General features: G+C 40.5%; 8 protein-coding genes across 10 annotated transcripts; 4 read left to right on the top strand and 4 right to left on the bottom strand.

Annotated features, from left to right (window-relative positions):
* Nucleotides 1-957: 957 nt before the first annotated feature.
* On the top strand, nucleotides 958-7,340 carry rlim (ring finger protein, LIM domain interacting). 3 transcript variants are annotated; one of them, XM_070962530.1, is made up of 5 exons: nucleotides 961-1,089; nucleotides 2,304-2,527; nucleotides 3,070-3,158; nucleotides 3,579-3,683; nucleotides 3,788-7,340. In XM_070962530.1, exons 3-5 carry the CDS (start codon nucleotides 3,146-3,148, stop codon nucleotides 5,443-5,445), a joined length of 1,776 nt encoding a protein of 591 aa, XP_070818631.1. In that variant the 5' UTR covers nucleotides 961-1,089; nucleotides 2,304-2,527; nucleotides 3,070-3,145; the 3' UTR covers nucleotides 5,446-7,340. The 3 variants fall into 3 exon arrangements, with proteins under 3 accessions (XP_070818630.1, XP_070818631.1, XP_070818632.1); XM_070962529.1 differs by lacking the exon at nucleotides 3,070-3,158 and having other exon boundaries at nucleotides 958-1,089; XM_070962531.1 differs by lacking the exon at nucleotides 961-1,089 and having other exon boundaries at nucleotides 2,414-2,527; nucleotides 3,075-3,158.
* Nucleotides 7,341-7,816: 476 nt separating this feature from the next.
* glod5 (glyoxalase domain containing 5) lies at nucleotides 7,817-9,766 on the top strand. Its single transcript, XM_070962532.1, has 4 exons — nucleotides 7,817-8,077; nucleotides 8,511-8,666; nucleotides 8,927-9,082; nucleotides 9,265-9,766. The coding sequence occupies exons 1-4, from the start codon at nucleotides 8,021-8,023 to the stop codon at nucleotides 9,406-9,408; spliced, it is 513 nt and encodes a 170-aa protein (XP_070818633.1). The 5' UTR covers nucleotides 7,817-8,020; the 3' UTR covers nucleotides 9,409-9,766.
* Nucleotides 9,767-12,658: 2,892 nt separating this feature from the next.
* Nucleotides 12,659-16,323, bottom strand: irg1l (immunoresponsive gene 1, like). Its single transcript, XM_070963011.1, has 6 exons — nucleotides 16,234-16,323; nucleotides 15,792-15,846; nucleotides 15,444-15,631; nucleotides 14,922-15,014; nucleotides 14,231-14,436; nucleotides 12,659-13,586 (listed from the first exon to the last, which is right to left on the bottom strand). The coding sequence occupies exons 1-6, from the start codon at nucleotides 16,249-16,251 to the stop codon at nucleotides 12,659-12,661; spliced, it is 1,488 nt and encodes a 495-aa protein (XP_070819112.1). The 5' UTR covers nucleotides 16,252-16,323.
* Nucleotides 16,324-20,521: 4,198 nt separating this feature from the next.
* On the top strand, nucleotides 20,522-21,458 carry LOC139330939 (putative threonylcarbamoyl-AMP synthase). The gene is made up of 4 exons (XM_070962173.1): nucleotides 20,522-20,588; nucleotides 20,710-20,875; nucleotides 21,092-21,186; nucleotides 21,278-21,458. The coding sequence occupies exons 1-4, from the start codon at nucleotides 20,522-20,524 to the stop codon at nucleotides 21,361-21,363; spliced, it is 414 nt and encodes a 137-aa protein (XP_070818274.1). The 3' UTR covers nucleotides 21,364-21,458.
* An 18,088-nt stretch (nucleotides 21,459-39,546) lies between these two features.
* On the bottom strand, nucleotides 39,547-43,580 carry LOC139331485 (uncharacterized). The gene is made up of 9 exons (XM_070962960.1): nucleotides 43,526-43,580; nucleotides 42,799-42,912; nucleotides 41,016-42,692; nucleotides 40,821-40,920; nucleotides 40,581-40,729; nucleotides 40,378-40,490; nucleotides 40,203-40,292; nucleotides 39,989-40,111; nucleotides 39,547-39,891 (listed from the first exon to the last, which is right to left on the bottom strand). Exons 1-9 carry the CDS (start codon nucleotides 43,578-43,580, stop codon nucleotides 39,709-39,711), a joined length of 2,604 nt encoding a protein of 867 aa, XP_070819061.1. The 3' UTR covers nucleotides 39,547-39,708.
* A 739-nt stretch (nucleotides 43,581-44,319) lies between these two features.
* Nucleotides 44,320-45,993, top strand: LOC139331441 (glutamine amidotransferase-like class 1 domain-containing protein 3, mitochondrial). The gene is made up of 5 exons (XM_070962909.1): nucleotides 44,320-44,390; nucleotides 44,767-44,879; nucleotides 45,058-45,229; nucleotides 45,345-45,546; nucleotides 45,638-45,993. The coding sequence occupies exons 2-5, from the start codon at nucleotides 44,772-44,774 to the stop codon at nucleotides 45,828-45,830; spliced, it is 675 nt and encodes a 224-aa protein (XP_070819010.1). The 5' UTR covers nucleotides 44,320-44,390; nucleotides 44,767-44,771; the 3' UTR covers nucleotides 45,831-45,993.
* Nucleotides 45,994-47,309: 1,316 nt separating this feature from the next.
* On the bottom strand, nucleotides 47,310-49,508 carry LOC139331615 (L-threonyl-[L-threonyl-carrier protein] 4-chlorinase). The gene is made up of 7 exons (XM_070963206.1): nucleotides 49,468-49,508; nucleotides 48,725-48,919; nucleotides 48,189-48,444; nucleotides 48,012-48,103; nucleotides 47,728-47,867; nucleotides 47,526-47,630; nucleotides 47,310-47,432 (listed from the first exon to the last, which is right to left on the bottom strand). Exons 2-7 carry the CDS (start codon nucleotides 48,852-48,854, stop codon nucleotides 47,346-47,348), a joined length of 810 nt encoding a protein of 269 aa, XP_070819307.1. The 5' UTR covers nucleotides 48,855-48,919; nucleotides 49,468-49,508; the 3' UTR covers nucleotides 47,310-47,345.
* Nucleotides 49,509-50,481: 973 nt separating this feature from the next.
* Nucleotides 50,482-58,350, bottom strand: LOC139331331 (TNFAIP3-interacting protein 1). The gene is made up of 7 exons (XM_070962761.1): nucleotides 58,129-58,350; nucleotides 54,957-55,107; nucleotides 54,362-54,505; nucleotides 54,000-54,128; nucleotides 53,247-53,495; nucleotides 52,864-52,989; nucleotides 50,482-52,446 (listed from the first exon to the last, which is right to left on the bottom strand). The coding sequence occupies exons 1-7, from the start codon at nucleotides 58,263-58,265 to the stop codon at nucleotides 52,219-52,221; spliced, it is 1,164 nt and encodes a 387-aa protein (XP_070818862.1). The 5' UTR covers nucleotides 58,266-58,350; the 3' UTR covers nucleotides 50,482-52,218.
* Between the last annotated feature and the right edge of the window lie 63,546 nt (nucleotides 58,351-121,896).

Raw genomic sequence — 121,896 nt, 5'->3', positions numbered from 1 at the left:
CATTTTAAGATAATCTCATAGCCTTTTGTCAAAAAAATGTGGTGTTATGGTTAATGTATCTTCCACATACTGTATTTTGCAATCTTTTTTTCTTTTTTGATGTGCCATGATATAAATTCCTCTTCCTCTGACACTGATGTCAGAGCAGTTTTAAATGTAGATGTCTCTACATGATGACAACGCCAGAACGGCCTATTCATCAGTGGAACTTGACAATGTCAGTTCTCACTGCTGGCTGAAAGGGATGTGGCATTGACTACTGAGTGTGAGTGAGTTTATGTATTGCACAGATATGTGGGCTTCATACAACACTTCCTTGAGCAATACATCCTGGACAGTATACAATATATATGCTGCAGCTAAATAAGGCATTAAAGATGCAGAAAATGCTAAACAGGATTGTAGCTGTTTAAACACTGGACCGCAAATGGTCAAAATGGGAGTATTACAATGATAATGACTCAATAATTTAGCAACTATTAAATAGATTAATGCTTTAATTTATGATGTGACAGGCCATTGGATGATGTTGGAAAAGCCTGAATGCCATGCATGATTCTGAACATAAGACAGGTGGTTTTATTAAAAGCCTTTAAATAATGTTCTAATAATGGCCATTTAAACACACTGGTGGGCGTGCAGATCTTTGTCCTATACCCTGCATTCTGCAGAAGGTAAGAATATTTGCATTTACAGCCGCATCGTGACGCTACAGCTGAAGAGTGCCACACTATGCAAAATAAACACCGTTTTTCGAATGCTTCTCTCGGAATCTCGGGACCTTTTACTGCCCTGATAATGGTCTTTCAGGCAGCCACAGTTCCGACTCACCCCTCCCCGTTCGCTGCGGTTAGCGCACACAACACAACCGCTTGGAGTATTGCAGTGCCTACATGTACCTGAAAGGCCTAACTGAGGGAAATTTCTGAACTTTTTTTTCTCAGTTTCCGGAAGATCATTGTAGCCTTCCTAAAAGAAAGAAAATGGAATCCTGAAATCGCACTTAGCTAAACAGTCAGGCGTTTTTCAAAGAAAATTACAAGAATAACTGGATTGTACGATTACATTGCTCCTGTCATCATTGAACAGGTAATGTAACATGGATTTTGTGACAGGCTGTATATTCCTTCTGACCACCTTTATTTTCGTTAGCTAGGTTAGCTAATTTTAGCTTGTTTGCTCTGGTTAGGTAGTTGGTTGTGAACGTCACTGGTTGACGTCGTTTGCTTAGCTGGCTTGGCGTGATGCTAACAGTATCGTCAATGTATTCTCACCGAAAGTCGTGTTTTTTATGTATGTTCAGCAAAACAGATAAATATCCAGTTCACAGCATCTTTCCCAACAACACCGACTTTTATGCTAAATAGGTATTTGCATCGAGATAAACAAATTGATGACACCTACCACGAAGTTACTGGCTAAGTTAGCGTTAGCTAGTGTGAGAAATCCATTTGTAGTGTATGTTGTTAGCCACTCGGCTAGTTGACATGGAAGCTAACTAAGTCCAGCGTAGTGAAAGCCTAAAATCACTGGGGTTGTTTGGCCACCTGATAATCTTGTTTTGACCCTGCGATACAAATGGTACCATACTGACCCTATCGTCAATTGTGTATCAGCCTTATACATTACTACGAACACACTGAGTTATCCTTTATAGCCAGTAGTAGTTGTAATTGTTAGTGTTAGCAACCATGTACAATGCTAATAGCTAACCTAGCTAGCTAACATACGCTTGGCTAGATGATGCCATTTTGTTTTTATCTCGACTTTGACCATACTGCTTTCCCATCGGTCTTAAACACACAAACCATCAAATTATTCACATGATTTGTAGCGATTTAACAGCCACATTTCCACTATGTTCAATAAAAGTACGCTTTAAACTACGTTAAGAAAATCCCATCGACTACTCGGTGTTGCGATTAAATGAGCATGTCAGTTTGCTTTGTAACCAGTGTTGGTACACCGTGCTAACATTAGCTACTAGCACGATGTACTGCTCAGATATTGAGTGTATGTTGTTGTGATGTTGTATTTTGAACCGTGTTCTCCCTTTATGACGGTTTCCCCGGTTGACTGTTATATACTGATTCGGCAGTTACATGCATCATAGCCAGCAGAGCTGAAATACTCAAAGATGTCAAATATAACATTTACACGTCCATTGGTAGTGAATCCTTGTTGCATAATGTATTCTAAGTCTGAGTAGTTTCAATACCTTTACTCTTAAATGGACTCAGAGGCAACCAGCAGGGCTTATTCGTCTGTTTGTGATATTCATATCATCTTTATACTTTTGCCAGCAACTGGATCTTGCTGAAGATTGGAGAACATCCCTTGACCTCCCTCCCTTCTGAATCAATGGAGGGGTCTGACAGTGTAGAGAATGGCAGTGACCAGCCGGAGTCACAACGCAGAAGGCAGCAGGACCGTCTGGGCAGGGAGGAGGCCTTCTATCAATTTGTCAACAATCTCAGTGATGAAGACTATCGTCTAATGAGAGACAACAATCTTTTGGGCACCCCAGGTAGTAAACTTTCAGTCTAATTACACCAGTCTTGTGACAGTAATCGTTTACTCTGGAAACACACGACATTTGTATAATTTAAGATAATCAAGAGATTAGTTTTATTTAAACGATGTAGGTTATTTTATTGGCTCAACTTCTCTCTGCTTAGTCTGAGCTGTGCTGAATTCCATTCCTCCCTTTCAAAGTTTCAAATTGTTGGCTTACCAAAAGGTTAAAAAAATATCCTCAAAGGTACTGTTAATCAAATTTTTTGTAACAGTGCCCAGCCCTACAAAGAAGTGGGTAAAGACAGTTTACAGGCTTGCCTTTGCAAACTTTGTCATAATATAATTGATGATATCAACATTTTTATCTTTTTATGGCCTTTGTTAAATTCTTTATGCTTCTCCATCTTTACACATATCCTACTTGCCCAATAGAATTAGAAGTCACAATAAAAGTTAAGCTCAGGTAGCTACACCTAGTTTTGGATATGTCACTACACTGGATATGCAACAGCCTAAGGACTACTGAAGACGCCCAATCCGTTTCTGTCCCAGGACAGTGGGAGGAGGAATGTAAGTTTGGAGCGTCCTTTAGCGGAGCACCCAGCAAGGAGAGGGCATTGAATGGACAATGGCATGCCCTGGTAAGTCTGGAGGTTTTCAGTAAAGTCATGTTGCTCTATGGGTCAATGCAGTACACACATTAACACCAGTTCTTTTCTTTTTTTGACATATGTACAGCATTTCTGCAGTGTAGTCCAGGATTTTTTTTTTACATTTTCACTTTAGTTCTCTTTCTGCCAGATATGTAGCTGTTACACTGTGTCCCTCTGCCGACTTCTCTTCTTTCTATGCATTAAATCGTCCTTGTTGTAGGGAGTTAAGCGTTCAACTCCTCCAAGCCACTTGAAATGTCTTCCTCCCAGCTTACATTGATGATCAGACTAGAGAAGAGGAAGTGAACTAAACACTTTATAATTTGCAAGAAAAGAATTTGTGGATTGGCAAAAATAAATTTTTCTTTTTATTAACAGACAGTTTTTGTTTTGTAATGTCTCTTTCAGGAGAGGTGACAGAGGATGAGCTGTTTAGTAGGCTTCAACAAATCAAAGATGGTCCAGAACAACAGAATAACACTGTCAGTACTGAAAGTGGAGAAGAACCAGGTGGTAAGTTTGCCTTTTCTTCTTCTTTTTTTTTTTGTTTTTGCACTCTGTGATTTATTATCAGATTCAGATATGATGTGTCACTTGTCAACTCTGCTGATTTTCAGAACAACCGGAAAGCTCTGAGGACCCTGCCAGTGGGGATAGTCTCCTGGACTGGCTGAACACAGTGAGGCGCACAGGCAACACAACCAGAACTGGTCATCGTGGAAACCAGTCATGGCGAGCTGTGAGCCAGACCAACCCAAACAGTGGAGATTTTCGCTTCAGCCTGGAAATCAGTGTAAACCGCAACCTGGCTGAACAGCAGGCAGCAGCAGAGGGGGAGCAGGAGGGTACAGAGGAGGCTCCAGAGAGTCAAGAAGTGGTGGCAAATGCTGAACCACAGGTCCCTATGGAGACAGAAGTGGTGGAAGAACCAGTTGTAGAAGAGTTGGCTGTCATAGTGGAACCAGAACCTGAACTAGAAGAGGCTGTTTCACAAGAAATTTTAGGAGAACCTCCCAGCTCACCTGCTCCCCTGCCAGTACAACCCCCACTTTCTCCATCTCCACGCAGAGGACAAAGGAGGGCTCGCAGCCGCAGTCCAGAACAACGCAGGACTCGGGCCCGTACAGCCAGAAGCCGCTCCCCTCTCAACTTGGATCAGCTGGATGGTCTCCCTAATCCACGTCATGCTCACAGCTCTCCAGGTTCCAACTCTGTCACCAATGCAGCCCCTGTGCCTCAAGTGGAGGGCAGTTCTCGGACTCGACAACATGTTCTTTCCAGGCAAAGCACTGCTGACAGTGATGCTCAGCCATCTTTGGCTGGCGCAGAATTGGTCCCAGAGGTCCAAAATGTCGCATCTCAGGAAGGAGACGCTGCTGGGGGGGAAGGGGGTGCAGCAGGGCGCCGCCCCCCTACTATTATGCTTGATCTCCAGGTGCGTCGCGTACGCCCAGGCGAATATCGCCAAAGAGACAGCATTGCTAGTCGTACCCGCTCACGCTCCCAGAACTCAAACAACACATTTCTTTATGAGAGTGAACGTGGTGGATTTCGTAGGACTTTCTCACGCTCTGAGCGTGCTGGTGTGAGGACCTATGTCAGCACGATTCGCATCCCTATCCGTAGAATCTCTGATGCAGGTTTGGGAGAGGCAACCTCAATGGCTCTCCAGTCTATGATTCGGCAGATTATGACTGGTTTTGGTGAACTTGGCTACCTCATGGATTCAGACTCTGATTCTTCAGATTCAAATCGTGGAGCCAACACATCTGTGGATCTGGCTGAAGCCCTCAACAACTCAGATAGTACTCCTGCTGCTGCTCCTGCTGCTGATGTTGATGAACCACCTGTAGCAGCAGCACTCAGGACAAGGACAGCTGAGACTGATGTGGAAGAGGGCCTTGCCACTGGTCCACCAGTCTCTGGCGGCAGGGCTCGACCTAGACCACCTATTAGCCTAGAGGAACCCAGTTCATTGCCCTTCCTGCGGCTTGCCCACTTCTTCCTCCTAAATGATGATGACGAGGACCAGCCCCAAGGGCTGACCAAAGAGCAGATTGATAACCTTTCCATGCGCAACTTTGGTGAGAGTGATGCCTTGAAGACTTGCAGTGTCTGCATAACAGAGTATGCAGAAGGTAATAAGCTGCGTAAGCTGCCCTGTTCTCATGAGTACCACGTGCACTGCATTGATCGCTGGCTGTCTGAAAACTCAACTTGTCCCATCTGCCGCAGGGCTGTCTTGGTATCGGCCAACCGAGAGAGTGTGGTGTAGTTCATAAAAAGACTGCAGGCCTTTTGTCTCAACCTAAGTAATCTGATATCCCAAGTCCATAAGAGGCTTTGAGGAAATGTGTCTCTACTGTTCACTCTTCATACCATTTGTGAGTTTGATCATAATGTAGTTACAGATTTGATTCAGGGTGCCTCATACGGTGACACTGGGACACTTTAGTTTCTACTAAAACATTTATTATTGCAGTCCAAAGTTCGGTTCAAGCAGTGCATGCTGTTTGAATCAAGCTGTAGTGACCAAGCAGTTTGTTGCATTGCATCAAGCCATGCTCACAACAGACCTGTTTCTCATAAAGAATCCCCTGGTTTTTAATGCTGCACAGCTGCAGGTAGTTCAGGCACATATTCTCTTTTGTATTAGCTCCTAAATGGCGCCTTATATAGCAGAAGTTGGGTATTGGGACAGTTCTTAGTTACACCAGTTCAAAGTATTAGCTGTAAATAAGCTTGTAAAAAATTTTTGAATCATATTCCTTATCAGTGAATCGGTTTTGGATTGTAAATTATCTCTTATGAAGATTAGGGTGGTGGTGGCTGCAGTTACTCTCTCTGAGCATCCCTCAGTAGGTTGTATTGGTTTACACAGCTGAATTATTTCAAGATTGTGATGTCCAAAGGATATAGGACATTAAGGTTTGCCATTAATAGTGTGATTTGTACTCTCTTTTTTTTGTTCACCTGAAAGAAACAAACTACTATTCTGGAGTAGCATATACCATGTTTTTAAAAAATCTGATGTTGTGCAGATATATGAGAAAGATAAATCCAACTAGGTAACTTTTGCAAAGTGTGAGCTTATTTTGGAATCACAAAGCATCTTCATTGAATTGATCATTAAAAATTGAGTAGTATGCGCACCAGAAATTAGCGATGTCTCAATATTGGCAGTATATATTGGGTTGATATCAAGTACTTGGCATGTGAATTTTCCCATTTAAAAATACTATACTAACAGGCATGAGATGTCAAAAAAATGAATATGGTTTCTTTTGCTTTCTCCCGCCACATGTAAAATTTTATTTACTTTTTAATGTACAGCAATGATTTCACACTCATTTGTCCTGTCATCCATTAGCTATTGGTCTGATTCTTTGTTTCAACATACCTACTGGATTGTCTTTAATTATCAACTGATGAATTATGTTCTCTAAGAAGGTATCAAATGGAGTCAAATGACCAGAAATTGACCTAAATTTAAATGTAGATTTGCCATATACCGATCTGTCTACCAGTAGGTCCACCTCAGTGTATAAGTGACAACTTAATTTATTAATCGAAAGGTTTGGGTGTCAGACATTTACCAAGTCTGAAAAATTCACATCATCTTCCTGTCTTGGCAAGGCTCCAGTAGAAAGACATGATGCTCACCCACCGTACCCTCCTGCCTCGAGCAGATGCTCCATATCAGTGTGCAATACATGCTAAAGTGAAAGTAGAGAAAAACAAACATGATATAAATGTATGCTGTTGTTGAAAACTGTTGTTAATGGCTAAAATCTTAAATGAAGACTTACTCAAATGTATTGAAGTTCATTTTATTTTGTTTAGAGGTTCTGTAGGTTTCGTAGCACTGTTGATGAACAGGAACACTGGCTAAAGGAAGAAAAGGGCATCACTGTCAATGCCATCCTGTCATGTTTCGTGTTTCACTGTTTGATGTCTTTGCCACAATTATTACTTCCCTTTGAGGGACATAAAAGTTTGAATGCAAGACATTGTCATTGTTAAATACCATAAACATGTAAAGGAAATGTATGTTCCCTTTTAGGCCATGCTTTAGTTTTGGCCTTGTTCTGTGACCCACCCAGTGCAGTATGTTAACTGGGTGTTAAATGAAACTAACCGCTGAATTAAACAAGTTGTTATGCTTCTGTACAGGCACTGTTGGGTAGTTTTATTCTGCATCCAGGCACACACAGTATTTGTTATTATGTATACCTTTATATATTAAACAGTATAAATATACTGTTATTTCCATGTTTGCTTTGATCTGATGGTTCATTGGTATTTTTCTCCACCAGTTCATATTTGGACTTGTATTACATGATTTACAGATTACGTTTTTGAGCAACGTTATGAGCATTAAACATCAGAGCCATTGTGCCTTATGTCACATTATACAAATTATGTGTCTGATGCATTTGGCCTCTGACACTTTGTTATTACTGGCACCCCTGCTGGTAGGATTTGTGAAAATCCCCATTCATGTCCAACTGAGGCTAAAAAGAAGAGCTAGAATACCATGTATTGACGAGGTCTTAAACAAAAATAGGCAATAGTTATGTTCATCCTACAGTTATTGAACCGTGAAGCATAGTGCAGTCTTGATTTGAATACAACCAACGACGTTCAGTTTGTTTAATGTTGACGTCAGAGCACCGGACACAGACATCACTGATGTGTGGTGGCTGTAGACAAAGGTTCCACTTTAGTCTACGGTTTACTCTTTTGTCCCCTTTTAGCGTTATTCGGTGCTATCGCCAATGCAGTGATGAAGGTAACACAGTCCACAGAAGTGGAAAAACAGGAAGTACCTGAGTCAGGCAACGACAAGGATGGCGCTCCGGACTGTAGGAAGCCGCTTGTGGCACTTTCAGAATTCCCGTTTGAAGGTAAGTTAAAGTTAGCTACGTTATTATCTGCTAACTTGGCTAACCGCGAACGATATATTCATCTACTCTGGCGGGTCTCGCTTTGTTGGGGCTAAAGTTGGTCAATGTAACGCCAGTCTAGACTTACCAATACAGGAATCGTAAGTATGTCAGCTAAACGAGCGATATGAAAGTAGGTTCATGTGGCATAACGCTACCGAATTTACATGAGAGAATTCAGGGTGATATCAAGCTAACACTTAGCTAGGCTAACGCTAAATCAACGTTTTTGTTTATCGGCATAACTGCACGAGAATTCCACCTTTCACCAGGACGCAGTAGACTGTGACCACACAGCGGCGCTGTTACGGTCAATTCTGTTTGCAATACACGAAGTATTTGTTATTTGTAGTTTTTTTTTTATGTCTTGTATTGTGTGTATTGCTTCTCGTAGACTGTCTCCATCCAAACACTCGGAGTATTCAGATTCAAAAGAACCTGTCCAGTTGAAGTGAGTCATTTGGATCATTTGGTTCTAACAGTGAAGAGTGTGCCAGACACCGTCCACTTCTATACCTCAGTCCTGGGCATGCAGGTCGTCACTTTCAAGGTATACAAGGTGCTTTGTTCATTAAACATAGTAGTAGTATGATAGAAGTAATAGACATATGAAGTATTTTTAATTAAGTATTTAGCAATGTCACTAATATTTTCATTATACGTGCTGAATTTACACGGAAACAGGAAAAGTGAAGTACTCTTGTACTTTGGTCTGAGAAACCATCCACTAGATGGCAGGCTTTGATTACATGTCTCCACTCAGTTATGACAATACTCAACACCCACTCTCGCCTTGTCTTCACTTTCAAGGGAAACCGTAAGGCTCTGGGATTTGGGCAGCAGAAGATTAACCTTCACCAGATGGGTCAGGAGTTTGAACCCAAAGCCAAGCGTCCAACCTCAGGCTCTGCAGATTTGTGCCTCATCACCAAAACCCCTCTGGCTACAGTAGCTGAACACCTGAAGGTCTTTCACCCATATCCTGCAGATTGTCTTCAGTAACTAATGTTACTAATGTCAATCTTAATCCTATAAAAAGATTACTCTTTTAAAACCACTTGACCTCTCGTTGGTCATATGTTGTTACCATTTGGGGATTAAGGTGCCAGTGAAATAATCAGTGTCAGTTTCTGTTGTCTCCTTTGTAGGTCTGTGGAGTTGACGTAGAGGAGGGTCCAGTGGAGAGGACTGGAGCTGTGGGGACAATCACCTCTCTTTACTTCAGGGATCCAGACCACAATCTCATCGAAGTGTCAAACTATAACCAGTCAACATCCGAGGGATCTTCTTGAGTCTTCTTTGTCCTTTTTTGTGCATGTAAATATATCCAATCATTGCACTAGCTCTGTCTGTTGGGCCCACTTTGCACAATTAGAGTTTCAGCTATGAACTCTCAAGACCAAAATTGCTGTAATTCAAACAACACATGCACTATTTTCAGACTAGAGTGGATAACATCAGTTGGCTGTGCAAAGACACTGTTCCTGTGTAGTTCTGCTGACCAGCTGTTGCTATTTTAATGATGCGTAAAAAGGGCTGTGGAGTTGACAAAATGGGTACTTTGGGAGATTTGTTTTACTTTTTGAAGAGAAACTGAACATGCGTAAGAACTGTTGCTTTATCAGCATAAAATAAAAGGTTCTTCTATGTACTAAAGGCTCTGTTATTTCTGCTTTTGGACCCAAGGTAAACGTCACATACTGAATATCTATCCAATTATCTATAGACATGAGAGAATGAATAAATAGATAGAAAGGTTGAAAGGAGGAGTTTGCATGCATTAGTGTGAAATAAAATAGAGTTTCCAGGAAAAGAGGACCTTTTGCACATCAGTTATAAGTCACTGTATGAGCGCAACATGGTGGCTGAGTTGTATTTTTGTAAATATGTAAATTTTGGCCTCTGTGCTCTACAGTATTTAATGTTTTTAAAACTGCCTGCAGTTGCGACACTATGCTTTATCACTGCAGCCACAAAACAAATGACTCAATATTCCCATCTTCACTTCACAACTCCGGATGTTCATTAATTTTCTTGAAATAAGACACACAAAAGAGAGATATGTTTCACGGTCCTCTGTGATTTGTCATTGTTAATGATCTGTGCTTACATTATGTCAGCGTGACATGTGTGACAGCGTGACAAGTGACACGCCTGATGACCTGCATTGACCTGCACTCTACGCATGACTCTACCCACCCACTGTTTGTGAGAGGATTAGATAAGACAGTCTGGTGAGTTCACAGTACAGGAAAGAACACTATTTCTCCATTTCCTTTCTGTAAATGCTAGGTCTTACCGGCACCCATCAATAACAACCTGTTCAGCCGATAATGTAACTAAATTCCATCTATGTCACAGCTAAGATAAACAGGTAGAAAGGGTAGGGTCTTTAAACATCCAATGTCACTTGACTATTGTGACACCTCGTTCCCGGGGGGTAGACTGAGAATATGAAAACAACTCACCTGAAATTCCACACCTGTAATTCATCCTTATTGGCTTCCTTTGTGTTGAGTGTGTCACTAAAGTCCCCTGATCATGACGTGCATTGAAGGGGATATTTTTAGATACCCAGGGTCTGTTGCGTTGTACTTGATGTATTTTATGGCAATACAGAGAGTGCCGACAGAAAACTTCCCCAGTATTGTGTTATATGTGCATAATTATACCGGATTCATTGCTGTATTTATTGCTTCTTAGCACTGCATTCACAGTGCCAGTCTTTCCTTATTGCAGCATGTTTTGGGAATGTTTCTCTATCTATAGTGACAACACTTCCTTATTCTAAGGTGCAAAAGTGTCCCTGCCATCTAGTCCATCATTGTCTTGTCAGCATAGGTCAGAATGCCATTAGTCAGTGACGGCATTATTCCCTTTGTACTTGTCAAAGACTTTGCCTTTCTTGCTTCATTTACCACACAGGGAAATGACAAGTCTCGCAGTAACTTTACATTAATGTGCTTTTAATGTCATAGCGGCTCACTCATTTGTGTCAGCTGCCACGTGTTTGTATAAAATCATGCACAGCATTAAAAGCTGGATGGTGTCCTCTCTGTAAGATGGGGCCAAAGTTGAGAAACTGATACTGTAAATTACTGCATTACTTCAGATTGTCAGACAGTGCATGTTTGTCTCTTGTATTCTGAACCTCGTAGGGCTTATTTGGGACTTCTTTTTTGGAAAGACCCACAAATCACTTTAATAATAAATTTACTGTTGCCATCTTCTTTAGTACGTTCTCAACACTCATTAACAGTTTGCAAAGAACTTCATTGTGGATTCAACGCACAAACACACAGGTCTGCCAAGACAGACCTGAGCTGTGTTGGTTTACCGTGTGGACTGAGCTGGACAGGTACATAAACAGGTGCCTCGTGTCTCGAAAGGCAGTTCCTGCTGTGCACACTTCTTGCCACACATTATCTTAATGACCACATACTGGAATGAGGAAAACAGCTCTCTTTTGCCAGCACTGCTCCATATTTATAGACTCGGACTCCCCTTTTTGTTTACACTCCAAATGTACACACTTGGAAAAGAAAAGCACCTTTAGCTGATTAACGGTAAATTTCCTGCTTGCCTCAGTTGAAGGACGCAAGAATGATTGGCTTTTATGGTGACAACATGACTCCGGACATGCACTTGACTTTCAGTGATTGACTGGCAGTAATTAACCTAATGACAGATGAATGTGATGTACTTTATGACCTCATTTCGTGCCTCTCTACTGAATCTCTTCTTCTGGGAAAATACAGCCCTTTGTTGTCCTCTTACCCTTTGTGCTGCTGTCATTTTTATTGTGTGTTTAAATAAGAGTAGTCGAGTAGAAAAGATGTGAGTATTTGTTTGGGCCAAAAAGAATGTATTCTTGTTTTCTCACAGCACATTTTTTCCATGATGAATTTGATTTCTCAGACTGTTTTTTTTTTTTTTTGAGTAGTTTTATTAAACCAAAAACACAAACATTCTGCATTTGTGTAACAAAATGCTAAAATGTCAAAGAAGAAATAATGTTGCATTACAAGCATCAAACATTTACACTGTACAAAGTACAGCACTTTGCATGACTTCTATCTACAGTATATATATATATAAAGTTAATATTTGAAAATATTCAGTACATAAATATTCCTTCATTTTTCCTCTGCTATCTAACTAGATCACATTTTGCAACTCATTGATAGCTGAATACAATAAAACAAAAATTGGAACAATACAATAAAATAATGTAACACAATGCACATTAGATAGACGTGGTCTGACATGGCTCCATCACTACTGGGAAAAGAGAGGCATATTGAGACATAATTGTACAAATTGTACAGTGTACTGGCCGAAAGTCGCTTTTCATGTAACCCCTGTACCAAGTACAATAGACAAACTGTTTTTTCATATGGACATGTGATTTTCTCCAGAATTGATTTGGACAGGTGTGTCATCATTAAATACATTTAACTAAAAATGTTTAGGCAGTTGCCTTTTAGTGTATTTATGTAAAATCCAGTCTGTTATGCTGTTGTTGTGTATCTCTGTCAGAGTTCATTGCAGCTGTGAGAGAAGGGCCCTGATGTCTCTGATTCTCTCCAGCTCTTCCACCACATCAATCAGCTTCTCAACCTTCTCTGGGGGAAGCACCTCCCCTGCGTTGTTCCTGAACTTCTTCCTCAAGCTCTCGTTGGTCAGCGGGTTTCGCCAGTGCCCATAGAAGGTGTCACAGCGTCCCTTCAGAACGTCTCCCCCAACAAGTGTCACCTGGACTTCGCCGTACATGCGGTTGAAATTAGCTGGGTTGTCCTGGGGATGCTCCACACGAACACGGCTCAGCAGAGCGAGCAGGTCAGGGCGCGTCATGGCAGCAGGTGTGAAGGACTGCACAGTCACCTCGCCATCCAGCAGAGCGCTGCAAGCATTGAACTGGAAAGAGTGGCGTGCCTCGTGCTCAGACTCAGGGAAAGGCCTGTTGATGTATTTTGATTTTGGGACTCTGAGCAAGATGTCTTCAACTTGAGAAGGGGACATAGTGCTAGCCTCAAATCCCACAAGAAGCTCATGGACAGAGGCTGCAGCATCTGCCACCCAGTGCATCCCCAGATGGGCAGGGAAGCGCTTGAAGCCCATGTCCTGCTCCTCGAGCAGGAACATATGGCCGTTGTCACTGGGTGATTCTAAAGGTTGTGGCACATAGTCTTCATAAAAGGCATTGAAGCCAGCCACCCCAGCAACGGCATCCAGGACCAGAGGACTCGCCTCTAGGCCTCGAGAGGCCAGCAGAGCAGCCTCTAGCCCCAGACGTGAGGCATTACCAATGTGGAGGGGTTTAGACTGAGTGGCAGCATTAGCCATTGGGGCTCCAGATAGGGAAGCGGCTATAGCCAAGGCATGACTGCACCGGGAGTCATCCAAAGACAAGAGGCGAGCACAGGCGGCTGCACTGCCCATGGTCCCCACCACACTGGGAGGGTGAAACCTGGTGATGGGGAAAACAGAAAGAAAGAGACTTTGGTGAGGTGTTTTGGAACAATTTACTCTTGTGACTCCGTCATTATGACTACAGCACAGCCCCTGTGTGTGAAGGTGTCTCTTTGTACAAACAGCTGCTCTTTTTACGTGACTCTCCACATGCAGAGACATCTTATTTCAGGACTGTTAAAGGAAATAGGTTTTAAGTCTTTTTAGTATTTCTGAACAAACAAGCAAATAATGTGGTGGGTCATTTGACTTGGTGTAAACACTTGCCAAAAGGAGTTTTGTGTGATATTTACCTCTACATAGCTAATTGTGCTAACGCTACCCACAGAGCCTCTGCTGTCCCTGAGATTAACATAATAACACACCTTTCACAGCTCACTGACAAGCTAAGAGACTGCATATTACATTGCACCAGTCTCCTTGTAAACCACACTGCAGAGAGCAGCAGAGTCAAATATGGATCCCTTAAGACTCATGTGGATATTTCTTCTCCACACAGAATACAAATAGCAACTCTTGAGCAAGGAGCTGGCTTTAAATCTGTAAAATGATCACCAAGGGAGACCCAGTAAAGTGCAAAACCTACTGCAACGTGGCTATTAGCCTATAAATGACAACATCCAGTCTGACTGGTGCCCTCACCTCTTGGGGATGTTGCGGGCCTCATTAGAGAACCTCATCAGTCGGCCCTGGATCTCAATGCCGACATTGAATGCCAGCAGGAAGTCCAGGCCACTGGGTTTACTTTTAGCAGGCATCATGTCACTGAGTGCTAACACAGCAGGAAGGACCGCTCCTGAGGGATGAGTGGCAGGGTGCCATGTATCATCAAAGTCCATAGAGTGAGTCTGCAGCAAAAACGAGACACACACACACACACACACACACACACAAATTAACAATCAAATGATTGTGAGTAATAGTAGATAGAAACATGACGCTGCTGTGCTCCATGCAATAACACTCTAGCTAGCTGTAAACAATATTTATAATTAGCTGCAATTTAGCCCTCTACACCCATCTCCTTTTTCAGTGAATTGGAAAATTCCTTTAATTGCCATAACAGGCCTCAACCGCTGCAGGTTCTAGAAATGAGCCTGACATCATGATGGCTTCTTTAGGAATGGAAGAAAAACAATGTTTGCAGACATAATGTTGGAAATTTCTGCAGAAGGGTAACATGGGGTCAATTCAATATTTTCACCAACCCCTCCTGTAGTTGCCAGCCCAGACAGCAGACTATAAAATAAATGTAATGGGTTTAGTGTGTCTGAAATTGTCTGGTGTACTAGTGGACAATGGTGACACATCTGTTCCACCTATTTATACTCACTGCCACTCCATTGACGAAAGCTGCCAGTGTCGGGGAGAGCCTCGTGCCCCTGCGTCCGTACACAGAGCTGATGTCATCAGGAGCATACATGTGCTGAAGGGGAAAAGGCGGGGACAGGTAAACACAGGGTGTTGTCGCAAGGAAATTTTTAATACATTTTGCAGTCACAGATTGTGTCATCACATATAAAAAGTGAACTTTAAAAAGCTCTGGCATATCACTCCTCAGTGGAAAGCTGAATAAGTTTCTTTGTAAGTCATATGTCAACAGCAATTTGGAGACAAAGGTCACTAGACATGAAACTCCTGCCTGTTCCCAAGTTATATGATGAAATTCAGCAGCTATAATGATAACCTGTGATTTTTTATTTTTTTTTTCCACTCATCTGTCTGCACACAGCGGTTGCACTCACGGCTACAGTTTGTATAAGGTCATACAATTGCTTTCATGCAATTGCTTTCATCTGTTGCCTCATAAGACATCTGAGAAAAGATGTCTTTTCTTTTCCCTGTTCTGCCTCACCTGGCAGTGCTGCAGGACCAATTCAAACACATCTGTTGTGCTGCCAATCAGACCAACTCCAATGCTGTCCAGTACCATTCTTTTACTGCGTTGGAGCACCAGGGAGGACAAGTGCTGGGGCTTTATTTCACTGATGAACCTCCCATAGCTGGCTGTGACTGTATCCTCAGGGGCTGGGCTCTTCAAGACTGCAGGGGCAAAGAGCAAGAAGTGAGCGGAGAGAAAGAAAGAGGTCCGGAGTAAGTAGAGGAAAATTGTTTATGAGTAACAGCTGAACCTGAGACAAATATGTCTTATTGTTTGATAAGAGGTTGGATTAAAGCTGAGTGTACCAAAAGGTAGCTTTACCTTCCACTGCAGACTTATGCAGCCCTCTGACAGCCCAAACTGGTCTAATGGTTTTCTAGGGAACAAAGCATACAGAATATATTTACTGACACATATCATGTAATTTTATCACATACTAGGAGTTATTCTTTCTTTCTCATCCAATTAAATGAACCCTTTTGTTGACTTTAGAATAACTATAATGAATATTACTCAGCCTCTCTGTCTCTTTTGAAAGAGCTACTGCTGAGACGGTGCTGTAACAGGTGTGGTACAGTGTCTGTAGTCATGTACTCACAAAAAGCACCAGATCAGTGATAAATTCTCCACCAAACTGGATGAAGCCAGTTTTAGGCATGAGAACTAATTTGCTTGATTTACTCGAGCAAGATTTGTTTTTATTATTACAGTTTGGGGTATATAAATCCCCATTGATATCACAAAAATATCTTTAAATCTTTACCTGTAATGTGGAGATCATTGTCTCAGTCAGTTGGTTCTCTTGTTGATCTTCTTTTTTCTCTTTGCCTTTGATACAGCAGGTTTGTAGTCAGTAGGCTGTGAAGGATGCTGATGCTTGGGCTGAGAGAGCACCTGCCTTATATAGTCAAGGTGGATGGGAGGAACAGGGAAGCTCAGACAAATATGTGAAAAAATATCAGATTAAACAAAGGAATTTCCGTGGTATCCATCACCATCATCGTCAAAACCAGCATCACCTTCCTCAAAGACTAGGAGTGGTAAGTAATTATCTATGGTGAGAAGCAGTGATGTCACCTCTCAGGTAGCAGGCTGTGTGTGTGTGTGTGGGAATTTTCATGAACTCCTCCTCCACCACCCACCACTCCAGCCTTATTTATGACAAACTTTCATCCCTGCTTCAGAACAACTCAACCGTTCACGGGTCTGAGCGTCTTCACCAGGTAAGACTTTATCTTCATTTGCTTTATTACCAGCTGGCACAGAGGCTTTATTATATGTACTTTTTAAAATGCAAATCTGGTTGAAAGAGGAACAAGAATTACAATGTAAAGTTATTTATGTGACTAACAAAAAGAATACCAAAATTACAACTGTGAAATAACTGACAACATCAAAAACATCAAATCTTTTGGGTAAATATTACTCAAATATTAATGTTAGTTATGGATAAAAGGCTTCCTTATGCAGGCACCTGCTGCTTTGTTGTCATAGAGCAGGAAAGCACTGCTGATCATCTGTGTCTCTTGTTACCGATACTTTAGATTAGCCCATTTATGGCTGGGCAGGGCAGGGTCAAGTGCTCTCAGGTTTCTTTGAGCGTTCAGGGAGACAGAAAATAACTTAAATTGTAGAATTTAACAGTTTGTCGTTTGTGCTTTATGGTATATTTATGTTAAATGTATTGTAATTTGCTTTTAGCCTTGCATTTTCTGTATTTTTCTACAATGCAGTTTAACTTCATTTGGCCAGCTTTTAGGAGTGTTGCTTTCCAGTCACAAACAACAGTGACCTCTCTCTTTATGCATTCAACTTGCATGATGTATTGCATTCACATTTTAGCATCACAGTTATACTTATAATTCTATTCCACTATGACAAATGCATTTTTACAGTAAAATAATTAACATTGAGACAATATTCTCAATTTGTCTTTTTGGGTGATTTCTGCATTTGCTGTTACTGTATTCACTATTGCGACTGTACACACACACACACACACACACACACACACACACACACACACACACACACACACACACACACACACACATATATATATTCATGAATATGCTGTCTGTGTTGTTCATTTCACTATTCAAGTGAAACTGTAGATTGACGACAACAACAACAATAACAACAACAACAACAACAACAACAACAACAACAACAACAACAACAACAACATTATGGCAACATCAGACGGGTTTCCAGCCAGTTTCTATGGCGAACCAGGAGTGTTAGGCATGCTATCCAATGGGATCAGTGCATTCCTTGTGCTTCTCCAGAATTTCAGTACAGCACACACTGGCAATGCACCAGTGGGAGTGGAGAACATACTTGCAGGTTAAATTTTAAAAAAATCAGCAAAAATAATTTAATAGAGTTTAACCTAAAATTGTCTTAGTAATTTCAGTTCCATTTTTTTTATAGGTGTTCATCTCATCCTGATTGGTGGTATATGCCAACTGGTGGCTGGACTGCTTTCCTTTAGAAAATATGATCATCTGAGCGGCACTGCCTTCATTGGCTATGCTGCTCTTTGGGGCAGTTATGGTGCCACCAGAATCTACTTTGGTGCCACAACTGAAACTTCGACAACAGCATCTATGTCACATGAGATGATGAACAATTTGTCTCTGTCCACTTACATGATGAGTAACACGTCTTTGAATGTCACCACAGAGAGTTCAATTTTCCTGTCCATGAAAGAGTCAGCGATCGCTGGCCTGGTCCCCTATATTCTTCTGTCCTTCCTCTTAGCCTTCTGCTCTGCCACAGTCAACTACATCATGCCTTTTGTCTTCGGGGCCATCACAGCCACCTTAATTTTTGAGGCAGTGAGTCTCGTATCAAGCTCCTGGGCTCTTGTGGTCTCTGGGGTTCTAGAGTCCCTCATTCTGATTTTTGCCATCTACGGTTCAGCTACACTGCTCCTCAAAGGTCTGACTCAACGTCTAATCCTCAAAGGCTTCGGTACCCCCCTCTTTAATGTTCTTCTGTTGGGGACAACCAACTCAGCAAGTGCCCAGAGCATTGGCCAAGAGAAGAAAAAGAACACAAAATACGCAGAGCCCATGGCCTTGGGTTTCTTCTGTGACACCGTTGCCCCCTTCATCTTTGCGTTCTACAGCTTTGGGTACATGAAGGCCTTTGGGTTAGGGGCTGCATGGGTCTCAATCATCACAGTTGCCCAGCTGTTCTCCAGCTACTATGCCCATCTTCGCCAAGATTGCTACCACACCACTAAGTTTGGTCTTCATGCCACATATTGGCTGATCAAGGCTTGGGATGAATTTGTCGTATCTGTTCTGTTTGTGGACGACAGTAAAGTGGCCTCAGTGAGGGAAACAATGGTGGGAAATTGGTTCTTTGTGATAGCAGGCTTGGTACTCTGTGTCGCAAGCCTGAACACAGATGTTCTGGAACTGATCCACAACATGCTGTTTGTTGTGATCACAGTCTCAACAATCCCCCAGATCCCTCCGCAGGGATACTACATCTTCTTTGGTGTCGCTTGCTCCTTGTTCACAGCAGCCTCCCTGTATGGCACCTTCTCACGTCTTATCAACACAATAGCAGAGAAGTCTCTAATCCCCATAGGACCACAGCCCATCTCCACAGACCAGTTAAAGAAGGCTATGAACTGCGGCAGGGCCAAGCAGCGAGTCCAAGAGGCACCAGTCCATACTGATCAGGCTTCGGACGCCATGTTCTACCTTTCCAATGGGGTTGCAGCTCTCTCAGCTCTTCATGCAAGTTCATCCAGTATGGATCCTGCATTCCTTCATCTGACCGTCCCTTGGGTCCTTATCTCTGGAGCCATCATCCAGGTCTATGTCAGCCGGCTACAAGTCACAGGAGGTGGCCGTTTTGGGTCAGTCATCTCATCCATCTATGTAGTAGTGTGGGCCATCTGGACCTGGTTTAGGTTTGCAGGTATGTCATTGCAAATGTGTTTAAATGGTGACTTGTTTTGAGTGAATTACACAAAAGTCTGATCCCAAGATTTTCTTTTCTAGGTAAACTGCTTCAGCTTTCCACAGAGGCAGCCTATGGTTTCACAGCAGGAGCCATTGCTCTGCTGGTCATTAATGCTTTCCTTATGCTGATCGGTAAGGTTAACAAGATTATTGTTTTGTGGAAGAATTTATCAATTTGTTTGTTTTTGAGCTTGTTTTCATTCATCTATTGTTTATGTCAGCTGCCCGTAGGAACCTGGTTCTACTGTTTCTGACAGCTGTCATGGAGGTTGTTCTGGTCTGTTTCCTGCTTTCCACTCTGCAGCAACTGCCATATGAACTTGAAAGTAAGAGAAGACAAAGCCTCATTGTGAACACATTTTTTTTTAAGGTTTTTAATCAGGAAAGAGGCTTAAATTCAAGTAATCTTTTGAGAAACCCAGCTACTTGTTGAAACATTTTTCATGTTGTCTTTACAGTGGCCATGCTTGCACTTTTTTCAACAATTTGCGTATATGGAGCTCTGGCGTCACTGCTGAGCTGCATCTTCTTACAGAGATTGCTGCCTATGGGCCCTCCTTTAGTTAAGGTAATCAATTAAGAGACTAATTTTGCATTCCTCTTCTGTTGTGGTCCACCATATTCTATGGGGTTCATTTCATGAAAAATGTCGCTCTCTCTGTGGCCTGTCTCAGGAGGAGATGAAGCAGGAGTCTGCTCCATTGCAACCCTGTCCTGTGGTTAATTCACGGCTCACCAGTAGTCTCCTGAAGATAGCTCACATTCTGGAGGAAGGAGGAGTATGTGGCATTCCCACAGACACTGTGTATGCGCTGGCTGCCTCTTGCAAGAATCCTCAAGCTATAGAGAAAATCTACAATATTAAAGTGAGAATGAGAAATAAGATGGAAATGTAATATGAGCCAGATCATTACATTTCAATTCAGTCGTTGACGTAAACCTCATCAACCTGTTATCTGTGACCTCGTCTAGGACCGACCAGCAGAGAAGCCCATCTGCATTTGCATCTCCAATGTGGAGCAGCTGGTGGCAGCCCGGCCTCCCTTCAGTCCTCTGCTGTGGGAGTTCATGAAAAATGTGTATCCAGGAGGCATTAGCTGCATTGTCAGCAAAGGAGACTGGCTGTTCAAACTAGGTAAACTATTCATAGAAGTTTAACTGCTGTGTTAATGGATTCAATTTACAACTGCTTCAGTTTATCTTAAATCAATAATGATGATCAGTATTCACCTCACCTTTCAATTATTCTTCTGAAGGAGTGGGACCAGCTTATGACCGTGTTGGTACCAGGGACAGCATCATGATCCGCGTCCCTGATCACACGGTCACCGGCCATCTGTGTGACATCACTGGACCCCTTGCTATCACCTCAGCCAATCCCAGTGGGGAGGCAGACAGCACCCACCACAGCATGATCATTGAGTAAGTGTCCCCTACCAGAACTCTACTGTACTCAAGTCCCCATGTGAGTTTCCGTTATTCCACTGACCTCCTACCTGAGGCTTCATGCATCATCTTTAGTGTCCGTTTGCAGCAGATTAATCTCAGTGTGCAGCAGAGTGATGAGTGTGTCCTAATGGGTGGCAAACGCAGGCACATTCACTAACACAACCTCTCCTCCTGTCTTTCTTGCCACAGTCGACTGGGACACAAGATCCAAGGGGTTCTGTGTGATGGGGACTCAAATGAAGTTGTTGGTTCCACTGTAGTTAACTGCCTGAAGATTGACGAAGGTAAAACGCAAAAATATTTCCACATTCTCTCTTTTGTGTGTGTGCTTTAGCAGACAATTTCTAACCTGAGTCTGTCATACTCTTTTCACAGGAATCATCGTCATTGTGAGGGAAGGCTGCGTCCCTGCAGTAAAAATCCGACAGATCTTTGACAGAGTGAAAAGCAACATGGTGTGATTGTCATGTAACTCATGTCTCTGCTTCAGAGAGCCTCCTTATGCATGGTTCCCCATTAGAACGGCTTCTTCAACTCACCTGTTTCCATCCAACAAACCCAGGATCATGTTATGAACAACATGAGACACACTGAGTGAAAGACAGACTGTTGCTGGTTGTATATTTATTTAACTGTGGATGTTTTGGCAAATGTTACAATAAAATACCCATTTGTATCTCAGTTGTTTGTTTCTGGCAAAAATGAAACTGTAAGAACTTTGATTCATATAAGTTAAAACAATATCACAATATCTTTATTAAATGACTATTAGCTAAAAATATTTTATCATTCTATGAGCATGTATTGAAACATTTGAGTTGTACTCTACATTGACATGGATTTCACACTGTAAGCTTGCTGTGCATTTTTGTGCTAAATAAATGACATAAGTGAAAACAAATGATCATTTTGACTGATGTTGTAGAACTTTTGTGTTTTATGGGCAAAATAATGTCACCTCTAATATAAGTTATACATTTTAATAGATTAATTTTAAAACATATTTTAGAGCTTTTCTGATGATATTCAATGCTTGACAATTCAGAGGTGACAGGAGGCAAGGGGAGAAATGAAAAGGGAAAATGAAATGCAGCAGTGATCCCCAGCTGAACCGAGTATGTAATGGTCATTGCACAGTATGAATCACAACGCTACCAGCATACTTGCTTTTAATTTACAACCCAGACAACAGTCCCCATTGTTACTGGTTGGATTCACACTACTGGCTACATTTTTTTCCACCAGTGCAATAATGATTGAGATTAGATTAGATTAAACAAAGCAGGACAATAGAAACCTGAAGACATGGTGCAACTGCCACATACAGCAAACAGTGCCAAGAAATGGAAAGCACTACACGAAAGATGGGACAAGACCTTTATTAAATATACCAAGAAAGACTTATGTGTGACAATACACCAGGCATTCTGTCACATACGGGAATGTGACCTAACTCATACTGCCATTTTAAATGACAAAAGACAACCACGCTAGCGGCTCTGCAAAGCTGTGCTTATACCTGCAGACACATTGGTGCTTTGAGCTAAATGTTGACATCAGCATGCTAACATGCTCACAATGACAATGTTAACTTGGTGAGGTTTAGCAGGTATAATGTCTAGCATGAAACTGAACAGGTTCAGTTTCTGGCATTATGGTGTGGCAGATTCAATGATGCATCTGTTCTGCTCTGCTCTGATCTGATTGGTTTGCTGAGCAACTTGACAGGAATTTCCTTACAGCATGTGTTACAAACTACCAATTATGAGATCTCAGTTGAAAAAAACAAAAACAGAAATATCTGTTTATATGAATAAATGAATGTTAGAGCTGTATGAAATGGTAAACAGTGTCTGATTTGACAGTGAGTTTGAAGATTGGCCCTAACAATCCTATCTACCATTTTTATGTATTTGTTAAAAACAACAAAACAACTCCAAGATGCTTAAAGTCGTATACTTTCCCTAGTTCACTGCCTTTTCTGCTCATGTTGAAAGTGTTTGTGGTTGAGAGCTTTTTGACTGAGAAACTCAGACTCAGACTTAGACAGTTTCTTTATTGATCCCACTTTGGGAAATTATTTTGTTGCAGTCGGTTTTTTTTTTGACATTATATAATACATAATACATATTATATAATGTCATATAATAAAAATAAAAATACAATATAACTAAGTATATAAACAGTATTTTCTGTTTGACAGTTTTCTAACATTTTGTGTTGGAAGTGTCAAGCCAAAGTGCCACCATGTCTAAGAGTGCTTCTCTTGTTAGTTTGGCTGCAGCAAAAGTTGATGTTTTCACTGCTACAAATGAAACAGTATTGTCAGCATATATATGTAGTACCACTCTGATGCATCATTCAGAGATGTCATTGATATACAAGTGAAACAACAACTAGACTGAGAAGATAAAAGCTTTTTTGAGGTCTAGAAAAACTGTACCAACTACACTCACACACTGAAAAAGCTTTTGATGGTTTCAAGCAGATAGAAATGAACTCATTCCATTATGAAATATCTGCTCTAAAATCTTTGAACAGTTTGAACTACAGCTCAGTATGTTAGTATAATAGTGTTAATTTGAACTTAACAAGGGAGCAAAATGTCTCATTACTTTCTGTGTTCTCATCATAATATGTATTGCGTTCTGTAATTGTTTTAATAGCAAAAATCCTTTCATTTCTAAACATCACAAAGACCTCATTTTTATAGGAAGAAAGTTATTTTCCTGATACATCACTCCAAGACTACTTGAAAAGTGGGGATGTCCTGTATGTGATGAGAAGGCCATATTGTTTCCTGGAAGATTTCCCCTTTTGAATCTAATCAGAACACAGAAATCTTTTATTGACGCTAATCATTTTCCTGACACCAGACTTCCGTAACAATAAGGAAATATACATGAATTTTCCTTGTTGTTGTTTTTCTTCTCAATCCTGTATTGATAAACATATCTTTGGGATTTGACCTGTGTAAATAATAAATATAGGCTCATGATGAAACAGACACCACTGCTCTTACTGAGTAACTCATCACCAGGAAGCATTTAATCAAGTGGAAAACGGTTTAAAACGCTGTTATTTTAGAGCAGTTCAAGATGTGTATGTTGACTTATTAACCCTTTCCATTCATTGATAAGGCTTTACATGATAGATAAGTTACTTAGAAAGTGTTTTTTCCATGCACTTCCTGAAGAAGGGAGAGCTCAGGCATGAGAGTGAGGCCTGGGGTGAAGTCATGCTGTGGCTTGGATGTTTGCTGGTGTTTTGGTGGCAGTGAAACTACAAAACAGTCAACATATGTGCAAATATTTGTATGTTTTATGAGCTGACACACGTCTGCATGCAGTAAATACCCAAACTTTGTCTGATAAAATCACTGCTGTGAGAGCTTGTAGTGTGAGGCTCTGGGTGCTGATGTCTTCCACGCTGCTCCATAAGTTGTCGAGAGGTTAACAGACGACACACTGCAGGCTTCTGTTCAGACAGCCTTTGTGCAACCAGTCCCTCAGGGAGGAATTCATGACTTTTGAAAGAAAAAACCTGCACTGCCAATGATGCAGGAAATGCATTAAGATTCAGAAAGAATTTAATGGAGCATTTATTGGCAAACAATGAGGAAACAACGTTTACCAAAGGTTTCTGCAGAAGGAAACAAGGAGTGTGAGATTTTGTTTCTTCCAGTAGCACTGGACTATGAGTCAGATTAGTGTTGCTTGTCACCTGTTATGTCACAAATGACACATCACGAGATTTTGTTTCTTCCAGTAGCACTAGGATTCAACCATAAACTTCTACAGCTGATAAGAGGCAGGTGCAGAAATCCCCATCACAAAAGGTAAGTGTGTTAACTGAAGGATAATAGTTTGTCTTTGAGGACAAGGAAGTGCTCTGTGACATATGAGGCTACAGTGGTGGAAAAAAGTTTTCGGACACCCTTAAAATTTTGATATTTTCAATCTCAAATACTATCATGAAATATTTGTGGAAAAAATTTCAATCACAATCACAATTGTTTGTGTTTCAAAAGGTGTGGCTGCATTAGACAGACACAAACAAATACAAATGATATTGTTTTTGTTTATTGTTTACAAGAAAAACGAACAAAACTAAATTCTTGACAGTTTCAATATGTCAGTTCTCAACACTGTCGATATCAAAGTCAACAAATAACAGAATGTGTTCAAAACTGAACAAAAAATAAATAAACCATCACATCATCAAATTAATATTTAGTAGTCTTGCCATTAGCACGCAGTAGAGCTCAAATCCTGGCTGGCATGTTCCCCACGAGCCTTTCACACTGTTGAGGGGTAATCTTGTCCCATTCTTCTTGAATTACTGCTTTTAATTCTTCTAAATTCTTTGGTTTATGCTTTGAAAGACCTTTTGATAATCCACCACAGATTTTCTGTGGGGCTCATGTCCGGGGATTGAGCTGGCCACTCTAAGACCTGGATACTGTGCTCCTGCAGCCCAGTTCTACAGTTTTGACCTTGACGGCACAGTGCACGTGCAGAAGGGAGCATGTGGGTTTCGAGAATGGCACAATGCTTGGCAGAGTTCAATGTGCCATCACAGACAGTGAGATGACCAACACCAGCAGCACTCATGAATCCCCAAACCATGATACTGCCTCCACCATGCTTGACAGTAGGTACTGTACATGTTAGAGATAATGCTTCGCCTGGCCTTCTGCATATCCTCACATTAGCAGGAGGAAGATAAAGCTGGAAACTGGACTCATCTGACCACAGAATCTTCTCCCAGTTCCTGGCTGTCCACTTCTTGTGTGCTGGGGCCCAACGACACCAGGCTAACCTCTGTCTCTCATTGAACAGGGGCTTCTTGACAGCCTTGTAGGACCTTAAGCCATGATCTAAAAGTCGGCCATGTACAGTGCGGGTGGAACACTGGACACCAGTTTGATTTGACCACTGCTGCTGAAGCTCCTGTGATGTCATTCGGCGGTTTTCCCTACACATGCAGATCAGGTTGCAGTCATTTCTTACTAAAGAAACCCTTGGACGCCCAGATCTTAGTTTGTCTTCCAAACCGTTGGTTTGTCTGTATTTCTGCAGAGTGTATCCAGCTGCTGAAGGACTGGCTATCTGGCGGCAGCTGTACCCTTCCTGGCTGACAATCTCTATCTTCAGGTGTGTTTCCTGCGTTAGGTTCCTTGTTTTAGCCATTTTTGTCTCTGAAGAACTTTCAAATATGCTGGCTTTATATAGACATGAAGCACGGCAACAAAAATTGCATCTTTTAAAAAAAGCACGACCTTCATTCGTGGATCGTTGGTACCAAAATGACCCAATACTCAAAATTTCTTTTGTATTTTTATGGAACCAATCAATTTTTAGTTTTTAATGGCTTTTATAGGATTTGTTTAGTATTTTGGCTGAAACTGTACAAAAAGAAATTGCACTTGAAGACCGAAGAGTGATTCTTAATGCAATATTTCACAAATGCATGAGGTGTCTGAAAACTTTTTTCCACCACTGTATACATAGAAATGTACAACCTGTTGTCATTCTCAGAGCATCACTGACAGTAAACCCAGCCACATTAGCCTTCCTGAGCAGCTGCAATCAAGCACATTCTCAACAAACGTTGCACAAAGCCTTCCTGCCAGAATACCTTTCTAACACATTGTTCATGTTGTGAGAAGGCCACAGTTTGGTTTGGTTCAGCTATGAAAATTAGTTAGGTGATGGAAAGTTTTAGTTTCTCACTGAACTTTTCTTCTAAGAACGTTTTTACTCCTCATACTTCATCACTTTGCTCCACAACTTATCAACATCTGTCTCACCACCTTAAAGTCAATTTGTGAACATTACAGACGGGCCTCAACTCACACAACAGACGACCTGAATTCAGATTCCTGAGCTCATAGGATACGGTCACATTTTTTTTAAGTATGTCTTTTTTTTATGATTGCAAGACAAAATATCAAACACTGACAAAACCACACGAGGAGGACAAGAACATGAATACAGGCCAGTTTACAGGATTTCACAGGTAATAATAGAACAGGGCGATGTCAGGTGTCGGCTGTTCTGTTGCTTAGATGTTGGTGCATGCATGCATGCGTGTGTGCATGTGTGTGTGCGTGCGTGCCTGTGTCAGTCTATGGGGTGGATGGATGACAGAAGGAAACCTAAGGGAGATAAATAAAAAATGGTTGAATTTAAATGAAAAGTGTACACTAATACTAATACTAGTGATAAAGTCAGTGGAGGATCAGGGCGCTGTACGGGAACTCCAGAACAGGCCGGCAGTGTCATGGGATCAACCAGGTTCTTCAAGTCTGCCTTAAAATAACCGACAGGTGCACATACGAACGTCGGAACAGGTTTACTTGCTTACTGGAAACATTCCTCGTGTTCACAGAGGCCTTTAAGAGAGTTCCTCCTTCCTAATCAACATGATAAATATAGAAAAGATTTTCATTCAATATCTACAGATGACTTCATTGTGTTAAAATAATCTGTTGGATAGAAACTGAACTAAGCATCTCCACAAGGTTCCATTGGGAAAGAAAGGTCTGTATCAGTATATTGAAATGAAAACTGCTTACTCTGGGATTTTTTTATGTCCTGGTCATCACTGATTAAATAATCTGTGTCAATTTACAGGCCAAACAAAACATAATATTTTGACAGTGAGTGTTTATCCACATAACATGTTTACAATGTTACCTAAGGAACAATTGTTCATCTGTATGTATTTTAGAGGTGGCAGAAGCTAGACTGATTGAACTGAATAATAGGGAACAATTTTTAATACGAGGCGTCCAGCTTCAAAATGGTCTTTAATTGTAATCCTGATGCGACTCATATCAGGGGGAGGAAACTGATTGTTATTTGGACAGTTAACAAATGATTTTGCTGGATCAGCTGACATTTTACCTGTAAAATGGTCAAGTTTCTATTAATAAATATATTTAAATATCACTTTTGTAAGTAGAGGAATACTGTTGTGATTTCCTGAAATTAAATGAATGAGATTTCTTGGTTTCCATGTAAAAGGTCTCTACACAAATGAACTGATGACCTGATAGTAATAATAACAGTGAAACTACCCTGCCCTAAAACGCTCTGCACACATTCACCGTCTTTTGATCTGTTCACGCAACAAGAGCGAGGACATGTGTGGGTGCAGTTTGGGTTTGTTAGCGTGGAATTAAAAATATAAAGTTTCTTTCCTTAAATGCATGAACTGCACAGTCTACGCTGCTGTTCATAGATCGTTCTAAACTGTTTTACTTTGTTGAGGAAGGTGTTCTGTAATTTCCAATTATTATTACAATATCCAGTTTTTCCATATTTTTCCACTTACATTAGACATCATCAGACACTATTTGACAAAAATATGTCATTTTTTTATTCAACACTGATCCTTTTTCATGTTTATCACCAATTCTATCGCGTTTATTTTGTCTTTGGATTACCTCTGAGTATATGATGCAAACATCACATGATGCTAACACATAATGTGCTTAAATTTGATGTGAGCAGCCGACATGAAAGTGTGAGTGTTTTTGTCAAACACATTGAACTTGACACTTTGTGCTGATTTAACAAAGTTTATAAGTATATTAACGCTGATGAGAGCTGACGTGAATGCCAACATGTTTTTATTCCTGTGTGGTGTCATTACATTATGTAAGACAGGTTAGAGTCAGTGTTACTTTTAAACGTGTGATTAAGTTGTGAGGAACTTGTATAAACACATGTTCTTTGGAAGTGAGCCAACTTTCAGGCTTCTTCCAGGACGTCAGGCCTTTCTGGCATTATGGTGTGGCAGATTCAATTATGCATCTGTTCTGCTCTGCTCTGATCTGATTGGTTTGCTGAGTAACTTGACAGGAATTTCCTTACAGCATGTGTTACGAAACTACCAATTATGAGATCTCAGTTGAAAAAAACAAAAACAGAAATATCTGTTTATATGAATAAATGAATGTTAGAGCTGTATGAAATGGTAAACAGTGTCTGATTTGACAATGAGTTTGAAGCTTGGCCCTAACAATCCTATCTACCATTTTTATGTATTTGTTAAAAACAACAAAACAACTCCAAGATGCTTAAAGTCGTATACTTTCCCTAGTTCACTGCCTTTTCTGCTCATGTTGAAAGTGTTTGTGGTTGAGAGCTTTTTGACTGAGAAACTTAGATACTCAGACTTAGACGGTTTCTTTATTGATCCCACTTTGGGAAATTATTTTGTTGCAGTAGGGTTTTTTTAAATTTTTTTTGACATTATATAATACATAATACATATTATATAATGTCATATAATAAAAATAAAAATACAATATAACTAAGTATATAAACAGTATTTTCTGTTTGACAGTTTTCTAACATTTTGTGTTGGAAGTGTCAAGCCAAAGTGCCACCATGTCTAAGAGTGCTTCTCTTGTTAGTTTGGCTGCAGCAAAAGTTGATGTTTTCACTGCTACAAATGAAACAGTATTGTCAGCATATATATGTAGTACCACTCTGATGCATCATTCAGAGATGTCATTGATATACAAGTGAAACAACAACTAGACTGAGAAGATAAAAGCTTTTTTGAGGTCTAGAAAAACTGTACCAACTACACTCACACACTGAAAAAGCTTTTGATGGTTTCAAGCAGATAGAAATGAACTCATTCCATTATGAAATATCTGCTCTAAAATCTTTGAACAGTTTGAACTACAGCTCAGTATGTTAGTATAATAGTGTTAATTTGAACTTAACAAGGGAGCAAAATGTCTCATTACGTTCTGTGTTCTCATCATAATATGTATTGCGTTCTGTAATTGTTTCGATAGCAAAAATCCTTTCATTTCTAAACATCACAAAGACCTCATTTTTAAAGGAAGAAAGTTATTTTCCTGATACATCACTCCAAGACTACTTGAAAAGTGGGGATGTCCTGTATGTGATGAGAAGGCCATATTGTTTCCTGGAAGATTTCCCCTTTTGAATCTAATCAGAACACAGAAATCTTTTATTGACGCTAATCATTTTCCTGACACCAGACTTCCGTAACAATAAGGAAATATACATGAATTTTCCTTGTTGTTGTTTTTCTTCTCAATCCTGTACTGATAAACATATCTTTGGGATTTGACCTGTGTAAATAATAAATATAGGCTCATGATGAAACAGACGCCACTGCTCTTACTGAGTAACTCATCACCAGGAAGCATTTAATCAAGTGGAAAACGGTTTAAAACGCTGTTATTTTAGAGCAGTTCAAGATGTGTATGTTGACTTATTAACCCTTTCCATTCATTGATAAGGCTTTACATGATAGATAAGTTCCTTAGAAAGTGTTTTTTCCATGCACTTCCTGAAGAAGGGAGAGCTCAGGCATGAGAGTGAGGCCTGGGGTGAAGTCATGCTGTGGCTTGGATGTTTGCTGGTGTTTTGGTGGCAGTGAAACTACAAAACAGTCAACATATGTGCAAATATTTGTATGTTTTATGAGCTGACACACGTCTGCATGCAGTAAATACCCAAACTTTGTCTGATAAAATCACTGCTGTGAGAGCTTGTAGTGTGAGGCTCTGGGTGCTGATGTCTTCCACGCTGCTCCATAAGTTGTCGAGAGGTTAACAGACGACACACTGCAGGCTTCTGTTCAGACAGCCTTTGTGCAACCAGTCCCTCAGGGAGGAATTCATGACTTTTGAAAGAAAAAACCTGCACTGCCAATGATGCAGGAAATGCATTAAGATTCAGAAAGAATTTAATGGAGCATTTATTGGCAAACAATGAGGAAACAACGTTTACCAAAGGTTTCTGCAGAAGGAAACAAGGAGTGTGAGATTTTGTTTCTTCCAGTAGCACTGGACTATATGAGTCAGATTAGTGTTGCTTGTCACCTGTTATGTCACAAATGACACATCACGAGATTTTGTTTCTTCCAGTAGCACTAGGATTCAACCATAAACTTCTACAGCTGATAAGAGGCAGGTGCAGAAATCCCCATCACAAAAGGTAAGTGTGTTAACTGAAGGATAATAGTTTGTCTTTGAGGACAAGGAAGTGCTCTGTGACATATGAGGCTACAGTGGTGGAAAAAAGTTTTCGGACACCCTTAAAATTTTGATATTTTCAATCTCAAATACTATCATGAAATATTTGTGGAAAAAATTTCAATCACAATCACAATCACAATTGTTTGTGTTTCAAAAGGTGTGGCTGCATTAGACAGACACAAACAAATACAAATGATATTGTTTTTGCTTATTGTTTACAAGAAAAACGAACAAAACTAAATTCTTGACAGTTTCAATATGTCAGTTCTCAACACTGTCGATATCAAAGTCAACAAATAACAGAATGTGTTCAAAACTGAACAAAAAATAAATAAACCATCACATCATCAAATTAATATTTAGTAGTCTTGCCATTAGCACGCAGTAGAGCTCAAATCCTGGCTGGCATGTTCCCCACGAGCCTTTCACACTGTTGAGGGGTAATCTTGTCCCATTCTTCTTGAATTACTGCTTTTAATTCTTCTAAATTCTTTGGTTTATGCTTTGAAAGACCTTTTGATAATCCACCACAGATTTTCTGTGGGGCTCATGTCCGGGGATTGAGCTGGCCACTCTAAGACCTGGATACTGTGCTCCTGCAGCCCAGTTCTACAGTTTTGACCTTGACGGCACAGTGCATGTGCAGAAGGGAGCATGTGGGTTTCGAGAATGGCACAATGCTTGGCAGAGTTCAATGTGCCATCACAGACAGTGAGATGACCAACACCAGCAGCACTCATGAATCCCCAAACCATGATACTGCCTCCACCATGCTTGACAGTAGGTACTGTACATGTTAGAGATAATGCTTCGCCTGGCCTTCTGCTATCCTCACATTAGCATGAGGAAGATAAAGCTGGAAACTGGACTCATCTGACCACAGAATCTTCTCCCAGTTCCTGGCTGTCCACTTCTTGTGTGCTTGGGCCCAACGACACCAGGCTAACCTCTGTCTCTCATTGAACAGGGGCTTCTTGACAGCCTTGTAGGACCTTAAGCCATGATCTAAAAGTCGGCCATGTACAGTGCGGGTGGAACACTGGACACCAGTTTGATTTGACCACTGCTGCTGAAGCTCCTGTGATGTCATTCGGCGGTTTTCCCTACACATGCAGATCAGGTTGCAGTCATTTCTTACTAAAGAAACCCTTGGACGCCCAGACCTTAGTTTGTCTTCCAAACCGTTGGTTTGTCTGTATTTCTGCAGAGTGTATCCAGCTGCTGAAGGACTGGCTATCTGGCGGCAGCTGTACCCTTCCTGGCTGACAATCTCTATCTTCAGGTGTGTTTCCTGCGTTAGGCTCCTTGTTTTAGCCATTTTTGTCTCTGAAGAACTTTCAAATATGCTGGCTTTATATAGACATGAAGCACGGCAACAAAAATTGTATCTTTTAAAAAAAGCACGACCTTCATTCGTGGATCGCTGGTACCAAAATGACCCAATACTCAAAATTTCTTTTGTATTTTTATGGAACCAATCAATTTTTAGTTTTTAATGGCTTTTTTAGGATTTGTTTAGTATTTTGGCTGAAACTGTACAAAAAGAAATTGCACTTGAAGACCGAAGAGTGATTCTTAATGCAATATTTCACAAATGCATGAGGTGTCTGAAAACTTTTTTCCACCACTGTATACATAGAAATGTACAACCTGTTGTCATTCTCAGAGCATCACTGACAGTAAACCCAGCCACATTAGCCTTCCTGAGCAGCTGCAATCAAGCACATTCTCAACAAACGTTGCACAAAGCCTTCCTGCCAGAATACCTTTCTAACACATTGTTCATGTTGTGAGAAGGCCACAGTTTGGTTTGGTTCAGCTATGAAAATTAGTTAGGTGATGGAAAGTTTTAGTTTCTCACTGAACTTTTCTTCTAAGAACGTTTTTACTCCTCATACTTCATCACTTTGCTCCACAACTTATCAACATCTGTCTCACCACCTTAAAGTCAATTTGTGAACATTACAGACGGGCCTCAACTCACACAACAGACGACCTGAATTCAGATTCCTGAGCTCATAGGATACGGTCACATTTTTTTTAAGTATGTCTTTTTTTTATGATTGCAAGACAAAATATCAAACACTGACAAAACCACACGAGGAGGACAAGAACATGAATACAGGCCAGTTTACAGGATTTCACAGGTAATAATAGAACAGGGCGATGTCAGGTGTCGGCTGTTCTGTTGCTTAGATGTTGGTGCATGCATGCATGCGTGTGTGCATGTGTGTGTGCGTGCGTGCCTGTGTCAGTCTATGGGGTGGATGGATGACAGAAGGAAACCTAAGGGAGATAAATAAAAAATGGTTGAATTTAAATGAAAAGTGTACACTAATACTAATACTAGTGATAAAGTCAGTGGAGGATCAGGGCGCTGTACGGGAACTCCAGAACAGGCCGGCAGTGTCATGGGATCAACCAGGTTCTTCAAGTCTGCCTTAAAATAACCGACAGGTGCACATACGAACGTCGGAACAGGTTTACTTGCTTACTGGAAACATTCCTCGTGTTCACAGAGGCCTTTAAGAGAGTTCCTCCTTCCTAATCAACATGATAAATATAGAAAAGATTTTCATTCAATATCTACAGATGACTTCATTGTGTTAAAATAATCTGTTGGATAGAAACTGAACTAAGCATCTCCACAAGGTTCCATTGGGAAAGAAAGGTCTGTATCAGTATATTGAAATAAAAACTGCTTACTCTGGGATTTTTTAATGTCCTGGTCATCACTGATTAAATAATCTGTGTCAATTTACAGGCCAAACAAAACATAATATTTTGACAGTGAGTGTTTATCCACATAACATGTTTACAATGTTACCTAAGGAACAATTGTTCATCTGTATGTATTTTAGAGGTGGCAGAAGCTAGACTGATTGAACTGAATAATAGGGAACAATTTTTAATACGAGGCGTCCAGCTTCAAAATGGTCTTTAATTGTAATCCTGATGCGACTCATATCAGGGGGAGGAAACTGATTGTTATTTGGACAGTTAACAAATGATTTTGCTGGATCAGCTGACATTTTACCTGTAAAATGGTCAAGTTTCTATTAATAAATATATTTAAATATCACTTTTGTAAGTAGAGGAATACTGTTGTGATTTCCTGAAATTAAATGAATGAGATTTCTTGGTTTCCATGTAAAAGGTCTCTACACAAATGAACTGATGACCTGATAGTAATAATAACAGTGAAACTACCCTGCCCTAAAACGCTCTGCACACATTCACCGTCTTTTGATCTGTTCACGCAACAAGAGCGAGGACATGTGTGGGTGCAGTTTGGGTTTGTTAGCGTGGAATTAAAAATATAAAGTTTCTTTCCTTAAATGCATGAACTGCACAGTCTACGCTGCTGTTCATAGATCGTTCTAAACTGTTTTACTTTGTTGAGGAAGGTGTTCTGTAATTTCCAATTATTATTACAATATCCAGTTTTTCCTTTTTCATGTTTATCACCAATTCTATCGCGTTTATTTTGTCTTTGGATTACCTCTGAGTATATGATGCAAACATCACATGATGCTAACACATAATGTGCTTAAATTTTATGTGAGCAGCCGACATGAAAGTGTGAGTGTTTTTGTCAAACACATTGAACTTGACTCTTTGTGCTGATTTAACAAAGTTTATAAGTATATTAACGCTGATGAGAGCTGACATGAATGCCAACATATTTTCATTCCTGTGTGGTGTCATTACATTATGTAAGACAGGTTAGAGTCAGTGTTACTTTTAAACGTGTGATTAAGTTGTGAGGAACTTGTATAAACACATGTTCTTTGGAAGTGAGCCAACTTTCAGGCTTCTTCCAGGACGTCAGGCCTTTCTGGCATTATGGTGTGGCAGATTCAATTATGCATCTGTTCTGCTCTGCTCTGATCTGATTGGTTTGCTGAGTAACTTGACAGGAATTTCCTTACAGCATGTGTTACGAAACTACCAATTATGAGATCTCAGTTGAAAAAAACAAAAACAGAAATATCTGTTTATATGAATAAATGAATGTTAGAGCTGTATGAAATGGTAAACAGTGTCTGATTTGACAATGAGTTTGAAGATTGGCCCTAACAATCCTATCTACCATTTTTATGTATTTGTTAAAAACAACAAAACAACTCCAAGATGCTTAAAGTCGTATACTTTCCCTAGTTCACTGCCTTTTCTGCTCATGTTGAAAGTGTTTGTGGTTGAGAGCTTTTTGACTGAGAAACTTAGATACTCAGACTTAGACGGTTTCTTTATTGATCCCACTTTGGGAAATTATTTTGTTGCAGTAGGGTTTTTTTAAATTTTTTTTGACATTATATAATACATAATACATATTATATAATGTCATATAATAAAAATAAAAATACAATATAACTAAATATATAAACAGTATTTTCTGTTTGACAGTTTTCTAACATTTTGTGTTGGAAGTGTCAAGCCAAAGTGCCACCATGTCTAAGAGTGCTTCTCTTGTTAGTTTGGCTGCAGCAAAAGTTGATGTTTTCACTGCTACAAATGAAACAGTATTGTCAGCATATATATGTAGTACCACTCTGATGCATCATTCAGAGATGTCATTGACATACAAGTGAAACAACAACTAGACTGAGAAGATAAAAGCTTTTTTGAGGTCTAGAAAAACTGTACCAACTACACTCACACACTGAAAAAGCTTTTGATGGTTTCAAGCAGATAGAAATGAACTCATTCCATTATGAAATATCTGCTCTAAAATCTTTGAACAGTTTGAACTACAGCTCAGTATGTTAGTATAATAGTGTTAATTTGAACTTAACAAGGGAGCAAAATGTCTCATTACTTTCTGTGTTCTCATCATAATATGTATTGTGTTCTGTAATTGTTTTAATAACAAAAATCCTTTCATTTCTAAACATCACAAAGACCTCATTTTTATAGGAAGAAAGTTATTTTCCTGATACATCACTCCAAGACTACTTGAAAAGTGGGGATGTCCTGTATGTGATGAGAAGGCCATATTGTTTCCTGGAAGATTTCCCCTTTTGAATCTAATCAGAACACAGAAATCTTTTATTGACACTAATCATTTTCCTGACACCAGACTTCCGTAACAAAACGTTTCTTTTGTAAGTAGAGGAATACTGTTGTGATTTCCAGAAATTAGATGAATGAGATTTCTTGGTTTCCATGTAAAAGGTCTCTACACGAATGAACTGATGACCTGATAGTAATAATAACAGTGAAACTACCCTGCCCTAAAACGCTCTGCACACATTCACCGTCTTTTGATCTGTTCACGCAACAAGAGCGAGGACATGTGTGGGTGCAGTTTGGGTGTGTTGGCGTGGAATTAAAAATATAAAGTTTGTTTCCTTAAATGCATGAACTGCACAGTCTACGCTGCTGTTCATAGATCGTTCTAAACTGTTTTACTTTGTTGAGAAAGGTGTTCTGTAATTTCCAATTATTATTACAATATCCAGTTTTTCCATGTTTTTCCACTTACATTAGACATCATCAGACACTATTTGATAAAAATATGTCATTCTTTTATTCAACACTGATCCTTTTTCATGTTTATCACCAATTCTATCGCGTTTATTTTGTCTTTGGATTACCTCTGAGTATATGATGCAAACATCACATGATGCTAACAAATAATGTGCTTAAATTTTATGTGAGCAGCCGACATGAAATTGTGAGTGTTTTTGTCAAACACATTGAACTTGACACTTTGTGCTGATTTAACAAAGTTTATAAGTATATTAACACTGATGAGAGCTGACATGAATGCCAACATATTTTTATTCCTGTGTGGTGTCATTACATCATGTAAGGTTAGAGAGTCACAAAGAACTCCTTTTTATAGGAAGAAAGTTATTTTCCTGATACATCACTCCAAGACTACTTGAAAAGTGGGGATGTCCTGTATGTGATGAGAAGGCCATATTGTTTCCTGGAAGATTTCCCCTTGTGAATCTAATCAGAACACAGAAATCTTTTATTGGCGCTAATCATTTTCCTGACACCAGACTTCCGTAACAATAAGGAAATCTACGTGAATTTTCCTTGTTGTTGTTTTTCCTTCTCAATCCTGTATTGATAAACATATCTTTGGGATTTGACCTGTGTAAATAATAAATATAGGCTCATGATGAAACAGACACCACTGCTCTTACTGAGTAACTCATCACCAGGAAGCATTTAATCAAGTGGAAAACAGTTTAAAACGCTGTTATTTTAGAGCAGTTCAAGATGTGTATGTTGACTTATTAACCCTTTCCATTCATTGATAAGGCTTTACATGATAGATAAGTTACTTAGAAAGTGTTTTTTCCATGCACTTCCTGAAGAAGGGAGAGCTCAGGCATGAGAGTGAGGCCTGGGGTGAAGTCATGCTGTGGCTTGGATGTTTGCTGGTGTTTTGGTGGCAGTGAAACTACAAAACAGTCAACAAATGTGCAAATATTTGTATGTTTTATGAGCTGACACACGTCTGCATGCAGTAAATACCCAAACTTCGTCTGATAAAATCACTGCTGTGAGAGCTTGTAGTGTGAGGCTCTGGGTGCTGATGTCTTCCACGCTGCTCCATAAGTTGTCGAGAGGTTAACAGACGACACACTGCAGGCTTCTGTTCAGACAGCCTTTGTGCAACCAGTCCCTCAGGGAGGAATTCATGACTTTTGAAAGAAAAAACCTGCACTGCCAATGATGCAGGAAATGCAGTAAGATTCAGAAAGCATTTAATGGAGCATTTATTGGCAAACAATGAGGAAACAACGTTTACCAAAGGTTTCTGCAGAAGGAAACAAGGAGTTTGAGATTTTGTTTCTTCCAGTAGCACTGGACTATATGAGTCAGATTAGTGTTGCTTGTCACCTGTTATGTCACAAATGACACATCACTACATGTCACCTGTAAAAACCAGAAATATGATTACGTGTGCTGTTTTATGTTCAATTGTATTATAGCTAAGTGCACAGTGTGATACTACTATTGTGACGGTTTTCTGGTTCTTGTGTTAATTGTTGCCAGCATGTGTGAAAAGTTATTGGAAGTGAAGCCGCAGGATTCGGCCATAAACTTCTACAGCTGATAAGAGGCAGGTGCAGAAATCCCCATCACAAAAGGTACGTGTGTTGATTGAAGGATAATTGTGCTCTGTGACATATGAGGCTATTCATAGAAATGTACGACCTGTTGTCATTCTCAGAGCATCACTGACAGTAAACCCACCCACATTAGACTTCCTGAGCAGCTGCAATCAAGCACATTCTCAGCAAGCGTTGCACAAAGCCTTCCTGCCAGAATACCTTTCTAACACATTGTTCATGTGTTAATGACGGGCCTCAACTCACACAACAGAGGACAAACGACGTTCTAAACTGTTTTACTTTGTTGAGAAAGGTGTTTTGTAATTTCCAATTATTATTACAATATCCAGTTTTTCCATATTTTTCCACTTACATTAGACATCATCAGACACTATTTGATAAACAAATGTCATTCTTTTATTCAACACTCATCTTTTTTCATGTTTATCACCAATTCTATCATCTTAATTTTGTCTTTGGATTTCCTCTGAGTATATGATGCAAACATCACATGATGGTAACACATAATGTGTGCAGCCAGTATGAGAGAGTGAGTGTTTTTGACAAACACATTGGACTTACACTTAAACTGAATATACTGTATTTGGCTATGCATCTGCTCTTTTCAATTAATTAATTTCAAATTCAAATAAGATAAGACTTTATTGATCCCACGTCGGGGAAATTCAGTTGTTACAGCCAGCAAGTATTACAAAGAGCAAGCATATTGGCATAAAGAGATCAAAATACAAAAGTGTACAGGATACAGAACAGAAAAACAGCTATGTATATGCACATTTTTACAGATTATAAAAAAATAGTAAATGGCATAAAAATCCTACTGCAACAAAAAAGTACTATTACCAATATTCTTATGAGAAGACTACTAATGTCATATGTTATATTACATTTGAGAAATACTAAGTCTATGTTTATGCACAATGCACACAGTTTATAAAAGTACTGTTGCCAATATGGATAATAGTGTTATTGCACAGTTGAGAGAAATGTACAACTTGGAAACTGCACCAGATGAAGTTGATAATGTGAGCATATATTGACAATATACATTATACACAACATACATATACATTGACGACAGTAGTGCAAAACAAAGCGGGTTATTGCCGTTTCATATTAGGCAGTGATACAATCATTAAATCACATGATCAATGACATATTAAAACAACATTGTATAAATAATTGCAGCTGCTTTTAGAAATATTTTAATGTGTATTTTATCATGAAAAGTATATACAGCACATTCATGTATTTAAAGTAATACAATTTCCAGACAAAAGGAAAGGCAATGCAAAAAATAAGAAAATATATTACATACGGCAGAAACCATACAATCATATTATTCAGTTAATCATATTAGAACTGATTAGCGTGCATTACAGTCAATGTGCATGTAATGCGTCATGAACATTTTATATCAATACAAAGTTTGTTCTTGCAAAAAACATTCAGGTAAACAGACACACATGATAAAAATATCGGTTTGGCCACAATAAAACTCCAACATATGAACAGCTTGTGTAGTTGTTCCTGCACGTGGTGCTACAAACAACAGTGAGGCAACTTTTAAATGTCCATCCGTGCGTGGATTTTTCTTTTCATAACAGACTTTTGTGTACATCTCATGTGACTTAAGGTTACATGTGGCAGCATTTTCAGGCAGTGTACTGATGCTACGACCCATTTCTGAGGACTGGACTTTGTTCAGGTGAAACTGTAGATGCCGTTGAGACTGCGCTTCCTGAACTTGTGTCGCTCTGTGTGTCTGGCAGATGCAGATCATACTCAAAAGCAGGATTCGTCTGCCCGTGCCCGTGTCGGTGTCGCCTCTGAACCTCCTCAAAGATTTGTAGAACCTTCAGTGCACCCCAAAAAAAGCAGCAGCTATAAGTCTAAACATTCACTGAACTCAAACTCTTAATTTTGAGTGAATAGAAGCAGAAGAGACATTACCTTAGATTTAGGAATGAGACCCACTCTGAAGAAACCAATATGGCCTGTTTCAATCTTTGTGCAGTCGACCACAGTGGATGCAATGTTCTCTGGGGAGGCTCCATCACATAACACTCCATCCACCTAACCAAACAAAATGCACATGTAGTTTACTGCAAAGTAATCAAAACATCAGTGCCTCTTGTGTTTAATGAAACTGACATATTGTCCTCACCTTGTTGCCCAGCTTGGCATAAACTTGGTTGTGGTGAGTTGTGTCTGCCTCGCCTGTAGGGTTGGCTGATGTTACAGCGATGGGCCCCACCTGCAAGAAAAAGGTTGTTTAATTTACTTGCCGACTAGTTTCACTCCCTTTAAGACTTGTCCTGATTGTTTTCCGCAGTCCGTACCAGATTAATGAGGTGTGTGGCCACAGCACAGTCTGGGTTTCTGATGGCAATGCTTTGTGGAGTGCCTATGTGTTTGGCAGCATCTCCTAAACCAAAGGTGTCCATCCATGGGCCTGTGTGAGACAAGAGACCAATGTGATGCTGAAACACACACAAATATGCATGTTATACATGCAAATATGCACTCACAAGTGCACACCCACCTCTGGGTATAACCATGCTAATGGAGGAGGGCCATGCAGCCTCCATGAAGTCTAGGAGCAGAGGGCTCAGCAAGTGTCGCACCGGCTGCAGCTGCTTGATGGAGGAGATCCACAGGGACATGGGTCTGTCCTGCGCCTGCTTCTTCACCCTAAAGTCAAACACAGCAATTAGAGAGTAATGAGACTGACTCAATAAATTAATGCAGATAAGTGCACACAATCACGAAAATGGAAACTCACTTGTAAGCTCGGATAACTGCTTCGGGCCTGTTGCAAGCTGCCACCAGCACATAGACTGTGTCAGTAGGCATTCCACATATGCCACCATTTTTCATGATCTCTGCAGATGGAAGATGAAGAAAAATAGCACATCAAGTATGCAAACACCTATGTGTCTTTTTTTAATCAATACTGATTTCTTTAACTGATTCTCACCTGCAATCTGCTGGACAGATGTGGCCTTGCGGGCTGGTACATGTGGACAGATATGTGTGCCTCCTCCGACCCCACTCAGCTTAATTAAAGGTTTTCCTAAGGGGATTTGGGGGGACTGGAAAGTACTGTTGAAAATGTGCGCCAGGAAGCAATAAAAACTGACGAGACCAAAGATGATGGTGACTCCTATGTCATAACCATAAGGCAGCGCACTTACTGCGTGCAGCAGGAAGCTAATAAGTATGAGCTGGAAGGTGAGGGCATAAGCAAACCAGGCGACATTTAGAAACAGCGCTGCAGCTGTCACTAAAACGTTAAACAGCATGAAGCTAATGATGCCGACAGCCAGATGAAAGCCTCTGGTTTCACCGTACAGGCCGCCATATCGTGTGAGCCCCCACACTGTCCACATCACCCCGTAGAGAATAAAAACTGTGCTCTCAAAGGTTTTACCTCGGGCGAAAGCTACTGAACCGCAGAGCAGCTGGAGCATCCCTCCAGCCACCACCACCCAGGGCAGAACCAGCACAGACAGAGGGTTTCTGTCACCAACTGTGGCTGTGATGGCAAAAGCAGCCAGCACACTGCAGGCGTGACCTAACACCTCTGCATCTGCATACTTGGAGTAGCCCAGGTGAGGTGCATGGAGCTCTTTATCATGGGCTCTGAAAGTGAGAGGTTGCATCCGGGTTACTAAAGCTTTGAAGTAGCCCTGCCCTGTGGGAATCATTGTAGTTGAGACCATATTAAATGTGGTAATTAAAAGCATGCCGGCAGAGATTACAAATATAGCTCCCTGCACACCCTGTGTGCCTCCTTGGAAAAAGCCTTGTGGCTGGGCTGCGATGGCGATACAGTAAGCTACAAAGAATAACTGGTAGAGTCCCTCCAGTAAGCTCTTCTGGCAACTGAACAGAGCCAGGACGGCGAAAAGCACAGAGAAGACAACAGGAAAGGGGACAGGGGAGTAAGGCTGAATTGAGTACAATGATAGGAAAGCACTGTAGCCCTCAGCAAATTTCAGCAGAGCGGTGAAGCCGTAGAACGTGGCAGCCAGTGTGTCCAAGGCTCGGTAGAAGAGGACACACATGGCGAGCTGGAAGACTCCAGCTGTCCACAGCCAGGGGACGTGACCGATGGAGAGCTGGGGGACCACACCTAAGAGGGGACAGGCTAGCACAGAGGCAGACAGCAAGTTCATCACCAGACCTACTGACAGTGCATCACCACAGCCCTGTTTCTGCTCTGTTTTCAGCTCAGCTTTGCTCTTCAGGCCTGTTCCTGGAGGCTCCACTTTACCGCGAGTGATGGTGGACAGCAGGCGTCCAAACCCAAAGTAAACACCCACCAGACAGACGAGAAGGTAGTTAGCAGCTGTGGCAGACTGACCAAAACCTGCCGCTGACAAACCGGCAATTTGATGGGCACATGCTAAGCTAATGCCAACGGCTAAGAGAAACAGAACTGTTTTCTTCACTATGACTGCCACGCCGCCTATGATTAGCAGGGCTAAGGTGAATGCTGCCAGGCCCGGGACCAGAGAGGATCTCAGCTCTGTGGGCTGCAGCACCCCCTGCCCCACCAAGATGTACACTAGACCTGAACCACACCACAGGGCAGAGACAGTCAGACACAGAGAGGAGAAGAGCTGGGCGTGGGACAGACTGTGACAGATACCTGAGAGAAAAAGAGGAAATAGAGAGGGGATTATGAGTTTTACACACTAATACAAATCAATCAATACTAGAAATGAGTGGATTGATATACGTTCACGAAAACCAACCTGCATAAGCTAAGAGGGCTGCAATGATGAGGAGCAGAATCCCCAGTGCAGTGTGGGGGATGAAGTCTTTTTCAGGTGAGCTGGCATAGTTGTTCACCAAAAGCAGGAGAGAACCTATAAGTCAGAACAAATCCCCATTATCTAGAGCCAACGGACTGATGACAAACTGAAAATTATTATGTTACAGCCCTTTCATTTTATCATGAAGACATTAAAATTGATTAAAAGGATGGCGTGATATTGCCTGATCTAATGGAAAGAGCAGCTGCGTAAAAGATGATTAACTGAAAAATTGTTAACTTCTTCACATGATTACATGTTTTATGTAACCAATTATTAATAATGATTTTAAGAATCGTTTTCTGATATAAGATGACTTTTTTATTTTTTCCTTTTTTTTTTTTTTTTTTTAAGTTTTTGATCGTAATTTCTGCAGTTCAAAACTTACATGATACCAGACTAGCAGGTCACTTAATTTCCAGCATATATATATGACATTTAATCATCAATAAACACAAGAACTGACTACAGTGGTTGGCCACGCGTTCAAGTTTTTTACGCGTTGGGTTTCAAAACATACAGCATAAGTTCTCACATTTTAAAACCAAAATACAGGAAATTTATTTGTAGAATAAAGAAATAAACATAATAACATAACATAAGAGAAGACAGAGACTTGTGAGTGCTCGGTACAGCTGCCGCAAATGCTTGAAAATAATAAGCTCACCTCCAGAGATGCCCAGTATGCCGACGGACACGTGCAGAGAGCGAAGCTGAGCCATACCTGATGCTGAAGTCGCGAGGCAGCGCTTTATATTGCCGCGTGTGACGTCAGCACGCAGGAGAAATCTGAGAGGAAGGGCTGCACCTTACTGGGGAAAATATACAGTCCGTCACAGAGGAGGAAAAATAGACTACTGCGATAAATGATCCCTCAAGCAGTGTGTTTAAACAGTGAGCTGACTGGGAACTTTCAGATTATGATACACACGCCTGATACACCCGTAGCCCCCAGTCATGTTTTCAAATTGTTTTTGTATTGCGCAAATACGATCATAATCTCAGTTATAATTTTGTTTATTTATGGAGCTTATGTATGTATTATGTTTATATACGAATCTTTTTCCTGCAACTGTGCTCTATAAAACGCAAACAAGGACAAGAACTGACATTCATATTGTACCTAAAGCAGCTGTTACTTATTCTCTCTAGTCATAGATTAATTCAGATACCTCTCTTTATCAAAAAATCAAAATTCAAAAATTAGAGCATGTACGTGGAAATGAAAAAAACAAAACAAAACAAAACAAAACAAAACAAAACTGAATAGTACTGAAAACTTCCGTCATTACATCACTTTTGTTAACCAATAACTAAATTATCTCTCGGAGTGATTCGGCAATTAATCCCAGTAGAGTTCCTGGTTAGCCTTAAGGTGATGTCAGTGTTTTGAGCAGGAGGTTGTGGCAGGAGGAGGAGACAGAGAGGCGGGCAGGACTATAAAGACAGCTCCTCAGTTTACAGCCAGCACACCGCTGCTGAACACGTCCTTCGCACACAGTGTAAAGCCAGGCCAGCGATCTATAGACAAGGTGAGATCCACCCACACCGTCTGCTCTCCTTTTAATCAGACTGAACTAATGATTCTTCTTGACATTCCAGGAACGAGCACATGTTGATTTTAGACTATAATGTTTTATTAAATGCAAAGTAGCACTGCGGACAAACACTTCCTGTAACTGGTGGTTGCTGGTGTCAGATGTGTTACCTGGCAGCAGCAGCTCTCTGGTCACCTGGCTCTGTGAATCTTTTACAGTTGGTAAACATGGGCAACAGGTGGCTCAGGAGCAGCGCTCTGCATATGTGATCCAGGATAACTGTGATATGATATCAAATTAAAGGATAGTTGAGTAGTCTAGATATCTCCACAGCCTTTACAAACCTATGTGCTTTATGTGTGCTTCACAGAAACCATGGTGAAGCGTGTTGCAGTTATTCTCTCTGGCTGTGGAGTCTATGATGGCACAGAGGTCCATGAGGCCTCCGCTGTCCTTGTTCATCTGAGTCGGGCTGAAGCAAAAGTAAGAGAAATAAACGCAACACAGTGTATTTATCTGTGATCAAACTTCTGTGTCCAGTCCTATTTAGAGGGACGTTCACATCTGTGTTTCTGTGCATTTATTTAGCTATACAAGAGCATTGTCATAATACAACACAGAGGCCAATTTGATAAAGAAAGCTTTATATGTTTCGTTTCAGGTGCAGATGTTTGCTCTGAATGCAGATCAGATGCATGTTGTAAATCACTGTGAGGGGAAACCCACAGAGGAGAAAAGAAACGTGCTGCAGGAAAGCGCTCGCATCGCCAGGGGAGACGTGACTGACCTGGCCAAGCTAGATGTTTCAGCATTTGATGCCGTCATCATCCCAGGTTAGGCTTGCCCAGCCATAAATAAATGAGCAGGGAGAAATAGAGTAAAATGTTTCACATCTCTTTCTGTTTTTTTTTTTTTTTTCACCTCCACTTTCCATGTGTTTTCATCCAGGGGGCTTCGGTGTGGCTAAGAACCTGAGTGACTGGGCAGTGAAGAATAAGGACTGCACCATCCAGCCACATGTAGAGAAGCTCATCAAGGCTTTCCACAAAGCCGGAAAGCCGCTGGGCATGTGCTGCATCTCTCCCATCCTCGCTGCCAAAATCCTGCCCGGCTGTGAGCTCACCGTGGGCCAGGACAAAGAGTGTGAAATGTGTGTGAAATAGTTTGCCATCATCAGATGTCTATGGTTGCAAGTAAATCTCAATATGCAGCGCTAACCTTCCCTCTCTGTTGGTCTTCAGGTGGCCGTATGCTCAGACAGCAGGCGCTGTGAAGGAGATGGGCTGCAAACACATCAACACGGATGTGCAGAAAGCACACGTTGATGTCAAAAATAAGCTGGTCACCACTTGCGCGTTCATGTGCAATGCACCGATTCATCAAGTTTTTGATGGAATAGGAGTCATGGTTAAGGAGACACTGAAACTAGCTTAAGAAGTCTCTAATCACACACTGAGTATTTATTTACTTTAAAACAAGTTGTGATTTCTGTGTAAGTGTGGCATTTATATCAAGTTAGAACACTTAGTTTTCAGCATTCATCTGATGTTATGTCCTTGCTGTGTTGTTTGAAGATTTTCAATAAAAGATACACGACAAATTACAGTTTTTCTGTTTCCTTTTGTAAAAAAAAAAATCCAATGAAAATCACAGAAAATCCACAACATGAATGCAGTTCTAATATTGTCAAATTCTCATATATGCTGTATATGGTGGTTTGTTTTTTTGTTTTTTACCTAACATGGTGGAGACAGTGGTCATGATGCAGAGCAGATGAGTCTTAAGATCACTGAAATGTCTCATTCGGCCAAGTTTCAAGACCTTTTCTAGGCTGTATGTTAACAAACTAAGACCCAGCAAGGAGATGCATGTGACAGGGCAATTGCCCTTTTTAACCACAGGACTCATACATGACTTAATGTTTAGGGGATTTCAAAATCTACATTTGGAACAGCACCACTTTTCTGTTAGGGTTAGGCTTGTTTGCTAGTTTATTTGCAAAAACCCACAATCTTTGAAATGGTAGTTCAAGTACGGTTGTAGCTTCTGGTATTGTTAAAATGTTTCCTCCATATTTCTGAAATCCTCTTCCCCAAGAGAATCAGTATGACTGTAGCTCAGATCAGAAAAATTAGTCTTTTAAATTGTTAAAGGTAACTTTTATACAATACATTGTGCTACATTTGGACAACTTTTTTGCATTAAATATACAAAAAGGCAAACTTGAAATTTGCTTTGTGTAAGAGCACTTTTATTGAGGCTGCTCTGAATTTATGACAGTTGAGTGAATCATGGATGTAATACGGTAAAGTGATTACAATAAAACATTCAAATAATTGTGATTTTATACAGACGGACAGGAGTTTTTAGCAAGTTATAACACTTGTTTCTTCATTTGATGTTGTATTTCAACTGGCTCTTTTCATTTTCAACAAAGGTTACTCTGCAAATTGCTGTCTGTAGAGTTAAGTAATTAACTCCTAATCAACTTCATGAACTCTTTTATGTGCAGATATCTTACAGATTTCATATCAGAAGAAGCTGTTAGTGCTTCAGTGACTGAAGTGTTCATATCATATTTCAATTTTTCATTAAGTTACCATTTGTAAAGTTATAGAAGTCCCAGATAATTAGCTAAATTTAAGCAAACTGGGTAAACAGAAAAACTGAGACTCATCAGATTATTTTGACAGTTTATTTCAAAACAGTTTAAAACTGTGCAGTCACATCTATTTGTGGCACATTACAATGTCCACACACTTTTAACATTAAAAGAACATTTTATTAATCATTTATCCACAGTTGAGACATTTCAATACAGTATAGCACAGAAATTTACACCTATTTCTGATAAAATTATAGTATTCATAACATAGAGTACATATTTGACCTAAATAAGAAATATCCCTGGGAAAGAGCAGAAGCAACTTTGCAGAGTGAAGGAAGTATTCATGTGGTTTTGCTGGAGAAATGATTGAAGTCATCAGCTCCACAGGCCAACTCTGTCGCATGGAATTTCCTGGGACGATCAGGATCCTACAGAGAGAATCAGGATCAATATGGAGCAAGTCTGAAACTATGAAATTATAACCTGCATAAAATAAATAAAGACATTCAGGTTTGTCTTACCTGTATGGGGTATGCACAGGTGGGAACATAGCGGATCACGAACCCACAGCGCCTCTTCTGGGATGTGTTGGGATCACTGGCATGGACAAGGAGTCCATCATGAATCTATTAACACAAGAGCAAAATCCTAATTAACTCACCCTGCATTGCACTCAAACATATTCATAACACCTGTCATGATTAACAAAAAAAAAGAACTCACAGACATCTGGCCGGCTAACAGAGGACAAAGCATAGCTTTGTCTGCCTGCACCATCTCCTCTGGGATCTCCTGATTGACTGACAGCATGTTTCCAGGGCGGATGGCTTGGTGATGCTCTAACATGCCAGCGCAGTGGCTACCTACAGGACAAAAAAGTCCAATATGTAATGAGTCAAGAAAAGCTTTTCATGGAGATAGATCTACTTTTATTCAGGTGAGCTCTAACCAGGACAGTGGCTAAAGGCATAAACTTGCAGGAAAAGAAAAACGAATCGCTGAGGTACCTGGGATTACCCGAAGCGCGCCGTTCTCTTCCAGTGAGTCGTCAAAAGCGAGCCACACAGAGAGAACAGGGCCACCAGCAATACCCCAATACCTGCAAACAAAAGAATTAAGTGAGACAAAACTGAAGCAAAGAAAAACAAAAGCTTTCAGCAGCTTTTCATTGCGTGTGAATTTACCTCATATCCTGGTGCCAGGCCACATATGGAAGTCCATTCTCTCCACCATTCCCATCAGCTTTTGTTTCTCCTTCATTCTCCTGGATGTCAGGCTTGAGTGCCGGGTATTTACAGATGAAGCGGGAGTCCAGCAGGATGACGTCAGGGCCCAGAATGGCCTTGACCACTTGTAAGATTTGAGAATGTCTGGTCAGGTTCCTCACCCACGGGTACTGAAGGTGAACATTGTGGAGGCTGTACTGGGTGTACGCTTCACCTGGAAATATGCAAACACATAATATAGACCCATTCACTGACAAAGGATCCTGTTTCATTAGGTTTTAAGTGGAACTAAAAGAAAGATGGCCAAAAAAAGGCAAGTGAACATTAATTTTGATTACTACAATATACACACACCCAACCACTTTCCTGATAACCAAACTGGATCTAATTAATTATGATTTTCAATTACTTCTGCATGCTCTCCCTTTTTCTGACTAGCTCCTGTCCCTTGTCATCCTTTCCCTCATCATCCTCCATTTTCCAGAGGCACTTACCAAATTCCCTCTCCAGCTCAGAAAAGGCGTGCCTGGCCTCCCTCAGCTCCGTCTCGTTCAACACAGGCAGCGCTGAGAGGAAGCCCTGCTGGTTGTAGGTCTCTTGCACTTTATCCATGGCTGTAATCATCTCCACTAGACTGCTTCACTGCTGACGTCTCAGGCCTTCTGCTTCCAAACTGTATAAAGTACGAACTGTTCGTGGTGGAAGTTAGGGGGGAGACAGAGAGAGAGCAAGTGTCATTAAAATATATTCTAAGACTGTGTTTTCCATCTAGTTGAATTTTGGTTGTTTGTGCAGGCATAAAAAGAAGGCATGCTCTGCCCACCTCACCTGATGGGGAAAACATCTAACCACATTTAGGTGGGTCACACTGAGCACCACCTTGTTCCACCTGCCCTATAAGACCAATATAACCCTGGTGACTACACCTCAGTGCCTGTCTGAACCAGTCTACTGTCCACGTCAGGGTCTCTTTATTAAGATATGAGATCTGTTGACTAAAACAGGTCAAGAAAAGAGCAGTTCACTCATCAAAACCTCAGTGAAAAATCTATTAAATTCCTGCATTCATAATCTATTCAATTAAAAGAAATATACAAAGCACAGTAAAATGGAAGAATGAAATAACATGTATCTAGTCCAGGTCTTGTTGCATCTAATTACTTAATGAATAGTATTGTTGGTAGTTTAAACTCTGTAAAGTGAACTCAACAGTTGCAGCATTATATTGTCTTCATACCTGTCTGCTGTTCAGCCTTGTCCTCTCTCAGTGAGTCTGGGCTCTGGATACTGTCAAGTCCTTCTGTGGCACAGATTATATAGTGTTCAGATCACCTCCTGGAAACTCCACATCGTTTGTCGGCATCTTACAGTATCCCGAAATCATGTGACGTGATTTCACAATTCTAAAGGAAACTGTATTACAGGCAAAGCCTGAGGATCAATTGTGCGTGCTGTCATCCATTGTTGTGCAGTCCAGGTGTGGTGGGGAATTTTTCTTCTAAAGTAAAGTGACACCATCTTAGGAACTGCATTCCGGGCTTGTCTTATCTCCACTGACATGACAATTATTATGTTTTACAACCAGGAAACAGACACTCAATGATTTCTTGACCTGAGGGCTATTTTTGGCGCTGTCATTTCATCTTGAAATTGGTCCACACTGATGTGACAGAAACATTTTTAGTCCACAGGAACTCATTAGAACTCAGAGTTTGCTGTCATCACAACCTCATATTCACCGTTCCTACTCAGGAACTAGTGAAGGAATGATGACTGATGCGTGAGTGTGTGAACACGGCTGAGACAAGGATGAATAACAGAAGAAAAAGTCAATTCACATGACATTCTGGCCATCTTCTTCTAACTGTTATCGTAATTATTGTTCTGTGGATTATAAAATCACTGTGACTATTATTTCAAATCAGTTTATGTTTTTGTATGTATTTTATATATATATATATATACATTATACGTATATTAAAAAACATTAGATATCAGGGTTTCTACAGCTTGTAAGACAAAAATTCGACCACTTTTCAAGTGCTTCCAAACTCTCAAAGCCTTTATCGTCTAAGTTGTTGAATGCAATTGCAAAAAATAAAGTTTACAGAATTCCTTTATACCCTCAGCAATCAATATGTATTGTCACTTTGTTTATTTTACCAGCTGTTCACATTAACTCTGATCATATGTTTTGATCATGATTATTCAATGCGTACTAATTTCAACACCAGGTAACATCAAGTAAATATAATGAGGAGGCATTTTTATTTCAAATATTCAAAGATTTTTGGTTAATGGGAGTGACTTGAAAATGAAGCATTTTTCATGGAGCATATTCAAAATCAAGCATATTCCCAAACTTGAAACCGTAATTTTCAAACTTACAATACTTTCTGCGAACCCTTTTTGTACAGACAAATGTGTGTGTCTTTCTGCGTGAGTGGTACAAAAAGTAAATAAACGGTTAGTCGCAATAAACAGGGTCAGAAGGAGAACTGAACCTTACATTTTATTCAGTAAAAAAAAATCAAGGCCTTCCAGTATTTCCTTTGGATTCTCTCACTGACTGAACAAAGTAATGAAAATACAGGCACTCTTTGTTATGCTTGAGCACCGCAATACTTTTGCCCTAAAATGACTGAAAAAAATAAAATAAAATAAAATCCAGGAGTGAGAAAACCTATAAAAACCTTCACTCGCTCTCTTGAGCTACAATGAAAAATACATAACCTTCTGATTTCCTTCAAACTAATCACTTTCATACAGTCACTTATTATCTCTGTCTACTTATTGACCAGGTGATTTTATTTAGTTTTATTAGTGAGAAAGGATGAGACTTCACCACGTAAACAAGTTGTCAGCTTCCTTCTTAGAAAACTGTGGGAGTCAAGTTTGAGGAAACCACAGAAGTGGTTGGTGACTGGAAACATGTGGCCCTGCATCCTCCTGTGCTCATTTGTTGATTAATCACCCCGCTGCGCTTCATGTCATTCTCATTTTACACTGTGTGAATATATGTGGGTGTGTGTCTGTGTGTTAGATTGCCAAGGTTGCTTGGAAAATAATTCACAGAAGAAACCCCAGATAACCTAGTGGCCACCTTTTATTGTCTGATGATTTGTGTCAGTGGTTTCAGCTCAGATCTGAACCAGTGACCGGGAAGGATGAGGAAACATTAACACAGTAGCACTCTCCAGACACAGTCGAGCGATCCTTAATAGCTGTCTGGGTGGGGGACACCCACTCAAGTGCAACTTCCTCGTTTGAATTCCTGATGTGATTGCAAACACTTTTTGTTGAGATTCATCATGCAGTCGACTCTTTTAATGAGCCTCGACATTCTGAGAAGCAATTACTTTACGGGCTTCAAAGTAATGCAGCACATAGAGAAGAAATAATTAAACAATCATCATTGACAAGTTGACAGCTGTGGTTAAGCTCTACTGTCACAAAGACACTGAAGCAGGTGGAAAACCACAAGCATGCTTAGCTTGTACACTTTATTTATCTTATTACTTTGACTACTTATAGTTTTTAATGTCTGATAATAATCAGAGTAAGCAAAAACAACAAACTTTAGACAAAGAGCTATATTAGATATATTAAATATGTATAGATACAAAATTTGCTAAATGCTTCTGTAAAGTAATACACAGAAAAAACAATGCAGACTATAATCTACAATTCATGTGTAACCTTTCTTTATGAAGAAGGGTAACGAGCAGAACGCTGAGAGAGCAAATAGTGCATTTGACTCCAGATTTGCTCACAGGCTATTTCAGTTATTTTTGTCAACATTAATCAGATAAAAGTGCTGTTAGTGAGTGTGACAGAGTGCTAAAATTGCATATGGAGCCCAATTTTACTCACAAATTCTGTGAGTGTTGCTTCTCCAGATGAACGAGTTTCATTTTAATGTCACATTTAAAACCTAATGTTATTGTGTGTGATCCAGTTATTTTTATTTCCTTCTTTCTTTCTTCCCTCAGTCTGACTCTTTGTCCCTGCCAGAGTGCTTGGGGCAGAGTGGGTGGTGCTGACTTCTTTTCTCTCCACTTTGTGTCCTCTTGTCTCCCCCTGGTGGCTGCTGCTCATTATTGCAGCGGTGGATAAGCACAGGGTCCTTGTTGGGAGGCGTTTTCTTCAACAACAGCCTCTGCAGCATCTGTTTGTCAGACCGCTCCCGTCGGAAATCATCTTCATAAACCTTGAGCTGCAGCGACGTCAGAACCACAGACAGCAAAATTAGGGAAAAGGCGTTTTCAGTGACAAACACACTGTTAGGACATTCAGAGAGCAGCTCATCCCCACATTTTGTCAGAAAGGGTTATTTTATATCCTAGGGGGATATGTGGAGCTGTGAAAATATCTCATTGAGACCTTTGCTTTATTTTCATTTTAGATCACAGTATGTTTAAACTGCTGCTGCTCTACATATTTATCTTTTACTTTCCACCAATCCAGCAAGACACTGAAGTGTCTAGTTTGACACGATTAACAAAATAATCACAGCACGGCATGAATTCTCAGTTGCCAAAGCACATCATCTTTTTTTTTTAATCTAAGTGTGAATGTGTGATTTTGTGTGTGCTGTTGTGTGTGTGTGTGGTACAGACAAATAAAACACTACCTGCTCCTGCAGTAGTGCCACCTGTTGGCGCATCTCCTCCCTCTTCTTCCTCAGCCTGCGGTTCTCCTGCAGTGTGTGCTTGTGGTCGTTATGCTCTGTCTCATATTCTGCTTCATAAATCTGGGTCTGCTCACATAAGAAATCAATATGGCAGTGAGCCAATCTCAAAGCCATATCTTGTGAAATGCAGATACCTCTTATTGCATAGTGAACACATTAGAGAACAGCACAGAGCCACCACTTGGTGGTGCAGTTCACCATCTAATTCAAATTTAAGCATTAAGCAAATCTTCCCCTGGCAACAGTGAGTTGACATCAGTGCTGCTCTCCTCACATCTGAAATGAGAATATTTTTTGATGCTCTGCTGAAGAGAGCAGCCCACCTGACATCTCAGTGCCTCCAGCTGCTCCTTTAGATCCTGTACTTCTTGCCGGGAGTCTCCCAGTGCTCCTGGTGGGGTACTGCTGCTCTGGCTTTTTCTCTGCCGCCCTGCCTCTGGGCAGGAAGGAGCCGGGAAAGAGGAGGATGAGGGGTTGTACCCAGAGATGTGACTGGGTGACAGGTTGGGACCTCCAGGATGATTAGTGGTGGGGCATGACACAGGAGTGTGTATCACGGCACTGAAGCTGCCCTTTAGTAAAGACATAAGACAAATTGATGAGGGATACTGACAATCAGAGAATACTGACAGAGATACAAGAACAAGCCTGAATTGTTGTGATTCTGTGTAAAACATAAATAAAAGAAGAATGCAATCATTTGCAAACAAACTGTTTACTGACAACAGTTTTACAATATGTTCCTGAGCTCGTGTAGTAATCTCCTTTATACAATCATGTGTTCACAAAGTGGTGAACCTCGCTCCATCCTTGCTTGTGAGTGACTGAGCCTTTCCAGGATCTCCCTTTCATACCCGATCATGATACTATCACCTGTTACCAGTGAAACAGGTGTTTTTGGAGCATTCCACAACTTTCTCAGTCAATAGTTGCTCCTGTCCAAATCTTTACAAAACCCCGTCAGTTAATGAGGTCAAACATTAAACATACTGTCTTTGTGCTGTTTTTAGTTGAGTATATGTCAAACAGGATTAGTAACTAATCAGTTGCACAGACAGGTGACAGACAATAATAACCTGTTTGGCAGGTGTGCAGTCTTTGTCTGGGTGGTGCATCGTGCTCTCCAGCAGTCGGATGTATTCTTGCAGCTCCTGGTTCTTCTTCAGCTCCTGCATCAGCGCCTGTTCATAGTACTCCTTTGCACTCTGCAACCCCCAAAATAACAGTAAACCTCACACATGTAAACCACATCTACTACCCACCACCATCTACCTGCCACACCACAGCCCACAGTTTAGGAATCCCCCCATATACTGTATCTACGCCCACATATCAGCGTTCACAACAGTGCGATGAACTTTATGTGTGTGGCTTTATGTTCAGTTGTGTGGGAACAGTTCCACTTCCCACACGTGAGGCTGAAGTTTTATGTGTTTACCTGTTGGTGCTCAACTTTCAGCAGCAATCTGCCATTGAGCTGTTTGATGGCAGTGTTCTCCAGCTCCAAAGCCTCCATTCTGTGCTGCAGACTCAGTGTGGCACTGCGGTACACCTGGTCCCAGTCCTCATTCAGCTTCATCAGCTGTAACACACCATCTTGTCATATAATCATCAGTGCTGTGGCCTCTACTCTGGCCATCGACAACATCCTGCATGTCATCACTGCTGCCGCCTCCGTCTGTCTGTCCCCACAACAACATGAGCGTCCGGAAGTGATTTTAGGTCGGTGAGGTAAGACTCCTCACTCTTCACTCTCTACTTGTGCGCTCTCTAAATACATGGCAGCTTACAGCAGTTGAGGGAATCATTTTCCCATGTCTCTTTGTCTTTTTATTGAACAGCATCTAATTAAAATCAAGAAGCGAAGGTTGGATAATTGTGAAAAATGTAACTTTAATGATGATTCCTCACAGCTTAGCAGCAGTTTTCACACAACGCCCACAGTCCTCCTCTGGTTTTCAGAGAGAACTAAATGTAATTGCCAACATCAGCAATACAAACGTGGCCCTGCAGAGAATCTGCACCAGTTGTACCTCTTTGTTGACTCTGCGGAGCTCGGTGTTCTTGTTGAGCAGCAGCAGTTTCTCCTGGTCGGTGGAGGTGACGGTCATACTTTCAGTGATTAGAGTGACCTGCTCCTCTGTGGACAGCAGCCTGTCGCCCACGGGACTCACATCCTCTGTCCTGAACACACAAAAACACACAGATACAGTATACCCATGCACAGATAGACAGAGAATATGTGCCATAAATATAGTCATGATGAAGAACATTAGCAGAGGATTTCCATTAATAAGCAAACACATGGTGCACACAAAAGAACGTCAGAGTACTTTTGAACACCCACTCGCATAGAGTGCACTTACAGAGAACTGAATCGGGGCTATTATGCACACCCACGCACACACATGCATGCACAGCCACATTATGTACTCAAGACACTCAGACACACACAGAGTGGTGCACACCGTATCTCTGCATCCACATTCCAAGCCAATCAAAATCTCTGTTTACTATCAAATGTGTTTGCATATCGATAGCCTCTGGAGACAATGTGGGTGATGATCCCTGGAAAATGTTGATTTCTACTGAGCCATTTGGAGAAAAATATTTGCAAAGATTAATTAGCCAAACTAGCTTTCTTCGCAGCAGTTCTGCTGTGAGGTCTAAAATGAATGGCTGATAGGCAGGCAGCAGAGATCTAAAGGCCAGGGGGAATCTGCTCACGGAAGAACACACAACTCTGCATGTAGCCCCCAGGGCTTATTCACACAAACATACTGCAGAACCACTGTAACCTGAGAGAGCTGTGTACTATAAAGAATCACAATCTGCGATCACCTCTCAACCCCCTGAAGGCTACACTCCCCCACAAACACATGCTTTCATCCACTTACTGTACGCACGGTGTCCTGCTATGTGAAAACCAGTATTACACCATTTGAGAGTGCTGTATTGCCAGGTCAAGGCAGTACAAATAGGAAGATGCAGGTTTATTTTAATGCTAAAATGATATATGAAAAGTTCATTTTTTGTCATATATTCCTGACAAGCTATTGATGCTCTATGAAATCTTTTTACAGTCAGGTTTATTTGTTCACAACGTATAGTCCCTCGGGTGATCATGGAAATATGAAAATATGGAATATGAGACTTTGTTCTCTCAGGCTTAAAGGAAAAGTTTTTAAGGAAAAATGATGATTTGCATATTTAAATAAGAGAGTTAAATGAGAAGATTTGTACCGCTCTCTTGCCTGTGTGTTCAATGTAAGTCTACAGCCAGCAGCGGGTTGACTTAGTTTAGCATAAAGCAGGAAATAGGGGGGAACAGCTAAACTGGCTCAAACAAAAATCAACCAATAAACAAACAAAAACCCCCAAACAAGTTGTGGTTTTACAGGGGATTATGTGTGGGACTATTTTTTGGTTGGTAGCAGTGTGTTGCTGGAGTTTTTGCTCAATGCCTGGCAACCTTACAGTGACAACCCCCCGTAAAATCACAAAATACAGTTTGATTTTTTAAGTTTTAATAATTAGTATACAAAAGGTCAGTTATTCAGTGGTGATATTCTGATAGGTGGATTTTGGGACCTTTGGCCAGAGCCAGGCTCTCTGTTTCCCTCTTTATGCTGAACAAGCTGGCTGCTAGCTGTAGCTTCATATCTTTTATGTACAGGCATGAGAGCACTATCAATCTTATTATCTAACCTGACTTATTTCTTTAAGAAGACTTCTCAAAGGCTCTGAATAACTCTTGTTATCAAGCTCAAAACAAGGGCATTTCACTACTTTCCTGAAGGTCCTGAAGGTGACATTTTTAGAAAGGATATTGTACTAAAGTAAGATTATATTACCCACAAAATACATTGCTATTTTACATACAGATACAGATTTACAAGATACATTGCAAACCCACATGGGCTCATCAGATAATCAAAAAGGGCCATTACATGAAAGGAAAGAGTCAAAATATTTGTCTAAATCAACATTCTGTACCATCTGTCATTCCTCTGGGTTCAACAAGGCAGGAAAGAGCTTTAGTGAAGGCAGTTTGTGGCCACTAATGAGTGAATCATCCACACAGAACCAACAGTTCTGCAGTTTGGGAAGTGTAGGATGAAGGCAGAAGCTGAAACAGATGAAATTGAATCTAATTTTAGTGGCCAGTATGAGCACAAAATGCTACCATACCCATGTCCAATACCCTGTCTTGGCAAGTCAGCACTGTGTATTCAGCCGTCCTGTTGGGACCAAACCATGCTCCACGTCTCCCCCCGATCCAGAGCCTTTTCTCTTTCAGCTTCTCTGACAGTCGATACACACTGTGTGACCCACTTTCACAAAGTTTTCAATCCGTCTTGGAAGGACACCAAATGCCACTGCTTCCCGCAGCAATATGGTAATTCACTTCCATGGCATATGATAAAGAGGGAGATAATATCTTTCCTTCTTGCTGGTGGCAACCCTGACAAATATCACTCTAGATTTGTCTCTGTGTGCAACCGGGCTATGGCTACAGTCAAATCCCCTTACAGAGGAGAGAAGTGTGGACTTTCAACATGGTTACTGTTAAGGCAGACAAGTCATTTCTGTAGGTAGTGTAGTGACGCCGTTCACCAAGTGCACCCACGTCAAGAACCATGACTGTTCATCACTTGTATACAAAAGAAGTGAATATATACGTACAAAACCTATTTCATTTCTATTTATAAGTGTTTTCTAACAGCATCATAAAGTCTCAGTGTTGTGAAACAATGAACTGAAGCCTACATCTTTATGACCTCATGGGAAACTCCACAGTCTCTCTCTTTGTTGCTCTGATCATTGAAATGAAATTCTTCATTTAACTGTCTGAGCATCTCCGACATGGTGGTATGAAATTAAGAAAAATAACTTATATATTTCCTAGGTCTCAGCTAGAATTTAATAGATTAATCAGACAATAAAAATGCCGGATTAGTCCCAAACTCTATGAGAAGAAAGCTTGGGAGGAAGCTTGGTCAAACATCTGGCAGACAGTTACAAGAATCACTGGATTACAATATAATACAACAGCCCTACAATAAATATTTTCGTATTACTAAACATGCGTTGACACTCTTCATGGGATCACTGGAGGACTTACATATTGTATCTTGAAAGATTGCTATCATGTGTTCCTGTTTTTGTGTCCAGCCCTGGCTGTGGAAATGTGGACATACACACCATAATTCTTGAGTCGATTTGTGTTCCTGTTGATTCTCAGGGAGGCTGCTGTCATTCTTTGGTGAAGTATCTTTCTGTGTTCCTGCTGCTGATGATAATGATGAGCAAGATGACAAAGACAGCACATCTCCATCCATCACGGATCAAATCTTCATAAAGTGCGAAAGGAAGTTAAAACGCTGCGAAGCACACAGGGCGAAGTTTCTCTTCCTAAAGTCTGCGCCAAGCATGTGGTGGAGAGTAAATAGTGTCGTCAGTATTGATACGTAGCAAAAGAGGAAGTAGCCGGGAGCCACATGATGCTAAGTTATGAGAATAGGAAGTGACACTGACAACTGTTTCGGCTTTATGTCGAAGAGGGTCAGTCCCATTGTGGTGAAAGGCTGAAATGTATTGTACCTTACACAGTCTGACTGTACAGTACTCAGAATGATTACTGAGTTGACACATTGTTCTGATTTGACATCATTTGGAAAATCTAGGAAACCCCACTCACTGTGTGTGTGTGTGTGTGTGTACGTGTGTGGCCATGTATTACTCATGTTGTGGGGATTCGCCCTCCTTATGGGGACAAAATGCAAATTTTAGGGTGAAGACTTGTTACGGTTAGGCAAATTGTGATTATGGTAAGTTTCAAAGAAATGAATGTAAGTCTGTGTAATGTCCCAAAATTAACAGAAACACGGTTGTGTGTGTGTGTGTGTGTGTGTGTGTGTGTGTGTGTGTGTGTGTGTGTGTGTGTGTGTTGTGAGTGTGCCATGAGACTGTTACCTGTTGAGCTGTTATGTCTTTAAATGAGCAATTCATGCAGGAGCGGGAGAGCTTAATAGATATGCATAATTTTTGCATGATTATATATTGCAGGACATGTAATTGATAATAATGGTTATGCATACATTTATTCATGACAAATAATGATAGGGTCAGGCCAATTGCATTCATCAGTCTGCTCATTACTGGGATTGAGGGAAGTGGGCTGCAGCAGGTTAATTGGGAAATCACATGTTCATCCAAGGAACAATCAAGTAAATTAAAGGATTTTTGTTAATTATGCTCTCTTAGTCAGGCTAAGCTGTCTTTTATTAACGCTAAGAAAATTAATTTACTGACCTCGTTTGCTACACACTCTCCTCCCCCGACTGAGTACAATGGCAAAAAGATGAGCTGCAGTTCAGTGGCTCAGATGTAAATATCCTGCTCTCTCTCATAGTCTATGTTCAGAGTTCAAGGGTAAATAGAAACAAATCTCCCACACCTTTATCAGCGAAACTTGTCAGCATCACTGCAGTATGTCCTTTTCACTGGGAACCTGCAGGCAGTATTCTGTCAAGTCAATTTTATTTATATAGCCTGATACCACAGATCACAGTCTGCCTCTGGGGGCTTTACAATCTGTACAGCATATATACTTAATGAGATAAGAACAGATAGAGATTTTTAAAAGGTGTGTGGTACACAAAAATGGAGTTAGATTACATTAGTTACATTTACATACAGGATAAATTTCAGGCTTGTTTTTCTATTTATTCAGTGAAATTTTGCAAGTTTAACTGTTACTTTAAAGTATATAGACGTACATAAACTGTAATGATGTAATTATTATTTTTTTGTTTGTTTTATGAACATATCTACGTTACTAGAAGACGCATTGTTATATTTTTGATGCATGTGTGTATAGTGTCTTATAATCCCAAGTAGGATGGCTGAAAGGTTTGTCATGACAAAACTGAAGTCTGCAGCTATGCTAGCAGCTCTGTAAAGCTGCGCTTAAGCACAGTGGTGGTTTGAGCTAAATGCTAACATCATTATGTAAACATGCTCCGAGCGACAATGCTAACATACTGATGTTTACCACATGTCTTGCCACCTTAGTTTAGCATGTTAGTGTACTAATTCTAAACAGCTCTTAACAAAAGTACAACTGAGGTTGTACTTTGTGCCTTTTTAACTTTTAACAGAAACAAATTAATTGCTTCTATTAAATTACTGCCCCTGGTTCCTCAGTTTTGACAACAACAGTAAATTATTGCAAACAGCTTTTACACTAGTGGAAAAGATTTAGAGTGTTTTCATCTGCTGTGGTATCCAGGGGGCTGAGTTGAGGTCTGTCATTTTAACATCTGATGCACCAGCATGAGATAAAAGCAGGAGAGGCAACAAATGTGTCAGTGCTGTCCAATAGGTCCGACTGGGTCCAGTGATTCCATTCACATGCCTATGCCATCTATCATGGACGCCAGTCAGAGTATTGCTGTGCCAAGCAGAGGTTTTGCTGGGAGGCCCAACAAGGGAGTAGTGATGCAGTGCCTTTATTGACCCAAGCCTCTGTCAAAGCCAAGGACAAATGGGCTGCTGCTCCACGAGGGGATTGATTTTTAGTCTAAGAGGAGATCGTGCAGAGGAATAGAGAGTGTCCCATGGAGTGAGGACGACTGGGAGGTGGATAGTTCTCCTGGGTTACTGTCGCTCCTGTATGCGCCTGATCTGAATTCTTCATCGGCAGCTAAACAAAGAAAGTCTGGGTTTTTGAAATGGATTATGACCAAATTAGGCTCTGAAGCGGTGTGGTCTCTCTGCAGAGGAACTCTGACAGTTCCTACCTGTTTAGTCTGTAGCTGTAATAATTTGACCAAGTCAACCAGAGTCAATTGAACTGTTCCAGTTACAATGTCTGAGTGCATCTTCTCTGTATGTCTCAACTAAGATATGACAAGCCTGTGTGTGTGTGTGTCTCAGTTGCTTGACTGTTGGTGAGTATGTGAGTGCAAGCGTAGGCTCTGGAGAATTTCTGTCAAAACTCAACAATGCATTAACTTGTAATCTCCTGCTTTACCACAAATGGAAGTGACACAGAGGAAAGCATACATGCAAGTTTGCATTCACTCACAACCTCTTGCATACGCACAAACATAATCTCCAAGTATTTACTAGTGCTTAATGTATGCACGACTGCTCTTATTGGACCAGTGAAGTAGGATTGCTTATCTTTAATTGCACTGACTAGCAAATCAAGAAAATATTGAGAGTGAATTCCTTGTAGATCCACAAAGATAAATTCTATATGGGAAAAAGCATTTCCTCAGCACGACACACTGTCACACTGATTATACTTACAACATATAAAAAAGGTTCTTGTTTGCGTGCATCACATAAGAATGCAGGAAGCAGTGAGAAAGATAGAGAGACGAGGCATAAAACATTCGTGTCCTCCAAAGAAGAAGAATGTGTTAGCATGCAGACCGAAGCAACTGAAGACCATTTTAAATGCAAAGGCTGTCAATAATATGAAAGACTCTTTAATTAAGCATCTGTTGACACGCTCAACCTTCCCTTCGGTTCGTAATATTAGCATGAAAAGAAGCTGTTTAAAGGCACGAAGCAAATCCGTGCTGTTTCCAGCTTTGAAATTCTCTTGAGTAAGGTCAGGGTATCTCAGCTGCATGCATTTCATCAGAAATGTTCTGCACTGGGTGGCATAAGCAGGAGGGAAACAAACAGGGAATCTATTAAGCAGACAATGTTTTTGGAAAATAGTTTTGTACAGATAAAGAAAACAGCACTTCTAAATTGATATTGATCACTTGCAATGATGCACCACTTGTCTGTGTAACATTTCTAAAGGCACTAACCCACAAAATTCCAGACTTTTGCTGATTTACAGACAGACATTTACAGACATGAAAGCTGCAAAGTCAGAGACAAAAGAGACTGTCAAATGTCTTGTAGTTAGAAATAAAGCTTGAAGTGTCAACAGGCAGGCAGGCCAGTACAACGGCTGACAGAGAACCATCAGCTATTGTGCCGTGTACTATTCAGAACAATGAAGGTTGAATTTCTAAATCTGCTAACTTCAGAACCCTTTAACTGATCAACCCCCTCCAGTCTTAGAACAAAAAACACATTAAGAGCTTTAAAGGGGAACTCGATTTCACACATCAAAGTCTGTTTGAAGCTCTTGGGAAGTACTGCTGCATATGTGAAAAACGTTGAATGGAGCCTTTTATTACTATGCAAAAATTTGCTATGCAAAATCTGATAAACTGCCTCAAATGATGTCATATGAATCAGCTTCAGTTGAGACTGAGGACTGCAAGAGTTATAAAGAAGTGAGTTTACCTGACCTCTGCAGCCCGCTCCTCATCCCTGCTTGAGGCTAGTGGCTCAAGGCTACATTAGCTTCTATTAGTACAACCACATTTCCAACTGAACTGTAGGCAGTTGGTTTGCATTGTAGGTAATGTAGGTGCCAAGTTTTGACCGAAAGAATACACAAAATTATAAAAATTTTCAGTTTTGATCTTTTTTGTTTTCAACTGTCCATTGTGAGTCTGTTTCAGGAGTGCAATGCTAAACCGATACTCTTTTAACAGATAAGGCTAGTGAATATTTAATATTTTTCCTACAGTAAACAAATCCCATGAAAAGATTAAAACCACCAACTAGCTTATTTTGAGTCAATTGCACATACACCATCCTGCTGCTTAAAATAATCACTGGAGCATACAATGTATATTAATCCTCAGATAAAAATAGTCCCAAACAAAGACAAAGTTTGCTCTTGTTTGAGTAACGTGCTGAAATCTACTGTGCCCTAATGTTTCAGAAAATGACTTGACCCTCTCCTTTGTGTCACTTCCAGTAGGAACCAGTGGGTGAGGGGGAAGAGAGTCATGACAGGGTGAGGAAGTTGAAAAATATTGAGAAGTGGAGTAATGAATTGTAGCTTTTGGATTTTTCATGTAATTTCTCGACAATAATGAAAAAATTTGAAAAACACAGGGTTTATCCTGTAAGACCTTTGAGTGGTGTGTTTTTTATGAACAAATTTTTAACCCTACATTCAGAGTCCCTTCTAATTGCATCTGGGAAGCCCTGTGTTGCAGACAGGAAGGCAGATTGAGTTCAGCAAAGTTTTAATGCGGCGCTATTAATTTGGCCAGTTAATCATAAATGCTCACTGTTCTCCATTAACTAAGCTTTTAATGCTCCCATTAAAAATTTACTTCACCCTACTTTGCACTTCAACATGGGTGAGCTCATTAGAGACAAGCTCTGAATGGCTCTCCTCTGTCCGGCCATGACTCAATACATCAAGACCCTAGTTCACTGTCTAGATCATGTTGTTGGGGACTAAATCTAACCCGGTCCCCTTTAGTCTGTAGCCCGGTCTGGTTCATCATTATCTCCTTGTGTAATCTAGATCGCCATTGCAAGAGACATATATGTCCTTTATGTCTTCTTTCCTTGCCTCCTTTCGTCCTTCCCTCTGTCCTTCCATCTTTCTTTCCTCCTCTATTTATTCCGGCAGGATAGAGGGACGTGAGCCAAACACTTTGCATATCTGGCCTGGACCTCCGTCGAGTAGTTATGACCCCTATTTATCAGTGGTAGACTTTATAACAGCTGACAAAAAGATAGAGCAGCACTGTGTTCTTCTGCTGCTTACACTGTTAATCACAATCAAAGTGAATGGGAGAACTCCACTGAAATGCTGCCTAGATCTTCTTCACTTAAAGGTATGCTATGCATACTTTTTTAATATTTGTCTTGTTTTTCTGTTTTCAGAGCAATGCTGGGCTGCAACCTTTGGGCAGTGCGGGTGTAGAACCCAGCTAATAACAGCACAAAGGTGAGGTTGGCACTTTGAAAAAAGGTAGTGACCAGGTGCTAGACCACAAGCAAGCAGCATGAATCCAAGAGGAAAAAAAAACTGGTGGACACAGCATCAGAAAAACACAGATGTAGCGAAATGCCAAGCAGACAAAGCTCATTCCAAAATGAGAGTGAATCTGGGGTTTGCTTTCACCTGCTGGCTGTTGGACAGCTAGGTGCCGGCAGCTAGCTTAGTTAGCTTGCTAAAACATCAGCTTTTCCATTTCAAAGAATGTAACATCGCAATAGTATAATAGTAGCTTGCTGTGTATGTATGAGCAATATATGTCTGGTGGCGTTCAGCTGGGGAGTATGGAACATCCATCAACACACATCTGTTTTGTGTGTGTGTGTGTGTGTGTGTGTGTGTGTGTGTGTGTGTGTGTATAATACATATCGTAGAGGTAAAAGGCTGAGTCTAGGTGTGAGGGCAGCAGGAGTTTGCAATATCACACCAGGATGCATCCAAAAGATTTCATTTTCCACATCTCCCTGCACTCTAATCTGTGTGCCAGCTTAGAGCTGGAGCGTCGAAATGAAAGTGGGAGAGAGAGAAGGGTTGCATGCAACATGCATAGCATCCAAGCACCTGAAAAGACGTCAGAGCAAAGAATGAAACCAAAATAGTCTCCGTGCAATGTACAATTTCAGCACCACAGGGCACATTTGACCCTTCATTCATTACAGAGAATTACTAGAAAATACGTATCAACCATATTTGTAGCATTCAAACAAAATCTGACTTCCCCACAGAATCGTAGGCATTTGTACGAGACTCCATGCTCTGTCGTTTTTGCCTTTTGTGTTTACTTCCTCTGGGCATGAGGAGCAGAGCTGCCATCTGACACTGACAGAACACCAGCTGATTATCAGCCAGTCACTCAGTGAGAGTCATTCGTGTGCTGATCACTCTGACGACGATGCAACCTTATGAACTACTGATCCAGCAGACTTCACACTGACCATGACAAGAAGCACTCTCATCACTATTCTGCTGCTTCTGCGGACCTAATCTCTCCAGTGGTGTGACGTTAGTATATGTGACGCACCATATTTCCCGGCCAGCCCTTTATTGCATTACAATTGCTGAGGCATATGAATGAACGCATTGAGCAGCACATACTTGATGAGACGACAGAAATTCCCATTACAGAACAGTGTGTGGCCATTATGGGGCATGAGCAAAGTAAATAGAAGTTCCATGACCTGTGAAATATGTATTTGTATGAAAAGCTGTGCTTGTGTGTTTGCTAAAGGAATATAGAGTGAGCTCTCTGGGGATGTAGGGCGGGGTGGCTTCGAGCCTGCAGGCTCTGGATCAGCCTGACAGGATCAATGGGATCAATTAACATAGGGACCGAGTGAAAGCAAACACTATATCAAATCCATCTGTAATCCACTATGTGTTTCTCAAGTGTGTGGGTGTGTATGTTTACACAGGCCCATGTGCATACTTCAGATCAGCATTTGGAATGCAGTGAACAGTAGATGGCCAGTCTGAGCGGATGAAATGTGATAAAGAAAAGGGAAAAAAAGACCTGAATGTCAAATTCTTGAAAAGTTAAGATAATTAAATTTAGAGTTCAAAATCTAAGGTGCAAAGACAGAAATATCCTGACTCTGAAGCTGGGTTTATGGCATCACCACAATGGATGTATTGTACATGTTCATGCCATTTTAAGCTTAACTTACCTTCCCCACAGGAGCTTTTTTATTCATTATACTGTATGGTTTAGAGCGAAGAGGGAAAAGGTTGCCTTGTCTTGTTACTAAATAGGAGATTAAACATGACGTGCAATTGCTTTGTTTACGTTCTGCCATTTGTATTGACAGAGGTCATCACAGCGAGAAGAAGGTTTGTAGTGGAAATATCTTTGCTAAATGTGTGTTACTGAAAAAAGGAAGATTACTGAGCCTTCCTTCAACTTGAATGATTTTCCCTTCAGTATCAACTATCATCAGACACTTGTCAGAGAAAACACAAGCAGCTAAAGCTTAGTAATCACAGCTTTTGTGTTCTCCTATGGCGTCTACATGGCTGAAGTAACCCTGACATGTAGTTACATTTCTGTGTGTATAATGCATAAGTATGAATGGTATGGTATAAATATGTCATACTTCCCGTTATTAGGACCTCCCTGACTGGCAAAGGCCCTCATTTTTTAAAGCCCAGTTTGTACCTTTTGTTATGAAAATGTAGTCTCCAAATCCAATCTGTAAAAATACAGATGAAATCATGCAGAGTTATTTTCTCAGACATGACAAAGCTCCTCCAGAAGACATTATACAACCATTTTCACAGGCTGAGCAGTGCTCCCTGTCACGAATAAATTAACTTTGACTCTGTAAAGTGAGCGTGCCCGTTTTAATGAAACCTTATGGTCTGCCTGTGCTTAACCTATCCAGAGGGACCAGATGTGTTCATGCGACAACATCTCCCAGCCAGTCATGCGTGCAAGGAAATGTGAAAATAGCCATTTAGTGTATATTCACTGTGGGTCTTATTACATCGACAGTTTTGGGCGTAAAGCAGTTCTTTTTTTTTTTTTTTTTTTTTTTCAGAGAATCAGATAATGATTCTGTGAGACAAATACCTGCTTTGGGCCTGTTGTAGTATATAGGAGCATTATCCCTCCCAGGTTCCAGATAGTTAGTTCCTGCCTTTGCCTGCTTCTCATTTACTCAAAGCCAATATGACTATTTATGTGTGGGCCTGGGAAATGATAAATGATGGTGTGATGCCTAATAAATATGAAATCCCTGGATCATTAGCTGGATTAGATTGGAGGGAAAAGTGTATAATCAGCCCATGGATGCACTGTAGTCTGGGAGTCATCGATATCCTCATGTCAGTTCACCCTCAGATAGACAGGCATAGTTAGAGAGACAGAGGGAGAGACGGTTAGAGCCAGGGGTAATGAGAGACAGAAAGAGAGAGGTCTACAACTATTAATTCAGTAACAGACAGAGAGCAGGCCAAAGCAATTACAGAATATGACCATCTGTTTAGCATTCAAATGGGATTGCTTTTGCCATGGACAGTGAGGTTGTTTAGTCTTAGAGCTCGGAGGAGGCTGCAGGATGTGAAGGGGAGGAAAAGAAATGAAGCTTTCCTGTCAGTAGAAAGAAGGCGAGGAGAGGGAAAACATAGGAGATGAAGACATGCTTCCCTGTGTTGTCAAATTTATTGCGCTGACATCCCGTTTCATCCAGTGTTACCCTTTAGCCTCCAGCCAAGGCTCAGAGATGGTGGAGAAGTGGTGCCACGGAGTGCTGCAGTGGGCCATCCCTCCAGCCCGCTGACAGGCCAGTCGATGTGTTTAATCAACCAAAGACATGCTATAGGGAAACAGGCTCTGCATCAAAGAAGTGCTGATACATTGATTCACCTCACCTCCAGCCACAACAGCCTATCTGCTTTGCCTGATCCAGGGCAGCCACATGCACACATACAGTTGTCATGACGGAGAGATAACCTGAAAGAGAATATATTAAGCAGGAAAAGATGTTGCTGCTGGAAGATCAATATGGTGTTGAAACACTGCGATGTTCTAACATCAGAACAGGATGGAATTGATCTGGACCTCCTGTACAGCCCAGGCTCCTAATTTCAAAGACCAATTTTGTCCTGAAACTGTCCGTGAAATACACATTAATATAAAAAGTGAGGTAAAAAAAGTTTCAAAGCCAGGCTGCAATGCTGACTGTAAGGATCCTCTCATCTGCTAATGCTGCTAGATTTGGAAGCTCTTCCAAATCATAAAGATGAGATATTATCTCCTCAATACAAGGGCTCTGTCTCGCTTCCACTGTATCCTCGAGGGACCTTAAAAATGAGCAATAGAAGATGTCATTGTCTTTCATGGGACAGTAACTTTTCCCAAGCAGCTTTCTTTAAGCACTTAAAGTATTGAAATCTCTGAAGTAGGGGAATGCACGAAGGGTTTACAGGATGAGATGAAACAATCTGCACTAAGACATATATTCACATGTCCATCATATCAACGTCATGCTTTCACAATATGTCACTGAGCTATTGTCTCTGAAGAGGTTTATTTCTGGTGCAATTTTCAATGCCAATGTGGGAGATGGGTTTTCTTTAATGTATTCTTTCTCCTTATCCTCTGACGCTCGCCTTCATGCCATGAATATTACATGGATGATAAATCCTGCTCATTTTTTCTTGTGTACAGGCAGCCAAAATAACAAAAAATAGATTTCTTTGAGGATATGGCTTGTAAGATTACATTTTCTCTTACATCATCCTTTTCCATCAGATTGGAGAGCGCTCCCAGAAAAGGGGTGGATGGAGGCACCGCTGCAAGCCTCTAGGTTTCCTTATTCGTCCCACTGCCCCTCGCCCCAGCCCGGCATCGTTAGCTCACCACAGGCCTAATTGGGCTGTGTCTAATAACTGCCGTCCCCAGGGTGTGCTCTAATGAATAGAGAATATAATTAATGCCACGGTGACGGATATTGGCTCACTGCCCTCAGGCAGGACCTGCTCAGCATTCAACTTCATCACCAACTTATCTCCCTCTGTCTTTTTCAGTCTCTGCACTGAGTCCGCTGAGCGACCACGGCATTATTAGCATTGTGTATTCACCCAGGTTTCACCCATTGGGCTGAGCTCCAGACTGATTTCTGTTCTCTAAAAGCTACAGTTGCGCAAACTTCCATTTAAGATAGCTGATCGAGTGAAGCACTGAAATTGCCACTGCCTTGATATTAATCCTATTGTAAACAATGCTGTGGTTGTCTGCCCCACTGCTCTGTACCCTGGAGGACTTACTGTGAATTTTAAGTGTGTTTGTGACTAGCAGTGGGTGGATGAATGTGTGTGTGTGGTGCCGGTGCCATGTCAGCGTATGTGTCAATGAAGCATTCAGGTGAATCCAACAAAAGATGGAGGAGTGAACAACCAGCCGCTGTGCCCCTCACTGAGCACACCTATAGGCATCCATCCAGCTGTCTGGTGCTCTGCCACGCCTCACAGGAAGACACTGATGGATTCACCCTGGATCCTGCCCTTTCTCCTCTCTTTCTACGTCTCTTCTCTGCCCTCCCGCCTCCATCTGTTTGCCATCTGCTCCATCCCTCTAAGTTCCTCGCTCCCATTTTGCCTCATATACAGTTTGATTTCACCCTTCTCCCATTGCCGCCTCGCTTGATCTGTCACTCAGGTTTACGTCGCTTGGTGCAGGAATTTGACTGTCAGGATTTGCAAGAAAGTGCAGGAAAATGTTTTCCAGAAAAGGTGGTCCTCACTTATTAATTCAGTTGGTCCATCTGCTGCTGAAACACGAGAGTTCAAGTTATTCTGAGGGCATTTTGAGCCTGGAAACAGCGCCTCATTGGAAAGACAAATAATTTGTGGCACAATACCGACCCCCAGTGGTAGCTTTGCACCACTACATCTGAGGTATGATTACTTCCAGTTTGACTGGCAGCCTCTCTGGCCAGGCATGAGTCCAGGATAAGCTCTTAATGAGCATCCAGTAGGGAGCAAAATGAGAGAGGAGAGGAGTAGAGGATAAAAAGAGCTGGAAGAAGAGAGTGAGAGAAATGGAAAGAGAGAGACACAAAGTTGGAAGAATACAGAGTTGCAGTAACGGGAGTGGGGGGTGAGAAAGTTCTAATAAGGTGTTGCTCTGTTGCCTCAGTTGGCTTGGTTAAGCTAGGAAGGTATGTAATGCTTTGGCAGCATTAGAGAGTGCACACCAAGACACCATGCTAATGGCCACGCAGAGATGAATGGACAAATGACTGCACATATGCCCTTGTTTGCCTTTGTGCCTGTATGTACTGCATGAGTATGTCCGTGTAGGCACTTGCATGTCTTTGTACGTGTGTGTTTAGCTGATGTTTGTTTGCCAGAGTGAACAGGGCTGCGGTTTCCTTGGTGCCGCATCCCTTTGACTGACAGGTCATTAATGAACATGGAATCCCACATATTTATCAAGCTGGCAGGGAAAAGCCAAACCATTATGTTAAAACCATTAGCAGGAGGCTGAATTCATGACATGCATGGTTTCATGCCAGTTGACTGAAATAGCTATAAATGGATTAAATTAAGTATGCAAACCTCCTGACTGACGTAGAAGAAATGTTGCATTACATTTGCAATTTCACAGAAGGTCTTGGCCTTGCAATGTATTTCTGCTGGATAAAATAATGTCTTTATTTGAACAAAAGGAAGATTGCCTTTCCCTTTTGCCCATGTGTGCATACTTGTGTGTGTGTGCGTGTGTGTGTGTGTGTGTGTGTGTGTGTGTGTGTGTGTGTGTGTGTGTGTGTGTGTGTGTGTGTGTGTGTGTGTGTGTGTATGCATGAAAGAATATTGACGCCACGAAAGCTTCCATTCAACATCTTAACAGTACAGCACACTACACTCCACTGCGCTGACCTTGGCTGTAATTGCAGAAGGACCTTTTCTTTTATGCATTGGTCACCAGGATAGAGAAATTAAATGTCAACCAAGCCTGAGGGGGAAGAAGCAAAGGATTGCACTGTATCGGACTGGAAGCTATCCAAAATATCCGACATTCAGTCCCACTGTTCCCCCTGCTACCCTGGAGAGAGCCTCACTCACAACATGTCCACACACACACACACACACACGCATCAAGTACTGAAGAAACAGTGAAACTCTAGAAGATCTTTGCAGGTGAATGGTTACTGTTCCCCCTCCCCAACATCCCCTAAAAAGTAAAACTCTCACTGAAATGGATACTAATGGCATTCTGTAGGAGCCAATGTAATTGCAGAGGACACACTACACACACATCCATTCATTCATGCCGACAGGGGCTGAACACACACACACACACACACACACACACACACACACACACACACACACACACACACACACACACACACACACACACACACACACAAATACACATACTGTATGTACAGTCACACATAGACACACAAGCACTTGTCACCAAGCGGTACAGAAGACAGAAGTATTGAGAGTATTCACATTTAGAGGGGAAATAGAGCATGTGGTGACAGTAGAGTGGTGGGAGCGTCCAGAGGGAGTTGGTGATGTGCAGCAGAGAGGAACAGCTTTGAGTCAAGGTTTCTCACAGTCACAGGGGGAGGAACACAACACCAGGCTTTCTAAAAGGGTTTTCTGATTCAAAAAGAGGCTGAGACCTTTTTTTTGGTCGTGCACAACTATCACACCACTACAGTCGAGTGGTAAATGTTCTGGCACTTGAAACTGATTTTAGATAAAATTTCGGTCGTTTCTATGGAGCGACTGCACCGGTATACTGCCAGGACTTGTGTGACTGGTGGTGATACGAAATACCAAATGATGCAACATTACATTTATGTTAAGTTTACGTTTCATACAGGCTGGAAAAGTTTTGCATATTCCTACATTACAGAAGTCAAGTTTACAGCGCGAAACAGACTAATTTCTTTGATATCAATATCCTGTCAGTTGTTATTTACCATGTGGCACACGGACATAGTGTTGCTCTTTCATGTTGTGAATGTGTCATGGCAGATTTTGCTCCTTTCCTTCATTTTTTCATCAGTGGAGCAGTGAGACTTTCTTAAAAATTTCAAATCTAAGATCAGCAAAAATTACCTCAGACAAGCTTCTCAGAGCTTTTCTTACTAGAATAAGTGCAAGACAACTTTTAATCACATACCATGCTTACCATGATCAATGGTCTCCCCAGCAGTGGCCACAATACACTGTAGTTTTCCAACCCTAAGACACCTAAAGCATCCACAGTGTCTCAAAAAAGTATTTTGCCTTGTCATCCCAGCAATTTATTTTCTGTAGGTCTCACTGCTAACTTAACCTGTCTCGAAGGAATTCAGTGGATTCATTGCCAGCATTTTCATCTTTGGCCAGGGCTTGCCTTTACAAGGTGGCTTTAACAAAACGAAAGAGGTTTTGTTTCCAGGACCTTGTGACCTGAAAGTGTTTTAGAATCCCAGAGAGATGCAGCTATGTTGAAGAAATCTTTGGTTTCTTAAAACCTTCCCGAGGAGGTCTGAGATGAGTTTGCCTCTAATCATGAGCGGAGGATAAGCCCACCACTCACCCAGGCGAAGTAAAATACAAAGCCTTTTGAGCAAATTCCCATAACCTTGTGGAGAGCCTGCCTAATACTTCAAACATATCGTGTCAGTCAGCAGCACACATTAGAGTCAGAGGACAATGCTATGTAGCATGTTTTCAGAGTCTCTGCAGGGCTGGACGTAAACAGATGGTCCTCTGCACCAAAGATCTCAGAAGCTAATGCTCAAGAAGTTTCTTTTATTTGATAACTTCACTATCATCCAGCAGCGGATGATTTATACATGGGACTCTCTGGTTAGGGAGGATCCTTCGAAGCCCCTCAACACCTTTAATTCTCAGCATCTCTGTATTAAATGATGAGTCATCTTCCAAACCCGATGTGGGAAACTGAATTTGGCCTTATTTTCCCACGCGACTTAAGCAGAAACTGAAATAGTTTGACTTTTAACTGAAATTAATTCAGTTGAAAACAGATAGTCAGCACTATCAAATAAGGCAAAAAAACAAAAAAAAGCTACTGTTTGGGGCATCCAGATAGCTCAACTGATAGAGCGTGCACCCCAGGCTGTGTCCTTACTGCAGCGGCCCGGGCTTGATTCCAACCTGTGGCTCTTTGCTGCATCCTCTCTCTTCCCCCTTTTCCACAGATAGTCAGATGCTATTTTACATTTCCACCATACAAAAATGTTTTAGAAGGTACAAATATAGGAGATGTCAGTCTATCAAGCACTGTGCAAACTTAGTTACAGTGGCATTTCTCTTAATAATGGAGGTGTTCTGCAGTGTCTGTTGCATTCGTCAGCAGCCTGAGCTCCTCCATCTCCTTGAAGTTAAACAAATAAACGCTGTGTCTTTAACAGAAACTGGCAGCCGCGGTCTGAACAAACGGTACTTATCACATCTTGAGTGACACCTCGTCCTGTTGGTGAGCCAATTACACTTTTTATGAGATGCCATTACTGCGCTGTGTGAATATATTTGGGGATGGTGTAGTATTACAGTATGCTGCGTGTGTGTGTGTGTGCGTGTGTGTGTGTGTGTGAGAGAGAGAGAGGGAGAGAAGGAGAGAGAGAGAGAGAGAGAGAGAGAGAGAGAGAGAGAGAGAGAGAGAGAGAGAGTGTGTTCTTCCAACCTGAAATTTCTCCCAGAAATCCAATCATGCTGTGAAACTCAGCTCAGTTTGTCACACCTCAACGACCCCTGCTTGTAATCACTGTGTATTCTGGAAATGTTTCAAAAGTCTAAAGGTGTGTGATGGGAGGTAATACAGTACTATTCAAAAAACAGCTCCCTCACTGTACACCACTGGAGGAGAAGACAGACACTCACTGTACACCACTGGAGGAGAAGACAGACACTATGTGCGTTCTGCTACTTTCAAAGGGGAATGCTTAGGCACAGCTCTTTACGCATGATTAAGCTTCAGTCATAAACAGTTTGTAATATATTTCTGAAGACGTCAGTGCAGCTGTAATCTATTTCTTTTATCTGACTGAATAAACGTTTTTAAAAATAATATAAGATTCGACTCCTACTTCTGTTCTTGAAGTCTCTAAAGGGATTGTCAAATGCTTTAGAGCTTCTCTTTAAAAAAAAAAAAAAAATAAAATCAGAGTAAATTCTGCCCTTGGTTTTGATTCATTTGTGTCTTTGAAAACAGATTAAAAGGTGGAATTATCCCATGGTCCGATTTGATCACATACTGCACTGATCTATCAAAAAACCAGAGAGCTATGTTTAATCTTCTGAATAAAGAGTTTTTGATTATAAAAGGTCTGTAAATTTCTGTGGGATCAAGGAAAAATTTGCATACATATACTGACATACTGAATAACATTCTGCCTTGTGCATAATATCTGAACCGCCTTTCCACTGTACAAACATGCTTAATGACCTCCCTTCAGTTGCCAGAACATGATGAACTTGGATTTTCGTAACTTGACTTCAACTCGAGATAAAAGGCTGAACCGCCTTTTTCTCATTGCCAGGTCGTCTAATACTGACTGTTTGTTGACTCCCCTCCGCGTCTCACACAGACACACAAGGTAATGACAACGGTACGGGACAGGCATTCATGAAAATTTGGGGGTATAAGGGTGGGGGTCAATGTCACATTTGTTCAATATTTTTACTATTGACACTGAATCAAATGAAACCCTGTAATGTGAAATGGTTGTCAGTACCACCAAACTCACTGAAAATCAACATTTCATTCAATAGCTCATTGATTTGGGCCAGTTCATGTGTTTAAATCCCCAACTGATGATGAGTTTCTAGTTTCAAACAAACTGCAGGGTAGAAAAGTCTTGTCTAATTGTCATAAAGGCCTTTTTAAGGACATTTTCAATTGTTAGAAATGGAGAACAATAGAATTTTTTTTTTTAAAGCAATTTTGTACAGAACATTCATCTGCATATTTTCCGATAGTATCCCAGATACCAGAAGTACATATGAAATTCCTTCCATTTTCCAAGAAAATACCAGATATGACAGCAGACATGTGTGGTATTACATCAAATGTAATAAACGCAATGCAATACATCAGCATTCAAAATGTTAAATTCTAAGTCAGCTGCAGGGGAACACAAATAAACTACCTTATGTCTGTTGTTGATTACATTCTCTCCCCATCTTTCTGTCAAACATGACATACTACTAGCTAACAGCCATCACCAAATTACACAAGCCCAACAAACACATTGTATTGATCAGTGAAGGGCTGATCATGAAGCCTGACAAGCGGTTGTACTTCTAATTAAACATCCAGTGTTTTCTGCTGCTTATTAATCCAGTTTGGGGGCTTAATAACACAGCAGGTTACTTTAACTATGTGCATCTCAGTTATTGTATACACTCAGCTGAAAAGGAAGTTTCTTCTTGAGGTACTGAATATTTTCCAACCATCACTTTTGTTGGTGACTACATCAACATAATATCCATAAAAAGTATGCATTTAATTTAAAATATGCTTGTCTTAAACCATTAGCCTGGTATTTTAATCATTCTGTCGAGAGATGACACCAGTGTGCGGTGAAAAAAATGCAGCATTTTAACATTTCAGAGCTGCCCTTGAATGCAACATCCCACCGGAAATAAATTATATTCAGTGTATAATTCATTTGTATACTGCCAGATGCAGTTTTGTCTCCAGCAGAGCAGCAATTGTTGCTGTCAAGTAATGGGGTGCCGGGCTGGTAGCACTGCCAACTAATCACATTGTATGTAATAGCCAATTGTGGATCATGAATATTGATATGTGTTTATGCTGTTCCTTCATAGATGTGCTCGTGGAAACAGAAGAGCTTTTGATGAAACTGAATAACCTTTGGTGATAAAAAGCAGGAAAATATGTTGCCTTAATGCCAATAAAATTAGTATTCCACATGTGTGACTGCCAATGAGCAGACTTTGATTGAAAATGTAATCACAGTGATATCATCAGACTGCAGTGTTTACGCAGCTTGACTTCAGTTTTACCTTAATTGCATAATGACCACATTTTAGGAAAACATACAGACTCTGAGGCTGAAGGTCCATCAACCTAATAAAACTCATTGACTTCAGCATCACAACACAGTCCCTCTATCCTGCTAAATTTTCATTAACATGAGGCTCTGCATTACCAGAGGAAGTGAGAGAGGAACGCAGAGACACAGATGATGGAGGGGAGAAGGTTTTTGAAAGAAGTCAGATGAGGTGGAAGAGTGGTGAGGAGATAACGTGACCGAACGTGGAGATAGAGCAGCACAAACCGGCTCTGAGCTGACGCTGTGACACTGTCGCCAGAATTAACACAAAATTAGCACATATTATCATAATCCCTTCCTTTCTTCAATTTTTCATGATGTCTGTCTGTCTGTCTCAGTCTCTCACTCTCGTTTCTTATTTAGCCTCCGTATTAATCCAGTGTCATTGTGAGTCTTTGCTTTCACAGTGAACTATGAGGCAACATCTCCAAATCCGCTGAACTGGTTTTGCTGCACACGCTGATAACAGCTATATGGCATTAGTGATTTAAGAGATTAAAAAAACAGTAAGTAATATATATATATATAATATATACACAAAATGTATTAAAGAGTGAAGAAGCCAATGAAGAGTTAGAGGATTACAGAACAGTGACTAAGGCTGTTGCTCTGCTCTGAGGTGACTCACAGCCACTTATCGAGTAACTGACAGTCCCAGTGCGGATATAAACTGCACTGACAAACGCTGAATAACTGAAAACAAGACTGGATTACTGATGGAGGTTTACATCTGTGGTTTTGAGTGAAACGTGTTTACAACAATTTGATGTATTTAAATGAAGTTTGGTACAGACATTCATGTCCCGCTGTGGATGAACTGTAGTTACGCTGCTGATCCCTTTTGCTCTCGTGCCATCATCAGGTCTCTCTGATAGTTTTGTGTAAGACCACATAACCTGCAAAAGTAATAACATTCCCATCACCCTCTACTATGCTTTGTGTTTAGGGCTAATTAGCAAATGTTAGCATGTTGCTGTATTTGCTTTACTTGCCTTACTTGTGTGCTCAAGCTTGTCAGTAGCCCCACCAGGCCACCCAAATGAAAAAATGTCCTTTTTATCTACATGCAACCAAAGCCCGCTCAAACATGATTGGTCAACACCACTCTAGAAACTATAAAACTTCCAATACCAAAATCTTGTCCCTTGCCTCTTTTATAGAGATTAATAGCTGTTAGTTGAAGCCATTATTCAACTAGTCATTGCACGTTTCTGATATTAATTTAATTATTGAAATGTATATTTTGCCCTTAGTTAAAATGCCCTTAGTTCCGGGGCTGAGGAAGAATAGTAGTAGTGAAGTAACCATGCATTTCTTAAAGTCTCAAATTCCAGAAAAAAAAAAAGGAAATTAGATGACTTCAGTGTCCTCAATAACGGCTACTTCCCTCCCTGCGGGCTTATCTCATTCAATATGAATAAAGCATTATGGTTCCATACCTTACCCTATATTTAAGAATAATGTCAAACTTGCATTCAGCATGTCCTCAAATAAGAGCAGTGTATTACTTGCTGTGTCTCTGTCACTACTCTCTCCCTTTGCCACTCCACCCTAAAATCAATATCCATTTCTAGAAATGGAATGCATGGGGGATTGAAGCGCTCATTGAAAGCAATGATGCCAGACTCTGGGGCAGATTGGCAGAGAGATCCTCCATCAGCATTAAAATTAAGTTCACACGCTCACATGCATACAGTCCAGAGACATAACGGCTTATGCACATGCGTTTTGACGTCCTGTGACATAGAGAAGCTCCCCGTCATGCGACCATCAAAGACTTACTGTACAGTTCCTATCATAGACCCACAAACACACACACACCTTCTCCCTCCATCCTGCCCCTCCCGGCTACTACTGGTGGATAACAACGTCATGCTCCTGCTGCCTGGCAACGCCTCTTCACTGGAGGACGAGAAGTGCTTCATTGTTTTTCTGCCATTCACAGCAGCTGTCTCAAGGTCCCTGCCTCGAAGGGAGAAGAGGACGCCTTTCTCTGTTTTTCTTTCTGTGTGCATCTGTGTTTGTGTGAACCTGTGCGTTCCTCTGAGACAAGACAGGCATGTGCTGAATGAAAAAACAACCGGCTGACCCTTCGGCACAGGAGGGAAAGAGTATCCAAGGCCTCTATTAGAGTGCACAAAGGTCCCCTGGCTCACTCTTGTCTCCTGGAACTTTTTTTTAACATTTTGAGACATGTGAGAGAGCAATAAAGACGGATACATAGAGGAGATGAAGACCCAGTGGGAAAAAATCCATCATTGTCACGGTGAAGCATCCAAATCGCATAACGCTAGTCTACTCGTGTCCTGTTTTGCTCCAGCTTGGCTGCAGATGAATAAAATGTCACCTATCACCAGGAGCATGGTGTCTCATTTTAACCCTGAAGAAATGTCTTCAGCTCAAAGATCAGACGTGTTTATCACATGCACTCTCTCTCCCGCTCTCTAACTTTCTTTCCTTGAAAGTCTCTGCAGTTTCAAAGCAGTGTTCTCATCCGCCTTCTCCTCTTTACACTTCAGTGCCTTCGCGGAGGAAAGTCTCCCAGCTGACCCTGGATTCTTACAGTAATGACCGTCCTATCAAATTAAAGGAAAGGCTATTCTGTGTGATAAACAGCACACAAACATCTTAGTAACGCAAACATATGCTCTTATTATGCACACACATACACCAAAGAGTGAGGGACAAAGCAAGGCAGCGGAGTGAGAGCAGGGACACTTTTGTACTTGAAACCAATTGCACCATCGGGATCAGAGCAGATAAAATGAGGTTTGGGGGAAAGAAATAAAAACGCCACTCCATTTTTAAACCTTTAATATAAGAGCCGCAGCCTCCCTTTGATTCTCAAGGCCTGTAAATTGGAGAGATGGCGAGAATGCACCTTATCTTCTCTCAGCACCCCGTCACTCTTTTGTGCTCGTTTTAGTTGGCCTCTGAAAGAAACTGGTGTCTCTGATAATGGTGCTCAGTGTCTGACTCTTTCACCTCCATTTAAAGGAGCATTATTACTCATTCATGTGGGCTGAAGGAGCAGGGAACAGTACGGCATGTGATACTTATTTGTCATTCTGAGTGAGCGGACAGCGGGCAATTAAAGGCCATGTATGGTCCAAATATTGCAAAACATTAAACTGTGATTAACAGGTGATGATGAATTTGGGGTAAATAAATCAATTGTACAATTTTTTTTTCCAATACCTTCGTCAAGTTCCTTTTGTAAATGTCACTGGTTTATTTATGGGAAGGTGTGTTATCAGAGCACAACAGGAAAACTGAAAGAGAATCACAGCCACTTGTAAAAATCATTGAAAATGATTGTTTTCATCTTCACGCTCAAGCCACACTGGTGCACATGCAGAAGATGTTTTGACTGTTAATGCTCAAATTTAGTCTTCACGAGAGATAATTAATTACACCAAATCTTCCCAATAAAAGCAGCAACCTTATACACCAAAACAGACTTTCTGTCTGTGTTACAAACATAACCTCAGGACTATTAAATGGCTACAGCACATTGTGTAATGATTAAAGGTCATTGTTTTCACTCTTGTAATTGGAGCTAATTGACTGAAGCTTTCCACAAGAATAGTTTAATTTGTGTTCAGAGAGCTAATTACAAAATGGGAAAAAGAAAAACAAAAGCTTTAGCCCCAAAAGTGGTAAATAAGATTCATAATAGCTTTTTCTCCTCAAAATCTGATACTGTTGGTGTAATATTCAAGCCCACTAGACATTGTTCGCTTCATTTGACCAAACTATATCGCAGCACTAAAGCTTGCTGTAAGGGACTGTTAGAGCTATAATATCAGTGAAGCAGCTTTAGCCTTAATGGACTTGTGGGCTTGGATGATTAAGGGTTTAAACAAGTGATTGATGGCATGTTGTGCTGCCTTAGATATCTTATAAAAGAGGCACTTTTACAGGAAACTCAGCATGGAAGAGCTGCTTTCTGAGCACAACGTTTTGTACCTGAGGAGATAAAGATCAAAGCAAAATGAAAAGCATTATAACCTCCGAAGTTCAAGCTCTTTTAATGAACTCAACATTTATTTTGGACTGTTTCACAGGCTTGATTTTATATTTGGGTTAAAGGAAGCAATTAGTGAGTGAAGATAAACCCTAAAGACCTGATTTAGATGACATCTGACCACAGCAGAATGTGTTTTTTACTCTGGTGTGAGGCACAAGCACCGTGGTCTGTTACCACGCACAGAGAGGGAACCATTGGTCCCCTGTTCTTTCTAAGTGACTGTAGCAGCTTGGCGGCCAGGCAGGGTGAATTTAAATGACTCACATAGAAATATGTAAGAAATGTTTTTTAACTAGAGAGCATGTACTGACCAATCCTAAAGGAATGATTTAAAGGTTCAGTATTTTCATTAGCCCCACTTAACGCTTCTGACGAGAGGGAGAACTTAAAATATTTTTAGCTTAGATGAAACACCATCGAACCATCTAAATATTCCTTTTTTAAGTGCACAGAGACCAGACAACAAACCAGGACTCAGTGAAAAGATGAATAATGCCTCCTTCCCATAATGAAACGTAAAAGCTTTTCGCTGATTTATGGTAGCGGTTAGAGGCAAAAGCGACTTTTTAGGCTGCCATCAGAAAGTAATGTTCTGAATAATGATATATGCTGCTGGCTTTAAGCATACGTTCTGCTACATCTGAATCAGATAAATGGAGAAAGAAATTACACAAATCAAGACGATCACGGAGTTTTGCGCACACTCGTGCCTCGGGCCTGTAAGTTGATTATCACAACAACTTATCATCAAACACCGTGTTGTTGTGGGGGTGTCATTAGTGCAGCCAAAAGTCATGTGCTTTCTTGATTCACAGAAAGGGACTCTGAAAAGCTGTTGTTTGTTTAAAGCTTTTTTGTTTTTCTCTTTGTATTTCACCTTTATTGGATCACATGTAACAAACCAGAATTGAACTATAGACTTGTGGTCAAATGGTATTAAGGAAAAATTTCTGCTTCTGAAATGTAAGTATTTTCTCCTTTTCTTTGTTTTATATAGTTGTAAACTGAATAATATTGGTCCTGTTAACCTGCACATTGAGATAACCTTACAGGCAGCAACCAGAACAATGTCAACCCCCAGATAGTATGCCTCTCTGGACATGGCAGCATTATCCTAGCACATCCTAAGATCCACACACACACACACACACACACACACACACACACACACACACACACACACACACACACACACACACACACACACACACACACACACACACACACACACACACACAGCAGCAGCAGCAGCAGCAGCAGCAGCAGCAGCATTAAATCATATGTAAAGATACACAAGAACTAAAGGACAAACAGTAAACATTTATCCTTCCCATTTTATACCTTCTAATCCTTCCAGGGTTGCAGAAATAGCATCATAAAACTACGACTGCACTCATTAAGTCTCCATTAAAAAAAAAAAATCCCCAGTAAACAATAATAGGCAGTACAGGGCCATTATTATAGAACACTGACATTATTTCTTTAAAGTGCAATGAATTAGTTTTCTTTCAACTTGGTATGGAGAGCGTTCACCCTCTGCGTCTCCGTGCTGATGCCCTGATGCTAGTTTGTATGTGAGTGACAGGTGAGAAGAGTCAGATGGGGTGATGAGGGCCTTAGGTGACCATTCATCTTGGGAACTATCGAATTGGGGCAAGTGTCGAGTGCTTCAACAAGTGATGGAAAGTCCCTCGTCTTTGTGACCTTTCTCTTAAACTGCTGTACAAAAACTGCACGTCATGTCCTCCACAGTGATGGAAAAGCAGTGCTGGCAGCGCGTATTATAGCTAAATTAGCAGCTAAGGGGAAAATAGTGCAGGGGCAGGTATTTTTGAGGATGCTGGCTTAACTCTCTTCATCCTGTTCCTCATGCTGCTGCTGTTTTGTGACAAAGCGATGCAAAGGGCTTTGTTTCTCAAATATATGACCTCGACTATCATTACAAGCAGCAAGCTAGTCCTGTGTGGAGGGTTGCATGAAAGGATTATTTGTACTATATAATGCAATCTAATCCACTGAAACCCAGTAGCTCTGACAAAACAACAAAACAAAAAAAGCTGTACCTTCATAAAGCGTACAGTATTTCATTTTGGTTTTAATTTGAGACTGTGCCAGACTGCATTAACAATAGACATTATTAACAACATAATCATTCTGGAGGCTGTAGCTGCTCTTATTGTTGTTGCATTGGATTGTGCTGCTTTTCCTGCTATTGTGTCAACCCTTGTGTCTGAGCACAATGATGAACAAGAATGTGAGGACTTTTCATCATACTGACAATTTTACAGTTGCAAAAATGCTCATCGCTTTATAATTGCACAAGCTGTCATAACTTTGATACCGAACAGCCTCTAAGCTGCTCTGATACTGGAGACACAACAGAACAATATGGGAGCAAGGTTGAATATCTACATTATAGCATGTACAAATAAAAAATGACCTTTGTTGTGGGGTGAATTTTTATATAACTCACTTAAATAAATTATAGCAAGGCTTTATGTATGTATGTATAATTATGGACATGGCCACTTTGAGTGACAGGTAGCTGCAAGGTTTCAGCAACCAGGTTTCATTCGGCACACCTCAGCTCCAACCCACACTCCACCTCTTTGCCCCTTTTTGGATTAGCCGGGAGTGAGGCGGAATCTGGCGCTGTCCGGATGGCTATGGCAGGGGAGCTTCACAATGAAATCTCCAGAAACCTGTGGGTGACGTTACAGAGACTACGTCCATGTTTTATACAGTCCATGGACAAAATGTAATGCAAATTCTAAAATTTTAGGGTAAATCTTAAGTTAATGTTAGGGTTAGGCAAGTAGTGATTATGCTTTAGGCTAGGGTAAGTCTCCAGGAAATTAATGTAAGTTAATGTAATGTCCCCACAAGTGATGAAAACCTAACGTGTGTGTGTGTGTGTGTTTGTGTGAATACATTACACACTCAAGGCTCTAGGAAAAAGGATGACAGGTGCTGAGAATGCAGGTGTGAAGACAGTCTCTCTGGGTGCCTCCAATATTGAACAAGAGTTTGAATGTCTTTTTTTTCTGTCACTGAGTCAGTCTCCATGTGGGGGTCTTGGTCCCTGTGTTGGAGCTGTCTGAAAAAAACTTTGCATGACTAAAGACACCAGACGAAAGTGTGACAGAAGTGCAGGCAGAAGTGCAGTTCTCCTGTGTGGATTCCTCATTCATTTCAATGAGGCCATTACATTGGCACAGGACGGGAAGAACAGCAAAATACCTTCACGCCTTACACTGGCTATGGTTTAACTTCACATCTTTGTCTTCATGCAGTATGCACAGATCTATGAGGTCCCCGCCTCTGTCTCCACCCACCTCTCCACCGCCTGCCTGCAGCTTCGACTCTGCTCATCGAGCAAACAAACCTCATCAGCAGCTTCGCCATCTGACAAACTGTTTTGAGTAATGTTTGCCGTAACTCTCTTCATCAAGCCACATAAAATGTCCTGTCAGCATTTGACATGAATCATCATGTAATGTGGCACACTAACATTGGCTAAAACAAGAAAAAATTCATCTTGCCAACATGCTGGCTTGTACCTGCTGTGTCCCCAGAATAAATAGATGGAACAGCGTCAGACTTCAATGTAAGTTTTGTAGCAAAACAGAGCTCTAAAAAACATCCACTGCAGGCTCTAGTTTGGTTCTTTGACTTTCTGAACCTTTGTTAGCACATGAAGGCTCACCACTTCTCGTTTGCAACTCTGCAACTGAGAACAGAGCACATCTCTGCAGTGTGTTGCCTTGAAAATAGTGAAACTTAGGTTGCAAAATACTGATATGTAGCTACACCTGGCTTCTCCTCTGATACCCTTTGTTTCACTGCAAATTGATGGGATTGGTTCTTGAGGAATGAGAGGTATGAAACCCGCAACATCAACGCAGGCCCCTTGCATGTTTTTAACACTGCGCTGCTGTCAGTCTGAGCACAGCCCAAAGGAAGATGAACTGAAGTCACAGACAGGTAGGACTTTGGAGTATTTGTATCATTACTATTGGCAGTATAGTGCGCTTCATGTTTTCATGCTCCTGTGTGTCTTGATGTCCTGACCTGCCTGTCCTCAGCATTGGCAAAAAATTATTGATTTGATCATAAAAAATCATGACCCTGGAATCATCCCTGGAACCCATAGTGAATACTGCATTTACGAATCTGTAGTGTAGCTCTGACCTGGAAAGAATCTACTTTCTTCTTTCCTCTATCAATCAAGTCTATTAGCCATTTTTGCATCCTTCCGTCCTTCGTGACCAATAATAAGGCTAATTCCTCTGGGGCCCCGTTCGTCTGTGGACATCGTATATTCAGCTGGTATTTAATTAATACTGTGGCTCTGATGTCACGGCTGCAGGGACATCAATCATGATTCTCCATTACATACGGCATGGCCAGACTGCTAAGAGCCTGGTTATGTGTGAGGCCCACGTGCCTCACAGAGTTCCTGACTCAATCAGCTCAAGCAGGTACATCTCCTCCCACTTTGCATCTACCTGAAATCGGTTCTGCACAATCTGGATCTGTTTCCTCCCTGCCATTCCATGCATACAGCTTCTGCATATATTTACAGAGCCAGCCAGACGCTCTTGAATCCATGTCTGCATTCAGAATGAGAGAGCATGCTTATTTATGTTTTTGGTCACAGTATGTCACATTGATCAATCGTGACTTTCTCCGTGCATCTGTGTCATCTGTCTGACTCCTTCTCCTCTGGCTCTCTGAACCTCTGCCTAATTCTCTGCCAACAGTAATAAAAGATCGCATGTCATGTAATTTTCGGTTTCTTCAGTGCCGGTGCTGGTGCTCGGCACATCAGTGTCAGTCTGCTCAATTTCCTCCACATTCTGTTCGGCTGGAGGAAACTGTTTGAATAAGCTCGATTTAATAGGCCTACAACTCTTTGTAGACTTCAGTCTTACATACAAAAACTTAACTGGAGAACAAAGCAAACACTCATGATGGATAGAGAAGCTGTCTTCTTTTAGACAAAGGCGCTGCCATTTCTTGCAGGAGAACTAAATATACAAAATGTTAATCCACCCACGGTGCTTTTTTCATGGTAACCTGACATGCAGCGAGTGATCTGTGGCATTTTCTTCCTGACTCTTAAAGACAGGGGGCAGGTTGAAGTGCGCAATTAAAAACAACTCTTTTGAAAGAAATGTACAACATTTTGAATTAAAATGACTTACGTTAAAATGTCAGAGAGAGTGAGAGAGAGAGAGAGAGAGAGAGTGAGAGAGAGAGAGCAGCTCAGGTTGTTTAGCACTACCCACTCACCGACTGAGAGAGAAGACCATCAATTCTCTCCATCTAATTAACCAGGACTTTAAATCCATCAGCACACTTGAATATGCCAGGGTGCTTCTGAACACTGAATGTGCCTCACATGCACACATATACATAATTGCTCCATTAGGCATGAGCAGAAATCCAATTGATTAACAGGAAAAAAAAGGTACAGTATATGTGCAAAAATATACAGCTGTCACATATTCAGTACACTGAGATCTGAGCTCCTCTGTGCTGCAAATGGAAAACACTTACTGTAACAGCGCTCGTATTCTGCAGAGCTTCCTCACTGACATTTACAAGATATCCAGTTTTACGGAGTTTATCTATGCGTACGAAACACCAAGAGTCAGCATGTTTGCATAATGAATGACTTTGCATTTCAAATTCTATTTGAAAAGTAAACATCTCATTTAGACAAGGCACCCTGAGGCTATTGATCATAAAATATTACAGATGCAATTCGTGCATATTACAGCATGTCTGTGTCCTGATTTCAAGGTCTTTTAACATTCTGCAGAACATTTTGTAAAACAGTATAACAGTTCCAACTATCACCAGCTGTGAATTCATACAGTATTAATCCACAGTGCTACAACAATATGAAAGTTTTTTTTTTTTTTTTGTTGTTTTTTTTTAGGCGAGTCAGAGGGGTAGTTTGACCTGAGCTAAGTAGAGAGTTCATTTTGTTGCTCCTGATGGTTCAAAAGGCACGTCTGGGCCCATGCACTCTTGAGTGCTATCAAAGGAATAAGGTGTAAATTACACCCCTGCATAGTAATATAATGCAGTTAGTCTGCTGGAGCGCCTGAGCTCCCTTGTGACAGATAAACCAGGACAAGCACTTTGTGTCTGCCAGCCTGCTTGGTTAAATATTGATGCCTTCAGAGATGTCTCAGACCATTGTTTTGACTCACTGTAATGTTGCTATACTCAGGTTACAGCGTCACGACCGCAGCTTTGTAAACAGGCTATCCCCTTTGTGCCGGCTAACCTGTGTTCCTGTGTCAGTCCATCTAATCAGATACTGCAGCCTTTTTGTTCTCCATCACACTGAGCCAACAGCTGATGGAGCCTGTTGTTTGATTGCTGAGGCTTTAATGCACACGTCAATCACAACCTGTAGGTGTGCACAAGTGAAAGTCAAGCTGTCTAGTTTATTCTATTGGATTTCAGCAGCCTTTAACCTGTGTCTCGAAGAATATTTTTCATATTTCCCTGCACTGCGTGGTTCCCTGGGTATCAAAAGGAAGGTCAGAATTCACTGTTTCCCATGATCGGTTGAAACATTGGTTCAAGGACACCAAATCCCTACCAAAGTGATGATGACATCATTGGAGCACAAGAAATGGAGGTTTGCACAATAGTTCCCATTTATAAATCCTGACTTCCCAGTTTGATGTTTCTTGTGAAGACATTATTTTCTGTCTGGAAGCAGTTTAACCTAACCCAAAGTGGCCATTTTCTTAATTTTCAATTGACGAAACATATTTTCTACTACATCATTCCAGCTGAGGCAAGCGAAAGGAAACAGATTGTATAACTGTGCGGTGAACTTCTTCAACTTCCCACTCAATAGCACACAGAAGTAGCAGTGAGTGGTCGATGATTTCCTGTGGGCTCCTTGTAAAAAAACCTCTCAGCTTTCCCCCCACCAGTCTGGCCTTTTGTTCTGTGAATCTGGAGGGGGATGAATAAAGCTTGTTCACTTTGAATGATGAGGTCATTAGCAGAGATAATAGGACTTTGCTGTAACGATCTTGAAACTGGGATAACACATCACATTTTAAAAAGCTGATCTGTACAACCATAAGTCACAAGCCCCATTTTCCTGGTCAGATCTCCCCCATCACCATTGTAATTTTCATACAGGGACTAAATTTAACACTCAATCCGCAACACCTGTCTAACCCCACGGTCTTAGGCAGGGTGAATAATTTCTGCTTCTGACGAAACATCTGACACTCAAATTATTTCTGTGTTGAGATAATGGCAACGTTGTCATGCATACTGCAAGCTGTGATGTGTCAATGGAAAAAGGGTTCCACTCCTCTCTCTCTCTCTCTCTCTCTCTCTCTCTCTCTCTCTCTCTCTCTCTCTCTCTCTCTCTCTCTCTCTCTCTCTCTCTCTCTCTCTCTCTCTCTCTCTCTCTCTCTCTCTCTCTGTGTGTGAGAGCATGTGTGTGTGTGTATCTGTGTGCATGCGTGTGTTGGAAGTTGGAAAGAAGGTGCAGAGCGAATAGTTGAGTGATCCCTCTGTGCAAATGTGAAAGGTATGATGGCAGAGATCATCATAAATGAGACAGATGTTAAAGTGACAAGGTCACTCTCTGAGCGAGACATAGCTTAACTGAATAAATAAACAGAGAGAGCTGTTCAGTCATATATAAAGGTGTGTGTAGACAGGCTGCGTATCATAACATGCACTATAGGTAAGTGTACTGCCCGGAGCAGCGTTCAGGATCCTATAGAAGCCATAGATGATTCTATCCACATATTGAAGGATCAGTGTGTTGGATTTAATAGCTTCTAACTGTGAGCTTGCAGATTGCACCTAACTGAATACCCCTTGTCTCACCCCTCCCCCTCCGCGCATGCAGCAGAACCTATGGTGGCTACTAAAAATGTGAAAAAGCAGGAGGCACTCCCTATAGCCAGTGTTTGGTTTGTCCGCTCTTGACAGAAATGGATTATAATATTCAGAAGCATGTTTTCATTGGTGTTTAATCACCTAAAATAAGCATTGCTGTTTTTGGTCCCACAGAATGAGCTAGAGAGGGAGTGTGTCATTTTCCAAGGAGTCTGCCATGTTACACTGCCATGTTTCTATGGTAGCCCAGAGCGGACCAACCAAAAACTGGCTCTAAAGAGCACCATTTGTGTTTTTAGCGGCCACTGTAGGGGAAGGTGAGGCGAGGGGTGTGCCGTTGGTTGTAATCTGAAACCTCACTGTCAGATGCCACTAAATCAAGTCCACCAGCATGTCACGTGTTTTACTTCAAACACTTAAGTTCATGTCAGGGTGCCTCTAAAACTAATGACAAGCTGCATATCAACATTAACATTAACACTGTATGCTAACATGCTGAAATGAACTGTTCAAACTAGACACATACACGTGATTCTCCAGAGGTGATTTATATGATTATCTGTAGACGATCTTAAAAGTAGAGAAAAATGCAAGACAGTGAACTCACCTCTACTGTACCCTTCTCTTTTTCTCCCCTGGAAAAGCTCAATGACGCCACAAGCTGGTGTTCTCAAGTGTAAATGGAGGAGATGTTATTTTTATGCTGAGCACATACCCATCCTATTGTAGATGAGAGGTGAGATTTCCGACTGCCAATTACTTCAGACTGCTGGGAGGTCAAGCATAGCGGCCAGGATCCGCCAGCTCAGCCAGCTCTGTGAAGATGACCCCTGGGAACCCCAAGGAGAGGAGAGGCGCTCTGAATCACTGGACGATGGCCTTGTTCACACTGGACCAGAATTACCCAGGGACCTCATGTGAATCCTGAATTTGAACCTGGAATTCTCTTAAACCTCCTATTAATAATTTTCATAGCAACCATCACATTTTGATGACCTCTGCATTTGGTCAAATATATTGGGTGGATTACTTTGCTTTGCAGTTTATACTCGTGTATATATACTCAGTTTATACCTCGTGTGAACTCAGCAGGTTCACACGAGGTTAATATGACCAATTATTGCAAATCATGCAGGGACTCCAGGTAATACTAATCCAGTGAAAATTGGCTACTAAGGCATTTCTCTTAGCAGTGGGATGAAGATCAATACTCCTCCAAACAGTAAATTTTTCCATATATTATATAACATACAGGCCTCTTCTATACAGATTACCAGTGCGTGAGACATAAAGGTGAGGTTTATGGGATTCATGCTACATTGCTCATGAATCTTATCCTCTCTATGGCTGCATGGTGCTGGGAGAATGACCTTCTAGATGATATTCTCATTCAGAGTGCCTTGCAGTGAGTCCAATAGTAGAGTTTACTTCAATTTGTAAATCAACAATATTATAAGTAACCAATATAAGGGAACAAAGGGTCCAGGGCTGGAAAAAAAAAAGTTACAGGGAGAAAAATGAGGTGATCAGAGTGTAAAAAGTACTGTACTTACACCTTGATACAGCATAAGGACACAAAAGGAACTATTCTAACTATGTGAGAGGAGATCAGTTAGCTAGCAAAGCTGTACTACCTCTGACTTTTCAGCCTGCAATCAAAGAAACGCTGTGACTCTGCTCTTTTGACTGGTGAGAAGGTCGGCTCACCACTGGAGACCAGGAGGGAGAAGAGTCTGGGCGATGACCAGCCTGTGTCTGTGAACTTGAGCGCCAAGCGTCCCCGTTGTGGCAAAAAGCAAAGCACAGCCTTTCAGAAAGGGCAGGGCATGCCCTTGAGGTATGTGGATTCAGCTCCAGATGTAATGTGTTGGCTCTCTGATTACACTGTGCTTCCTTGTAGTGCCCTGAGGGCACACTCACACACAGCCATGTCTGCGGCAGTTCAATCACACTGTGGAGCATTTATTTCTCTCGTTTAGTTTATTCTGACAGGTGAGAACAATGCCTTCGAACTTGGGTACAGAACAAATAACCACCTGCCTGCGTGAAAATGTGCCGGTTCATCCAAGCAAAGGAGTGAAAACCAAATCTGAACAAGGATTCAGGGATAGAAGTTAAACTCTGCTCATCTATTCATCTAAGGCAAGAAATACTGGAGATTACAAAAGTATTCTTCGGCTAAAGTATCAAGAAGAAGAGTCAGGGTTAATGTGACAGAACCCATTCTTCTGGTTTTTTGAAGTCACATGATGATTTCTAGCTGGAGTTGTGCAGTAATCAGTGTCCAGATGGAGAGGCGTAACTAATAACATAAAGGTGAACAGGTCTGGCTGTAACAGTAACAGGCCAGCAGCCCTGGTTTATCAGCCCCATTCATCTTGTCATTGCTATTGGTCATCCTGGACTGTATGATGGATGATGTGACAGAGACACAACAAGACTCACATCTTACCATTAATCACCAGGCTGGTATTTACACACCAGGAGAGCTGTTAACAAAAAGGGGGGGACTAGGGGACTAGGTAACAAGAGCATTTCAGAGTACCATTCTGCCTGTAGATGTGCTTTTCATGTGTGTGTCAATAAATGTTGGTTTGTAACTACTGAATACTTTTTAGGACATTACATAGATTTAGCCATAACCATTAACCACTACTTAACCTAAACCTAACCTTACCTAACCTTAATCCAGGTCTTCACCCTAAAATGTAATGATTTACATTATGGGGACCTGCATTTTGTCCCCACAAGTAAGGCGAGTCCCCATGATGTGACTGTTTAAACAGATTTATGTCCCCACAATGTGAGTAATACATGGCAACACACACACATAGACCATCTGGCTCGGACACTTGTGAAATCCCACTAACAGGGCGCAGGGAAAATATAAACGCCTGGAAATTCTTGCTATCTGCTCTGAACAGGGCACTAACATGAGCCGCAGAGCTCCTGCAGCACTCATAAAGTTGTCACTTCACAGTCAAGTACATCTCACTGTAAATAAGATTTCCATTGATGCAGATGGTATGTCAATTACTGGACATCTGTTGTGGCTTATTATACTTTACAGACCAGGGCAAAATATAAGCTACACAGATCTCCTTTATATCGCCAGAGCTGTTTGACAATTTTACTTTTGTAAGTAAATGACAGTTGCCATTTGGGGTTTTCTTTATGGATCCAAACATTCCCTGAGACCCTGAGGGCAAATTTATTTAAATGTCAATGACTAAATGTCAGTCTGCGTGTGTGTGTGTGTGTGTGTGTGTGTAGGATCACTGATCAGTGCAGTGACTTCAGGAGAAGAAAGCTCCACCATCATGCAAAAGGATGCTGAGCAATAACATCTATGGCTGTTTGTATTGATGGCTGGATGGAAGTACACACTGTGAACACGACAATGTCTGAGCACTGAATAAAACATTTCTCAAGAACTGTTTCCCTTTAGTGTATTAACTTTAAGTGGGCACTTGGAGACAAAAATGTTGTATTACATTAGGAGTTGGAAAAAAGGACTTGTCCGCTTTTCTTAGGCTAAGACATCAGAGGGTAAATGATAAACAACACTGTCTCATTGTAGTTGGTAGCGTATGAAACTAGTACTGCCACCTGGTGGCTGTTGAAGGCAGATAAACTATTAACTTCATTTAACAGTCATTTATGGCAATATTAGGACCACATGGAGAAAATAAAAATTCCATGATTTCTAGATTAAAGTCATAAATTTATGCCAATAAAGAAATAATATTACGAGAATAAAGTCATAAGTTAACGGGGAAAAAGTCACAATATTACGAGAATAAAGTTGTTATTTTACAAGTAAAACGTCATTATGAGAATAAAGTCATTATTTTACAAGTAAAAAGTCATTACGAGAATGAAATCGTTATTTTACAAAAATAAATGTTACGGTTTGTGCCAATATGTTTTTGGTTGGACCCAAAGATGCTTACCAGATAGGTGGTCAGAAAAAGAACACAATTTATTTACAATAAATAATAAACAACAAAAGGCGCACTCAAAAGGAATAGAAGAAAAAACTAAGAGAGCTCCGTTGCAATGGGTCTGAAGCAAGGCACACGCTGACGCGGCAGGCCGGCAACTGGAACACATAAACACACTTTGAAGTGGTAGTTCAAGAGAGGAATATCAGCACACTTGCGAGCAGAGACAGATGATTTGTTACTCACAATCATGGAACACACGATCACGACAGGAGACAGGAATGAAGATTCAGGAGCAATCCGGTAACAGGAAGGAGAGCACTCTCGCATTTTAACCTGTGCCTAATCAGTGTCATGCACATCAGGTGCGCTCCTGTGAAGGCGGAGCTGGCCAGGTGTAGACACCCAGCAAGACAGACAGGGGAGCCAGACAGACAAACTCTAACGCTGGGGAAAGGGAAAAAGCAAAGCACAAGGGAACAGACAAATCTGCAGGATCATAACAATAAAGGTGCAATGTTAAGAGAATAAAGTAATTTTTACGAGAGTAAACTTAAAATATTAGGACAGTAAAGTCGGAATTCTTGTTTTTGTTGTTTTAGAAGAGAGATATCAGAAGAGCAGTTAAAATAAGGGTCGTGGAGAACTTTGTCAAGCTGTACTTCGCACACATTAACCATAAATTACCTTACATAGGCACTTTGGAATCAGCCATAAATGACAAGTAACTTTACTGTATCTCAACACCGTTCAATCAATGTTTAACATATAAACAGATACACTTAAATACCGCAAATGATGAGTTAAATACAGCATACGATGACTTAAAAACAGGAAATCATGAGTTAAATACTGCAAATTCAATTCAATTTTATTTGTATAGCGTCGAATCACAAGAAAAGTTGTCTCAGGACACTTTCCATATAGAGCTGGTACAGGCCGAGATCTTTTATCTACAGAGACCCAACAATTCCCTCATGAGCAAGCACTTGGCAACAGCGACGAGGAAAAACTTCCTTTTAACAGGCAGAAACCTCGGGCAGAACCAGGCTCTGGGTGGGCGGCCATCTGCCTCGACCGGTTGGGTGAGAGAGAGAGAGAGCAAGAGAGAGAGTGAGAGAGACAGACAGAGAGAGATACACAGAAACAGTGACACAGTAACAATGACAGTGGATGTAATAACAGTAGTAGTAGTTGCAGTGGATGTCAGGTAGAGCCATAGCAGGAGAGGCAGCTGTAATCCACAATCCAGATTCAGCCACTATCCACAGGAACCTGCGAGACGACAAAGCACAGAGACTCCGGGGAAGGAGCTAAGTTAGTAACACGCTGTGGTAGGACATGAAAATGTGCAGATGGAGAGGGACAGAAGGACAGAGGAGCTCAGTGTATCTTTGGAGGTCCCCCGACAGTCTAATGCTATAGCAGCATAACTAGGGGCTGGTCCAGGACAAGCCTGAGCCAGCCCTAACTATAAGCTTTATCAAAAAGGAAAGTTTTAAGCCTACTCTTAAATGTAGAGACAGTGCCTGCATCCTGGACAAAGACTGGAAGATGGTTCCACAGGAGAGGAACTTGATAGCTAAATGCTCTGACTCCTGTTCTGCTTTTGGAGACTTTAGAAACCATAAGTAAACCTGCATTCTGTGAACCCAGTGTTCGAGTGGGGTTATAAGGTACTATGAGCTCTTTAAGATAAGAAGGCACCTGACCATTTATGGCGTTGTAAGTAAGGAGGAGGAGAATGTTAAATTCTATTCTAAACTTTACAGGGAGTCAGTGCAGAGTGGCTAATATCGGAGAAATATGATCTCTCTTCCTTGTTTTTGTCAGAACACATGCTGCAGTGTTTTGGATCAACTGGAGAATATTCAGCAACGAATTTGGGCAGCGTGATAGTAAGGAATTGCAATAATCCAGCTTGGAAGTTACGAATGCATGGACTGGTTTTTCTTTTTTTTTTTGACTTAAATGACGCAATTGATAAGGTAAATCCTGTAAATGATGAGTTAAATCCTGCAAATGATGAGTTAAATACTGCAAATGATGAGTTAAATACTGCAAATGATGAGTTAAATACAACAAATGATGAGTTAAATACAGCAAATGGTGAGTTAAATACTGCAAATGATGAGTTAAATACAACAAATGAAGAACTAAATACAGCAAATGATGAATTAAATACAGCAAATGGTGAGTTAAATACTGCAAATGATGAGTTAAATACAACAAATGAAGAATTAAATACTGCAAATGATGAGTTAAATCCTGTAAATGATGAGTTAAATACTGCAAATGATGAATTAAATACAGCAAATGGTGAGTTAAATACTGTAAATGATTAGTTAAATACAGCAAATGGTGAATTGAATCCCGCAAATGATGAGTTAAATCCTGCAAATGATGAGTTAAATCCTGCAAATGATGAGTTAAGAACAGCAAATGATGAGTTAAATATCACAAGTGATGAGTAAAATACTGCAAATGATGAGTTAAATACTGCAAATGATGAGTTAAATCCTGTAAATGATGAGTTAAATACAGCAAATGATGAATTAAATACAGCAAATGGTGAATTAAATACCGCAAATGATGAATTAAATCCTGCAAATGATGAGTTAAATATTGCAAAGGATGAGTTAAATACTGTAAAAGATGAGTTAAATCCTGCAACTGATGAGTTAAATACAGCAAATGATGAATTAAATACAGCAAATGGTGAGTTAAATACTGTAAATGATTAGTTAAATACAACAAATGAAGAATTAAATACAGCAAATGATGAATTAAATCCCGCAAATGATGAGTTAAATCCTGCAAATGAGTTAAAAACAGCAAATGATGAATTAAATATCACAAGTGATGAGTAAAATACTGCAACTGATGAGTTAAATACTGCAAATGATGAGTTAATTCCTGTAAATGATGAGTTAATTCCTGTAAATGATGAGTTAAATACAGCAAATGATGAGTTAAATACAGCAAATGGTGAGTTAAATATTGCAAAGGATGAGTTAAATACTGCAAATGATGAGTTAAATCCTGCAAATGATGAGTTAAATCCTGCAAATGCTGAGTTAAATCCTGCAAATGATGAGTTAAATCCTGCAAATGATGAGTTCTGCAAGTGAAGATGTAAATACTTCAAATGATGAGGTAAGTCCTGCAAATGATGAGTTAAATACTGCAAATGATGAGTTAATTCCTGTAAATGATGAATTAAATACAACCAATGATGAGTTGAATACAGCAAATGGTGAATTAAATCCTGCAAATGATGAGTTAAATATTGCAAAGGATGAGTTAAATACTGCAAAAGATGAGTTAAATCCTGCAACTGATGAGTTAAATACAGCAAATGATGAATTAAATACAGCAAATGGTGAGTTAAATACTGTAAATGATTAGTTAAATACAGCAAATGGTGAATTGAATCCCGCAAATGATGAGTTAAATCCTGCAAATGATGAGTTACATACAGCAAATGATGAGTTCTGCAAGTGAAGATGTAAATACTTCAAATGATGAGTTAAATCCTGCAACTGATGAGTTAAATACTGCAAATGATGAGTTAATTCCTGTAAATGATGAGTTAATTCCTGTAAATGATGAGTTAAATACAGCAAATGAGGAGTTCTGCAAGTGAAGATGTAAATACTTCAAATGATGAGGTAAATCCTGCAAATGATAAGTTAAATACAGCAAATAGTGAGTTAAATACAACAAATGAAGAATTAAATACCGCAAATGATGAGTTAAATCCTGTAAATGATGAGTTAAATACAACAAATGAAGAATTAAATACAGCAAATGATGAATTAAATCCCGCAAATGATGAGTTAAATCCTGCAAATGAGTTAAAAACAGCAAATGATGAATTAAATATCACAAGTGATGAGTAAAATACTGCAACTGATGAGTTAAATACTGCAAATGATGAGTTAATTCCTGTAAATGATGAGTTAATTCCTGTAAATGATGAGTTAAATACAGCAAATGATGAGTTAAATACAGCAAATGGTGAGTTAAATATTGCAAAGGATGAGTTAAATACTGCAAATGATGAGTTAAATCCTGCAAATGATGAGTTAAATCCTGCAAATGCTGAGTTAAATCCTGCAAATGATGAGTTAAATCCTGCAAATGATGAGTTCTGCAAGTGAAGATGTAAATACTTCAAATGATGAGGTAAGTCCTGCAAATGATGAGTTAAATACTGCAAATGATGAGTTAATTCCTGTAAATGATGAATTAAATACAACCAATGATGAGTTGAATACAGCAAATGGTGAATTAAATCCTGCAAATGATGAGTTAAATATTGCAAAGGATGAGTTAAATACTGCAAAAGATGAGTTAAATCCTGCAACTGATGAGTTAAATACAGCAAATGATGAATTAAATACAGCAAATGGTGAGTTAAATACTGTAAATGATTAGTTAAATACAGCAAATGGTGAATTGAATCCCGCAAATGATGAGTTAAATCCTGCAAATGATGAGTTAAGAACAGCAAATGATGAGTTAAATATCACAAGTGATGAGTAAAATACTGCAACTAATGAGTTAAATACTGCAAATGAGTTAAATCCTGTAAATGATGAGTTAAATACAGCAAATGATGAATTAAATACAGCATATGATGGATTAAATCCTGCAAATAATGAGTTAAATATTGCAAAGGATGAGTTAAATACTGCAAATGATGAGTTAAATACAACAAATGAAGAATTAAATACTGCAAATGATGAGTTAAATCCTGTAAATGATGAGTTAAATACAGCAAATGATGAATTGAATACAGCAAATGGTGAGTTAAATACTGTAAATGATTAGTTAAATACAGCAAATGGTGAATTGAATCCCGCAAATGATGAGTTAAATCCTGCAAACTATGAGTTAAATACAACAAATGGAGAATTAAATACCGCAAATGATGAATTAAATCCTGCAAATGATGAGTTAAATATTGCAAAGGATGAGTTAAATACTGTAAAAGATGAGTTAAATCCTGCAACTGATGAGTTAAATACAGCAAATGATGAATTAAATACAGCAAATGGTGAGTTAAATACTGTAAATGATTAGTTAAATACAGCAAATGGTGAATTGAATCCAGCAAATGGTGAATTGAATCCCGCAAATGATGAGTTAAATCCTGCAAATGATGAGTTACATACAGCAAATGATGAGTTCTGCAAGTGAAGATGTAAATACTTCAAATGATGAGTTAAATCCTGCAAATGATGAGTTAAGAACAGCAAATGATGAGTTAAATATCACAAGTGATGAGTAAAATACTGCAACTGATGAGTTAAATACTGCAAATGATGAGTTAAATCCTGTAAATGATGAGTTAAATACAGCAAATGATGAATTAAATACAGCAAATGGTGAATTAAATCCTGCAAATAATGAGTTAAATATTGCAAAGGATGAGTTAAATACTGCAAATGATGAGTTAAATCCTGCAAATGATGAGTTAAATACTGCAAATGATGAGTTAAATACAACAAATGAAGAATTAAATACTGCAAATGATGAGTTAAATCTTGTAAATGATGAGTTAAATACAGCAAATGATGAATTAAATACAGCAAATGGTGAATTAAATCCTGGAAATAATGAGTTAAATATTGCAAAGGATGAGTTAAATACTGCAAATGATGAGTTAAATCCTGCAAATGATGAGTTAAATACAGCAAATGGTGATTAAAATACTGTAAATGATTAGTTAAATACAGCAAATGGTGAATTGAATCCCGCAAATGATGAGTTAAATCCTGCAAATGATGAGTTACATACAGCAAATGATGAGTTCTGCAAGTGAAGATGTAAATACTTCAAATGATGAATTAAATCCTGCAAATGATGAGTTAAATATTGCAAAGAATGAGTTAAATCCTGCAAATGATGAGTTAAATACTGCAAATGGTGAGTTAAATACTGCAAATGATGAGTTAAATACAACAAATGAAGAATTAAATACTGCAAATAATGAGTTAAATATCACAAGTGATGAGTAAAATACTGCAAATGATGAGTTAAATCCTGTAAATGATGAGTTAAATACAGCAAATGATGAATTAAATACAGCAAATGGTGAATTAAATCCAATCCTGCAAATAATGAGTTAAATCCTGTAAATGGTGAATTAAATCCTGCAAATGATGAGTTAAATATTGCAAAGAATGAGTTAAATCCTGCAAATGATGAGTTAAATACTGCAAATGGTGAGTTAAATACTGCAAATGATGAGTTAAATACAACAAATGAAGAATTAAATACTGCAAATGATGAGTTAAATCCTGCATATAATGAGTTAAATCCTGTAAATGATGAGTTAAATACAACAAATGATGAATTAAATACAGCAAATGGTGAATTAAATCCAATCCTGCAAATGATGAGTTAAGAACAGCAAAGGATGAGTTAAATACTGCAAATGATGAGTTAAATACAACAAATGAAGAATTAAATACTGCAAATGATGAGTTAAATCCTGTAAATGATGAGTTAAATACAGCAAATGATGAATTAAATACAGCAAATGGTGAATTAAATCCTGCAAATGATGAGTTAAATATTGCAAAGAATGAGTTAAATCCTGCAAATGATGAGTTAAATACAGCAAATGGTGAGTTAAATACTGCAAATGATGAGTTAAATACAACAAATGAAGAATTAAATACTGCAAATGATGAGTTAAATCCTGCAAATGATGAGTTAAATACAGCAAATGGTGAGTAAAATACTGCAACTGATGAGTTAAATACAACAAATGAAGAATTAAATACCGCAAATGATGAGTTAAATCCTGCAAATGATGAGTTAAATACTGTAAATGATTAGTTAAATACAGCAAATGGTGAAATGAATCCCGCAAATGATGAGTTAAATCCTGCAAATGATGAGTTAAATCCTGCAAATGATGAGTTCTGCAAGTGAAGATGTAAATACTTCAAATGATGAGTTAAATCCTGCAAATGATGAGTTAAATACTGCAAATGATGAGTTAATTCCTGTAAATGATGAGTTAAATACAGCAAATGAGGAGTTCTGCAAGTGAAGATGTAAATACTTCAAATGATGAGGTAAATCCTGCAAATGATAAGTTAAATACAGCAAATGAGGAGTTCTGCAAGTGAAGATGTAAATACTTCAAATGATGAGGTAAATCCTGCAAATGATAAGTTAAATACAGCAAATAGTGAGTTAAATACAACAAATGAAGAATTAAATACCGCAAATGATGAGTTAAATCCTGTAAATGATGAGTTAAATACAACAAATGAAGAATTAAATACAGCAAATGATGAATTAAATCCCGCAAATGATGAGTTAAATCCTGCAAATGAGTTAAAAACAGCAAATGATGAATTAAATATCACAAGTGATGAGTAAAATACTGCAACTGATGAGTTAAATACTGCAAATGATGAGTTAATTCCTGTAAATGATGAGTTAATTCCTGTAAATGATGAGTTAAATACAGCAAATGATGAGTTAAATACAGCAAATGGTGAGTTAAATCCTGCAAATGATGAGTTAAATCCTGCAAATGATGAGTTAAATCCTGCAAATGATGAGTTCTGCAAGTGAAGATGTAAATACTTCAAATGATGAGGTAAGTCCTGCAAATGATGAGTTAAATACTGCAAATGATGAGTTAATTCCTGTAAATGATGAATTAAATACAGCCAATGATGAGTTGAATACAGCAAATGGTGAATTAAATCCTGCAAATGCTGAGTTAAATATTGCAAAGGATGAGTTAAATACAGCAAATGATGAGTTCTGCAAGTGAAGATATAAATACTTCAAATGATGAGGTAAATCCTGCAAATGATGAGTTAAATACAGCAAATGGTGAGTTAAATACAACAAATGAAGAATTAAATACCGCAAATGATGAGTTAAATCCTGTAAATGATGAGTTAAATCCTGCAAATGATGAGTTAAATACTGCAGATGAGTTAAATCCTGCAAATGATGAGTTAAATACAGCAAATGGTGAATTGAATCCCGCAAATGATGAGTTAAATCCTGCAAATGATGAGTTACATACAGCAAATGATGAGTTCTGCAAGTGAAGATGTAAATACTTCAAATGATGAGTTAAATCCTGCAAATGATGAGTTAAGAACAGCAAATGATGAGTTAAATATCACAAGTGATGAGTAAAATACTGCAACTGATGAGTTAAATACTGCAAATGATGAGTTAAATCCTGTAAATGATGAGTTAAATACAGCAAATGATGAATTAAATACAGCAAATGGTGAATTAAATCCAATCCTGCAAATAATGAGTTAAATCCTGTAAATGGTGAATTAAATCCTGCAAATGATGAGTTAAATATTGCAAAGAATGAGTTAAATCCTGCAATTGATGAGTTAAATACTGCAAATGGTGAGTTAAATACTGCAAATGATGAGTTAAATACAACAAATGAAGAATTAAATACTGCAAATGATGAGTTAAATCCTGTAAATGATGAGTTAAATACAACAAATGAAGAATTAAATACCGCAAATGATGAGTTAAATCCTGCATATAATGAGTTAAATCCTGTAAATGATGAGTTAAATACAACAAATGATGAATTAAATACAGCAAATGGTGAATTAACTCCAATCCTGCAAATGATGAGTTAAGAACAGCAAAGGATGAGTTAAATACTGCAAATGATGAGTTAAATACAACAAATGAAGAATTAAATACAGCAAATGATGAATTAAATCCCGCAAATGATGAGTTAAATCCTGCAAATGAGTTAAAAACAGCAAATGATGAATTAAATACCACAAGTGATGAGTAAAATACTGCAACTGATGAGTTAAATACTGCAAATGATGAGTTAATTCCTGTAAATGATGAGTTAAATACAGCAAATGGTGAGTTAAATACTGCAAATGATGAGTTAAATACAACAAATGAAGAATTAAATACTGCAAATGATGAGTTAAATACAACAAATGAAGAATTAAATACTGCAAATGATGAGTTAAATACAACAAATGAAGAATTAAATACTGCAAATGAGTTAAATCCTGTAAATGATGAGTTAAATACAGCAAATGATGAATTAAATACAGCAAATGGTGAATTAAATCCTGCATATAATGAGTTAAATATTGCAAAGGATGAGTTAAATACTGCAAATGATGAGTTAAATCCTGCAAATGATGAGTTAAATACAGCAAATGGTGAGTAAAATACTGCAACTGATGAGTTAAATACAACAAATGAAGAATTAAATACCGCAAATGATGAGTTAAATCCTGCAAATGATGAGTTAAATACAGCAAATGGTGAGTAAAATACTGCAACTGATGAGTTAAATACAACAAATGATGAGTTAAATATTGCAAAGAATGAGTTAAATCCTGCAAATGATGAGTTAAATACAGCAAATGGTGAGTTAAATACTGCAAATGATGAGTTAAATACAACAAATGAAGAATTAAATACTGCAAATGATGAGTTAAATACAACAAATGAAGAATTAAATACTGCAAATGATGAGTTAAATCCTGTAAATGATGAGTTAAATACAGCAAATGATGAATTAAATACAGCAAATGGTGAATTAAATCCTGCATATAATGAGTTAAATATTGCAAAGGATGAGTTAAATACTGCAAATGATGAGTTAAATCCTGCAAATGATGAGTTAAATACAGCAAATGGTGAGTAAAATACTGCAACTGATGAGTTAAATACAACAAATGAAGAATTAAATACCGCAAATGATGAGTTAAATCCTGCAAATGATGAGTTAAATACAGCAAATGGTGAGTAAAATACTGCAACTGATGAGTTAAATACAACAAATGAAGAATTAAATACCGCAAATGATGAGTTAAATCCTGCAAATGATGAGTTAAATACTGTAAATGATTAGTTAAATACAGCAAATGGTGAATTGAATCCCGCAAATGATGAGTTAAATCCTGCAAATGATGAGTTAAATCCTGCAAATGATGAGTTCTGCAAGTGAAGATGTAAATACTTCAAATGATGAGTTAAATCCTGCAAATGATGAGTTAAATACTGCAAATGATGAGTTAATTCCTGTAAATGATGAGTTAAATACAGCAAATGAGGAGTTCTGCAAGTGAAGATGTAAATACTTCAAATGATGAGGTAAATCCTGCAAATGATAAGTTAAATACAGCAAATGAGGAGTTCTGCAAGTGAAGATGTAAATACTTCAAATGATGAGGTAAATCCTGCAAATGATAAGTTAAATACAGCAAATAGTGAGTTAAATACAACAAATGAAGAATTAAATATCGCAAATGATGAGTTAAATCCTGTAAATGATGAGTTAAATACAACAAATGAAGAATTAAATACAGCAAATGATGAATTAAATCCCGCAAATGATGAGTTAAATCCTGCAAATGAGTTAAAAACAGCAAATGATGAATTAAATATCACAAGTGATGAGTAGAATACTGCAACTGATGAGTTAAATACTGCAAATGATGAGTTAATTCCTGTAAATGATGAGTTAATTCCTGTAAATGATGAGTTAAATACAGCAAATGATGAGTTAAATACAGCAAATGGTGAGTTAAATATTGCAAAGGATGAGTTAAATACTGCAAATGATGAGTTAAATCCTGCAAATGATGAGTTAAATCCTGCAAATGATGAGTTAAATTCTGCAAATGCTGAGTTAAATCCTGTAAATGATGAGTTCTGCAAGTGAAGATGTAAATACTTCAAATGATGAGGTAAGTCCTGCAAATGATGAGTTAAATACTGCAAATGATGAGTTAATTCCTGTAAATGATGAATTAAATACAGCCAATGATGAGTTGAATACAGCAAATGGTGAATTAAATCCTGCAAATGCTGAGTTAAATATTGCAAAGGATGAGTTAAATACAGCAAATGATGAGTTCTGCAAGTGAAGATATAAATACTTCAAATGATGAGGTAAATCCTGCAAATGATGAGTTAAATACAGCAAATGGTGAGTTAAATACAACAAATGAAGAATTAAATACCGCAAATGATGAGTTAAATCCTGTAAATGATGAGTTAAATCCTGCAAATGATGAGTTAAATACTGCAGATGAGTTAATTCCTGTAAATGATGAATATATATATATATGGATGTCAGGAGACATGAGTGACGTCAGTCTCCTGGAAACTTGCCATGAGCCTCATTAGCGGTGTTCTTAAAGGTGAGGGGAGGAGCTGCTGTGATTGGTGAAGATTTGACTCGGCTGTGCCAAACCCACTCCACGCCTTCTCCCCTCCCTCTTTCCGAGTTGCTGGCTCTTTCCGAGTTGCTGGCTGCGCAGCTCACGAAAATACCTGCGCTGCCAGGCCCCATCGGCTCAGCGACCTGACTTTGCGCTGCGCAGGTGGCAGAGTTGAAAATAGAGCCCCATGTGTTTAATACCGCAATTAATGAGGTAAATACTTCAAATGATGATTTAATCCTGCACACCATGAGTTAAATACTGTACATGATGAGTTAAATACTGCACATGATGAATTACACACAGCAAATGAGTTAAATACTGCAAATGATGAGTTAAATCCTGAAAATCATGATGTAAAGACTGCAAATGATGAGTTAAATCCTGAAAGTCATGATGTAAAGACTGCAAATGATGAATTAAATTTCACAAATGGTGAATTAAATAATGCAAATGATTAAGTAAATATTGCAGATTATCAGTTAAATACTGCAAATGATGAGCTATATACTGCACACGAAGAATTAAATACTGTACATGATGAGTTAAATGCTGCAAATCACAAGTTAAATACTGAGTCAAATCCGGTATCTGTGATATCAAAAACAACAGTATTGTTCAGTGTGTCAGTGCAGTGGTGAGTAAAATGTGTCTCGTGTCTTCTTGTTGTCATCTACCTGCTGCTTCTGCTCTCTCTTGTGGCCATCCGGCTTGATGATATTCACAGTGGTTCCTCGATGAAGTAATTGTACACAGATCCTGCAGCGTTCTGTGCATGTGACAGATATTTCGCCCTGACCACTCAACGTTCCTCAGCTCAACCTGTCGGTCGGTGAAAAGTCGTTTTCTGGCTTCTTGGCTCTGAGCAGCACATTTATACAGAAAGTCAACATTCTGGAATAGAACAACTTCAAAGCCGCCCAACATTCTACTGTAGAATGTCCTTCATGAAACAAAATGGCTGAATCAGTTTATTGATAATGGATATGCTTGACAGTGAATGTTGATCTTTAGTTTGCTCACAGAAACTGGACGGACTTCTGCTCCTGTCCTGCAGCTCATGGACAGAATGTAACATCCACGTGTCTCTGATGATGTTTCCTTCTTCATTGTGATATCATCATTTGAAGCTTTCCAACCACACTGATATAACATGAAACCAGTTTCCTGATCACAACCATGAGCTTCACTCTGGATCAATATGAATGATTGGGAGCTTAGGCACACACCTTGGGCTCTATTTTCGACTCAGCTACCGGCGTGGCGCAAAGTCAGGTCCGCTGCGGCGCAGACTTTGGTATTTTCGTGCGCTGCGCTGGCTACGGAGCCCTGGACCTGACATGGAGAAAAAAAAATTAATTCGTGCGAACAAAATACTAATTCGTTCCCATTAAATTATCTTTATTGATTGCCCCATCATATCTGATGACATATCAAAGACTGTGCTTGCGTATGTGGCTGTGTGTCGCCGCTTTGTTGACAATAAGCATTGTGCCACATGCAATCGGCAGCAGCATAACCCTGTGATTAATTCGTGGAACCAATTAGTATTTCGTTCCCACGAATTAATTATTTCATTCCCACGAATTAGTATTTCGTTCGCACGAATTAGTATTTCGTGGGAACGAATTAGTATTTCGTTAGCACGAATTAATTTTTTTTTTTTCTTCATGTCAGGTCCAGGGCTCCGTAGCTGGCGCATCTCCTCTTCCTTCTCATTTCAGTCCCACCTGGTGGTGCAACTCGGAAAGAGGGAGGGAAGAAGGCGTGGAGTGGGTTTGGCACAGCCGAGTCAAATCTTCACCAATCACAGCAGCTCCTCGCCTCACCTTTAAATATGCCGCTGGCGAGGCGCATGGCAAGTTTCCAGGAGACTGACGTCACTCATATCTCCTGACATCCGTTTGTATTACTTTGCACACCCCTTTGTATATACTGTTTATTTTTTCTCAATATATATATATATTTTGTTTTACATTCTGTTCTATATTTTGTGGTATATTTTCTTTATATATATATGTAATGAACCTTATTAACCAGTAACCAGTTTTAGTCAGAGGAGTTGAACAAACCCACACAAGACAGACAGCCAAGCGTATAAAATGTATACTTTATTGATATTCCTAAAATTACAATAAATTAGGGCGCAGGGTTATGGTGGCTATATAAGACACAGAATGGGTAAGAAACAGCCAGAGGGGAAAATTACAAATCAGGCTACAGAGCTCATCCCATACCTTAAAGAGCTAGATAGAAACTGGACTAGCATTAAACACACAGCACTCCGGTTTAAATCACAGCACGCCACTGCACGCTTCAGCTACACAGCACGCAACACACGCTGGAGCTACTGCCCGTATTAATCCCCTCAAACCATCCACCCATTCCCCCCCCCCCCCCCCCCCCCCCCCCCCCGCGCAATTTAAAATGAATCAACAACACAAATAAACTGACATAAGGCACAATTACAATAATAAGACACAGACACAAAACGCAAGTAAACACTTAACTCGCCCGCTGGCGAGGACCCCGCTAGGACGGACAGGACCCCGCTCTGGAGCCAACAGCCGCAGCACCAATATGGACGTGCCACCGGCAACCAGCTGGTGAGAGGCGGCGACCAGCAACCCCACTATGACCCCAGCCCTCGCTATCTAAAGGAGGCAACCAACCTCCCCTCCTCACCAGAACGGCTCCCCTGCCTTACTTTCTTCGCGTCGGCAGCCCTAACCAGCTGCGAACGCCCCTCCCGAGCCCCAAGGAGTGCCAGCCACCAGACTGCTCAAATGTGTGTCTCCAGACCGCTATCACAGAGTCACTGTCTCTTTTTAACACCTCTCCTCCCTACCTGGCGTTCACCAGGTGTATGTCATTGACTTTAATTAGTCTCTCTCTTGCAGAGAGACCGCTCCACCTGCTGCCTCACTACATATATATTCTCAATATAAATATTTTGTTTTTCTATTTGCTTTTTATATATATAGTTCTCTCTCTTTTCTTTCTTTTCTAATTTTATTCTATTCTTGTAAGGAGCACTGCAACAAAAACAATTTCCCCTCGGGAATAAATAGAGGATTTCTGATTCTGATGTCTAAATATGAGGTCCTTAGATGGTAAATCCTCGTCCTCCTCAAAGCAATGATGTACTCCATATTTGTAGAAAACGTTAAACATTACAATGATAACATTTGTATTTGGAATGAAATGACGTGGGTAACGATCATCACTTACGTTTTTTCCACGTGTCTGTCTCTCTCTGTCTTTTGAGTGCTCTGAGATAGATGCAGTATATATGCTCTGTAGGATGCCACGGCTGTTTCTGGTCGGCACAGCGACGTTAACCGATTAGTTCGCATCCCTGTTTCACCTGTGTACATTCGGTCAGGGTGAGTGACCATTACGCGTGCCGAACGCGCCTGCGATGTCGTCAGATGAGATGCTGATCAAAATATAGGTCTGACTGTATGTGCTGACTCAGATAGTTGCATTGAACCGTGGTTGTTGCTAATTATTGATCGCAGTGTGCGTTCGATGACTGACCGAGCACTGCTAAAAACACCGTTAAAACCACGCTGCCGTCTTGTTGACGGTGTGATATATGGCGTCATCACGTTTTCAGTGGATAGCCATTATCACCTAGCAGCCACCCATCCAGAGGGGTGTCCCCCTGAAAGACTGTCGGGATGCTAGAATTCACCAGAATGAACGAGTCATGAGCCGACCCGGGGAAAGTGGCATATACGTTTGTCACCAGGCAATTTGAGTCACAGATCACCAGACATCCCTGTTTCACCTGTGTACATTCGGTCAGGTTGAGTGACCATTACGCGTGCCCAACGCGCTTTCGATGTGGTCATATGAGATACGGATCAAAATATATAAATTTAGGTCTGACTGTATGTGCTGACTCGGATAGTTGCATTGAATTGCGGCTGTTGCTAATAATTGATCGCAGTGAAATGCCGGACACTGTGGAAACCTGACTGTGAGGTGTTGGTGACGTGAGCGCACGACTCCGCCAGTTTACGAAACTCTCCTTCGTCCCGTAGCTCCCCAAGGAGCTGTATCCAATATTCGATACCCTCTTTCCGGAGGATTCCCCACCAACTCTCAATGCGTTGGTTTGCTGTACTCACTCCAGTGAGGTAGCTTCGGTCTCCCGACAAATCGTCTCCATGGGTTGTGCGAAAATGTCTCTGCAGATCTCTCACAAGGCTGTTTTCTGTGCCACGGTCAGGGCGCACAAGTTTGGGACAGCTATTTAGTGTATCTATAGCTTCTACAAAATAGCCGCCGATAACTCTCGGGTTTTGTAGGCATTCAGCCAAATTATTTTCTGGGAATAGCCATCTATACATCCATCCAGAGCACGTGCAAGAGCAACAATCTCCATATCTTGTGCGCACAAGTTAATTATCTTGTGCGTACAAGATAATAACTTGCTCGCACAAGATAATAACTTGTTCGTACAAGATAAAAAGATATACCTCTTTGGACTTTAAGGGGCTCCGTAGTGGAGTATCGGGTGTAGTGGACATTTTTAAAAGGCGCGGGTGTTGTGAGCAGCGCCGGTGTGTGATACCGTGACAGCAACACACGCAGGCAGCGAGGCACAGACACACGACCGGGGTCCTGCGTAGATCCCCTCACGACAATTTTGCTGGCCTTAGTATTTCCTGTGTTTTATTTTGTTCATTATTGTTAGATTTAGTGTGTGTGTGTGTGTGTGTGTGTGTGTGTATGTGTGTGTGTGTGTGTGTGTGTGTGTGTGTGTGTGTGTGTGTGTGTGTGTATGTGACAGACATGTGTATTGGACATTTGTGAAAATACGGAACAAATCGCATCGGACGATTCCGTATTTTACGGGACGGGTGGCAACCCTACCTATAATTGACCTTGAACAGCCAATTATGTGGAGAGATTGCTGCCCCATACAAAATAAAACAAATATAGAACAGAAATATGTCAGCTAAGACGCTACATTAATGATCCGTTGATGTCAGGAAGCACCCAACAAGCCATAGCTTCGATGAGCCATAGACGAACGCAGTTCGAGTCGCCTGATCTAATAAGCAATTGATGAAGCACTGAAAAAACACTTTAAAAACCTTCTCATGGTCAATTCTTTAAGCCGAATTACTCAGCAGAGCCTACTGATTACTTTCCCAGATCGAAACGCGCGGACCGACGCAGATTTTGGAGAAAAAGCGAGATAACTTTAAATTTGTGGATTTTTGACTGCGGTTCGGCGAGCCCCGCAGCGTCCCGTGAGAGTCCTCACTTCGGGACGAAAGCGACTGCCACACTGTCAAAAACAGTTATATTTCTCGGTAGATTTTACAAATAGATCATAAACTATCGCTGAGTTTTAGGCATGTTATTCAAATGTGTACTTTCCCATAATGAGTCTTACCTGGCCACAGTTTCATGCAAACGATGTCCTCGTGCGCCTGAGGTGAACGGCAGAGTCCCGTGATCTTGCTGGGCAGGTGGAGGTCTGCTATCCTGCACGTTCACATACAACCAGATTGACTGTCCGTGTACATGTGTGAAAGAAGATTCACCGACCGGTATCGAGGAACACTTTTAAGTCAAATTTCAGGTTTCTGCGTGAGCTCAGAGCCGGACACAGTGGAACTACACTGTTAAAAGGGATTTGGGCTTTTAGTCAGAAGGACTATTGCTGTCAAGCTGAGAGAACTCTGCCCATTACAACAAAGTAAGATGAGTTCAAACAACTTCAACTTGAAAAAAGCGCGGAAACTCATTAGAAACCCATGATAATCCATTCAGTTAACTTCAGAAAATACGTCGTGGGCATTTCAACCAACACGCATGCGCCCGCAATGTGACGTCACGCGCAGTGTCGAACTTTAAATCCAGCCGACCGCCATCTTTTTACCTCGGAGCCGAGCCGTCCAGTAAGTACATGTAAAATTATTTTAGCTTAGTTAGTTCATCTGTTGGTAATGTGCATTGGTCGTCTAATGTCTCTCCATCTCAAATGATCCGTCAAGATATTAAACCTGCGATGAATATTTCATGTTCGTTCTTTTTCGGAAATACTTCAGCATGTAGTGCTAGCTAGCGCCGCCAGAGTGAAACAGCAAGTTAATGTAGGGTTGAGCCTCATATTCGACTGTAACAAGTATTCGGCACCGACAATGTACTCTTAGAGGAGTGAAACAGTGCGAGACTTGTCTTTATTATTACGGAAAAATGTGTCACCTGTGGGAATATATTATACCTGGATCAACCCGCTAATATACGTGACGTTGCGACTTGTACAAGAGGCTTTGCTCGCACTCAAACAACCTGGCACAGGATTGACAAGACAGCGAAATAACAGAGCAACTTATGTTCCACGAGGAAGAGGAGTGGAAAAACACTGACCACCGCCGTAGTGTATGGATATTTTTTTTTATGTAGAGTTAGATGCTGTATAAACACGTAGTGATAGGTGATCGTTGGCAACGCGCAGCAGTGGGGGTGAACGGCCACGCAGCCCATCGGCTGCGTGTGGGCTTTTTGGCCAGTGGGAAAGGAGCCCTATGCCGTTTGAAAGCGGGTCCACCGCGTTTCAATTAAGAAAAAAAAAACGTGTCAGCCCGGTAACCATGCGCCGCTTCCCCAATGAAATAAGCGGGTCGATGCGGGTTTTTTAATGCAGGTCGACCCGCTAACGATCGGCATATAGCTCCTTTCCTATTGACCAAAAAAAATTAATGTATGTATTGTATAATGTATTTATTTAATGTAAAGTTAGGCACATGCACGCGTGCGGGCACACACAAACACAAAAACCAGACATCTCACATAACCTGTTGACATGCGTATTAAACTTAGAGTAAGTTTTTTTACTCAGTTGTGTTGGAATAAAACTTCACCAAAACAAACTGTCAAAACGAGGAAGGTTTTTTTCTTTTTAGCCAACTCATCATGTGTCAGCCCACAGTCCACTGCTGCTTTCAAACACACACACGTACACAAACACACATACCTTCTGGCCTGACATGTCTAAATTTAAACAACTGTTCACAGCTTTAGGATGACAAAGATTCCATAATAGCCTGAACTGAAACTGCTGATGTTTGTGATACACACTGATTTTAACACATATACATACATACATACATACATACATACATACATACATACATACATACATACATACATACATACATACAAAGCTCCCATATATACCTGGTCAGTACATTTTTTTCCATCTTTAATTTTTTTAAGGCCTGGAAAAGTAAGCTTTAAAATTCCAGGTCATTCCAGTGTCTTACACTACCCTGTTAAGCTTGCAACTGGGGCTGGGAAGCTAAATAAAATAAAATAAATAAATAAAATAGGGGCATAGTTGCTCTCTTTATGTTGACTTTGGTTGGCTCTGGTGCTAGCGGAGACCCACCCAATATGTCGGTGATGCTGGATTACGCTCCAGCACGTAATGAGGCGTCTACGTATATTATGTCTATGGCTGCCACCGCTGTGCGTTGCCATGGATACAAAATGTAACGGTACACACATCACTCATGAGAAGCTCTCTTTTCTCGCTGTCTTGTCAGTGCTGTGCCATGTGGCTTCTGTTTTTACAATGTAATCACTTACCATTCAAATGAGTGACATGGCCAAGTGTGTCCACTTTATAATAAAGTCGTGTTTATTTCATGTTAGGATACATTAAAATCTGGAAACTTGAAATTGTGAACTGTGCATTCTTTCAGAGATTTGTGGCGATTGCACATCTAAAAATACACATACACAATAAGGAAACTGAACTTAGAGTGTTTTGTGCTGATAATGGTAAAATATGTTTTTCTTTCTTTCTTTCTTTCTTTCTTTCTTTCTTTCTTTCTTTCTTTTTCTGTGCAGGGATACTTCACTTCAGTGTAGGCTGTGCTGTTTGGGGCAACTGCCCCTCAATGAGGTGGTCCTGCAAGTGTTTCTCCTCGCCGAACCAATGCACACTAATTGTCCATTATATGTCCACCTTGTTTTCATTTTCTGACTTATTTCTATTGCTCTGTTTGGAGGAACACTAATCCATGTGATGTTATAGAGAAATTGTCAAGAGAGTGGACATTTCAGTAATGTTTGAATGTTTTCATTTTCAACATTTTGAGCAAGTTTCTTAGATACATTTTTTTGTTTGTTTTTATGAATCTTTGCAATTTGGGGGGGAAAGGAGGATGACAGCCAAACTGTCCTCCATGACAGACAATGACTCTCACCCACTCCAACACACACTCACTGCACTGAGGAGCTCCATCAGTGATAGGATGCTACATCCAAAAATGTGTGAAGGAGCGGTATCGCAGGTCATTCCTTCCTGCAGCTGTCAGACTACACAACAAGAACTGCTGAGTAAAAAAGTAATTTTTTGATAATTTATCTGTAAATCATCTGTAAATTACCTGTGCAATAATCTGGGCAAAAACTGGTGCAATAATCTGTGCATTTATCTGTAAATCATTTGTAAATGATCTGTACAATAATCTGGGCAATAACTGGTGCAATAATCTGTGCAATTCATCCTGTACCTAACAGTCCGCAAATACAATTTATAATTTGATAATGCTTATTTTTATATAATGCTTATTTTTATTACACTCTTTTATATATACTTGGTGTTTTTTACCTAATTCTATCTTTTACTGGTGCTGCTGTACATTGGAATTTCCCCTTGCGGGACAAATAAAGGTATATTGTATTGAATTGAATTGAATTGAATTGAATTGAATTGAATTGAATTGAATTGAATTGAATTTACTGCAGCAACTCTCCCCAAAAGGATGGCTGCTCTTCTTTTTATGTATTATTATTGTTATTTATGTGTGGGACAGTGTAATTTCAGTTTGTGAGCAGTCCCAAGCAAAAGTGTGTTAGAGGGTGTAAGGGCTATTTTTTTAGTATGTCCCAAGGAAGGTCTTTTTTGATGTCTTGACATCCATTGACACTTATTTTGAAGCAAGGCTGGTTGAAGTTGGACTTGTTGGGGGTTAAATAAAGGTCCTTATTGAATTGTCTGTTCAGCTATTTTTTCTTGCGTTAATATTTAGTTTGTCTAATTCTCATGGAGATTCTTTGTAGATACTATTTTGCTTAAAATTTTGAAATCTAGCAATTTCTGTAAACTCAAGTAACTTGGCAATAGAGCATGAGAAAAAATAATAATGTTGCCCTAACTTGATAAAATAAGTTCAACCAACATCTTTTTTAGTTCTCTTAAGTAATGTTTTCCAGTCCACATTACTTGATACAGAAAGTTGAGTCAACAAATTGCAAGTTGTATCAATTGTGTAGTCCATGTTGAGCCAACTTGATCCACAGTTGTAGGAACTTGATAAAATAAATTCAACCAACATCTCTTAAAGTTATCTCAAATAATATTTTTAAGTTCAACTTAATTGATACAGGAAGTTGAGTCAACAGACTGTATGTTGCATGAACTCATGTTTTGAAGTGTAAAAAACTTGACACTATAAGTTGACTCAAATTAACTCAGTCAAAGCAACAAGACGACTTGACATAGGTAAGTCGGGTCACCTAAATTTATTATTATTATTTTTTTTTTTTACAGTGCATGCTTCCCGTGAAATTATTTTCTCCGCATTTATCCCATCCTCGGTCTGTCGATCCTCCGCGGCAGACCAGGAGCGGTGGGCTGCCAGCTGCCAGCCGCCAGCCGACGCCGGCGCCCGGGGACCAGTGCTTCGGTTCTCCTTCCTTTGGTGATCTTCTTGCATGTTTTTAGTGGGAGTTATTTAAGGAGGAAACCTTAGCTTCATGCAAACTCCACACAGAACATGCAAACTCCACACAGAAAGGCCCCCTTTTTTCCTCGAGCAGCAGGCACCGAAGGCGTGGTGGAGGACACGCCACCAGCGCCCACAGCGGGATTCCGGGGGCCTTCTAGCTGTGAGGCGACAAGTGTGACCACTTGTGCAACCGTGCTACCCTACAAATAAGTGTCTGACATTATTATGGAAAGAATCCATACAGAGATACTTCTTTGTTGTTGAGTAAGATCTGTTTTGCTTAAGCAGAAACAGCTGTTGTAGCGCTGTCGCCAAAGCCACCAGACTCCATTCAAAAAAACAGTAATTTTAGCATTTTCAAAAAAACTTCTTCAAATGCATCAAAAACAAAATAAAACTCGACAAAAACTTTCTTGGATCACCTTTTTAATGTTTCGGCAACAATTACTAACTCTGGATTGGTTGAAATAAACTTTCAATTCCCCAAATGGGGAGAGGAGCGAGAGAGCTGGCTGACGTCAGAGAAGCAGCGGGGGAAACAGCACATTGAGTCGGAATGTTTAATATTTTTACACTTAGACTGACACTACTACGTAGACATAAACATTTCGGACTTGGTTCTTGGTATAAATAAATAAATAAATAAATAAATAAATAAATAAACAAACGTACAGCACAATGGAAACTCTGATTGTGTGGCTCCTGTCCATCATGAAGTTCTTTCAGCAGGCACCAAAACAATGCTGCTTTTTCCCCACAATCCAGTATTCATTTTCATATTCGAATGTATGGATTTTTCAACAATTTGAATATAAATTAGAATTTAGGATATTAATTGACAGCCCTACTCCTGATTTTGATGATCCCCTAGTTTTTTGTCTGGCGACATAAGATGATTTGTAATAACTTTTATTAGCCCTTTTTATTTAGTGCCATCATCTGGTCAAAAACTTGGTGCATGTCCATATATCTCAGAAAAATATCCCCATCAGCTTTGACTTATGTTAAAGGCTAAGTAGCAAGTGTTGGCACACTAACATGTTGACCATTATGCATACTATTAACATCACACTCGCTAAACATTAGCACATTAGCATTGCCACTGTGAACATGTTAGCAAGCACACATTAGCATTTAGCTAGTGCTACTGTGCCCAAGTACAGCCTCAAAAAGTTGTTTGAAGGGCTGTACACTCATATTAGGATATAAACTGTATAATGTGTAATATACTCAAAAAAGGCCAAAGCGGCTCTCTGGCTCCAATCATTTACTTCAAACCAACACACATCACTACTGTGTTACGCTAGAAAGTGTAATTATTATTATTATTATTAAACTGGGCTGTTAAACATGCAGTTTAAATGGAGTTTGAAGGAAGGAAGAGAAATCGTCTTGTCTGACACAAACGAAGTGGATGGCTGGAGTGGAGGAAACACATGTGAACACAGTTTATGCACCTTTACTATTAAAAATATATATATAAAAAAAAGAGTTCATGGCATGCACCTCCATGCCTTGAAAAATGAATTCAATCCACGGTGCTCTTCTGTCGGCTGGGAGCCGATGGAGCGATTTGTGCTCCTCTTTACAGCCAGTAACAGAACAACGCCTGGACATTCATAACACAGTGCTTTCGATAACCTAACAGCGGATCTGTGAGAAGGTGGCGCTGGGTGGAGAGACACCGAGCACCGAATTCAAACGGCTTGTGTGGAAGCTTGTGTGGAAGCTGTAGGCAGGGTGCTTACAGAGATCCGTATCTCACTCAAAAAAGCGCAGACGGTCTTGTTTCACACTTTGTATGTGTGTGGCAGCACCAGAGACCCAAACAAGTGAGTTTTTAATAATATTGGACATAACTGTGAAAATCGTTTTATTTAAATTTTTTTAATTTGAATTTCTGACTGGGTGGGCAAGCTGTTGATCTGGGCGGGCATATGCCCGCCCATGCCCACCCGTAGCTCCGCCCCTGCCTCATCAGGTGAGATTTCTATTTCCCTTTCAGGTGAGTTGACATGATAGGGGTGAGGTTTTGCAGGGTCTTGACCGTGGTTACCAGAGGCAGGTGCAAGACTGTTCAAGACTTGTTCCTCTCTCTCAGTTTCAGGAAGAAATCCACAAGGAAGTAAAAGGTCTCTGTGTAGTGTCCGTGACAGTCCCTCTTCCTTTTCCGGTCTCACAGAGTAGACAGGTAAGTCTCCCATCAGCTTGGTAACCACGTAAACTGTGGACTCCCAACGATTGGCCAGCTTATGTTTGTTGCGGGGGCGAAGGTTGCGGACGAGGACTCGAGCCACAACAGCCAACGTAGACTCTCTGACAACTTTATCAAATCGCCTCTTGTTCTTTTCTGCGACCTTGCGAGAGTTTTCAATGGCGACCTGATAACTTTCTTCCAAGTGAGACCTCAGGTTCCTTACATACTGAGAGTGGGAAGTGGGCTCTTTTCCTTTGACTGGCAACCCAAAGGCTAGGTCTAAGGGCAGCCTTGGTTGTCTACCAAACATTAACTCATATGGTGAGAACCCGGTAACATCATTCCTCTTTCCCCTGGGGTGGTAAGGACTTGTTCTCACTTTACGGATACCAGCTAATGCATATAGCTCTTTGATGGTGTGAGACTCGAAGTCTCGACCCTGATCACTGTGCAAGCGTTCGGGAAACCCATAGTGAACCAAGAAGTGTTCCCATAAGGTTTTTGCGACGGTACTAGCTTTCTGGTCTCTGGTGGGGATGGCTACGGCATGTTTGGTGAAGTGGTCCGTAATTACAAGGATATCCTTTGTGTTGTGGCTGTCTGGTTCTAATGAAAGAAAGTCCATACAGACCAGCTCCATTGGTCTTGTGGTTTGGATGTTAACTAGCGGAGCAGCCTTGTCTGGTTGGGTCTTTCTCTGAACACATCTCTCACATGTCTTCACTTTCTTTTCTACGTCGGCGGCCATTTTCGGCCAGTAGAATCGTGATCTGGTGAGTTCAAGGGTGCACTCAATCCCCAAATGTCCCATTTCGTCGTGGAGATTCCTGAGTGCAATGGGTCTTAGGGCATCTGGGAGTACTAGCTGGAAGAGAGTTTGTCCTTCACACTCTCGTGTCCGGTACAAAATGCCTGACTTCAACTGAAGTCTTCTCCATTCTCTTAGGATCGACCGTTCTTCAGGGGAATCTGCCGTGTGATCTGCAGGTAAGTTGTTGGACTCCAACAGCTTGATAACTCTGTCAAGCTCTCCTATTTGAAGTTTCCTGAGGTCAGACTCACTATACTTGGGTACTGTTGAGGCCCCATCTTGCGACTCATCCTCATAGACAGCAGGGATTGCGTCAGCTTGAATGGCAAGGGACTCAACATAGCCAAAGGAGGGTGAGAGCTCTGGAACTTGTCTCACATTATGTCTTTGACAGGTGGCTGCGACAATTTCTGGGGTCATCAGTTCAAACTTGCCTATGGATGTTAACAGCTGGGAAGTGAAGCGGTCAATCCTTTGGCTCTCTTCCTGCGATGCAGCATCATTTTCCAAGGTACCATGGTGTCTCCTTGACAACCCATCCGCTTTCACGTTCTGCTTACCAGCTCGATACTTGATGTCAAAAGTGAATGTCGAGAGTGCAGCTAACCAACGGTAGCTCGCGGTGTCAAGCTTGGCTATGGTAAGTAGGTATGTCAAGGAATTATTATCTGTGACAACAGTAAATGTGTTTCCATACAGATAGTCGTGAAACTTCTCTGTAATGGCCCATTTAAGGGCCAAGAACTCGAGTTTGTGTGCTGGGTATCTTGCTTCACTGCAGGAGAGGCCTCTGCTGGCATAAGCAATCACACGCAGGTGCCCTTCTTGCTCTTGATATAAAGCAGCTCCCAATCCTGTCGTTCTGGCATCCGTAAGGAGCACGTAAGGAAGCTTGGGATCTGCGTAACCAAGGACAGGGGACGATGTTAGCTTGTGTATGATTGCTTCGATGGACTGTTGACAATCAGCATCCCAACGTTCGCCAAAAGGCACTTTTGGACTGAGGTATTTTCCATCACTCAGGTTGACCTTGACTCCTTTCCGACATGGTGGATATCCGGCTGTAAGGTTGGTTAAGGGCTTGACAATCGTTGAATAATCCTTAACAAACCTCCGGTAGTAACCGGAGAAGCCCAAGAAGGATTGGAGCTCCTTTAAGGTCTGTGGTCTCGGCCAAGTTTTCAGGGCTTGGACCTTTTCAGGGTCCGTCTTCACTCCATCGCTGGAAACAATGTGGCCCAAATAACATACCGAAGTCTGAAAGAACTTGCATTTATCTGGTGAAAGTTTCAAGCGGTACTCCTCAAGACGATTGAGCACGTGGATGAGCCTAGTCTTATGTTCTTCAAGAGTGTTTGAAAACACGATGAGATCATCAAGAAAAACAAGGACCTCCTTTAGATGAATGTCACTCATGCACTTCTCCATGAGCGGTTAGAATGTGCTTGGTGCATTGGTGACTCCCTGGGGCATTCGATTGAATTCCCAGAATCCAAAGGGACACACAAAGGCAGTTTTATGCTTGTCACTTTCATTCATCTCAGTTTGATAGTACCCAGACTTCAGATCCATCACGGAAAACCACTTGGATCCAGCGAGAGCAGAGAACGACTCTTCCAGGTTTGGCAATGTGTAGGAGTCTTTTATCGTTTGCAGGTTCAGTTTTCTATAGTCCACACACAGGCGGACGTCGCCATTCTTTTTTCTCACCACCACGATCGGTGATGAAAATGGAGACTCTGACTCTCGGATTACACCAGCGTCAAGAAGAGTTTGCAGGTGCTTTTTGACTGCTTCATAATCTCGAGGATGGATTGGACAAGGTCTCTGTTTGATTGGGGTCTCATCCTTCAGCTTGATGTGGTGCTGGATTTTGGTCGCATGACCAAAGTCAAGATCGTGTTGGGCAAAGACATGAGAGAAGCTACTGAGCTTTGTTGTAATCCTTTCCTTCCACTCCTCTGGAAGAGAAGGCCCGAAATCAAAGCTTCTCCTACAGGGCTCTGCCTCTGCTTGGTGACTAGAGCACTCAACAACATGCTTCTGATCCTTCTCATCAACTACATGGCGATTCTCAATGACAGAATCTACAACAGTCAGGTCTGCGATAATGCAGTTGGTAGGTAGAATGATGTCACGTTCAGTTTCATTTCTAAGAAGGACAGGCAGCTTGTTGAAACCACGTTGTGGCAAGGAAATGAGACAACAGTCAACAAACACACCACCTGGCAAAGTGGATCTGGAGGGTTGCTCTAACAGGCCATATTTCTCCGTGTTGACTGAGCTGACACACATACAGCCTTCAAGCAAAACTGTTTGTTTTGCTGGAAGAACTTCCTGTTCTCTCCCTCTGAGCTTCACAAAACCAAGCTTTCCGCTTGTTGCTTGTTTTTTCCTCAGGTGCAGTGTACAAAGGACTTGACTGTAGCCATGGCAAGGTGAGCTGTGGGGAAATGAGGATTCATCACAATACTGGTCAAAGAGAGGGTCTAAAGTGTTGGTGCCGATTAACAATGGAACACCACTATTTGACCGGAGATCAGGGACGATCAGAGCCAATGTTGAAATTTCAGGCTCAGACTCAAGAAAGGCTTTTGGGAACTTGAGATCAACCTCCACATATCCCAGGTAAGGAACAGATTGGACATTTGCTCCTTCTATTTCAAGGATATCGCTTATGGGTCTGATAGGATGATCAGAGAGATGGGTCTGGTAAAAGGACTGGGCCACCGTGGTGACCTGTGACCCAGTATCAAGCAAGCAACTGCAGTCCACCCCACCCACATTTACACTGGCCGTACATTTGCTGCCTACAAGACCTTTTCGGCAATCTTCTTCCTGGTATGACTCTGTGGGAGACACTTACTGGTGTATAAACTGGCAACCAACACGGCTGCCACCTGATGAAACCCCTGAATCTCAGAAACATGCACAAGAAGAGTTAAAGAAAATGTGGAGAGAAAGATGCTGTGACAGCAAAGCCATTGAGGATATGATGAGAGCCATTTTCTTCACTTAGAAAAAAGACATTATCAGTGGGACTGAGACTTCTGACTTGACAAAGGAATGGCCATATCTGTTTGAGACAACTGGCATGAAGACTCACTTTAAAGAGCTTACAGGTGTGGACATGGAAGACAAAAACATAGCTAATAAATGTGCCAGAGTTATTTCATTTCTTAAGTCAGGTGACAAGACAGGAAAGATGGAGACCATCTTCAGGGAAATGGAAACATCAAGCAAAAATGTTGCAGATGTGAATGTTGCAGTGTTTCTTCCACTGTTCCTCAAGTACTTCAATGAAGAAGAAGAACAGATGTTCTACAAAGTGGATCAAACAACCCTGCCCTCTGAAGTGGACTGTGCTGGACTTCCAAGTACACCATGTATTGTTATGTGTGGTATGAATATTTGTCTTTCTCCACCACAATATGTTAAAACCAAAAAAAACAGAAAACTATTACTACTATTACTTTGATTGTTATTGTTGTACTGGACTCAGTTGCAACATGATAATTTAATTTTAATTTTCTTTTGTTCTTCTCTTGTCCCTGTACACAACAGGAAACTCGACTTTGGCAGCGGAGAATTTCATGCTGTCTGTTGACCAGACCATTGTGTATGGCCACATCAGAATCTTCAGTGATGCTCTTTTGCTGATGTTTGGTTTGTACTACTGTATGAACATATCTTACCCAGCAGCCCAAGCATCAACTTTGGAGTTCTTACAGAGGTAAGACACCACTAGTCAATTTAATACATCAAAATAAGATGCACATACTATAAAACTGAGCACTGCTCAAGTGCTGAAATGATTAGTACAGGGTTCCCAAACTTTGGCAACTCAGGGCCCACTTAAAAATCTCAAAATCTTTTGCAGCCCACCTCTGCCCTCGTTAACAATACAGAGGCCTAATAATGCAATTTCAGTGCACTTTTTTTTATCTTAATGATAAAGATAAAACATTCAGGACTGACCTGAAAGTAGCAGGAAGCTCCAAAGTCACTAACGCAGCATGCTGATGCTACCAGTTCATGGAGTATCTTGACTGAAAGCTATGTCTGAAAGCTACGTTTGTAGCCACAGCTCCCCTGGGGCAGACTGAGGGAAGCATGGCTGCCATTTCGCTCCCCTCCGACCACCTTCAAACATTCATATGCATTCATACACAGTACACATACACAGTACTCACATGTTAATCTTTTCATTACATCACTGTTCTACTGTTCCCTGTATGTCCAAATACTCTTTCACAAGCAAGCTCTGTCTATACTGTTGTGTAACCTTTTTGCAAATGTATGAAAACATTACATTACAGTACAGTCCACAGTTTCTAAAGTTGTTTTTGTTTTTTTTCATTTGACAGGTGCCTCTTCAAGATAAGGGATTAAAAGTGGAGCGGAACGCCACCAAAAAACAACTTGCAGTCAGTCCAAAGGTTCTCACACTGATCACCAAAATTGCAGACTACGAGTGGAGGGAATAAGAAGTGCTCACAAGTAATGGATACTTTGTCCAAGTTACAGACTGTTATGGATTAATATCCAGTGAGGTTTCATGTAAGCTATTTGTTATGTAGCTTTGTTATCAATGTTGTGGATGTATAATTACTTGACCAACTTATGGATGCCTTGGATAGAGTGCGGATTCATTTCCAGCGAGGTTTGATGAAGTTTGTCATCAATGTTGTGGATGTATGGTTACTTGACCAGGTTATGGATGCCTTGGATAGAAATAATACCGTGAATTGGTAACTCAACTTTTTTTTTCTTTCAATGTGTATACTGTGGGAGAGAATGGTTCAGTAAAACATTTTAATATGTGGCTCAAACAATCAAACATTTACATTCAAACTGTCAACTCCAAGTACCATTTAAACTGTTTAAACCCCAAGCAAGTTGCATTTTGAAGCACGTAGAAATGTCTGAACTGGGTTAAACTGGGTGAGTTGAGTACACTGAATGTTTTTACCGACACACTGTGTGTATTCTTCAGGTGAAAAAAATCCTTTTCCTTCCACATAAAACATTTCCAAAGTCTGTTCTTGTAATACTTTAGTGCATCACTTCCATCCATGTTTGCTAGCAAACAGTCCTCTTCTTCACTGCCTTTGTTGACATATTACTACATTTCTTAGCTTGTTACCACCACCAAAAGTTCATCAGTGGAATAACATGAAACTAGTGGCAGGAATGTGCATCTAATCGCCCATGTGTCAACACATGCGCGTGTGCATCCTCGTGCACAACACAAACTAAACCCTCACAGAAAATCATTGCTCCACAGTGACTACTAGTGGTGAAAAATTCCACAGGGTACCTAAAGTTACAGGTTTAAGACAAGTGAAATAATGGTGATGAGATGCTCAACAGGTTCAGAAGAATCACGATTGCTAGATCCTCTGTATCCAGAATGACAGCCTGCTGCCTCAGTGGACTTTAAAATCAGTAATCAGTGTGATCAGCTGATCAGTGGTCAACCATTGTGACTGGATAATGACCAATTACACTGTTATTCTAATCGAATTACTCCTCCTCTTTCTTCTGCCAACTTGAGTGTGGACTCATGTGGAGGGTGTGCAGTTATTTCTTTTTCTTTATTTTTTGTAAATATCTGCTTATTCCGAATTTGATGCAGCACCATGTTTCAAACAACTTGGGACAGGAGCAACTTAAGACTGGGAAAGGTGTGGAATGCTCCAAAAACACCAGTTTGGAGTGAGGTTCACCACTTTGTGAACACATGATTGTATGAAGGATATTATGTGGACTCAGGAACACTTTGTAAACATGTGGTCAGTGAACAGTTAGCAAATGATTACTTTCTGTTTAAGTTAGGTTTTAGACAGTGTCCCAACTCTTCTGCAATCAGGGCTGTAAAAGTCAAATAAAGATCTCATTCATCACATATCTGCTTCTAAGCCCTGACGCACATTCACCTGTCAAATTGGACCACAGAGATATCTGACCCAAAGCCAGCTGCTGACTTGCAGATGGAGACAGCTAATCAAAGGCTTGTGGTGTGAGTGCCAAACACCATCTCCTGGTTCTCACTTAAGTACCTGAATAAAAAAAGTGTTTTTACATGATTCTGTGCAGTTATAGGGCAACAAACCAGAAACTATCATAGCAACGGTACACGTAGCCAGCTCTGGAATCTTGGTGAAAGATTATATGAAAACTTAGAGGGCACTCCATCTGCCTCACAAACCAGTCAAGATTCATCATACTGTGAGAAACATCTGGCCTCCCTCCTGGACAGCAGGTTAGAAGGAAAATAGATGGCTGATTCCCAACCTGGGAGCTAATTAAAGGAGGTGACATTCTCCCAACAATAGAGGAGATGGAGTATGGCAGCTGTGTTGATGACTATCTTCTTAATCAAAGTTCAAAGGTGTCGATGTCTTGCTTACGGACTCATAATAGCCACACTGGGGGTAAAATGAATCCAATAAAGGAAAAAAGGGAATCCAGTATACACCATTATTTCTCCATCCGTTGCGTTCGTGCTAAACAGGGTGAACAGCTGAGAATGAATAATCCATGTTTAAGACATCCATGTTGTTCTGTGTTATTCTGTTGCTTAGTTTAATTGTAATTATTAATCAGGAGAACTCTGAATAAACATGTTGGGAAGTCTCGAACCATCTGCAGTGACTGTCCTTGACAGATTGA

This window comes from Chaetodon trifascialis, chromosome 5, assembly GCF_039877785.1.
Source record: "Chaetodon trifascialis isolate fChaTrf1 chromosome 5, fChaTrf1.hap1, whole genome shotgun sequence".
NCBI lineage: Eukaryota > Metazoa > Chordata > Actinopteri > Chaetodontiformes > Chaetodontidae > Chaetodon > Chaetodon trifascialis.
Note: the sequence above shows the minus strand (reverse complement) of the source record. Positions and strands in the feature narration are given on the sequence as shown.

What these genes read in the sequence shown, in the direction of transcription:
- rlim (XM_070962529.1), top strand. Translation starts at nt 2,362, where the DNA reads ATGGAGGGGTCTGACAGTGTAGAGAATGGCAGTGACCAGCCGGAGTCA. An exon ending in CAATCTTTTGGGCACCCCAG is followed by an intron (nt 2,528 to 3,578) that starts GTAGTAAACTTT and finishes TGTCTCTTTCAG; the next exon opens with GAGAGGTGACAGAGGATGAG. An exon ending in AAGTGGAGAAGAACCAGGTG is followed by an intron (nt 3,684 to 3,787) that starts GTAAGTTTGCCT and finishes GCTGATTTTCAG; the next exon opens with AACAACCGGAAAGCTCTGAG.
- glod5 (XM_070962532.1), top strand. Translation starts at nt 8,021, where the DNA reads ATGGCGCTCCGGACTGTAGGAAGCCGCTTGTGGCACTTTCAGAATTCC. An exon ending in TTCAGAATTCCCGTTTGAAG is followed by an intron (nt 8,078 to 8,510) that starts GTAAGTTAAAGT and finishes TGCTTCTCGTAG; the next exon opens with ACTGTCTCCATCCAAACACT. An exon ending in TGCAGGTCGTCACTTTCAAG is followed by an intron (nt 8,667 to 8,926) that starts GTATACAAGGTG and finishes TTCACTTTCAAG; the next exon opens with GGAAACCGTAAGGCTCTGGG.
- irg1l (XM_070963011.1), bottom strand. An exon ending in GCATAAGTCTGCAGTGGAAG is followed by an intron (nt 15,632 to 15,791) that starts GTAAAGCTACCT and finishes TTGCCCCTGCAG; the next exon opens with TCTTGAAGAGCCCAGCCCCT. An exon ending in CTTTCGTCAATGGAGTGGCA is followed by an intron (nt 14,437 to 14,921) that starts GTGAGTATAAAT and finishes TTTTTGCTGCAG; the next exon opens with ACTCACTCTATGGACTTTGA.
- LOC139330939 (XM_070962173.1), top strand. Translation starts at nt 20,522, where the DNA reads ATGAAAAATGTGTATCCAGGAGGCATTAGCTGCATTGTCAGCAAAGGA. An exon ending in CACCACAGCATGATCATTGA is followed by an intron (nt 20,876 to 21,091) that starts GTAAGTGTCCCC and finishes TTCTTGCCACAG; the next exon opens with TCGACTGGGACACAAGATCC. An exon ending in CTGCCTGAAGATTGACGAAG is followed by an intron (nt 21,187 to 21,277) that starts GTAAAACGCAAA and finishes CTCTTTTCACAG; the next exon opens with GAATCATCGTCATTGTGAGG.
- LOC139331485 (XM_070962960.1), bottom strand. Translation starts at nt 43,580, where the DNA reads ATGGCTCAGCTTCGCTCTCTGCACGTGTCCGTCGGCATACTGGGCATC. An exon ending in GCAGTTATCCGAGCTTACAA is followed by an intron (nt 40,730 to 40,820) that starts GTGAGTTTCCAT and finishes GTTTGACTTTAG; the next exon opens with GGTGAAGAAGCAGGCGCAGG. An exon ending in GTCTCATTCCTAAATCTAAG is followed by an intron (nt 39,892 to 39,988) that starts GTAATGTCTCTT and finishes GGTGCACTGAAG; the next exon opens with GTTCTACAAATCTTTGAGGA.
- LOC139331441 (XM_070962909.1), top strand. Translation starts at nt 44,772, where the DNA reads ATGGTGAAGCGTGTTGCAGTTATTCTCTCTGGCTGTGGAGTCTATGAT. An exon ending in TGATGCCGTCATCATCCCAG is followed by an intron (nt 45,230 to 45,344) that starts GTTAGGCTTGCC and finishes GTTTTCATCCAG; the next exon opens with GGGGCTTCGGTGTGGCTAAG. An exon ending in CAGGACAAAGAGTGTGAAAT is followed by an intron (nt 45,547 to 45,637) that starts GTGTGTGAAATA and finishes GTTGGTCTTCAG; the next exon opens with GTGGCCGTATGCTCAGACAG.
- LOC139331615 (XM_070963206.1), bottom strand. Translation starts at nt 48,854, where the DNA reads ATGATTACAGCCATGGATAAAGTGCAAGAGACCTACAACCAGCAGGGC. An exon ending in GCCTGGCACCAGGATATGAG is followed by an intron (nt 48,104 to 48,188) that starts GTAAATTCACAC and finishes TTTTGTTTGCAG; the next exon opens with GTATTGGGGTATTGCTGGTG. An exon ending in TGTTAGCCGGCCAGATGTCT is followed by an intron (nt 47,631 to 47,727) that starts GTGAGTTCTTTT and finishes TTGTGTTAATAG; the next exon opens with ATTCATGATGGACTCCTTGT.
- LOC139331331 (XM_070962761.1), bottom strand. Translation starts at nt 58,265, where the DNA reads ATGGATGGAGATGTGCTGTCTTTGTCATCTTGCTCATCATTATCATCA. An exon ending in TGAAAGTTGAGCACCAACAG is followed by an intron (nt 54,129 to 54,361) that starts GTAAACACATAA and finishes TGGGGGTTGCAG; the next exon opens with AGTGCAAAGGAGTACTATGA. An exon ending in TGGCACTACTGCAGGAGCAG is followed by an intron (nt 52,447 to 52,863) that starts GTAGTGTTTTAT and finishes ACGTCGCTGCAG; the next exon opens with CTCAAGGTTTATGAAGATGA.